Below are 142,804 nucleotides of genomic sequence, written 5' to 3'. Positions count from 1 at the left end.
CATCAGTTTTTGTTGTTGTTCAATTAGTGCTATACTCAGTGTTTGAGCTCATACAAGTGTCCTTTGGGGAAACGTCCTGCGTGCCATTAGCACTATTCTTAATGAGGGAAAGCATGAAACTCCTTTAGTGCTCTGCCAGGATTGTTTTATCTTCAAGTCAAAAGAACAACTGCTTGGAGTAACCCCAAAAAAAGCATTTAACAATTGCAAGTGGCAAACAATATTCCCAAGCATAATACTCATAGCATTCTTCTATTTATAGGCTAACAGTTATTATACTGAATAAAATATGTATTAGGCAGCTTTATTATGCAGACAATCATGATTCCCCTGTTAAGGCTGCTACAGTGGCTTCCTCTATAAGCCCCATTTTGAACCCTTTTACTCCTTCTGAGAGGTAGGGTGGGGAACAGGAGGGTGTTTCATGTTTGGTTTTAAGACAAAGGAGAATATTTTTAGGAAGTTTGAGGTTAATTAGACATGCTGCTTTTGAGACATGGGACATAGCCGTTTTTTTATTCTTTTTGGAAGAAAAAAGCAGTTTAATGGCAATGTTTTTGTTCATAAAAATCTTTTTAACTAGTTCTCCAGAATTTCTTTAAAATACAAAATCACAGTTGAAAACTAGGATAAAGGAAGGTCAAGACTTACAGCCCTAGGAAATATATGAAGACAAAGGATCTAGCACTTTTCTTAGCTACATTTATTTTCAAAAACACAATCAAGCTTTTTCCACTGGAAAAAAACCAAATCAACAATAAAAGAACATTAGACTTAAAACCAAAACTAAAAGCAACATTCTTAATTCTTATCACTGCTCACCTCCCAGTTACAGTTCTTCATAAACAGTGGCAGGGAGGTGGAATAAAGCATTCCCTCTCCCAGCTGCTCTTCATCTAACTGTTCCTTCATTCTTCCTATTTCTAGGTTTTCTATCTCAGCTTCATAATCCTGACATCAAGCATCTTCACATCTCTGACACCTCCTTGATCCCAGCTTCAGCACAATCAAGATCTACGTGTCCTGAAGCCTGCATATTCCCTTTTTTGCCATCCTTATGACTAACTGGAGTGCAGAGGATTTAACGAAGGTAAGAGTAAAGGCCTGGCTGAAAGTTAGCATTTTATACTTGTTATGCACACAAACTCCTTTACACAATGCCTAAAAGCATTCCCTGTCTTCCCAATGACACACAGGTATATTCTAACACTCCCTTACGAAACATGCACTATGGGCAACAGCTGACACAAGCTTTCCTTGCAGAGGAGCACATGTAGAAGAGCTACAACATCAGTAGATGTTGTGGTTGATGTATGGAAATAGAATGAAGGCAACTTATTTCAGTTGGATTTTATAAGCAGTCTTCTTAATGAGGTACAAATACCTAACTGCAGAAACAATAGGGAGATCTTAGGGCCAAGCAATATATACAACTAATGGGAGTGCACAGCCTTGCCATTTACCTCACCTGAAGAGAGGGGAAAAGTAAAAATACAGCCATTTCCAGTTCTAACTTCAGAAATGCATCGAGGTGTATTTCTACCCTATAGCTCTATCCAAAAAAACAGCAAAGTTCAGGTATTTGAGAGATTGCACCCCTGACTGATGGAAAGATGAACAGCAGATTCTATTTCTTCTCCCCCTTATTTAGCACACTAATACTTTCTTGCCTTCCTTTTTTTTTACCTCAAGAGGTCAGAAAGATTCATTCACTTAAGTTTTCTTTAGACTGTAGTAAGAAAATTCTTTAATTCTATGACAATCTCAACCCAAGTCCCATGTAAGCATTAAGGATGTGCTACCGTACCTGCAACTCTGTGCAGTTCTGGGTGTCACAATTTAAAAAGGATGTGAAGGTCCCTGAAGGCATCCAAAGGAGAGCAACAAAGCCGGTGAAATGGTTGGAAGGAATGTCCCATAAGGAGCAGTCAAGGACTTCAGGCTTGTGTAGCTTGGAGGGGACAAGGCCGAGAGGCAGCCTCATTGCTCCCTACAGGTTCCTGAGGAGGGGAAGTGGAGAAGGTGGTGCTGATCTCCTGTCCCATCCAGTGACAGGATGTGTGGGAATGGCTCTAAGTTGCACCAGGCAAGGTGGTCAAACACAGGAACAGGTTTCCTAGAGAGGTGGTGGATGCCCCAAGCCTGTCAGCGCTGAGAAGAGGCATTTGGACAATGCTCTTAACAACTTGTTTTGACTTTTGGTCAGCCCTGAAGTGGTCAGGCAGTGACACTGGATGATCACTGTAGGTTCTTTCCATCTGAATTTGCCTATTCTGTTCAAAAAGTTTTGCAGCTGTGGAGGCAACTGTGTCAGCATACATATGCAGCAGGTCTGTAATTTCCTTTGATAACTACTTCTACTACTAACCTCTCCTAGAGTAACTCATCCTGCTCTAAAATGGACAAATACATCTCAGTCATTTTAAGAGGCTGAGATTTACAACACTGGAAAAATCTATTAAAAATTCTGAATTGTTTCTGACAGAATACCTGCAGTTGTTTTCTAAACAGTTTATTCAGGTATATTCTGGTATTAATGAGTAACTTTATGCAAGTAAAAAACAAATTATGCAGGAAAATCAGTATAGTTGATGGTGTGCATTTACCCAATACACAAAGCAAAGCTGAACAACAGGGTTTTTTTTATTAATTTCTTTATTTTCAGATTGCTGTAGCTAGCCGAAGTTTAGGTATATGTCATCTAAAAAAGAAATCTAACTTTTGATTTCTGAAAATATATATTTTTTAAAGAAACAAAAACAGTAATTTTTTTTTACTAAGAGGAGAGAATCTGGACATAGAAAACTAGCATCAGGTTTGTTTACTTGTTTTTTAAGAACCTGGATACACACAGAAGTTATTGTGCAGTTACTATCCATATATCTGTTATGTAGGTATACTCTCTTATGTGTGAGATGACTCCAATTCCAGGTGATTCAAATGATGAATCTAATTCCAGGCCAACTGCTCCTCAGCAGAACTAGAGGCAAGGTAAGCCTCTTTGAATTTACTGCCACAAAGACATGTATCCAACAAAACAGAGACATTTCAGGTGAGGCAGCTGATGCAGAGTAAGTGGTTACCCGGTGAGAATCTTGCTCACATGGCATGGCTGATGGCTTACACCACGCAGTCTCAAAAGATCCATGAGGCAGCAGACCTCAAACACTGCTGCTCTATACACAGCACTATATGACTCACACGGGACTACAGACTTCAGGGGCTGTTCAAACAAACTTTACAGGTCGCAATGAAGCTTCCAAAAACTTTTGTTCATAAAACTGAATGCAAGGATTCTCAGCTTTTATAAGCAGTACTTAAAACAAAAATCAAAATACTTTTTCAGTGTCTCAAGATACTCATAATACACTTGGAATAGAACTGTTCACAGTTTGAGGTCATCTGTAGCGTCAGCATTTTAAATTATCTCTTTTCATTGTGTCACTACACTACTTGGCTATAAATAGCAGCAAGACACATACAGATTAAGTGGCTCTAAGAAAAACTACTAATATCTAATTTGAACAACCCAATGCATCACAGGTAAGAGGAGTGTGGAATTAGAGCCATTAAAGGCTATCAGAGCATGTTCCTTCTGTTTCCAAATTGCTAAACTGAGACTCAAGACCTGTCTCACTCTTAAACTAAAGTTTGTGTGTACAAGTTAACTTGTACTTGTGAGTACAAGTTAACTTGAGCATTGTTTGTCTTGTAAACTACATACATGTATTTGCTGCTGGTTTATCAAATCAATCTTATGGACATTTTTAAACAAATAATTCAGGGCAAATCTTCAGCTCTCATCAACTGAAGAAGTTATGCCTAAGCAAGGAAAGATATACACAATTCTGAATTGTTTAAAATGAGATTGATAAACACAAGACACTTTCATACCATTTTATACTAAGATGTCAAAGAAGCAGTTACATATTTTACTCACGTGTTGCCACAACCAAGGCACACCAATTTTAGGTAATATTCTGATTGTCAGCAAACAAATATGGTTTGACAGCAAGAGTCATGAACAAACTGGGATTTAATATCTCAAGAATGTTAGCAAAGACTGCTGTTTTCAGTGAGGAACAGAAAAAGATGCAACTGAAACACACAAACTGGTTTAACACTTCTAACACAGGTAGAAGCATACTTTGGGCCTAGAAGAAAGAAAATGTAAATCTAAATATTCAAATTCATTAACTTTATCAACTCAAAATCACTTTATCACTCAAAATGGATAATTCCACATGGCAGTTGCTCCCACTCCCCTCTTAGAAATTGTAACCCTTCAGGAGGGGAAAATGAGTGTGCTACATGTATTCCTCTCAGTCAGAGACGACCAGCCAGTACATTTGTTAGAAATACTCCCAACTGCAGTTTAGGGCAAGGTCCAAATTCTTCCAGTTAGAGACTCCCATTTACATCTTCCTTTAAACTGCAATGAAACTGTAGGATAATAGCTTCTCTAATACCAGAGCTAATTTTTCTAGAAACAAAGATTAACCTGAGTCCTGATTTATAACCACAGAAATGTAACGAATTCAGACCTGCAGCATGACGAGGAAGGATTGCTACATAAAGAGAAACTAAGCTTAGCTCAAAACTGCACACTTTTACTCTTTTTAAATTATGTACCTGGAGATATAGCTCTGTGGAACTGATACATGTCTTCTCCAATCAGTTCCTGTGCAACCTGCTTGATTTTCCGTCGGACAGCATCTAGCTTGACTTCAGACTCACTTAGTATTTCTTCCCCATTGGGAGCGCTGCAATCATAAAACAGAAGCTGAAAGAGCAGTTTCCAGAACATGAACAAACTGTTAAAAAACATTACACTTTTTCTTTTACAAATTAACACATTTCTACTGGCTTCAAGAAAAAGTAAAACTAATACTAGAATGAGAAACAGTTTAACTTTCACAGATACCTGTTGCAGATTCCAGAATTCTGTAGATTCTTTCCAAGAAAATAATCAACCAGCCAGAGTTCTGGTAGCATGATGTTTATTCCAGACTACAGTCATGATTATTGTTTAAGTAAGAAAAAGGAGAAACACATACAAAGGCTTCAAAAATTATTCCAGAAAACTAGCAGTATTTACAGAAGTCCTTCAACCTCTTAAAAAAAAAAATGTTTTGCAATACTTGACAGTATTGCAAAATACAATACATTATGTACTTCTACATGTTTGGTTTTTTTTTTTAGGAATTAATTATGGACTATGCTGTTCAGGAACAGCTGAAATATCTGATTCACAACCACAACATATACTTGGCATTTAAAGTTTAGTTTATCTAATTTCCTTTAATCTTTCTCTTCCCTTGAGCCCAAATAATCCACATGGTATATTAGTTTACAGTCTCTTTAAGGAACTGTTTAATTGGTCTCAAGAAAACATTCAAAAGCAAACAGTTAAAACATTTAAAAACATTTAAAACATTTAAAAACAGTTAAAACATTTAGAAGCAAACAGTGAGGAGTCCTTTGTTGTTGTTCTTTCCTCCACAAGTTCCCAACGATCTAGCCCATGCAGTGGGAGTAGGTATTTACAGTCAAGGCTGCAGAAGGTACTGGAATCATCACAGTACCTCTTCTTGCAGAAGAAAACCAAGTTAAAGAGCAGGCAACTTCATAATCTCCATTTATAAGTGTAACTATAAATAGTTACTACATCAACATAAATATATTGATAGGTAACAAAATGTAAATCAAGATAAATGAAATTATGAAGAAAAGAAACAGGAAGAGCTGTTATAACATGCAAGACCAGTGTTTGTCACCTACAGCAAACACTTTACACAGAAGGCTATGCAAAGCTTCAAATTTTCCTGTTGCTCTTCTAGTTTGTCTCTGGCTTCCAAAGATTGCTTGAAGGCTCAAGAGCACAAAACCTATAAAAGCTCAAAACTTCACACAGAAGCCTATCCAGCTGTAGTATTTACATAAACAGACCCCAGGTCACCTCCTATTTGGGTGCAGCAACCAAAACGGTGACAGAACTGCCCGAGCAAGTAACCTGAAGGAAGGGTGCATACTCCTCTCTCACAGCTTGCTGAAAGCTGGAAGGCTCTCATCTGCTGCTCACTCTACTGCTTTACACTGGTTTAATAAACCAATAAAACCAACCCAGAAACCTGAACCAGCATCTTTTAATTCTTTAACTGGAATGCGCATTCATTAGCTCGCATCCACCCTAAAGGATGTTTACGGGAAGTTAATTAAATTCCTCTCAACAGAACATTGCAGCTATTACTCACAGACAACACTGCAAGGCAGATTGTAGATTTCTACAAACATTTTCACGCTCAAAGTGACTCACCTGGTGAACCTGTGGAGCAGAAATATCGTTCTTTTGCTTTCGATCGTTATATCCCGACTGAGCTTCACAAGCCGTTCGTATTTATCGTGCCTGCTGTCAAGCTCCAGCTGGAATGCTGTGGAGTCAATTGTTACAGCAAAAGCTCAATTATCATATGAACACAGCGCAGGGGAAGAGAAAAGCACCTGTGCTGCACTAACTCCTTACACCAGCCTTGTCCCTGGGCACCCTTCCCCAAGGTGGGCTGTCCCTGCGTGGGGCATAGCTGCAGATGCCATCACTGCCTGTCACCTGCCAGAGCTGCAAAATTCACCATTAATACTACCTGTGTTTAATAAGACAGGTTTAAGTAGGTATCAATTCTGATGATGCCTAAAAGCAGCCTAAACAATTTTTAAGGTAAAATATCTAGTTTTGCTAATAAAATCTATTCCACGACACTGCTGTTGTGGAAATACACTGAAAATTTTAACCCAACTCAGCAAGACTAATCAAAAAAATAAAACCCTACAATCATTTTTTAATAAGATTCATCAGTGCCTAAGCCAATCAAATAAAAAGCATCTGGCTAAGGCACATATACTGTTCAAAATGCACCATTTAGTTATAAGAAAGGTTGCATTTCACATCCCAGCTAGACTTGGCCAAAAGTTGAGTATTTTAATATCCCTAAGGAGCAGAAGTACTAAACTAAAGTGAGATCAATTATTTAAAGTAAGATTTCTGACTTGCTGATGTTAGTTCTCTCTAACTACCACAAATACAGAGAAGAGAGGAAGTGTATCTGGTTTTGACAGTCAAACATTATGAATGTTTCACAAATACCATTAACATTTTATATACCATTATTCTAGTAAATAAATCACTAATAGGTGCTTACAAGCTATCTAACAAATTTCCTATATAAATATCTGAGGTGTCAAAGTCTCTGTGCAAGAAGATGAAGTAAATAAACTAAGAGGTTACATTTTTAAAGGGTCTCACTAGTGAATAACTTCAAAAAAGCATAGCAGTTCACTGGCAAGCAAGGTTCAGATAACACTAGAAAAATAGTTCTGTATTTCTCATCGCCTCGGTAAAAACTTGGTTCTTCTCATTTTGTTCTACTCTTCCTAATCTTATTCTGAAACTCTAAGATAACTCACAGATCCTCCTACTGATTTTTTAATTCTTATATATGTCTGGTGTGTCTCTTGCAAATTCTGAGAGTCAATTCCGCCCCTGAATTATCATCAAGAAATTTCCTCATATCATAGTGACAGGAACTTGAGGAAGGGTGACTTCCCTTCATAGGATGACACACATGACATTTCCAAGGACCATTTAAAAATGTCATCTGCTGGGAAATTCACTATTCTGAACATCTGCAATATTAGCAACACCCCTATCTTTTCTGGATACTCGTGGCTTTTAGACTTTTCTCTGTTAGGTTTCAAACCTGTTAGGGACTACAAACCTGTTAGTGAAGTGATTTATATTCTAAAGTAAACCAGACAAATACAGTAATGTTTAGCCTAACAAGATGCAAAAAACCCTACTGTATTGTGCTATGGCCTAAAATTGCAAAGGATTAGAACTTGGGAGTTTTCCAAGCTAACACATCAAAACTATACAGTCACTTCCTACACACATTCCACTGTAATGTCTAATTTCGCACTGAAAGTGAAGACTCAGACTCTATTCATAATCTTGATGGTGCTAAATCAGACCACTAAAAATGACAATTCCCAAACCTTAACCTTACAAATCAAGGTAGCCACTCTCTTTATCACTGACCTGTCATATTTAAAGCATATTTTAAAAAAAAACAAAACGTGTAACTCCTTGGATTTTGACTAATTAGACCATTCCTTGATTCTTATGATTATTCTAGAAGACAATTTCTCATTACTTTTTGGAAAACATTGGTGCAAATAGATCAATTCAAGCACATCCTTTCAAAGATCAAAAAGAGCAAAATGTGTACACCCATTTAAGGCCACACATTAACGAGTCAAACCCAGTTGTGTGTATAGACCAGGGAATGAGGGGCTGAAGAGCCCTGCTGCAGAAATGGGCCTGGGGGTCCTGGTCGATGGCAAGCTGAACATGAGTCAGCAGTGCCCTGGCAGCCAGGCACTGGGGTGTATCAGGCACAGCATGGCCAGCCAGGCAAGGGGGGGGATTGTCCCGCTCTGCTCTGCACTAGGGAGGCCTCACCTCAAATACTGTGTGTGGTTTTTTGGGCAAAACAATATAAGAAAGATCTTAAGATCTTAGACAGCATCTAAAGGAAGGCAATGAATATGGTGAAGGGTCTGGAGGTGAAGCTGTATGAGCAGCAGTTGAGGTCACTCAGTCTGTTCAGCCTGGAGAGAAGGAGATGGAGGGCAGACGTTCAACATCCTCATGAGGGAAAGAAAGCAGAAGGGCAGGTACCGATCTCTTCACTCTGGCGACCAGTGACAGGACCCAAGGGAGCAGCCTGAAGTTGTGCCAGGGGAGGTTTAAGTTAAGTATCAGGAAAGATTCCTCACTCAGGGGGTGGCTGGGCACTGGAACAGGCTTCTGAGAGGAGTGTTCACAGCAACAATCCTGTCTGAGTTCAAGAAACAACTGGACAATACTCTTAGGCACATAGTGTGATTCTTAGGATGTCCTGCACAGGGCCAGGAGTTGGACTCAATCACGCTGGTGGATCAGTTCCAACTTAGCATAGCCCATGATTATATGATTAAGTTGTTTAGATTCAGACAACATACACAGAAATAGTGCACAACTGGTTCACCTTACACAACTTGCTCAATTATAAACCATCTGGAGCACACCTTTTCCTAATACTTCTGCCTGACATGGAGACAAAGACCATAATCATCTTTATCTGAGGCAGTACACATGGTGCACTTTGTATTGCACTAAACACTTTTGCAGTAAGTACAAAGAGTGGATCTTTGAAAAACTTTGAAAAAACCATGTCCCTTAAACTCTTTCTGAAATTAATCAAACACGGATGCCTGGATCTCATGAGAAGGGATGGAAACAAGCTGTTTTGAAGTGGAAATAATGGCAACTTTATGACAAACTGATATTCATGACAGTGAAAAATTAAAGTTAAAAGTACAGTTGCTCTACTCAATTCAAGAGCAAGGGTATCTACAATACTCAATATAAATGATAGAGTGGTTTGACTGAAAGAAGCCTTAAAGGTCACCTAGTTCCAACCTCTCCTTCCACAGGCAAGGACACTTTCCACTAGATCAGGCTGCTCAAAGCCCACTCCAACCCGGCCTTGAACACTTCCAGAGATGGGGCAGCTACAGCTTCTCTAGGCAAAGTTCAGGGGTCATGGTTAATCATCTGCCAAGCTGATTTACACAGAAAAATATAAACACCCATTTTTAAAAAAGCCAGGAAGTTATATGACATTGAAGTACACATTAACCATCTAAAGCAGCCAGCCAGCTTATATTTCACCCTTCTTAGCTTCATAAAAAGTATCTGGCAAGGGGAAAATTTTACAATAAGAATTAATCTGTTCAACATTTAAAATCTCCTTCCTTCTTCAGTAATTCATTCATTCTCATTTCTGAAGGTCAACTTTGGCTTGGTAGGGATTGCCTAATGAGAAATTTAAATTTACTGGACTTTAAATCTGGTTTGGTGAAAAATCCTATAAAAACAACTTGGCTGAAGGGAAGTTTACACCTGCCTATTTAAAGAATTTCAAATATATGTTAATATTTAAAAGGCATTCAAAGTGAATAAAGTGACTACATAAAGGTCTATATTAGTTAGTTGAAGTTTTTGTTTTTTTTTTAAAGTGCAGGTATAAACAACTACCAACTCTTAAAACAATGCATCCAGATTTCTATTTAAGTAGCTTAGTCATCTGTGCGCCACAGCCACGGTCAGAGCTTTCTCAGTTTCCCAAAGGTCACCATCTCCTGTTGCCCCTGTGGCTCAGATTTTGTATTACAGCTCTGCAGATCCTACAGTTTTCTGCCACCAAAGGGCGCGGTCACCTTTTACCTGGCTGAACACCTGTGCAGTTTGCTCAGCATCAGGTTCAGCACAAGTGAGGAGGGCAGGGGGAACAGCAGGTGGGATGGAAACAGGAGCAAGTCATGAACCAGGCAGAGCTATGCAAAATCCCACTCCCAGGACTTTACTGCACAAAATGCAGAACACTAAGCTCTAAAGCTATGGAGTATGAGTCTAACCAGTTTCAAGTTTCTCCCTTGGAGAGAGCTAGTTTACTCCACTAATAATTCCATAACAATTTCTACACCACATTTTTAAAATCTGGCTTTCCAAATGCTTACTTACATTTAAAAGATGCCATCAAAGCTGAAGGTGGGTTAACATTCTCTTTTTCTTCTCTTCTTTGACCATGTGGAAAATTGTCATGCTTTCGTTTTCTGAACCCACCTGATCCTATTAAATAGAAGATAGACACCAAAAAAAAAAAAAAAAAGTATTTAAAAATATAGTTTTTCCAGAGCATAAGGAGCACCAGAATGCTGTCTTCAGAGCATTCCTGACAGCAGTCATATTCTACAGGACAGAGTAAGGTAAATGGATGAACCTTATTATCAACTGATGCCAGCTTCACATTATCACGTTACTTTTTCTACTACATTGATAGTGAAAACTAGGGAAAAAAAAAATACACTTCAATGGATGAGTGTGGCAGGAACCCAAGCCTTTTTTTTTTAAAGTCTTTGGGTCTTCACACCCTTTTATGTTTTCTTGCTGTAAGAAAATGGTTGCATGGAAATCCTTGTATGACCAAGGACCTACAGGATTAGACCTTTCTTTTTCTTCCTTTTTTTTTTTTTCCCCTAACTATTTTAAATATTCAGCTTGAAATTAGTCAATGAGCCTGCAAGTTTTTGCTACTGTGATTTATGTCACAGGTCTTCAGTAACCAGAAAAAGAAGTAAGGCACAATTTAAGCAGACTACCCCGATTCAGGTACGCAGGTTTAGCTCCTGCAGGAGCAGCCCTTACACTCTGCCCACTAACCAGTTTCTTCTCTGAATGTAGCTGCTCACTTCAACTGCTTCGTATGCCTCTTCCTTAACCCTCCTTTTCAGACCCACAACCAGAACTCATCTCTTTTGGACTATGCTTTACTCCCAATTTTTACCTTGCATTGTTTCTTTCTTTTATCCTTCCTTCACCTTGCACTAAATCATTGTGTAACCCATGTTTCGACCATTCATCCCTCTCTATCCCTCCTTTTGGTGACAGCTGGACACTGATCCTAACGGAGCCCAAAATTTGGCAAACTTGAATACAGGCATACCTTTTGAATACATGGAGTTCTCTCAACTTCCTTAAAAGAACCAAGGGAACACTGGATTTTAAAATGTTTCCACTTAATTGTTTATTATTCCAAACCAAAACTATAAGTGGGTGTAGCTACTTTCTTAAAGAGGAAACTGAAAGTATTTTTTTCCTTCTTTTCTGTTGGACATGAATTCAGGGTTTTGTTTATCCTATAGCAGTTTAAAACATTAAATGTATCTCCTGGAAAAGTGCTGAGGGGGGGGTCTGTGTGATTCTCAGTGGTGCCATGCAATAGGACAAAAGGAAACAGGCAGAGACCAATGCTCAGGAAGTTCCATTCTTCCTGAATACGAGGGAGAAAATTACTGTGCAGGTGACTGAGCACTGGAACAGGCTGTCCTGAGAGGTTATGGAGTCTCCCTCAGTGGAGATGTTTAAGAACCACCTGGACACAATCCTGTGCCAGGATGACCCTGCCTGAGCAGGGAGCTTGGAACAGATGACCCCCTGTCGTCCCTTCCAGCCTGACTCGTTCTGTGACTCTGATTCTGTGACTGCCAGGGCTAAACCAACACACAGGCGGCAGAGCAAGCTGTGAAAAATATGTATTTCACATAAATACTATGTCATATATGTAAGATTTTATACACACACATATATATACACACACTATACTGAATACTTAGCACAAGCGCTTTACAGGCCTCACACACTCAGCTTCCCTCTGTGGCATCTGCTTTTCCATTCCCAGGGATGCAGATCCCTATAGCTACGTTTCCTGGCGCACCCGTACAGCCGCAAGGGGAAGGCATGGCACCCACGAAGGGAAGGTCAGGGACACCCGTGAAGGAGCGGCCTCTCTCCGTACGAGTTTTACGACACAGCCGAAGGGCACCGCTCGGTACGGCAGAGGCTCCGCACCCCGGTCCCCTCCGAGCCGCAGGGCCTTCCCCCGCTTCCGCCGCCTCCAGCTCCTCACGCCTCCATCTCCTGAGGGTGGGAAAGGAAGGGAAGGGGAGGGAAAGAGAGGGGAGGGGAGGAGAGGGGAGGGAAGGAGACATCACCTTCCTTGCCGCTCATCCCGCTGCCGCCGCCGCGCAGCGTCCCCGCGGCAACCCGCTGCCGCCCCGCGCGCCGCCAGGGCCCCGCCGCCCCCGCCCTACCGGCGCCATGGCGGGGCGCCCCGCGGGTGCCTGACGGCGAAACGCCACACAGGCAGAAGGAGCCCGGCGCGCCGCCCGCGGCTCGGGAGGCGCGGTGCGGAGCAGCGGGGGAGCGGAGCGGGAATCGGACGTTGATGCCGTGATATCGGGGCAGCGCGGAGGCCGGGCCGTGCCTCCGAGAAGGCGGCTCCGTGGGCAGCTAGTGTGCGACCCCGTCGTGGGGCCTCGGCGCCCGCGGCACGGCGGGACATGTAGTGCCGGGCGGGCCGGCGGCGCGGTCGGACTGGGGCCGGGGGAGCTCTGGGGTTGCCTGCTCGCCGTGTCCCGCCACCGGGGCAACGGTGGTCCTCGGCTTGGACCCGCTGAAATCCACCGACCCTCCTCAGCCTGGACCCGCACAAAGCGGTTGTCATGTCGCTTTCCCCTCACCCCCGACTGTCTCCTTACTGCCTCTTTCTTCCCTGACGTATCAGGACTACGGTGCTTCCACAGAATCAGTTGGGTTAAAAAAAGACTTCTGAGATCATCGAGTCCAACCTATGGCTGAACACCACCACGTCAACCAGACCATGGCACTGAGTGCCACGTCCAGTCTTAAACACTCCCAGGGATGGAGACTCCAGCACCTTCCCGGGGAGCCCATCCCAACGCCCAATCGTAAAGTTCTTTCTGTGAATAAATTCCTCCTCCAATCCAACCTAAACCTTCCCTGGCACAGCTTGAGACTGTGTCCTCTGCTTACTGCCTGTCTAGTCCTGTCTCCTGAGTGCCCCTTTCCTCCCTGGCATGTCAGGATCCAGGTGCTTTCCTTCCAGGCAAGGTGAATGGGAGCACACTCCCAGCGCAGCACCAGGTGCCGGATTACTCCCCCTTAGTGCCGGTCCGCCTGGTGTGCCAGGAGAAGGAGGTTGGCAAACTTACACCGAGACAGAGTCCAGAAACTGGAGACACTAACTGTACACCAAAGAAGATCTGATAATGAAGCCACCTGACACCAGGAAAAGAAATCTGAGAGGCAGCAGATGTAGCTGCTGGTACAGAGGAGGCAAATTCCCAAACCCAGGTTATTTGCATCCTATGTTTAGTCAGGCCTGGTAAAAATTATGTTTCGTCTACCGGAGATGTACTGTGAGTGTTTTCAGAAGACACTGCAGGACTGCACACTGTAAATATTTCCCAGCACAGAGGGTCCTTGATGATGCTTCACTTATGATGATGAGGTACAATAAGTCTGCTTGCGCTCTAGATTCATACTTCCTTACACATGGATCCGATGCATTCCTCCAACGTGTTTAAAATAGGGATGTGTCTTGTAAATCCCCAACCCAAGAGGTTTGCAAATCATCAGTCTTGCTGCTCTGCTGCTAGATCTCATTTCTTGTCACAGCTGTTGCCTATTTTAGCAGCTGAATTCCCAAGAAAACAAAGCTCATATGAGCACAAAGGCGGAGTGCTTGCAGCCTTTGTGTGTGGGTGTGCGTGCCTGTCCTTCCTCCCCACCCTTAATAATTTTTTAATCTGTTGGTCAACTGGTCGATCTGATTTGACGGAGGGAAAGAGCCTCCAGGAGTGATTATAAACATCCTGAGTAAGAAAAAAATTTTGGGTGGAACTTGCACCTTACTAGAAACCAGATAAGCCCAGCTGTGAAATGCAAATGCTTCAGAGTCCAAAGTTAGCAGAGCCCAGCCTTTGGGAGCTCTGGAAGAGCAGGGACATTAGCCCAGTATCAGGTCTTTTGCATTTAACAAATAAACAGAGACAGCTTTTGACAAACTTGAATATCAGGTACATCTGTCAACAGATTCAGGAGGACAGTAAATCACCTAACTCAGCAGAGGAGCAAAACTTTGACAGTGAGCTTTAAAGTCTCCAGGCAGCCAAGCAGGAGTTGTTTTCAACTATTGAGAACACATGACTGTCATGCAGTGTTCAAAATTATTCAGAAGTGTAACACAAAACCTCTCTCCAATTTCCTAATCTGAGAAAACATATTTCAATCACACTTGAAAAACAGAGGACAAAGAGGATCCCGGCAGAACTTCCTCAGGCCTGATCTGCATATTGAGTTGTGCAACAGCTTGACTGCTGCCCTAGCAGCTGCACAGGAGATTTCTGCTTTCTATGGGGCAAAATCAGGACGTGAAATGATTTGTGTCAGTGTTATCGCTGCACACATTCAGGCACAGCCTTTTGTTTTAGAAGATGTACAAAACTGTTATTGGAACACGTACCTTTTTTTTTTTTTTTTTTTTTTTTAAACTCTGCTATTTCCCTGTTCTTGGCAGCTCTTTGGACAAAAAGCAGAGTTGTTTTGGTTATATTGATGTCGCAGGAGAGTGGAAAGAGTGCTTGCTTTTGAATGCTTCCCAGCAGTGGAGAATTTTCAGCCAGTTGTAAGGAGTGAAGGTCAGGTCTTCAGCTAATTTCTGTTGTATTTAGTGACACTTTGCACATGCACCGAGATATTCAACTTGGGATGTTGCTGTGAAAAAGTACTGGTTGGGGTTTTTCTTCTGAAACAATCCACTTAAATGTGGCAGTGTTAAACCACTTTGATAATAGGTTAGTTGCAATACTTTTTGGTTTTTCTAGCTGATATTTAAACCTTTTCCCTTCTTACAGTTTTGTGTTCTTTATGCCTAAAGAGAATGGCACCTGCACCTCCACAAGTGTGAAGGTGGAATAGCAACATTTTGAAGGAGGAATTGGTAGGAGAAAGGAGTTGTGAGGATTTAGGGTAGGGCAAAACCCCCAAACAAGCTAACAACACACCAACAAGGTTTTCTCAGAGACTTAAGGTCACACTAAGATGCTGTGTATGGGTTGCACACAACTGTGCTCCAAATCCTAAGACAGAGCTTTCACATGGGAAAGAAGTGTTTTCCAAAACTCAGGGTTGTGAGGACAGTGCACGAGTGCATAGACCAGACGGGATCTGAGCCTTTCTGAGCAGGGAAACCAACTGAAAACAACCACTGTAGGGGGCTGGAACTTCTCCATTCATTTTATCCCTGAAGTCTGCTGCTTTGAGCAGTGACCTGCTTCAGTTATGCTCCTACACAATGTCAGTGAGGATTCCTGTCCTCTGCAGTAGTATCAGCAGAGACCACCTTGAAATGGGACTCAAGGGAGCAGGAAAAGAATTCTTCCTTCACTATAAAAGCCCGAGTTTAACACTGGCTCAGCTGAACTCTGTGAAGGGCAGACAGAGGAGTGTGGTGGGTCCAGCTCAAGAACCACACTAGTGAGGCTGCTTCAACACCTATAGCTTCACGTAAAGGATCTGCACAGAGGCAGGACCCAGGTGATTCGTCAGACACATGAAATTACCACTTCTTACCGCCCTCAATCATTACAATGTAGCTCTGTTGAAACTGTTTAAGATCCCTGGGATCCCAGGCAGAGCTCATGGTGTAGCTCTTCATGCCCCTGTGTGGCTTGTATAGCTTTAGAGACAAATGCTATCTTTGTGGTACCCTCCCATGTTTAAATAACCAGCCTGGGGATGTCTCCTAAAGTTTCTGCTAAAGTAGAATAGCACTATGGATAGTTAGATCCGGAATTATCCTGGCATATCCTTTTGGATTTCATTTTATCTCATGACATGGCGTAGTATTCTTAGAGCAAGATTGTGAGGTTGCCTTGGAGATGGAGGGCTTAGCCACAGGGCAAGCTGTCACACCAAAACGTTCCCATTAGCCAGGGTAACTGTGAATGCTTTCCACAAACAATTGAGTGAAGTGAAGTGACAAAAAGCTTATGAAACAGTCACAGGGGAATTGCATAAACTAGGGTCAGATGTTCAATTTGAGACTGTTCCATGACCGAGGAGTTTCGCAGCTGGTTGACGAAAGGAAGCAGGAGGTCAGCTGGTCTCTAGTTGTTATAACAACGACCTGTTATGTTTCTCAGGCAACAGAGATGCCCACTGCAGTGGCAGGATGGATCAGGAGGATGATATCCTCATTTCCTGGAATAAGGTTTGAAAGCTGTGAATATTTTTTCTGCTGGTAGAATTTGAGATTTCAGGAACCTAGTGCTAATGCACCATGGTGCAGCCTTTGAGTGGATCAGCAGGAAGACTTAAGGAATGCAGTATCTATTTAGTAGACTTGTAAACGAGTGAGTGGAAAAAAGGACAGAGAGAACCCACAGATTTGCTGCAACATCCATCTGGAAAAAAAAAAATAAAAATAGAGAGACCAGACTATGCATTGCCTTTATTCCTAATGTTTAGTTTATACCTTCCAAAGGAAAACTGACAAGTGACCGGCTGTGAATAATGTACCCATGGGGAAAGTTTGTTTCTAAACATGAACAGTTAGTGCCTGGCTTATGTCTGGGTGGGTGTGCTGGCTATTTCATAAAGATTTCATTCTACTGAGGCAACCACATAAAAGAATTGCTTTGGAGGAATTCAAGGTGAGAATATCTTTATTTTGCATCAACACCAACACCCTTAATGCAGTAGAAGTGAAATGCAGAAATTAACCTTTCTCCTTCATCTCTCCCATGCCCTGCTCTGTGTTTGAGCCCCTTGCAAAGTTTAACTGAAATTTGTATTCCTGGCTGCTCTAAATCAGCTTGGTCAATTAAATGCTGGGCTTTTCTGCAACAGCATGGAGGCAGGACAGAGAAAATGTAAGAGCTAAAGTTATAATGTGTTGTCATTTTGGAAAAGATGCTGGTGGAGTAAGAGCTGCAAGCAAAGAAAACCTAAAGTGTTTCCTTCAGCTTTGGGAGTCAGAAAAATGAGGGAACCCAAGGGTGTGGCTTTCATCAGAAAAGGCAAATCCAATTACATAACAGCAGAATTTGCTTGGGTTTTTTTTTTTTTTGTTGTTGTTCTTTGGTTGGTTGGTTTTGGTATGCATGCCTAGGTCTCTCATCTGAACTATATGAACCTTAAAGAATCTCAGATGCTTTTCAGTTCCTGCAGCCCTCAGGACCCCCTGTGCTCCTGCACTGCAGTGCCAAATACATATTCTCTTTCACCCTCTTGGTCCTGTCCAATGCTGCAGTTTGCAAGTAAAGGCTCTTGGCAAAGGAGTTAATCTGATTCATCTGCACTTAACTCTCTATGAGAAGCAATCTGAGAACGGCCTTTGTGTCTACATCTGAGAAAGGCAAGGCAATATATTATATTATATATGGAAAGCCCTTATTCATGCCTATGTAAATCAGGAATAATTATCTTTAAATTGGATGCCACTGAGATGAGTATCAAGTCTTGAGAATTCCCAATGTACAGAATATTTTATGCTGTGGTATAGGTAGGGCCAAAATAACACAGCAAGGCTTAGCTAGTTAGAGAAATGCTTTCCTAACAATTCCCACCAAAAAGTTCTGTTAAAAAAGCAGTTAAGGTTGCTCCAGGGCAAAACACACCCACACAAGAAATGACAGGTTAGGGGAACCTTCCCTGCATAAGCTATCCTGCACACCTCACATTAACCACTCCCAGTGACAGACTCCAAACCCCAACAAGAAGCTCCCCTTGTTCTGCAGGATAAAGAAACAAACTAAACACCTCCTACATGCTTCAGTGAAAAATCCTCTGGCTTTTGTAACACTAACATTAGCAGCTGGTGCATGTGGAGAGTCTATGGTGATTATAGGGGGGAAATGGAGATTAAGTGCCCCCTGAACATAGGCTCTGTTGGTACTGCTGGTCTCAGGGACCTTCTGTAACTTCATCAGACTCTGTTTTTATTGTGGTTGGCCTCTCCGCTTAGCAGATCCTTTCCACAATGCAGAGCTGAGGAGCCATCTGTTGCTTTTTATTAGACTGGAGAATGAGCTATTTGATATACTTACACCAGAATAACTCTTTCCACTTGCTGAAAAAATAGCTACATCTGCACCAGGTATTTGTATGCAGCTTCTTCTAAGTGATTTAATCCCAGATGGGCCATAAAAGGTTTTAACCTGAAAGCTGTTTTGTCACTCAGCACTGTAGGGTAGAAGGATGATGACACAAAGTTGTAATTATAATTAAAGCTTTTTTTTTAACAGAATTTTATGATTGGCATAGCATAAAATTCTGTGACCAGAATGGAATAGGATTTTTATAATTAGAATCAGTATATCACAATTTTCTAGGTAACTTAGCACAAAATTTGTATCACAGGTTGGCTTACAGTTCCTAATCACCTGGATGCTCTGCAGCATCCTCTTAATACTTGGCTTGCAGTATCAATATAATAATCATAATATAGAATAAAAACTTGTGGAAAAATATGAATCACTCAGAACTTGGGGGAAGCAGATGATGGTGGAAGTATCCCTGACCACTGGGAGATCATGGGGTTTGCAATCCAGCAGCAACTGTGGTCTAAATCCCACTTTGGTCTCATAAGTGCTTGATTTTATAGACAGTGCTCTGTGTTCTGCCACACCTCACTGTTTTGTGATGGTGTCATCACAACCTGCGTGCCTGAGGCCTTCAAGGCTGGTAAGGAAGGGAGAAGTGAGCCCAGTGCCCAGGAACTTTGATGCTGATAGGGAAGGGGAAGAAGAATACTGTCTGATGCATGGGACCTTCCAGACCTGATGAGGAAGGGAGACTGATACATTACCAGCTTGATCACAGGGAATGGCCATTTGCCTTTTGTATTGGGATTAGTTAAGCTGGCCATAATATGAGGGGTCAAGAAGAGGCAGTGCCAGTTACAGACTTGTATGGAAGAAGCCTTTGCTTCAGAGTGTGTTGGTGGTCTTCTATCTACTTTCCTACATAGCTTTTTACCTTCCCACACCTAGTGGCTGCTTTCATCCAAGTTTCTTCTGCTAAGTGGGTCAAGTGACCAGTACTGGCAGGTTTCACCCGTCTGTTTAAATGCTAACACAGAGTTAATTCTGCCTTTTTATACCCAGGTGCTCTGGAACAATGTTTTGGCATCACACTAATAGGCTTTGTCTGCTGCCCCTGTGCCACAGGGGGCTTGTAAGTCTTCTCATACTCTGCAGAAGGGTAAATCTGTGTTGGTCCAGGCACAGAAACCAGAATTTTTGTGCTTGGTCTCAGGCAAGGGTTTTGACACAGATGCATCAAAACAAAAAATGAAAGATGAGTAGAGGAAGTACACTTGTGTTACAGACCTTTGGGTTACAGACCTCATTCAAAACGAGTTGGAGAAAAGATAGTAGTCTAACAATATAATTTTGTATCATGGGTGATGACCTTGAAGACACTGAGGACTGAAAACCTCTTCATGGAAACTTTCATACATATGCCAAAGCTGTGACTTGGCCACAGGTTCTCACTTCAACAGGTGCCTCCAAAATTCAGGCCCTGCTCTTCCTGAGTGCTGCGCTGTATGATCAGCTCTGACCTGGAAAACTGAAATCATATTAAAACTGTACTCATTACAGACTGAATATTCTATAGTTTTGTCACGGTGTGAAGGCCACAGAGTGCAAATTAATAATGGTTTTATATGCATTTATATAAAAAAATCACCTTTAAAAAGTCAGCATGACATCTTTATTTTCTGTCCTCCAGGAAAATCCAACTATTCTAACAAACCCCAGAGAATCAATACTTGTTGAGAAAACTGTAATAACTGAAATATTAATCCTAATGACTTTTAAATGCCTCTATTAGTGGTTTTTAAGTTTATCACAGGCTACGTAAGGGTAATGAACAAAACAGAGTAGGCTTGGAGTACAGGTCTTTTGAGGATACCTATACATGACATGTGTATCTCTACTCACTGGTCCAAGAACATGATATCAAAATGGGTGAAATACTTCCTTTGTTCCCATGACAAGAATACATCCCATGTGGAAGTCATCAGTATCAATGCTAAGCTTCCCTGTAAGCCGTTTTGAGCCAGTCTTATTAAATATACATTAAACATACACCTGTACAAGTTGAAGACTTGGAAGAACACGTCTATTCCCCAGAAATCAAAGTGCTTTCAATGCGGATGCCTGCGGGGGGACAGTGATCATAAAGCAGCCAGAGAGCCAAAGGAATGCTGAGATTTCAGAGCCTGCGTGATTACCCACAGCTGTACAAACAGTACAGTGGAGAAAACAGACTGACCTTGGCCATGTTTTGAGAGTGCCTGATAACCAGGTCCTTCAACAAGCCCTGTTTCAACATGAAGAGGAAAGAAGAGACGGTGACCCTGAGGAACAGGAGGAAACCCAATAATGACTAAAGCAGCAATATTGCAAGTCAGCAGCTTGAACATCTTCAGGGGACTGGTCTGGGACAAAACTGGTCAGTGATGACAGACATCTGCTTTATGTACGTGGCAGCATGAGAAGTAGATTAAATCAGATATATGACAGCAATATTTCAAATACAAATACACAGCAGACTTCAAAACATGAATTACTGTGCTTTGACCATCCCAGAAAATATCTGTGGCAGGGAAATTTTAGTCTGTTTGCAAGAATTTCGAAATAGATTTAAAAAGCAGAGAGTGTTTCAGTGTATTTCTAAATCCACAGGGTCATGGCTATCTCTTTCCAGCTTATTAGTACTTATATCCTACTGTATATAGAGAACATTGAGGGGGCCCATACTAGCAAATAATTGTAATGCTCATCTCACTGACCTCCCTTTCACCCTTGCAAACAGGTATTTTCTTTGCTGTTTCTTCACATGTCTGGGGAACACACCCTCCAACACTTGAAAAAACAAACACTATCACTGGGCTGGCCATCAGCATCCCCTCCAACTCTTATCTTGGGCTGTGTCCCTCTAGGGTTGTTAAGTTACAAGCTTAACCTCAAGGAATCTCTCTTCCCTCCCTGTGGTGGACAAAATACAGTGGATCACCTAACTCATAGAGAAGTTTGGCCCATAAATGACAGACGCTTGATTCAGGATCAAAGCTAAAAACTAACTTCTTCCAGAATATCCCACACCTCAGAGCAGGCTGTGGGGATGACCCTCAGAATGGTTCTAGGAAACATCTTGGGGTTTGAAGGAAACCTCAGCTTTGTTGAGCTGGAAAACTGAGCATTACACAATACTTGTTTTTCTCATCTTTTCTGCCCTTGCAATGTACAAATCCTTAGGCATCCCTGTGCTCACTGCCATCCAGCATCTTAGTAAGCAGAAAATTAAAAAAAAATAATCTCAAAACACAACAAGGGCAGTGAGATGATGGAAGAAGATCAGAAGGTGAAGGTCACTCACTATTCTGTCACTTAGTCATTCGTGGAGAGCACAGTATGAAAGTGTTTCCCTGTTAAGGTTTCATCCATAGCTGCTGCCAGCTTGGCAGGGAAAGCAACTCTGATGAAAACAAATTCCCGTGTTCCCATGACATTGAGTTGCTCCTGCAGCACTGCAGCTGTCAAAAAACTTGAGTGACTCCAAGGAGAAATTGTATTTACCCTGGCTGTTTTGCTCTGCCTTTTCAAACACTACTTTTATATTCAACATTCAGCTAAGCAACTCTTTACAAATTTTACAACCCATTCTCCCAAAAGCCTGAAGGCACAAAGCATTCACACAGTGCACAACCTGAGAACTAAAGCATAAAATGCATGAAAACACATAAAGCCTGTATGGACAGTCTTGAATAGGGTCAGTGAATCTGTCCACACCTTCATGAGCAAGAACTCACCTGACTAATAAGAGTTAAAACCAGACCATGTTAAAAGCTGATGAAAGCACAAGTAGGTATAGCATATTTAGATCTGCCGCACAAAAATCCTGCATCTGATTCACAAGAAAGTGTACGGAGCATGTCCTCACCAAATTATCCACTAGCTGCATATCAAGAGCTTTAGAACAAATTTAGAGAATGAATAACTACAAATTGTCTGTAATGAAACAGGATAAGATGCAAGATGGGTCTTTTAAAACTACATCATGCCAAATGAAGCAATTACCTTTCTTAGATGTGATTAACTCAATCCCTCTTTAGGCAGAGGTAACATGGTCTCTCTCAACTATTGGACTTCAGCAAAGCATTTGATTCAGTGTCACAACTTTGATGATTAAAAGGCAAACTGGAGAAGATGGAAATTAGTCAGCAAACTGTAAAGCAGTGAGGAACTGCCTTAAAGGAAGAAGACAAGTTGCGTTGGAAAGGTGCTGTTCTGGGATGAGGGAGTTCCACAAGTACCAGTCTAAGGACTTTCAATATTTTTACCAACAGTTTAGATATTAAATAAAAAGAAACAGGCGTGTTGTGAAACATGACTGATATGTGATGAAATCTGTCAACAGTAGGCAGCTGGAGGGTGTTGCTGGTATGCAAAAAGTTATGGATATCATAGGCAGAAATCTCTCCAAGATGAAATTATACAAGTAGAATCAAATGGTGTAGTAAAAATCAGACAGAAAAGCAATAGAAATTATTCTAATAGCATTGTGGAAAAGACACTAGAGAAACTTCATCTGGAATATTGTATACCATTCCAGTTAGATCTATTTTCAGAAAGCACTCAAACTGGAACAAGTGCTGTGAAGACATTCAGGAACATTACAGGGAATAGACAGCCTATTCTATAGGATATTGGAAGAACTTCAGCAAAGCAAAAGATGAGAGAGCTTTTGATTTCTCACCATAAACACTGTGGGGGGAGAGAAGGGAAAAAGTCAAACTGTCCAACTTGAAGGACAATCTGACTCAAAAATATTTGACTGCAAGCTGGTCATCAACAGACTAAGTCTTGAAATTAGAGGACAGTTCCTAGTTATCAGAGGCATGACCAAAAAGGCTACCCACAGAAGAACAGAGCAGCAAATGTTGCTGGTTTTCAGTATGAGGTGTCTTTAGTTTCCAAAGAACCTCTGCCACATGGCTGCCTGCAGCGACCCAGGCCAGTGCTCCAAGAAATTAATTCCCATCCTTGTTCCTGCTCCTGTCCTCACAGCAGTTGCTGGTGGTGTCCCAGGAAGGTGTTCCTCAACTCTGGTCTTACACAAGCAGGCGTCTCACTGGTTGCACAGACTTGAGAGGCAAATCTATGAGCCTCTGTCTCCCAGCCCTCCGGGAAGGTCACTCCCTTTTCTCACAGTGGTGTAAAAATACAAAATCCTCTTCTATTTCTCCAGCTGCCAGTTTTCCAGAGATGTTCTTCATTTTGATCTTAGGCAGCAGTTAAACAGCTCATTTCTCCAGTCCAGGTGCTTCCTCCAGCACAGCAACAGGAAACAAGCAGGCTCTGGGACAGGCAGGTTGCCGAACCCCTGTGCAGTTTCTGCCCCTGCCACTGCACTGCTCTCTGCCCCAGCACTGCAGTGTGCCCTGTTGTTGGCTGTGGCAGCACAAGTGTCTCTGGGGACCTGCCTGAGCCAGCACCTGCTCTCTCCAAAACACACACACTACTGCAGTCAAAAGAGAGGGGCACACAGGCTCCTGGGGAGAGGAGAAGGAAGGGGAGGCACACAGTTACTGTTGATTATTCATGTTATGGATGAACATCCATAGGGCCTTTCCCCATCAGGGAAAGAAATGTGGATTTTGAAAAGTTTAATGTAATCTTTTCTGGACCCAACTACTTTAAAAACAGCATGTTGACTACAGCAGACAGTCGAGTCCTAAAGAACAACACAGAATGCTCTTTCATATTTTTGGACTACAAAACCTCCTTGGAAGAAGGGGCAGAGGAGAGTGAGGGTCAGGCAATAGGACTGTAAGCTCTGTCAATTGTACCAATTCATCTGGAGCACTTTAGATTCCCCAAAGCCATTGATCATCTCTTGGGGACTGGCTTTATATGTGATCACAGTGATGCACACTTTGACCACCACTGCTCTGACATGCAGCTGCACCTGCCCCTCCTTCCCAACCTTGAGTCTGACCATGAGGAAAATGCCCTTTGTCACTTTGTCATTGCTGGCAATGCCAGGTTTACTAAACCACACACCTTTTTTATTCAGCATTGTACTGGCCTTGCAAGAACTGGAACTTTTCCAAATACTGCTTGAAGCCACCCTGCCTCTGCTCTCCCTCCTTGCTGGCAGAGGCTTTCTGCATCTAGATGAAGGAGTGCACCCCAGGAAAGCAGGGTCTGCTGGAAAGGTTAACACTGACTTTCCCTTTGCACATGCTGGCATCAAGAAGTTGCACAGAACTTGCCCATAGTTGCAGCTCATGTGAATGTCAGCTCTACTGGAACCCAGGAGTCCCCTGGGTTTTTAGAAGGGGATCTTGCCAGTTTTCACAGAAGGCATTAACAGAGAACACTGTGAGCAAGCTTGTGGAAGGCATGAAATATGGGACAGGGCTGTTTTAAGTTTCTGTTACCACAGTATAATCCTGGCCTGGGCCCAAGGCTTCTCAAAACTGCCCAGTATCTACTCTAATGGTGATAGCATTCAGAGGTAAACCTGTTCCTAGGCAGATGGGACAGACAAATTTCACAATAAATAGTTCAGCAGTCTATCTTTAGAGGCAAGCTCCAGCACACTGACAGAAAAATAGCTATTTCACCCACTCCTTTAAATATTGGCCCTGATGTCCCAGTCCGACTGACCTTTCACTAGTGTGAAACCTTTGAGGGCTATTTTCATCCTAGTGCAAATCAGCAGAGCTTTGGGTTGGCATCACAGGAGGTTCTTGCTTCATAGGGACTGTCCCAGCACAACCTTCCTCTGGAGCACACCTCAGGGCAGGAGATAACAGGATCTTCTGTACATGCTGACTACTGCTGGCTGTCCCCCCTGCCAGAGGAATCCTGAGCCAATCATTTAGAATGTCCCTCTTCCCTCCCTTAGGAGAGGCCCCAAACAAATACCAGTATCTTCCCTTCAGGCAGTGTTTCTGCCACCCTGCTTCCTCACTGCAGCCAGTGAGGAGGTGAGCAGTGCAGTTCTCTGTGGTCTTCTGTGGCCAAGAGAGAGGGAGGTGTCTGCAGAAAGCAATTTATCCCTCCTAAAATCTTAACCACGTCTCTCTCTGAGGAAGAGCCCAGGACAACTTTGCTCCTGACATTGGTGCTTCATTTAGACACCTAAAATGAGGTGTGGACAAATCCACACCCTTCTGCTTCTCACATGATGTTTCACAAGCAGAAGTGTTGTAATTCTCCTGCTTGCTGCTCTCAGCTGCTAATGTTAGATAGGATGTTAGATGAAGTACATCCACCCACATTCTGGCAGAGGTCTTTTCCCCAAATGACATAAATGATAATTTTCACCTTGCATCACAAGATATTCAACACTGTGCAGAGCAAAGGATGCATATTTTCATATTTGGCTGTGATCAATAACACAGTTGCTATCTCTGGTAACAACAGCCCACAACACCACCACAGGGTTGAATCCTGTGTAGTGATTGTCAAAATGGTTGTGTTTTGTAATCAATAGCCTGAGAGTCTTTCTCAGAAAGATTTACATTGCATGATCAACAGCAACAGTAGTCCAAGCCAAGCTGATGAAAGAGACAGTTAATCCCAAACAGCCAAGTCCCTGGAATGTGCCCTGCTCTGGGAGGGCATCACTCAGCTACATGCATACAGATGGGTATGTCTGGTGTAGCTGAAGCTGGTAGCCAGCCAGAGATCAGGGCATGGCTGGTGGTTGGGGTTTTTGCCTTTTTTTTTTTTTTTGTAAAAAACATCCACAGTTGTTCCATAGGAAAAGAACAAGTTATCTACCTGAATGGAATATATGCATTTGTCCTTGTTTCCTCCTTTCTTACTTTCACCTTCTGCTAATGTAATTTGAGTAACAAGATTTTTCCAAACACCAAATTAGGATAAACTGTACTTTTGTGCAACAGACGAAGGGGAATAACCAGCAGGTTTTTAACAAATCAGGAATACGTGCACAGGGCAGATACTGAAATGCATAAACTTTGCACTGTTTTACAAAAACAGCCAAAGGCAGGGCTGCACAGGTGGAGTCCTACAGCTGTAGGGTGTCTGTGCTTCAGTTCCCACTCTCCCCTTCCCCTCAAGGCAGCTACTGCTGAGCTGTGACAACTGAGCTGCATGTGAAGCAACTCCTAAACCACTTGAAGTTTTCAACCTGACATGTTAAAGCATACTCCCCTTTCCCAAGCAGTGGAGTGAAAGGAAGCCCAAGGCATGATTTTTCAGGAAGGTAAAGCACTCCAAGGAACACATCCCCTGGTCCCTGAGGAGGGCCATTTGCACATATGAATGGCCAGGACATCCCAGGACACAGAGGTTTGCACGTGCTTTGCCCAGATGCACATGCCTACACCCTGCCCAGTGCAGTGAGGGACACGCTCTGAGTCACATTCAGTGCAAAGTCAGGTCTGAGCCGACCACATGTGAACACTTGCCAGAAGCCAGCCTGTGAAACAGGCTTTCCTCACCATTGATCCTATGGAGCTACACACACCCTGGCAAGGAAGCACCATCTCTAAAAAGCATTCCAAACACAAGAGGAAACAGCAATGACAGTCAAAGCTAGAACCACATGAAACTGCATATAGATGCCATGTCACTTATGGTGTCTGGGCATTACTTGGCTGCATGCAAAACTGTTTACTGACAAGTGCAAAGGCCTGAATTAAATGAGTTTAAGATGAGGTCCAGCCACTGACTATCTGCACTTTCCTAGGCTGCTACAACATAAAATGAAATAGATCTGTGTTGATCATAAGTGATGGTGCCAAAACATGTCAACCCCTTGTGTGGTGCTTGGTAGAGCAGACCGAGGGAATGTTGCACTTTAGGGCACCTGGTTGGGTCTGACTGGCCAAAGCCATTTCTCTTGGCTCCCCAGCTGAACTGGCAAAAGTTGACTTTTGCCACTCCAAGGATAAAAGGCCAGGACTGGGACTGGCTCTTGCAACTCAAGAGAACATAGAAATGGTCAAACTGTTACAGGGAGCTGACAGAAGATCTTGATGATTTGGGTATGGTGTCATAACCATTGCAGGAGGTGAAAATAGCAGAGGTGGGAGCAGGGCAGTACTTTGTATCCTCCCATTCCAGCTTCCCAAGCTCTACTCTATCTAAAATAGCTAGGAAAGCCACCACCATTCCAGCTGCTTACTTTGCCACCAGTGACAGCCAACTTAAGTGAGCATTCCCCGTGTCTTGCTGCCAGAAACAGCTTCATTTCTCCTGGTGGGGGGAAGATGGTGCTTTTGCTTCTCTGTCAGGCTTGGAAAAGCCATAATATAGCAGAGCAGATAGGAGAAACCAGATAAAGAGGAGCACAGGCTGAGTATGGGGCCAGGTGCCCGAGACACCCATCCGCAGGTAACCTGGCATGCCCAGCATGAGGCACCTGAACTGGGTGGAAACTAAAATGTGGGGCTGGGAAATCATGTAGCTGAGAGGGATTTACATGGCTGTACCCTATGTGCTGCAAGCTCCCCCTGCTTACGTGCCAGGAGGGACAGAGTTCCTCCTGCCTGGCACAGAGCTACCTCAGCCCTGGGCTGCGTGCTGCCCAGCTCGCACCTTGGCCCCACTTGGATTCACACACGCCACACAATGCCTTCACACAGATATATTTATCAAGCTAAAAAAAGTACTGGTTAGCTGTTATGTTGGCTGTGAGGCTAAGCTGCGCTATCTAGGAGGGGAAAAAGAGGTCACCAGGAGCTGTAAAAATCTCACAAGCCTGCAAATTAAGGAGGGCAGCATGCTGATGGGAGGTTGGATATTTACTGGAGAGGAAGAATTCCAATACAGAAATGATTCATTTTCACTGCACAGTCTCTTCCCCCACCATAAAAAAAAAAAAAAAATTCTTTTTTATATATTTTGTGGAATATGTGATTGTACTAGAAGAGCATTTTATGTTCCTGTTATGAAAGGGAATCCATTCCAGAGGGACGAACTCACTTTTGGAATAACCTTCAATGAAATCAAGAGTTATAACTGGACTAACTTCAGTGCAACAAGTCCTCAGGATATTGGTGGCTGCTGCAGTCATATTTTTGAAGGCAGTCTGGATCTACAAGTTTTCTAGTATAATAATTGAAATAAGAAGTGTGAGTTTTTGTAAACAAACTCATTTATGCTGGCAAAACCCCTGCTCTGGATGATAGAGAGGTGACTTATACCACTTGATTTCTTCCAGTTTTTACTTGGGAGTTGCTGTTCCATTATGAAATGTCTTTACACTGTCTGCATAATAGGTGGGAATAATTACTTCTGTATTGTTGTAACAGTATCTTTTTCTAGCACAGACAAGCTAAAATGTCTAAACCATTTTAGACATTTTGTATAATGCAAATATTAGGATTTGGTTGGAGAAGAAAAAGAACTACTATCTTAAAACAAAATAGATTGATGCCCTACAATAGCCCACAAGGTAAATTCTGTGTGACAGTAAGAGAACAGAACTCACCAAAATAATCTACAATATCTTCTTTCATTATTTTTATCAAGGTTGGGATCTTTATTTCCTAAGCAATCTGTATAAAGGTCTGCATGAACTTATAGCCTGTATATGTCTATTTTCATTTCTAAGATACAAGTTAATCTTGTTTGCAGCATGCAAAGAACTCAAGCAGGATGTGATACCACTTTATGTCATCCTCACTTAGGAGCACAGTAGCCCTGCAGTATCAATGCCTGGCCAGCCCAAGTGGCAGTGGGACACCCACAGATTTGCCATTGCCAGTTTGACTGCAGATGGTTTAAGGAAAGATAAGCCAGTGTGTTTGATGGTTTAAAATCAGTAAAATTCAATCTGTGCTTGTAGAGAGCAGCTTTACAATTTTTCCCCATGTATGGCACACACCTTAGGAAAACTCCAGATAAGTACAGTAGTGTTCCTTAAAATAAGGCTCAGAGATAATTCACACATCCCAGCAGAAATGGGAGAGCTGATGAAGGACAAAGAGTCTATGTAGGATCTAAAAGGGAAGAAGGAGTTTTGGGGTACCTGAATTTGCAGATTGCTTCCAAGTGGCCCATTATGGATTAGAATAATGAAAAACAGGCCCTTTCTCCTAAAGCCTCCCCCTGACAACCTGTTTCTTGAGGCAACTTGGAGCTCACAGCAATTAGGCTGTGGGTGGGAGGAATTTGCTCTGGGGCTGTCAGGGCTATTCCGGCACCTTATAGCTGGCTTTCCCCAGGGCTCCTCACTCTCCTGCCCATGACAGGAGTAATGCATATCCTTGATGCGACAGCAACGGGGCCTTGGGACACCAGGAAAGGTGGTGCTGGAAACAAACATTGCCAGTGATTCAATGGCCTGCAGCTCATTTGCAGAGAGGCCCAAGGGGTGTGCTCCTTCCTGCGGCAACCTGGGGCACAGCAAAGTCACTCCACCCATTGTGCACGTGCAAAGAGTGCAAAGAAGCCCATCTGCACGTACCAAGAAATACCATCAGCCACAATATAAATGGACTTGTATAAGTTGGGTTGAATTCTTCTCTTACTGAGGTAAGAAGGTCAGTGGAAAGGGGTGACAAAAGAGAAAGCAAGGAAAACGACTTTTGTCGCAGCCCTGTGAATGTGTATGCAGCTGCGGGGTCAATGAGTGTGTGTCTCACAACCAGAGAAAGGATGTTGCAGCAATCAAGGTATAAGAGGAGAGTCTGGCACAATTTGGGCTACCAGGCTGGCTAAAAAAAAAGACTGTATCTTGTAGATATTACCCAAAAATAGTCTGCAAGACTAAAAATAGCATGGATATATCAACATCCAAAAAAAGATCAAAAATGAAGCCCATAAAGATTGTAAATCAGATGAGATGCAGAACTTTAGAGCTTATAAAAGACAGTAATGAAAATTAAATTATACTAATTGACACTACTTAGTTTCAATCTCCAGTCCCCAGAGCCAAAACAAGCAGACAGCTTCATTTACTTTTTTTTTCATTTTTTCTGGGATGTACAAACTGAAGGTGCTGTATGCCAGACCTCCCATGCTTCTCATATACAGACCATGTTTCCTGCTTGCACAGGCCTCTCTCTTCTGCCAGCACCTCAAGCGTGTGCTTGGGTGGCTACCTCAAAGTGCCTGCAGGATTGAAAAAGTGAGAAGCAAGGAACTCTGTGTCTGGAGGAACAGGCTGTGTGAATCCCACTCTGCAGGTCAGACATCTGTCTCAGGTTTGCAGGGTTTTGCAAAGTATTTCACGTGTCACTCTCTCTTGCCCTGGGTTAGGATGTGCACCAAACGAAGTTGGTGTCCTGGTCTTGAACAGACAGCAGCAGATCTGACTATGAACAGGCACCAGCAGCTCACACAGGCAGCTGCTTAGCAAGGCTTGGTACCATCCGGGGTGTAGCCAGCTGCCTGGGGGCATTTTAGACTTTAGTTACAGACCCAGGACCCTTAGTTAAGCATACATCCTGCTAAGATACTCTAATCTTTCATCTTATTTAACCCTCCATCTCTGCTCAGGGGTATTAAGGGTTTAACGTTCAGCATTTGCAACAGGACCCAGATAGATGAAGAGCTTAAGGTGAAAGGACAAGCTAAGCAGAGGGGGTGCAGCAGAGGCTGATCCTTGTCCCATCTGGGGAACAGCACAGAGCCCTGTCATTTGTGTTGTGTGCTGCTGCAAGTACTGGACACAAGCCGGCTCAGCGTGAGCAGTCCCTGTGTGAGCAGTCCCTGTGTGAGCACACCAGGCTCAGTCCCAAGAGAGACAAGGGCAGCCACGGGAGGGGCAGGCAGGCTGCTGGGGCAGCTGCAGCACCCCCTGGGGCAGCATGGGGAAAGGAAGGGAGGGAACAGCTCTTCTCAAAGCCCTGCTTGTGCAGTCATAGCCTGTCTGCAACCACAACCTGTGGATCCTGTGCAAGCAGCCACATGGACCCAACCAGGCTGAAGACTCAAGTCTTCTCCCAGCCACTGTTGAAGTATCAGTAGCCCAGTCCAATCCCACCGTGGCTGTTACCATTCTCCTCTGAACCACCATGACCCTCCCAGGTTTGTCAGCAAAACTGTTTGTATATGTTCCCCTGGTCTTCTGGAATCCAAGTGAGCCAGGCTAGCTCAGGCAGACGAAGCACAAAGTCTGCTGGTATCTAGTTCAATGCTAGTAAATAGGTCAAGGAAAGCTGTAGGGGTGTGTGTGTGCCTGAGTGCTGGGTGAGTGGTAATCTTCTCAGCCGACAGACCTGGAGTTTACAGACTGACTTAGGCACCTCTGTGCTGATGTGCCCCATGCACCCAGGAGCTGACTTCGGCTTGTGTTCACAGTGCAAGCTACACCAAGAGGGTGAGTCTGGTCAGAGGAATTCCAGATGTGCCCAACACTTTTTCATCCCTACATGCTCTTTGACTGCCTCTTCCCCCAACTGGCAGTCAAGGTGAAGGTTCCATTGAGGTCCAGCTGAGGTGAAGCAGGGCCACACCTCCCTGCACACACTGCCAGGGGCACAGTCCCTCCCCCTGCAATAATAGGGTGTGAAAGCAGGGATCGTGGATGCAGGGTGCATTCCCTCTACCTCAGCACACAAGAGTGTGATGCTGCTGAATTGCCTTCTCCTGCCAGCAGTTTTTATGCCCCTAGTTGCTTGCAGCTAGTGAGAAAGGGTGTTAGTGATGCTTTAAACTCTCAGATCTTGACTACTGGGGCCCAGGAACGCTCTCCTCCTATGTGTAATACATGTCCTGTGGTGTAGATGGGTTTGGGGTTGAGCTTATGAGAGCACAGAATTTGCAAGTTCTCACCTCTTCCTTCCTTCTCAAGCACTCTCAAATCAAGATGCCACAAACAAACCACTTTCTTGCAAGTACCAGTACTACTGCTTTATGTAATTCAGAACTGAAAAATCACTTTCTCTGGGACCCTTAGCAAGCATCAGTGTGAGATTCTCTGACAAGAAATCAAAGGACACCTGGTGTTGAATTCTCTGTACAAGCAAGGACCTTACTCTCTAAATAAGATAATTATCAGAAGGGTGTTTGTGCCCATTCTTGTTTTTGGGGACTCTCTTTTCTCTTTGCCACCATGACTCATAAAACTCATTAAGCCAAAGTATGCCTAGCAGAACATTTAATTACACAGCAGTTGCAGGGTAGTGACGGAATCTGTGTTTAACAGGCTGACAGCAAGATGGCTTTATCTACAAAGCTGTTTAAATGTCAGTATAGCCAGCACCATCCATAAGGCTGGGCAAGCCATACCAGGCACCAAACCAGCAAGGAGGAAGACAAAACTTGTGCCAGGAGTAGGCTTAAGACACTAGAGATTTGCATAAACAGTCTGAAAACCTGTCTGTCATCACCATGTCTGGGGCTATGTGTGGAAACATTATCTGGTAAATCAACAGCCTTGCACTGCACAGTGACCTAGATAGGAAATACGATGCAAGAAGGGAGAAGGTGAGACTGTGCACTGTTGTAATACAAAGATCAGGTTATTTACTGCTGCTTTTATTCTAGCTATGAGTTTAATAGTCAAAAAACCACCTGAAAACAAGCCTCTCCCTTCTTTCTCAGACACGCTAAAAGCAACACAGCACACAGCCAGAACAATTTATGAACAATTTCAGTATTTCAGTACTTCACAAAATGTTAACAAAATATTCTTAAAATTCACTGTACACATCTCAGCTATGAGTGCACGACTTCAAGAGTACAGCCTTAGGGTGTCTGAGAAGCTGCTCAGAGAGATTATACCAACATTAGAGTGACTACTTCTCTCTTGTGTGTGTGAACAGGCTTGTTTACATGAAGAAACTCTTTCCATTGTGGCCTTTGAGACTGCAGAAGACGATTCAGTTGCATCAGGCTAGGATATGAGAGGATGACTTTGCTCACTGGAATAAAAAAGCAAAGGGAAGTTTTTGGGAGCTAATGCATGACACTATCAGAAATCTCCTCCCATTTGTACATTTTGTCCCGATTACTTAGAAGCCAAGCATGACCAAGTGATTTGTCATCAGTTTTGGTTTTGTGAGGTTTTTCTCCTTGTAATTTACCTTACAATTAGCACTTTGTACCATGTATTCTAGACCATTTCAGGTCTGGTCCTAAAATTCTACCATAAAACCTCAGCACACTGAAAGAAGTAAGCACTGTTGTGGTACAGAAAACACATCTCCCTTACCTTTAAAAAGATGAAGACATTGTAAACTTTTTTAAAGAAATTGTAGTTTTTTTGTAGAATTGTAGCCTCCTTTCAGGAAGGCAGTGGAATGATAGGGTAATTGCTCAGTTTTCCTATATTATTACTATATCCATATTGTTTTTGCATCAACAAAATAAAGATTTCTCTTAACCCTGAGACTCTGCTGACAGGAAGAAAAACATTTAAAGATTGCCTATCAAAGCTCTTTGAGATCAAGCAATAACTTATCTATAGACCAGTGTTCAATATACAGTCTGTAAGCAGGAAAATAGTTTGCTTTCATTTTTCCATTCTTCTGTAGACAGAATATTGTCTCCAAATTAGCCTTGTTCATTCCAAATTACTGAGCTTAGCCAAAATTAAGCCTTATTTTTATATTTTCATTTTTCTCCCCCAGAAGTAACCGAACAAGTAATGGAATATGCCTCTTTCAAATGTATAGTATACACAATACTTTGATATTGCCATGAGGCTGAGCTATCAAAGTCAGAGCAAATTTTTCCTTTCTCAATCTCATTTTTTAAAGTTATTCCTTTTGAAAATAGTACATGAAAGTTTACTCAAAGACAATTCCCCCCCCATATTTAAACTGTAGCTAAATCTTGGAAAATACACTGTAGCTATATTTTGGAAGACAGTGCTTTTTAATTTTCCGTCACAATCAAGGGACATACATAAATGAAAAGGGAGAGTATTACGTCAGAATCTTCTAGCTTCTTTAACAGTCACCTGTTACACTTCTATATTCACATATTTTTTAGAAACAAAATTCCAAGTGTTTTGCTCTTGGGATTTAGTCCAGTTGTGTTTGTGATAACTCTGTCGCGTATTATCACACTCATTACAGCCCATCAGAAAAACTGAGTAATTTCTTTGTGGTAAACTACAGCATTTCTTACAGCATGTATTGCTGTATTCACTGGTCCCAGTGAAACCATTTCTTCATTTGTGGTGGGGATCCCCTCTTCAGGAGTGTTTCTTGACTGATTGAGGCAGGTATCTTTTTTTGTCATTTGCAGCTGACGGTCACCGTGGCTGCATTTTCCACACTGCTGGCAGTAGTTTCTGAATAGCATCTAAAGGAATTTCTCCCTCCACACGCATTTTTGGGAAGAGCCTAACATCTTAATTATTCTCCTCTCAACCTGTCCTCACACTTCATCTCACAATGGAGGAGATCCCGTTCCTCTTTCCTGGTCCCACCACACTGCTCCATAACTCTGCTTTCTCTGCCTCCATTGGAGCTCAGCACTCCCCTACACAACCACATTGCAAAACCTCCTCAGGGATAAAGACCTCCTCTATTTATAGAGCACTGATGCTAGATGAAAGTTTCCAGAGAGTTTTCTGGAAGAGCTCACATCTAGCTGTTCTGAAGATTTACAAAGGGAAACAAGCTTGCACCCTGCTTTAGAGCTTTGCCGGGCATCTAACAATCACAGAAGCTTTGCAGTACAGTATGTAGTGTGCCAGGCATGTGTTTGATGTTATGCATTGGTATTTATGAACATCTGAAAACTTTTCTTCCTGTCATGCTTGGTGCAGATTCTCTACCATGAACCCATATTCTCAATTGATTTTTGTCCTAGTGATTCAATGCTATCTTAAGATAACAGAGAGGAAAAACTGTTTTTAGCTTTGTGCTGTGGTTTTTCCTTATAAGACTGAGGCTGATATTTTTAAATCAAAAAAAAAGGTTCCATTAACAAATGCACTGCTGCATGTTGCAAAGATAGGATTCAGCATTTCTTTTATTCATGTCACAAGTTAAATACAGAATATGCTTTAAAATAGTGTATGAATGGCTGTAGCTGTAGCTAAAATAAGGTAGGAGTCAGGCTGGGTACAGAGGATGGGCATATCCACAAAAACAGTCTGTGTGCATATATCAGCTAGCTATGTTCAGCCTCACAATCTAGTAAGTCTCTGCTTATTAAAAAAAATAAAAAAAAAAAGAAAAAGACAACAAGCCCTTGACTACTTTTGCCCACAGCACATGGCCTTTATTGGAGGATGTGTTTGCACAAAGGGAGGAGTGTTGCCTCCCACACAAATTTCAACAATCATTTCAACAATTTGGTAAATAGGTGAGGACAGAGTCTTCCTCTATTGTCTGCCTATCCTCTCCAGTCAGAAGTCAATCACACAGTGAGGAAGCTCTAATCTAAAGGAGAAATCCTTTTTAGGAATCTGCTTTTTAATAAAAACTCCTGAACACGGTCCCAGCATTACTAACAATCTGAGGGTACACACATACACCCTGATACAAACAAATGAACAAACAACAAAACACACCCAAAACAACAACAAAAAAGAGAGAATAATTCCAGGGAGAAAATATGCAACAGGAAAGGAAGAAAAAAAGTGAAATTCACCTTCTGACAAGATAAGCATTATCATCTTCCCTTGCACTGTAAGTGGATGATGAAGGAGCAAGTTGCTTCTTGATCTGCTTTTTGCTTCTGCATAAAAATGAAAGGCCATTTTTTCTAGCACCAATAAATGCCACCTTTTCTGTAAGACGCTAATTAGCTGACTGGATGAGCAAGGTGACTCTAACAGTGACAAACTGATGCAGAATGATAGCAAGACTCAATCACAACCCAGCACTAATTACAGCTCTGTAGCATATACTATCTATATAATAATATACATATTAATATATATATATAAATAAATATATATGTTCTGAACACAAAACAAGGATGTTGATAATACAAAATCAGCTGTGTGCTTGCATGAAATACTTGTAAGCTTAATTGTCTAGGACTTAATATTTCAGTGCTGCTTTGTAAAAGCTTTCCAGTATACAATTCCAGTGGGATTCAGTGGATTCATGAACAGCATTGTGCCACCCGAATGCCCATTGAAAGAGATAATATGAATAGTGTCAGTTTAGATAATGCAGGGAGGAGACAACAATTTTTGTAATATGGGAATTTAAATTATTGTATATCCACTATTAGCATTCTTGGTTTAGTAAATATCTGTTCTTGGTATAAGTTGCTTGGGATGTGCTTTAAAACATGATGAAATACCTCACACTGGTATAAGGCAAAGAGTATCTTCACAGAGGGTTGAGCTTGTTAGCACAGAAGAATAAAGACAGAGAACACTATCATAATGAATATGCATCAATATCACAAGTTTTAATACAATATTTGTTCAGTTCTAAAATATCAATAACTATTATCATGAACAGATAGAACCTTTCAACCACTAAAACTTGAAAAGAAAAACAAAGAAACAAACAAAAACATAAAATCTGAGTCCCTGGCTTGCTGTTTGCACCATCAATAGCCTGAAACACCTCTCCTTGCATCCTTAGATAGCAGTATCAGGTGATGCTAGCCATTATCCTGTCTTGGTACAGAACACCCTCCAGTTTGGATCTGCTGATTCCCTCAATACAGTTTCAAAACGAAAAGCTTCTCTTCAGTCAGAGAAGAGAGAAAGTGGAAATGGGTTGAGCTACATAATAAGAAAATGAGAGTGAAATTATATGCCATGACTGAATCAGCTTACTATTCTGACTTGGGTGGTCCTGCTTTCCCCTCCCCAACTCCTGGCCCTCCTGGTCCACACCCTCTCTTACACCACATCAAACCACTTGGTGAGCTGATCCAACTTGTTAATCCAACAGAAAAATACTCTCTCAAACTGACTCACCAAAGGGCTTGACAAGGGTGATGCCAAGGAGAATGGCTCTGGAGGGAGCAGAACTACCCCTTCTAGTGGCAGTAACTCAACACCATGTCTTAAATGAACCACAGCTGAAGAAAGCGTTGAAGAGCATGCAAGGAGCACTGAAAACAAACAGAAGGGCAAGGAGTAAAATCCTGTGTCTTTGGGAAGAATGGAAATGCAAGAATATCACAAAGCCCTTGGGATGGGGTAGACACTGAAGGGTGCAATGGCAGGAGAGCAACAGGACATTGGATCATGTTATCCATCAGACAGGGGCATGGGAACATAGGCACTGTCCTGGCAGAAGGAAGAATGGGTAGTGACAGAAAACACGATACTGAATCCATCTGGATTGTGGTGGCTCTTTGGGGCTCAGGCTCACAGTGCTTGTGTCTGTAGCCAGCCCTGGCAAAGGTCAGCTCTTTGGGATAGATGTGCTACTTTGATAGTTTTCACAAAACATGAGCTATAATATTGTATCCCCTTTGTTCAAGAAAAGAGGGAGGACACCATTGTTCACTCAAAAAACAAACAAAAATGAAGCCTGTCCCCATTATCCTCAAGAAACTGCCTCATCTAAAAACAAAAGAACAAAAATCAAAGTGTTATTGAGGAATGCATAAACCATATAAATAATATATATTAATATATTAATATATAAATCTGAGTGTTATTGAGGAATGCCACCTAGTCAGTCTTACCAGCTCAAAACCTCACTCTCTATTATCTTTTCCTTCCTCTCTTAAATTACTGAGACAGGTCTCTCCTTTCATAGCAGCAAATGTTTTAAGCTCACGGTTTTCTTGGAATCTCCCCTACTTGCACAACTGCTTCCATAAGAAAAAAAGTTTAGGGGTATCAAAAATGGTGCTAGTCATCTGCAGAAAGGGAAAAGAAACTGCATCTTCACCCAAAGATAAAATGTCCAAGATTTTAACAAATTTGTGTCCATAGTTTCAAGGAACACTTCTTGAGTTCCTCTATTGAGCTCTGGGTAACTGTTCCTAGGTAATCAGAAAAGAAGAGGGGAAAAAAAAAAAAAAAGTGGAGACTTTTTGTAACTCATTAAATAGCACAATAAATTGCAGGGCATGAGCTGAGATATTCTCAAGCTTTTCAAACCAAGGGGCAGAGGGCAAACTGTCCTTACCTACACCCCAGGGCATCCCTGTTCCCTTTTCCAAGTACAAGACCAGGCACTGGCAGAAGTAAGAACTACGTGCCTGGCAGCCGAAAGATGAGGAAAGAGAAAATATTATGTGCAATAAATCAGGTACACACAAAAGTAATCGGGGCAGGTCACATCATCCTAACACTGCTCAGCATTGTTTCCACCTTAATGATCTTTCAGCATGTCACCATGCTGAATCATGATGACAGAGGGGCAGGAAGCACATATCAGATGCAGAATGAACAGGTCTTTTTGTGATTGTGGGGCTATGAAGTGCTGGGCTTTCCTTATGTTGGAGTCCTCTGTTCTCACTCTGGAAGACTTGTCTGCACCAAAATCAAGAAATGTTCCTGGAGCATTTCAGATAAATTTGACCTACATACAGACAAAACAGGAATCTTTCTCTTTTTTCCCCCCAAAACTGCTTATTGCTGTATCAGTGCATGAATTACAAGTGGGTTTACAAAGTGTTTTTTAAAAGTAATTTTCTGTTCATAACTGGACATTAAGCACCCTGAGGGCCTGCTGGCTTGCTGAAGTTAGAGGCCAAAAATGTACATAATTGGCAATCTTTAGCAAGACAGGGAGTTCTTTTCTAACCAGAGCCAGAAATACTCCCTCTGGAGAAATCTCACAAACAATGTGAAAAAAAGCTTTTGAACTTTCCATGGTACAAAGTTTAAAATGAGGACAAAACTGGAATGAGTTGGTCTTGAGCATTTTCTAAGCTATGCTCTGTTTCCACAGCTTTACAGATACAGACATCTGGAAGCAGAATTTTCAGCTAAAAGGGGAAAAAACCCATTGCCATTAATTAAGCATAATTAATTTGCCTTAAACATGAATAAAATTATTATAGTAGACAAAAATGTTAATATGTATAAATCTCTCTGGATCAACCCTAACCATATTTTTGGTGTAAAAAAATAGGCTATATTCCCAGATATGATAATGCATATAATTTCAGACAGATTCAGGGACAGCAAAACCAATTTTAGTTAAACAGCCTGGAGGAATCTCATAGTATTAAAGACAGTATAAAACACAAGTTTACACAGAGTAATTGAGAATACTCCTTATAGTTTAGTCCAACACTTATAAAGTCAGATTATAATGAAAAGTTTTTTCTTTTAAACATTAGATCATTATGATATTCTGTGATAAACAACCAACTTATTCTATTACTTTAATTTCAGCAAAACCTTTTAGGGAATCTCTAAAATGGCATCAACAAGCACAAAGGAGAATGGGACATGGTAGAGGGTACTACAGATTATTTACAGGGCTCTGACCCAAATTTTCTGTTGTCCCACTTCATACTATGGAAAACACCAAGTTCTTGGCATATCAAAATCTGGATCTTGGAAAGTTTGGAGACCCCTTCAGTTATGCTGCCCAAGTGATTTGAGGGGAACCTGTGTTTGGTCATGTGCTCCTCTGTAATGTCCGGCACTAGTCCCACCAGGCAATAACCCCACACCTTCCAGATCACCTCTACTGGGTGACCCTTTCCCTGCTTTACAGAAACAGGGGTTGGGGGAGGTATCTGGGAGATGAATAAACCATGCTAACCCTTTGAGTACCTCAGGAAAAGCATGTGCATTTAACAAAAGACCATTTGCATAGCCTTGTGGGTGTACTCTGTACACTTTGTCCTGATTAGAAAGGAAGTGAGTTTACCAGAGAATCCAACTCAGACAAACAGTTCTCTCTTTTACTTTGGAAAATCTGCAAACCTGTTACAGTTCACTTGCTAGTGTGAAAAGCAAGCTTGAAAATTGTCACTGTTGAGACCAGTGAATAATGGTCTAAGTGGAACAGCAGCAGTCAGGCTGAAGAACATGGTGGCATGGTCCGGGTGGAAGACAGCAAATGCTACAAGCCCCCAGGTTCTGACTTTTAATTATGATGCTGTCGTGGACATGCACTTGTCTCACTGATGCCTGACACTACCACCTACCTGAGGAGCACATGAAGCTTTCAAGAGGCCTTCTGGCAGCAATGAAAAACTTAGCCTGGAGTCCAAGCACTTTTTTCCCATTCACAGCAAAACTATCTCAACATAAGATTACTTTTCATTTAAACTTTATTTCTAAACTGACTTTGTAACCTTCTATAATCTTGTTACTCTGCATTCCCCTTCTCCCCAGGATTCAAAGATTCTGTTTTGGTTGCTTATATAATCTCAGTGCTGCAGTACACAAGCTATCTAAAGCATGGTATAAATGCAGCTATCATTACTACTTAATAAAAACAGAAAAGTTATTCATTGACCAACCTTTTTTTTTTTTTTCCTTTCTAATAAACATACAGATCCATATCTAAGTGGTGATAAAAACTATGACCTTGCACTACGTTTATCCCACAACATCCTCATCATGGCTGCGATTTCATTTTAAAGACTTTTCACTGCATTCTCTGCAAAGCATTACCTATTCACCCGTAAAAGCTCTTTTCCAACATTCACTGACACAGACAAGAAATTAGCTGTCTTAGAAAGGCCACTTTAGGGACCAAGTGCAGAGTAACCAGCTGAAAAGAAAGAGAAGGAAGTCCCTTCCTCCTCTGTTCTGGCAACCATCATATTTATCATTTTACTTTGTATACCTTTTTTGTATACTTTTGTTGCTTTTTGTTGTGCTTTGGTCTTTTAAGGAACAAGCTTGTTTTAAGGAATAAGCTCTTTGGCAATGAATAGAGTCTAACATGCTTGGAAAACATTTCTAGCTTGTTGCAGACACTATTGTAATACAAATACTCATTGTCTTCCCGAGTTCCCTTACCACCACTGCTCCTCAACACAGCTTTGTCACTGTAAAACAACCTTCATTAAGTTTTGTGTCACTGGCATAGTGCTGCAATAATACGGCCAATGCTTCATACACCCAAAGATGGGTTTTGTAAACTTGGTATTTCTGTTGACCATGCTGTGAAACAGTGTGATGTCAAGACAACCTGAAGTCGCTTAGCACATTAGCAAATGTGAAAACTAAGACCTTTAATTGCATCCCAAAAGACATGTGGAAAAGAGAGGGAAAGAACAAAAGACTTTTGAAGCCACATTAGCCTGTAAATTAATAACTATCTTTAGATTTAGCCAGGCACCATATTTGTGCCTTGGTCTTTTTCTTAGTTGTTTCATGGTTGGATGACTGAGTTTCAAGTCTGTGACTTTCATCTCCATTGTGTTTGCTGAATGAGTACACAACAAATGCAAATATTTTTAACTCTTCAGTTTCTATCTGGCAGAATACCATTGTTTGCATTTCTCAAGTTTTTGAAAATAACAGCCTTGACTCTTTTCTCATTTAGCCCAGTTTAACAATGTTGCAAGTCCAAGGAAATCAGCTGAATTAATCTCATCTTAAAGTACGCTAGAGGAATGCCTAAGCCTAGTATTTTTGATATACCTTATATACCCATAGTTGAAGGAAAAACTCTCATTAAACCTACATTAAAAACCTGTCCACTTCATGCTCTGGATTTAAAACTTTGTTTTAATCCAGTTCCTTCTGCCCTTACCAGTAATCTCTAATTTTGTTTTTAGTTTCCATCTTTTCCACTTCATTTGCCACCTTTTTTTTTCCTTCAGTGGTTGTTGTTAATTCACCTTTGGAACTCACTAGTCATACTCACCTTGAAATTTTATCCACTGGACTTTCATGACCTTGTACCCTCAGTACTCCTTTTACCTTTCTAATAATTCACCCTAGTTTTCCTTCTCATTTTTCATGTATGTACCACAAGGCACTTGTAGCCTTGGTACACTTTGTTTCTTCTTCATCCTTCATATAGTACACTCAGTGCTTAACATTCCTCCAAGTCCTATTACTGTGCCAATCAATCTTAAACCCAGTTCTAAAGGAGAGATGAGAACTAAACCATTTTAATTGCATACATAAAGTCATCTCACTATAATACAAGTATATCACAGTGTTAAACCTCACAAAAGCCCGGGAGAAGCAAAAGCATTAGTATTGCTCTTCTGCTGTGGCAGAGAACAAACCACTTATCCAAAGTCACCTGAAGTCCTACGGCAGCCTCTGGCTTATCAACAAGAGGATTCATTTCAAATGAATCAAAACCTGTACATTGTCTCATGCATTTTACACCTCTTGGGCTTTAGAATGGATTTGCATAACTTACAGGCAGTGCAGAGCGACAGTATGTATGCATCGTGTCCCACACAGCCCAGCCCACGGAGCGGATACTTGGTGTCTGTTCACCAAACGGTTCTCTGGGTAGATCGGTGGGAGCACTCCCAGCCCAGGCAGAATCATCGACTTGCCTCACCACATGGCTCTGAAGCACTGACCACTGTGTTGGGATGTACTGCAGGAAGCTGCAGAATACACTCCGCTTTCCTAAACTATACCACAAGCAAGCAAAGCCACACTTAATCGGATCAGTGGAAGCTTAAACATCATCCCAGAAGAGTCCAGATCTCCATGTGGCTTCTGACAACCGACGTGACTGAGCTGAGACCTTTGTCCCTCCACCAGCACCACTCTGCCAAACAAGCTTCCTTTTTCCTGTCAGGGACTTTGCCGTGTTCATCACAGCACAGGCTACAACTCCTAGCCTCACCTTGTTTTAGTAGCTACATCAACGGGCTCTTGCTTTTTGCTTTTTCTTTTCTTAATCAGCCTAGCTCCGGCCTTCATTACCACCCCCTTAGGCGGGACACAAGCCACGTGCTATTTATGAAGGGGACAGCACATGTCTGTCTTGCCCTACCAGCTATCCGGCGGGAGCATTCTGAGGCCTACGGGAGTGACAAAACCTGGCCCTTCACTGTAGCCGGGTGCCGCCGTCGCCGCCCTGCCTGTCATTCAAGCCACAGTTCATTCACATTCAAGCCCAGCTTCCACGTCACCCGCCGCTCCTCGGTACCCCGGCCTCAGCCGCGGCAGGCCCACATCCCGGCGGGGCAGCTCGCTACTGGGGTCACGGGCAGCCTCAGATTAACAACCTGACCAGCAACGACGGGCTGGCCCCGGCAGCCCAGACCGGTGACAACCCCCAGCAATTTCCCCACTGTCCCTGCAGGGAAGGCCGCGCTCCTCGTAGGGGTGAAAGGCGCTATTCCCACGAGAGCAGAGTGGCCGCTCCGGCCCGGCTCGAAGCCTGTCCGTGCGCTCCGTGTCCCCCACGGCCGCGACGGTGCCTCTCAGCCCCTCACGCCGCGGCATGGAGGACGCGGCCGGCCCCGGCCCCGCCCCCCCCGCCTGGCCACGCCCGCCTGACGCGCCGGCGGCGCTGGCGGGCTGGAAGTGGCGTACGTGCACAGCGGGCCGCTGGAGTGGCGCCTCCTCCTCCTCGCCCCGGCACAGCGGCGGAGGCGCGGTGGGCAGAGGCGGCGGCCGCGTCGGCCCGTGCTGCACTGGGCAGAGAGGCCGGCGGGGAGCGGAAGGCAGCCCCGTACCGCGCCACCCCGCCCCCCCTCGGCCGTTCCGCCACCGGCGGGGCGGCGATGAGGCGGCGCTAAAGCAGCGTTAGCGGCACAGGGAGGGCTGCGCGGGCCCCTGCGCCCGGGCCGCGCCAGAGGAGGCCGCGGGCCGGCGGAGGCGGCGGGAGGCGGGGGCCGCGGCGGAGCCGGAGCTGGGCGGCCATGATGCAGTGAGCGCTCCCTCCCCGCGCGGCCGGGCGGGGGCCCGCGTTAGCGCCGCTCCCGCCCGTCTCCTTACATAACACAAGCCGGCGGAGCGGGGCTGCGGCGGCACCACCAGCGCCATGGCGAATGACAGCGGCGGAGGCGCCGGTCAGGGCGGCCAGGGCGAGAGCAGCGGCGGCACCAGCGGCAGCAGTAGCAGCAGCGAGCGGGACCGGCAGTACTGCGAGCTGTGCGGGAAGATGGAGAACCTGCTGCGGTGCGGGCGCTGCCGCAGCTCCTTCTACTGCAGCAAGGAGCACCAGCGCCAGGACTGGAAGAAGCACAAGCTCATCTGCCGCGGCGGAGGCGCTGCGGCGGCTGGCGCGGCAGGGGGCGCTACCGAGCCCCGCGGCGGGCACCCCCCGCTGCCCCGCGCCCACGGCGGGGCCGCGGCGGGCGGCGGCAGCCGGGCGGGGGTCGGGAAGGGCGCAGCGCCGCCGTCCCCGGAGGCCCCCCCCGAGGCCGCCCCGCTGACCAACAATCGCGTCGCCGCCGCCGCAGCAGCTGCCGGTGGTGAGGCGGAGGCCCCGGCTGCGGCCCAGTCCCCGTCCCCCTCCGGGGAGGCAGTGCTGCTGTACCGGGACAAGTCGAACCTGTACCCCGGCGGCGTGCAGGCGGGGCCCGGCGGGGCCGCGCTGCGCCCCAACGGGCAGACCAAGTCGCTGGTGCCGCAGCGGCTGGCGCTGGAGTACATCGTGCCCTGCATGAACAAGCACGGCATCTGCGTGGTGGACGACTTCCTCGGCAAGGAGCTGGGCGGGCTGGTGGCCGAGGAGGTGCGGGCCCTCCACCACACCGGCCGCTTCACCGACGGGCAGCTCGTCAGCCAGAAGAGCGACTCCTCCAAGGACATCCGCGGCGACAAGATCACCTGGGTGGAGGGCAAGGAGCCGGGCTGCCAGACCATCCGGCTCCTCATGAACAGCATGGACGATCTCATCCGGCACTGCAACGGAAAGCTGGGCAACTACAAAATCAACGGCAGGACGAAAGTGAGTGAGCTGGGAGGGAGTGAGTGAGGGAGCTGGGACCCCCGGTGCCCGCCCTCCCCCTGCTCCCGCAGCCGGAGGGGGTTGCGGCGGGGGGGCCGGAGCGGGGCGGCGGAGCCTGCGCTTCCCCGGGTGCGGGCGTGTGTGCGCGCACGTGTGCGGCTGTCTGCGGGGCTGCGTGCGTGTGCGCACGTCCGTCCGGCTGGCTGTCTGTCCGTCCGTACGGGTGCCTGTGCGGGGCTGTGCTGTGAGGGTGCTTCCGCTCTGCTCCCCGGATCCGACTCGTACTTGAGAGACGCGTCCAGTTCTGGGCTCCTCAGTACGAGGAAGAAGCTCCTGTCTTTCTCTAGAGGGTCCCAAAGATGATTAGGGGTTTGGAGCATCTCTGTCATTAATAGAGACTGCGGGAGCTGAGCCCTTTTAGGCAAGTGAAAAGAGGATAGAAGGGATATCGTTAATGTATGTAAATATCTCAAAGGTTAAAGTTAAAAAGACGGTGCCAGACTCTTCAGTGTTGTCCAGTGACAGGACGAGTAGCAGTGGCCATAAACCAAAACACAAGAAGTTCCACCTCAACAAGGTGCACGTTGAGGGTTGGCAGAGCACTGGAACAGGCTGCCCAGGGAAGTCGTGGAGTCTCGATCTGGAAACGTTCAAAACCCACCTGGACTCCTTCCTGTGTAACCTGCTCGAGGTGATCCTGGCTGGGCAGGAGCGTTGGACTGGATGATCTCCAGAGGTCCTTCCCAGCCCTAACAATTCTGAGTCACACACCTGGCTGCTGCGGGACCCCCAGCCCCAGCGAGCCTGGGCCGCAGCCTGGACGGGCGGGTTGCTGTCCCGTGGGCAGCTTGGGGATTGCTCTGTGCCGAGAAGGTGCGAAAGGGTTTGTTAGCAGGAAAAAAAAAAGGTGATCTTGTTAATATCCCTGCGTTTTGTTAAAAAGACCTTGATCTGGAAGCTTATCCTCTAGGTGATGAGTATTGAAATGCGAGTTCTTTCGTGGTCTCCCGAAAAAAGCCCGGGTAGCAGAGCTCTGACGGGCTTCGGGAAGCAAGGGGCTGGCTGCGAAGTGTCCCGGCAGCGACACTGGCTGGAGAGCGTAGAACCACTTGTGCATAGCGTTTGTAGGCTCTCATGAATGGGCCACGTTTTGGTAAGCCTTGGCTCAGGTGTGGCCTGCCAGATGCAGGACTTAAAAATATAGTCAGGAGACCCACATCAGTGAGCAAGTGCCCCGCTGGCACAATAAACCCGTGAGTTAGTGTGGCACTCTGGCAAATGCTGTTGTGGCAGGCAGTGGAGTCACAGCCATGGAGGACAGCAGCTTCGGGCAGTTTTTATTTTAGTCTCATGAAGTCACTTTTCCGCAAAAATCTTACTCCTTAGCTCTATTTTGAGACCAGAAAACTGAGTCGAAATATCCCATTGTATTAGCTTAATTAGCGATTCCTTTCCAGCCCTATAAATAAAATTCATGCCCTTGGTAGAGAACTAGTAATGAATATTCATCGGTATCTTTTCAGTTAAAAAAAAAAAGGAAGAGGGGTGAAGCCCCTTCAGACTTTGCTACCTCTGTTAAAGCATAAGGAAGCCAGTGAAATGGTGAGAGTCATCCTGCTGAGGTGGTTGCCCTGTCACAGATGGACTGTTGTTGCTGCAGCTGCAGAATCTCAGCTGGTAGGAAGCTGCAGGAGGGAGGAAGGGAGAAACTGGATGGCAAGAAACAGCCCTGGATTTGTTTGAGGGCACGGGAAACTCCCATGATAAAGAAAAGAGAGTGGGATTTTTTATTTTTTTTTGTAATGCTGTCTTTGCATTTCTTCAGTTGAACCAGTACTGTGCTACAACTTTTCAATGGGAATATGGTCTACAGTCCTCATAGATCCCTGCAGGACTTTTCTAAGCCAATTTATCTTTCAGACAGTCTTAAATCTCTTCAAGGCTTCAAACTTGCACTCTAAAACTATCAGTGGCTTTGCTGGATTTCAATTTTATGCAGCAGAAAGGAATACTGCTTATATTTTTATGTGTAGTGGTATGCTTCTCTAAAGAATAGGTGCCAGGGCTTTTGGGGTTGTAATTTTGAATCACTCCTGTAATTCCTGGACATTTTATGTTCCCACTTAGTTTTCAGTCACTGCTGAAATCCCTCTTTTTAGGAGATCAGAACAGGTGCAGGGATCAGATCAGTAAAAGCACAATACTTTACTCCTTGGTGGCACAGAAATGCATTACTTTGTTTTCTCACTTTCCCTTGCTTATTTCCCCACAAAAGTCAGTGCTTTTAGTGTGCAGAAAAGCTCAGTTCTCTAAAATTCCAGCAAAAGCAGAATGAAAATTGTCATTCACTCTCAGAGATTTACCTCAGAATTTAACCAACAGAAGCAGATGATACGTAGAGGATCACTTGAAGTGACTTGTAACCATATGACTTGTAACCCATTGGTGGTGTTGGCATTGAACTTGCTATCACTTCTATGAACTGTCTGGAAGCAGTGTATGAAAAAGCAAGAAGAAATGGGTCTGAGGTATATATACCCTGAATCTCTCAGCTTGTAAACCTGCTTGTCAGGAAAAAAGCTATCTTGTGTTAATAGGATCTAATTCAAACTGATTTACAATCACCAGGGCCAGTCCATTAAGGCAGAGAACATGAAATAAGGTAAAATGTTAATTGTGACCTGAGATTTTATATTTTAAAAGTCTCTGGTGTTTCTCTAGACTTCCTGGGCCACCTAGAACTGATAAACGTAAACTGATGTGGTTCCACCTAGTCCTGAGTGTCAGCAAGTTACTCTCCAGCCTGAAATATATCTATAGCCAAGTACCTTGGAGGTGTGTGGAGACAGCAGCAAGTAAAAGAGAGTGACTAACTATTTACTCATCTTGGAAGTCCTGACTTTCTGCATTCCTTGCTTTTGTTCTCTTTCTTTCCAGACTATGCTTCCTTCTTTTTGCTAGCAGATGGTGGCACATTGTTGCATATTTGAGCTCTAGTTTTTTTCTCCTACTTCCTGTTACTTTCTAGTTTTTTCTTCTTTCATCTTTTCATAAATCCTCTTTTTTTTTTTTTTTTTCCCTTTGCCTTATCAGTTGCCACATTTGTACATGCACGTATTTCTGTTTCCTGCCTATCCTGTTCATACATAGCTAGAGGAGGTAAAAGTCTGCTCACCAAAATTGTCCTGAAATCTCACCCAGGTGGGAAGGATTTTCCTCCTTCCCCATATGGAGCATGAAGAAGGGGTTAAAGATGGGGGCAGGTTTATGATTTTTTTTTGCCAGCTTTCTCTTTCCCATACTGTGGACTCTGCTGATCTGAAGCTTACATCCTTTACTAGTCTTGGAGCAATGCTGTGACTTCCCAGTTGTGGACTGGGTTCCTAATAATCACCATATAACCAGACAACTGATCCATCAGCTATTCCTCTTTCTGTTCACCCTTACACCCAGTACCAATCTTCTCCTAAACCCTACTCCCTGCCTGTTGTTGGAAGGACATTAAATAGACAGTGTGACAGGCCCTGTTGCATCCCTTTAGTTTTTCCTTCATTCTTGCTTCTGCAAACCTGTCAGTAGACCAGTCCTGTTCAAATTGCTGCATTTTAGTGCTCTCCTCTCTTTACTAGTAGGCCAGTGGAACACACTGGGCCCACCCACTCAACCACCTGTAGCTTAAAAAATTGCTTGTTTTGTTACACATCATGCAAACTTGCTTTTCTGCTTCTTCTGGCAGTTGGTCATCTCTTACTCTGGAGATCCTGGAGTTTTCTGAAGACCTAGAGGACTCTGGATTCAGACTAGTCTGACTGTGCCCTATTAAATTAGATTCTTTCAAAGTTAGTAATGCTTCTTTAGAAAATAATTCTCTAAGAGTGGGTGGATTTCTCATACCCTGCTGTTAGCTTTTGTATAAACTGGACAGAAGAGGCTCTCTGCTCTTGCCACTTACTTGTGTTGCAGCTTTTCTGCAAACATGTTGGATTAATGTTACCAAGGAAAAGTAGGATTTATGGGTATTCTTTCCATTATATCTTACTCTACAAAATATAACTGTAGGCATGTGTGGCAGTAAGACAAAGGAAAAGTTAGAGGTAGAGAATAAGAATTTGGCAACCAAGCAGATACTGGAAAGTGATGATGATGGCAAAACTCTGGTAGAAGAAAGGAAAGTGAGCACAGGGGCAGGTGTGCAGCTCAGGTAAGTCCTGCTCTGATCGAAGGACCCAAGAGCTGTGACTGGAGATCTGGGCTTAGGAATGTCTGTAAAGTGGGGGGTTTCCCTTCAATTTGCTTGTGTCATGTGCAGTTACATTGGTCCTCCTGGAGATTGTTTCACTATCACACCTTGAATTTACTTCTTGGTAGAAAGCTTACTGATCTAATTGGTTCCTAGTGAATGACCTCATGTGTGGGTTTCAATTTGCCACTGAGTTGTGGGAAGGTGTGGGTAGGTCTCTCTTAGTCTCCCAGTACTCACTTGTGTTGCCTGACCTTGATACAGAATATGACCAATGCTCTTCCTTACCTGTTGGTCCTTTCCCTGACAGCAGTGTTTCTGTTGGTGATGTTCTCTTGTAGATGAGTGTGCTGGTCAGTGAAGGATTGTGTGGTGATTCACGGATACAAAACTGCCCACACACGCTCCTTAAATCCCTGTTGGAGTAGAGCCCTGACATGTGATGACTATAGTTTTCATTTGTTGTTCCTCATGTACAAGCCTTTTGGGTCCCAGTTGAAGCAGATGATCAGAAGACTGACTGGGGTTTCTCCTGCAAGTGATCTTTTGATTGAGAAGCATAGCAGCATCCAGAAAAGACTCTTTTTTGCAGCCAACTCTAACATTGCTGAGATTCTGACAGGTTCTCCTGGTAGAGAAAGTTACAGAGATATGCTGGTTTCTGAGGGGCAGCTGTGTGGTGACTGCACCTTTGAAGTGTGATATGAATATAGTGTGTCCAAGGGTGGGGAGCACCACCTGTGACTGCTAGAGCTTTTCCACACCCCTGTGTGTTAGGCTGCAGTTCAATGAACATTTTGGGCTGGCAGTGCTGGAGAAGTAGTCTCTCTTCTTTGCCAGCACAAGTATTTACGTGGCCATCCTGTGAACTGGTTTGGGGAACTGATCCATCTGAAAAATAAACTGGCGAAAGAAATGCTCCTGGTTCAGTGTTCGGATGTTTGTGCTGGCACAGAGGACTGGCAGATGGTGAAACTTTCTTCCAGCAGCAATGCAAATTTATGCCAGTTTAAAGTGTTTGCCAAACTACAGCCTTAGTTTAGCACTTGGAGTCTGATTCTCCCAAAATTTGCCCTTGAAAATTCAAACACATTGTAAGAAATCTTCACTAGGTACATATTTTTTTATTCTTAGCTTTTCTTTGTTTGCTCTTTTGTGTTCAGTGTGAGACTTGGTTCATGCTATCAGAAACACATTATTCTGTCCTCCAAGAATCTTTCTTACAACAATTTTTACAGAAAATTTGCTTGTCTACCTACCAGGTAATCCCATGTAACATGTACCATGGAAACATGTATTTTCTCCAAATGAAAACTCATTTCCCCCACACTCCCAGCTTCAATACCAAACTACTCTTAAGCTTATTGGCTGTTCCTATCCATTATTCTAAAATTTCATTAGCATCAAAGATGTTCTTGACTTCTTGGTTTCTAGACAGAGCTGGATTGGCGTCATCTGCCATGAACAGTGTGCTGCAGCTTGCTACTGTTTGGTATTGGTAAGGAAGGTCCCTGCTCAGCCCCATCCCCTTGTGCCAGCTCCAATACTTGTTCTTCAGGGACTCTGTCTGATATGGGCAGTTTCAGTACTATTTCACATTTCATGTCCTGCTCATTTCCTCTCTGTTGCCTGGTGCATTAGGATAGCTGTATGAAATTCTGGGTTGGTTTGTTGCTTGCTTTTCCAGGCCATTTTTGACTGTAACAGGAGTTCATGTTTTTCAGTTGTTACTGTTCTGGAGATAAGGAACCTGTAACATTGTGGTTTGTGCTCATCAGTGATTTCAGTACACTGTGGATAATTAATTTCTTCCTGTCAGTGATATCAATGATTTTTTGACCATGTTGCTACTTTGATGTCCTATGCTGTCTCTTCTGCACAGAATGGGCTCATTTAATACTGCCTAAGAATCAAGCTGGATTCCTCTCGCCATAGCTCTGCAGCTCGAGAGGAAGAGCTGTCTTCCCTTCCCTGTGGCCTCTTGGACTGAAATTCTTTGTAAGTGATGTCCTGCCAAGTCACAGGACTGTCTGAACGGCAGTTCTCAGATCCCTGGGTTAGTTGTATCAGTAACCTTGACTGGTTGGTTGAGAGATGTTTTCCTTTTTTTCTAGATGGTGGTTAGTTTCTGAATAGGCTGCTAGCTGTTTCCTGAAAAAAATAAATTGGCAGCATATTATTCTCTTCTGTGGTGTTTACCATGTTCATTAGATTTGTAATTCAGTTTGATTTAGCCTGTTCTTGGTTGATATCTGATGGCTCTTGGCTTGAACAGGTTAGGTTGCTATTGGAATTTTGCAAGATGCTGTCTTTCTAGTTGCTTCTGTGTTGTTCTGTACTGGGTGCTAGTGTGTATGTTTGTACCTCTAGGTATGTACATAGCGTACTTGGAATTTAAATGAAGGCTTTCTCCTGCAGCAGAAAGGAAACTTGTTATAAAAGGGAAACGGATACTCTACACAAAGCAAAAATTTCTTCTTGCCTGTCTGGAGACTAAATCATTTCTCTTTAGGCTCCTTAGAGAGCTCTTGTACAAAGACGGCACTTTTTTTCAGTTCAAAAATTAATTCTGGGACTGTTGCGAGTGGGTTGGTTAGTGAATTCTTCAGTAGGACACTCGTGGGACTCCCTGGCTCTCGTGCTGCTGTGTTTTGTTACTTTTCAATGGGGGAGTGACTGCAGACAATGCAAGGACTGTACAAGTGTTTTTTTAGACAACATACTCAGATTATATCAGTTCAAGTTCTTTATCCATTGGCATGTTTTTTACATTCCACTAAGAAAACACTATTTTGAAACCAGTATTTTTAGTGAATGGAACAAGAGTTACTTGACTTTGCAGTTACTACTGAGTGAAATAATCATTATTTATGACACCCATTTGTCTTCTGCATTTGTGACTTACTTAGACCCTTCAGAAGGAGGACTAATGCTAGTCTTTGAGGCCTTTTGGGAAAGTCATTTGGTGCTGATGAAATTCTTTTAAACGCCTTTGAGCTTCTGAAGGTTGTTGCTTAATGATGGGTGGTCAGGCATATTTCCAGTGCGGGCTGGTGCCAGAATTAGCTGGTAAGTGGCAGTCGTAAGCCTCAGGTCAAAATCCACTGCTGTTTGTTCCAGGGCAGCGCCTGTCAAAAATAGAGCAATGCTTTTATGCACGTAACAGCTGCTTACACTTGAAGACTTTCTTGTTCTTTGGTATTTAACTTAAAACTGCTTGAGAGTATTTTTGTTAGCATATGGTGTTATAAATAGGAATCGTGTAGAAATGTGCATGCCTGCACGTCTGTGCAGAGGTTGTGTGTGGAGGTAGGGTGGTTATCGATACGTTGTGTGCCTAGTCCTCTGACAAAGAGATGAAGTCCATACCTGTAGGGTAACTAATGGGGCCTAAAGAAAAAGGTTATTTAATACCCAAGGGTTAATTTTACACATTAATTTAGTCTCAGGCCAGCTTAGAGCACATGGTTTCACCATGAAGGCATTCTGCATTGTAGAAATTATGTACAGCTTTGAGGAGATGCTGCTGTGTCACTTCAGTGTGCTGGAGTGAGAGCAGAGCCTGGACTGCCTTGCTTTGTTTCAACAAAAACAAATATGATGTTGAAAATGATACAAAGGTGAATGCAGTGAGAGAGTTTTTCCTTTTGGTCCTAGCAGAGTGGAGGAATTGTTGTATTGACTGTAAAGTTATAAAATGCACTAAATGCTGAAGATTTAGGGCCTTAGATGTATTTGATTGGTTTGGTTTATTTTTCCTGGGTTTGTTTTATTTGTCTTTTTATGTGAAGATATTTTAAATCTGTTTCCAGGAAGAGCTTGTAGTATCAGTTCATCAATTTGTTCCATTGATAGCTTGATATTCTTGGTGAGGAGACAGAGGCTGCAAGATTCGCTGCTGGCCATAGTCTTGCTGTGGTTTGCTGCTCTCCTGGTATGCCAGGGTCTGTTACCTTCCTGCTTGAGTAGATTAGAGGGCTGCAGTTATATAGTTATAAGAGACTTGAAGTTACTAGTCAAATGAAACAAAAAGTTTCAATAATATTTTAGCCTGACCGTTGCAATAATGTGGAATTTAAATTGCTATAGATTAAAAACTTCTCCCAGATTTGAGGCAGCAGTCTTCATATGTTTAAGTGCTCTGTACTGTGAAAAAGTCCAGGGATGCAGTATGTGTAAGGTTTCCAAAGCAGTTTATCATTGGTTAATAACATATCTTTCTTGCTGCTGCTCTCTGTCCTGTTCAAGCATCTGTTCAAGCAGCTAAACCTTGCCATGGATGCCAAGATCCCTCAACAGCTTCTGCTGTGTTCGAACAGTGTGTGGTCTGTTCTCTGCTGAAGGCGTTGGGCCCTTCCAGTTTCAGTGGTTGCTGCATTATTGTTCAGGCAGCTGGCATGCAGCCTTACTGCTGTGAGAAAGGAAACTGTGGCCAGTTGATAAGGGCATCTTAAACTGACTCCTTTTCAGCTGGCACACTGGATGATGCCCAGTGAAATAGATGCTGGCTGAATTGTACCTCTGTTTGGCTTAACCTCATTTGTGTGTGCTTTAGCCCCTCTATGACAGCGCGTCAGCCAGGCAGTAGCTCTGTTCATAGTGGTGGATTTGCTCTTTCAGGTCATACAGGGAGATGCTGAGGGAGCTGGGGCTGTTTTTGTGGCAGAGGAGAAGGTGTGAGGGGACAGTACCAGCGTGTACAGATGCTTGATAGGAGGAGTGAAGGAGAGGGAGCCAGACTCTCGGCAGCAGTGCTCAGTGACAGGGCAGTGGGTACGCTGAGATGCAAGAAATTCCACTGAAATGTAAGAAATGCTTTTTCCATTGTGATGACCCAAGAATCAGGTTGCTACAGAGGTTGTGGAGTCTCCATCCTTGGAGATACTCAAAACCTGATCACTGGTCACCCAGCCTCCTCTGGGTGATGCACCTCTGAGCAGTGGGCTGGACCACATGATCTCCAGGGGTGCCTGCCAACCTCAGCTCTCCCATGGAAAAAAAAAATACTGCAGTTTGAAATAGAAAAGATACGAAACAAGCCAAATTTTGCGATTTGTTAAAATATTATTTCCAGCAATGGCACTGTCAGTAAAAGTCCTGCTTATTGCATGTCTGAATGAAGTTACTGGGAGTCTATCTTCCTACTGGTGGTCATTTGCTCCCTAAAGGATCATTGCAGTCAAATATGCCAGTAATGTAACTGTTTTAAATATTCCTGCCTTAGGTAACTTTGGTCATCCAGGTAGTCACTTTTACTAAGTCTGTGCTGCTGCCTCTTTCCTCTTTTCACCCAAGTTGCCTGTTTTTAACATTCATGTGTGCATATGCTCATAGCACAGTCCTTTCCTAGCATAGCTTGCTGATACAAAGCATGTGTACACTTCACAAGACTGATTTAAGCAAATGTTTAAGAAATTGAAGTCAATTACCTGTATGGGATTCATGCTTTTTCTCCAAAACTATTTTTTTTATATATGATATTGGGTCCACTTCTGAACTGAAAGGGCATAGTGCAGCAGGCATAGTTATCCTTTACTTGCAAGACAGAGAGAAAAATTAAATATGCTGTTTCAAAGTCACAAACTACCAAAAAGTGCTTTACTTTTAATATTTCACATATTTTTACTTTATTTATGTAGTAAGTTTGTAACAAATGTCTGGCCAAATATTATTTGTTGTACATTTCAGTTTTATTTTACTTATGAAGAATTTTACCAGCTCCATATTAAAAAAGATAAGCGTGAGGAGGGAACATTTGAACTGGTAGGAGTCAGGCTTATGTATTTTGCCAGGCTGTTGAATAAATCAAAAACCTGCAGCTCTCAATTTAAAATCCTTATTTCTTCTATCTACCTTCTAGTCATTTTCTTTTGTCTGTATTCCCCACATGAGCTTGCTGCTCCTGCCCACTTCCATCCTGCCTGTGCTCCCCTGGGGACCTTGTTCTGCAGTGGTCTATTCCTTTTCTGTTGCGGGAGAGGGGAAGGGAGAAGGAGCAGGTGCTGAAAGAGGCTGGCTGCCCCAGGAGGGGAGCAGAGGACGAGGCTTGCCTCAGTTGCTACTCTCTGCCAGGTGCAGCAGTTGCAGGCACCCTGTCAATGGCCTGTCCTCCGCAAGGACTGTGTGAGAGAGATAAGAGCCATGTGCCTCTCGGGAGATGTCAGCTTGGCCATCCCTACCATATATCTAGTGGTAAATTGAAGCCAGATGGAGTTGTGTTCATCTGAAGTGACCTTCTGGATGAACTAGATGCTAGGCCATGGATTGTAGGTTAAAGCCAAGTGTTTTGAAGAGTATCCGGTCTTAGTATTAAAAAAACCCTAAAATTTGAAACCATTTGTTCTTACTGTTCTGATACTGAAGACCCACTCTGCTCAAAGCTTACACTTTTTGCACTCTGGCTAATTTGGTTTAGGTTCTTAGCCAACTGCCTTCTCGTGTTTGCTCAGTAGGAGTTCTTCCTTATCAAATGTCTGATTCACACAAGTGTTTGTCATCTGTGTTTATACTATTACGTAGTTGTAAATAATCAATAATTATTTTGTATATAAAGCTTCAAAGTGTATATAAAATGATGTTCTCCTATACCATCTACTTCTGGCAATCCAGGAGCTCTGGGACAGAGGTTGTATCTAGACCACTGCATGTAATACGTGCGGATGGATGGACACATTTGCCATTAATTTATGTAATCTTGTTTTAAAAGCCATTTGTACTTTTGGCCTCTGCAACATCCTGTAACAGCGAGTCCTGCAGTTTGATTAGATGGAAAAGGAACTTCCTTTTGTTTAAAACCCTCTGATGGTGATTTCAGTGTCTCCTAAACTGTATTGTGAAAACTCACTTCCCAGTAGTTTTCCTTGTCATATTTCTAAAAAATGTCTGGCATTTGCTTGCATGCATTTTTTTCAGCTGACACTTTCCCTCCTAAATTGAAGAATTGTAGTCTTTTTACTGTTTATCCAACAGATACTATTTTGTGATTCTAGTTATTCCTGCTGCACTTCTATGCAGCTTTTCTGCTTCTGCTGATCAAGGTAAGGCAAACAGAAGCGCAGTATTGTAATGTACAAATATATCCTGATTTTGTATGCTGGCAGGGTGATGTATTCTGTGTTGCCTTTCCTTGTTTAGTGATTTATGACACTTTAGTTGCTTCCTCTGCTGTGCTGAGATTAAGTTCTTGGGAGAACAGCCTGTATTTACTAATTTATTTATTTTTTCTAAAGTGATAATAGCCAATTTAGAAGACAACACTATAAGAAAGCGGTTTTTTTTTCCCCTAAGGGGTATTTCTTTGCACTTACTCTTTCCTGAATTTCACCTCCCATTTTGCTGTTTAGGCAGTTGTGGTATTGTTTTACACCCCTCTGTGTGCCTTTCTTCAGCCAGGGCTGGGAGAGACTGCAGCATATTTAGGTATTGCAGGTAAACACCATCACTCTGCTCCTTCAACCCCTTTTCCCAGGTCATACAGAAATAGTACAGGTCCTCTGGGAATCCTGCTGGTAGCACCTCATTTTTCACTAAAAGGAGGTTAGTTTGCTGTAGGGAAATTGCAACTGGAATTTACTATTTTATTGGTCTTGCCTTTCCCTGTTCCATTATTACAAAATGCCTTGGAAGTAAGTAAGATCCATGGTTCAGGTGCTTTATATCAAAAATGTTTAATGTTTGCATTAAAATTAATGGGTTGAGTAAATTTGTATTAATTCTCCACTATAGCTTGGATAAAATGACATGTAATGACTCTTGAAGGCCTCTTAACACTTGGCACAGACTCAAGAACAACACAGGAGTTCCTATACTGGAGTCCTGACTTTGTCATTTTCCTTAGTGAAAATAGAAAATGGGAGTTGTCTCACTCATGAGCCAAGGCTATGCCAAAATTATATTGTAAGAGGTAATAAGATAAACATACATTATTTTTACCTGTTTAGTCCTATAGCTTTATAAAGGACCTTGTAAACACAGAAAATAATGTTCCACTGCAGGATGTGAAATGTAGATGAAAATACTATTAACTAGCTTTATTTTCAGTTTAGTTGTCTCATATAGCAACTTGAATTTTGCAGATTTCCAGTTTTTGCTGTGTCTTTTTCTACAGTCACATCCTGCTACTTTGAAGGAACACACCCACTGAAAGACAAAGCTAGTAATAAGTGATGTTTCCTCACCATTGAGACTTAGAGTTCTGCAATTCAACTTAGAATAGCTCCATATTAAGACCCCAGAGAAAACTTTCCTTTGAAGAGCAAAAATTCCAATGCACCCCTCCACCCCGCCTTCCTCCCTCCCACCCACCCCTTCTCTTTGGGAACAGCTTTCTGGAGGGAGTAATGGAATTCTTCAGGGGCTCAGCAGGGAACAGAATTTGCCAGCAATGGGAAGATGGAGTCCCCTTGAGATTTTTTTTCCTTTGAAAAATGTTACAGTTTTTTTTATCATCCAGCCTTCATTTTTAAGGAATGGTTATCTTGGTTTGGGAACCCTTAATTAAGGATTGTCTTTACAGAGGAGGTAAATTCTTGTTTTCTGGAGTATCTCAGTTTTTGTGGTAGCTATATCACATTGTTTGTATTGATTCTGGAAATAAAATATATTGGTCTTTTTACTTATTTCTATGTGCACAAAGTGGGAGGATAAGTTGATCAATAGGCTTGAGGGCAGAGCTGGCATTCAGAGAAATAAGCAGCTTTTTGCAAGGCCACTCCATGAGAACATATTACCTGGAGCAGAGATGATGTGAGCAGCCTTCTGTACACAATGGGTGGATATGAGCACAGTGCTGTGTGTGGAACAGCAGCTTTTTTTTATCTTTGCTTGCAAATCTGTGCTGAGAGTAACCTTTGATGTCCAAGATGTTTTCTGGTGTGGTTCATTAAGGGGCCAGAAGACACCCAAAAATAATTACAATTGAGGCCTGATGAGGTATCTTACTCATTAGTGCTTGCAGCTCGATTTCATGGGGTTATTAAATAGCAGGGCAGTCACAATTAAAACCCCTGCTGTGGGACTTGCTCCCTTTGTTACTGCAGCACAGGGTTGGCAAGTGCATCCACTGTCCATAGGTCCTTGTCCATTCCTCCCCTTCCTCCCTGTTCTTCCCTGTAGCCTTTCCCTGGCTTGAAAATCAGCTTTCCTCTTGATTGCTCTTCTCTGAACAGGTGTGACTGCAAGAGGATACAAAAAAAGTTTTGGGATCAGTAGTGTCTTTAATATAAAGCTACGGGGCCATTTATTACACACAGTAGAAATTAGTAACTCAATTGGCTGCCCCCAGATAATTTCTTGAAGTGCAGTCTCCTATTTAGAAACTGCTATCCAGTGTTAGTGTGCAATACTAGATAGGTATTTTAGGAGATCTGTTGTTTATTTTCAATAATCATGTAGAAATTTTATTAAAAAAATACACTCTCTGCCTGAAAGACTATTTCTGCCAATCCTGAAATATGAAGTGATTTCTTGCTGACTTGAAGGGGAAGTTGACTGTATAGAAATCTGGAATCTGAGATTTTTAGAATTTGCTGCTGTTCTGCTTCTTCATTAGCTCTTGTGATACTCGGTATGACTTTCCCTCTTTCAATAATGCAGACTTGTCAGTGTTGCCATTCCTTCTGGTGTCTGCTTTCTTCATCTTCCTTTCATTTCACTGTACATTCCACTGTAATTCACTGTAATTTCCACTGCTGTTGCTGGAGTTGATGAGTTCATACCTTGGGTACAAGTTGTTTTGGGTTATTTGTGGACTGAACCAACACTTTGTCATCAATTATGCTCTTACCTCTTTTTTTTTTCTTTTTTTCTTTAGTTGGCACAGTATTAAGCTGGGAACAGGCTTTACTTAAGCTCTACAGATCTTGAATGTAGGTTGCATAAATATGTGCTGTGGAACAGTCATCTTGGTCTGACGTGACACCTGATCTGGGCTACTATTGCTAATCCTTGCAATCTCTCCCCAGTGAGTACTGTAGATTGCAAAGCCCTAGCTGTCCTTTGGTTTGCCAGGAAAGTTTCTGCTGGTTGGATTTTTAGGGACATACAGATAAACCTTTATGAAGAAACACGAAAAAGGAAGATGTGCATATCCCGTCTTGAAATCCATTATTTCTAGATGGGGTGTAGAATAGTGTGCTTCTCTTTCTTACTAAATACAGTGCTTTTAAGAAGGCTTAAGAGTTTGTAAGTGCTGGCTGCATGCTAACACAGCTGACGTTGAAATTTTTGACTTTCTGTGTGAACATCTGAGAGGCAGGGTCCTGGTTCTGTGCTCTTCTATATGCCTTGGAGGAGAGGGGGGAAAAGTCTCAGTGACAAGTTGTTAAAGAAAAGCTTTTTTGTTCCTGTCAGGTTTTGTACACCATGGCTTTTTTGCTTATATCACCACTTTGTGTGGAGTTTGGATTCCGTCACCTGATTTTTAGAGTGGGAAATTTGGAGTTTGAGGTTAGCCTGTGACTTCTGACCACAATACTTGTTGAGTTATAGACAGTCATAACCAATTTGATTGACAGGAGCCTTGTCACATAACATTAACTTTCCTGTTCACAGGAAAGGACTAATCTATGGAGAAGCCTACTTGCCTTTTAGGAGGGGTGAATAATTTGTTATATATATAAAGTACTATTTTTGTTTTTGAAATAGTGGCAAAGATGAAAAGAGGTAACTTTGTTGTTTGGATTGATTTTTTCATAGAAGCTTCCTAATGCCAAGTATAAACAGACTTGGAACAAACCAAATGGGTCAATTTTAACCAATTTATAGTTGATAATGCAGCATGTTCTATTTTTTCCAAGGCCATGACAGTGATGTGTTTTTCCATCACTGTGGTCTCCTGGGCCAGTGGTGACTGATGGGGAGACTGGGAAGAAGCCTGTTGAAGCAGCACCAAGGAGCGCTGCAGGAGGTCCTAACCTAGAGATGATCTTGTTCTTGCCGTGAACATAAACTCACTGTATGGTCAGCTGAATTGGCATTTCAGAAGACAGGGGGGCTTTTATATCAGCCAGACAGGCACAAACAGTTTCCTCAGGTGTTTTTTCCTCCCTGGAGTCAGTGTTGGGTACGTTCAGATCTTTCTCGTGCTCACAAGGCTGCATGCTCCTAGAGCAAATACATTGCATTCCTGAACCACTCTCCTCCAGGAGTTCCACTGAGGCAGTGCAGCCTCCCCATTGCAGCAGAATGCCTCCTTAACCTGAAATGACATGGCTGGCTCTGCCGGGACATACAGAGGGGGGGTGGGTTTGGGAGTCACTTTTCCAACTTGGCACGCCAACAGTCCTGCTCCTGGAATGGTGTTTATATCAGCCTGTAGTGCTGCATGGCCTCAGCTGTTCCTCAAGGCTTTGCCAAAGGACTGGTGGAAGCTGGGGATAGACAGAATACCAGTAATTTGTTTAATGCCTGCATGCATTTGAAATGCATACTCTGGGTGATCTGGTTAAAACAACAAAATCCCTAAGTGTTGTTTATGCCAGCTGGGAAAGAGTCCCTCTTAAAGGACTGTGGTGGGATTGTAAAGAAAAGCTTGGATGGAGAGACTTTATGTGTGAAAGCTCATAGAAAGTAGTATGGGCAGAGTCAGCATTTCTTGCATTTAAATTATAGGTGGCTTGAAAGTATATTACAGGCTGCTCATTGCTGTTTGTCTTTAAACCTTAGTCAGACTTCTCTGCAGTGCTAATATAAATTAAATCTGTCCCTAAATAAATGTCTATGAGCATTTCAGTGCATAGTTCTTTTTCTCTAATATATATATAATTTCAAAGAATAGTCTGGACTTTAATAGTAGGAGTGAGCGCTATAGTATCTGGTGTGAAGTTTGGAGTTCTGTGGGCATGCTGAATCATACATGTGCCCTTGAAAATAGCCTTAAAACCTGTTTTAAAATCATTCTCCTCAGCATACTGTTTATAACAGCAAATACTTCTGAGGTGATACCTGAGACCTAGATTTGGACATTTTACTGCATCTACATGAACATTTGCTAAACTTAAGGAACTTGCAGTGCACAAGTGTTTCCAAGTATCTGGCTAACTGTAGTACTAAACACACAATCCTGTTCCCATGCAGTTGCGCAACGTTCAAATTTATATAAAGATACCTTTTCTACAAGCTAAATTTCGGCGATGTGGCTATTTTGTTCCCTAAAACAGAAACAAAATTGCAGCTTTAAGTAAAAAGCAAATCTCCCTCCTAGTAGTTAGCAAAATGATTGTGTATGGTTTGTCTTCTATAGGAAAGAAATTCTAGGCTACTCAGTATATATTGTTTTGAGGAGAGAATGGCAGAGATGGTGAGCGACATTCTTTAAATAGCAAATTTCTCAGCCACTTACTTTTTCAGATAATACACTAAGGTTTGGTTAAAAAATAAAAACAAAAAGCAAACACCTCTTGCTCTCCCTTAATCCTTAGTTTCTTCCTTCCCAGCCTCTGCTGGTGCGAAGTACCCAGCCTTGACGTTTGAGTGATATGCATGCTTTATTTTTAAGGTAGTGTGTCACAGCATCATTAAGGCTGAAAAAGACCCCTTAACATCGAGTCCAGTTGTTGTTGAAAGTTTACTCAGTAGATCTCACACAAGTGAACAAATTCACTGATAATACATAACAATCTAAAAATAGGTAACCATGCTTTTTTGTGTGTTGTGCATCAGTGTGCCTGCTGATGTCATGTGGCTGGCCCTGGAAATTTGGTGTGCACAAAGTGCTATCAGAATATATTTTAAGTGATGTAGCTGAATGAGACTTAACTTCCTACTATTTTAGTGCACTGTTGTAATTTGCTTTAGTGTTATGTTATTTTTAGTTCTTAAAGATGTTGCTGCTCTGTGCCCTTTTTGAATGGGTAGTGATGAAACTAGGAAGTTGATTAGTCTTATGCAAGAGCAGAAAGCTCTGCCCCATCTTGGGGAAAAAAGTACTTACTTTCTAAATGATTTTATGAAATTCAAAGCCATTACAGTGTTAAATTAAAAACAGACTCTTAAAATTTGTGTTGACTGACTTACTTCTCTGTCCAATTTTTGTACAGCGCCAAAACAGTGAGTCATGAGTCTGCTTCTCTTGGAGGGAACAAGGAGTTAGCCATGGAGGCCTGCCAGTTCTGCAAACATATTTAACATTATTCAACAGTTGTTTGAATCTGAAATGTATTGGTCAACTTACTTAATCTTACTGTAGACAGATTTAGACTGTCACAAATTAAAGTATATTTTAGACCGTTCCTGGCTGCAAAGCCAAGTATTGTGTTTATTCCTGGCCTTTTAAGAGAGAACTTTCTGTCTCTGGTGACAGTGCTTTTCATCTACTTTCTTTGGGAAGCCTCAATTAAGTATATCTGGGGGATTTTTTTTGTTTGTGTGTTCTGTGTTGTTGACCTTTTTTTTAAAGTTTGCAGTAGACTTTTATATCAAATCTATCAGCAAATGTTATGTTAAACCTTAGGGGAGGGAGCTATTACTGCTTTGAAGCACAGACATATAAATGCTTTTTTTCCTTTTTTTTTTTTTTTTTTGGAAATACAGGTGGTTTAGACTTAAGGACACTGTCTGTATTCAGAGATGTTAGATAAACTTCACTTTTTTATTACTCTATTTAAGCCAGTGCACAGCTCTCTGTGTACATTTTTAGATTTGAACTCCATTTTATTCTATTATTTTTTTTTTAGTTAATGGAAACTTTGTAAGATTTAAGGATTGCAGGTGTATTTGCAGTGCCTTCCCTGACTCAGTTTTAAAACAGCACCTTTTGGTTAAACTGGCACAATTTTGAGAGTAGACACCTCCCACCTAACCTGGGTAGCAGCCTGTGTTGTGTTACAGAAGATACAATCTTTCTTTTTCCTTGCCGTTTGTTGGCTGACTCAGCCCTCTCTTTGCCTTTGGAGATTTGAGACTTGCAGCTTTACGAGCTAAGGTATAGGAGAGTGGAAAAGCTTATTAATGTTTAAGCACTTTTATCTCAGTTGAGTAGTGGTGAGAGCTGCAGAACTTCAGCTGGGAAGTGTGTTTTAGATCTTCCTGTTATGTCTGTGTTTAGCACTGGTTTCAGTTGCTCCTGGGTTCACTTTGGGGATGTCTTTCTTCACTTTGTCCTGCTCTCCTCAGGGCTCAGTCAAAGCCTCCATGCAAGGAACATGCCTTCTGCTGTCCCCCTGTTGAGAATCAATACCATCTTCCCCGGTTAATGCCTCTTGCTTGATAGTTTCATAAGAGTTTCTCTATCTTATGTTTTTTTTGTTAGAGGTATTCATCAAAGTGTAAGCACATCCCATGTTCACAGTCATTTCCTGAATATTAGACTTAAGCAACTGCAGTTCTGTGTTTTTTCCTGTGCCATGTGTAAGAACTGATGAATCATCTGGATTCATGCACATTTCTTCAGCAATTCAAGAGCTGAAGAGCATTTCTTGGAGCCTATGGGCATGCATGGAATAAAAGAATTATACTTGAAAATTAACTTTATGTTGTCCTGCTGTTGAGCACAATTAGAATTGAATGGTAAAGGGTGAGTGAAAAATACCTGAGCAGGTTTTTGCTCAGTGGCACCATGGTTTCATTCAAGCTGATTGGATCCAATCTTCATGTGGCTCTTCTGGCCCTAGAGAGCTCAGCTGAATGTGGCCACTGAACCAGCATGAAAATTGCTGCCTTCTGGCTTGTGTCCGTTTATTAGGATGTTTGAAGTGAATGTCGTGAGCAGGTAAATATCACATAAAAATGAAGACGGGAATAAAGTCACGACTTGAAGAGGAATTAACTGCTGGGTTGGCAAAGCTTTTTCTTAAAATTGGTCTGAGAAATCAGCATCTGATTGTCAAGTTAGAAATAAGCAATGTATGAAGGTTTCAGTAAGTTGTGCCAAACTTTTGATGGTATGGTGTGTTATGTTGCTTGATTTGGTATGCTTGTGCAATGTGGTTCTATCCAAAACAAGTTGAAATCTTGTATTGGCCATTGCATTGAAAAGCTTGGGAAGGAGGGAGGTAGGTCAGGTTACTGAACTCCCTAAAAGGTCATGGAAGATGTAATCCATGTACATAGCTGTGTGCTGATTCTATTAATAGCGTAAGCAGCTATGTCAACTCTCAGTTTTTCCTCTCTCCCTTCCTAAGTTCATTTTTCATCTCTGTTCTTAGTTCAGTTTGCCTTCACTTTGCCAAGCTTTCCAACTTTTCTGTTAAAACTTCACAAGATATAAGAGAGGGTGACTTGTGTCATCCTTGCCTTCACTTTCTTGGGTTTTTAACTGAAAGAGCAGCTTACTCTGCTTTTGCAAGATGATGGCACAAAGAGCAGGTGTATGGTGTAGTCAGGGTTTATTAGTTTGGGTGGTAGGGAATTGTTGGTTTCTGTTTCGGTATTTGGGGTTTTCTTTCCTTCACTCTGCAGAGAAAAACGCAAAAGAAAATAATGGTTCCTAACTCTTTTGCTGATGGGCAAATTGAATGGCTGTAGTGGCAATTTAATATTAGGAGAAAGGACTTAAAGATCAGTTATTCTAAGCTGCTGCAACATGGCAGGTTTTTTGTTTTTTTTTTTATTTTAGTTTCTAACTTAGAGATTCCTCTCTTCTCTTGAGGATGTGTAAAGCCTTGATTAATTTTTAAGCTGCTAAGTAGCAGTTTACTTTCCCCTTGCATGTTCTCCAGTAGACGATGACTGCAAGGTATGAATTTTTAATAAGAAATCTTTGCAGGGCCTGGTATTTCTCATCAGCTTTTCTAGTTTCACAGTGTTGATGTGTGTGAAAACTTGATTCTCTAGCCTTGCTTACTAAACCACTGAGGATAACAGCAGGAAATTTTACTCAGATGGAAGTTAGTATAGAAATACTTAGACTGGCTGTGTCTCAGATTTATTTTACCCTTTCTTAGATTGCTCTTTTTTGGGTAAGACTGACAGGAGTTTCTCCCTGCTGACATTTTCTTTCTGTTGCAAGTTTTTGTCTGTGCTTGTGAAGGATTTGCGGAAGACTTAAGAATCCAGACCAAGTTGTACCATGCTAGTATGTGTAAGTCAGTAATCTTGATCCTGCTCACAGGTGATACTAAACCAGTCTTTTGTTCCTTTGATTTGACTGTTACTTTGTTCAACTTGTGAAAAATCATATCCTGATGTGTGCTTAAAGTGAAGTATATTTCCTCAGAACTCTTGTTTGTCAGGGATGAATAAATTTTTGAAATAGAAATACATCACAGACCAAACAAGGCTGGGTCATTTTTAGATTTAGTTTTATTTTTCTTTGATTCTTCATTGCAGTGGTGTGTGAGGTTTTTTTTCTTTCTTTGAATAATTCAATCTGTCAGATGTCCAATGCCAAGGATTTCCAGTGAAGTCTTTGTGAGCACATCTGATAAATTTTGGTAGGAAGTCACTGGTCTTACATTTAGACATCTTGTTTTGCTCACTGAGATTTGCAGTTCCTTCAGCAAACAGCAAAAGTGACATCTCCTTGACTGATGCAGCTTCAATCTGAACTTAACAATAATGTTTAGATATTTATATATTTAATATATTTATTTAATAAACTAATAGAACACACATCCTCTCCATTATATGTTTGGGGTTTTTCTCCCCTTATGGAATTTTGTGTTCTCATGTTACTAGTTTTCTCCTCTCTTTGCTAAGAGTTTGCTTTAATGTGTCCCATTTTTAAGGAACAATACCTAAGCTTGCAGGCATCCAGCAGTGAGAGGAATGGAGAGGATAGAAGAAAAAGCTTCAGTTTGTTTACCTGCAAGTTTTCCTTCTTTATAGATGGGAGAGGCTGTTATACTTCTGTGTGAAAGGAGGCTGAGACTAGTCCCAGGTGAAATCATGTTTTCAGCTGCACTGTTGTGCTGTGCCTCCCAGGGCTGAGTTTTAGCTGATGTGTCTTCACATACAGAAGAAAACTGTATGGACTATGGTTTATTCCCTCTGATGTTACCTCTGTACATTTTATTTTTAATTAGAGTAATGCCTGACACACTAGGGATGCCTATTCTTAGCAAAAAAACTGTGGTTTCAATTAGTTTTTCTGTTACCAACTTACTGTTGCTTAGTTGAGCCGATGGTGTTATTTTCCAGACTTAGAACATTTGCAGACAGAACATCTGTATGTGAATGAGTGATCAGCAGAAGCTTTAGTGTGTTAGTTCTTCAGATTTGATAGACACAAGTTGGGCAGATATCAGTGTGGGGAGAGCACTTTCATGCTTTCTCGATTACTCATGAATTCGAGGGGGTATCTTAGGACAGCGCTCATGTGCTAGACACAAGTGCTCAGCCTAAAACAGAATGCTCTTGGGTTAAAGAAGGTTAATATTAAAAGTGTTGGCACAGGAATCCTGTGAGTGGGAAAATCCCCAGTGTGACTTAAATATATTTTTTGCAGAAAGTTTACTGAATGCTTAAAAATTGTAATGCCCAAGAAGGACAAAGGCAGAAGCTCCTTTTCTGTTAAGAAAATGAAAGTAATACCTTGAGTTGAACTGATTACTTTTATGGGACAACTGATGAGATGGGTGGCTCTTCATTTTTGAAAGTTAGCAGCTTTGTTGTTCATAGCCCAAAATGTTAGAGAATCTTGGACTTTCAGGTCTCAAATGCCTGGCTATACTGACTGCCACTAACAGTGTTTGGGAAAAAAAAAGCCACAGACACAAATTTTTCTCAGTTCTTGATATATATGATGTACTTGATATACATATTTGCTTGCTTATTTATACTGTAAAATGTTAACAACAAAGGCTTTGTTATTTATGTAGATCACTTCTTTGTCCTTTCAATGTGAGTGATCTTGCACTACATGACAGTTTAGCCTGAACTCACTTCATACTGTTGCACAAAGCAGTATATTTCCCATGTCTGATAAATTGTTACATTTTGTACCTTTCCTTATCATAGGTTAACTGGGGACATGGCGAAAGCAATGTATACTATGCTACAGCAGCTGAGCTGCAAATTTGTTTGCTTTCCAATTTGCTGCAAAGGGCTGAGTCATTCTCAGTGTTATAACAAATACATATTAGATAAGTTATCACAGCAAAACTGTTTCTTGTCACTTGGAGTTGATGATAGGAGAATTTTCAGACTCTAAATCCAAAAACAAGAGGTCTTTTTAAACATTGAAAGTATTTTAGACTCAAATGATTGTATGAAATAATTATGGCTGCTCTTCATATGAAGTTGGTGTCAACGGTGTTTCCCCAGACATTCCAAAAAGTGTTGCTGGTCCTCTTTTTCTTCAGCAGTGTGGTGTGAAATATTGTTCTGTTGCCTTGGAATCTTAAGTCCTCATGATTAAAGTGAGAATTGACATTGCTCTAGCTGCTTGATCTCAAAGTTCTCATTCTGAGAGAGTTTTAGTAGCTGTTTTCACACAGATAGTGAATAACAGTGTCAGGGTTTAATTTGCATGATATGTCTCAGCAAAGCCCCTTAAATTAAGGCTTTCCTGTTATTAGGAATACTGTTACAGAATTAGACCTGGATCTGCTTTCAGCACTGGTTGTCATGCTCCATGAGAGCTTGGTACGATTTATGTGGTACATGGGACTTCTTTGTGAAGAGTGGTGGCTTCCAGTGGAAACCAAATATCTTCCTCTTCCAGCCCAGCTTTGCTTTTGTTTTCTTCCTTGTTTTTTCCTCCCTAAGAAAGCAAATTACAGAATTACTATTACATTATTTCGTATCTTTAACTCAGTGTTTTGATTTCTGTGGGTTTATCTTCCTGCAGCAAAACTGATAAGTCACGACTTTGCCAAATATTAGATCATGTTATTGGTATGTGTAAGGTTTTCATAACATGACGCCTGTAATGATAAAGGCAGTATGATTACAGCAAAGAAGTTCGAAAGCTGAAATGTTTAATCAAAATTAGAAGTATATATTTGGATTTTGTATTTTTGAGTACCTTTCCTGCAGTGTAGTGACTTCCAAAGGATGTGATTGAAGTTTGGCTTTATTTTTAGGATTCTTTCAAGTCACGGGCCTACAGCTTGGCAAATACTGCCTTCTAGATTTCTGCCTAGACACAGCTACTAAAAACTGCTGTTTCCATTAGTAGAGTATATATGGAAATAAAGATTTTTAAAAGGTTGCTGCTACAGTGAAATCCATTCTGCATACGTGTGATATGCAAATATTTTACTGATTGAACTGCAAGTACTTTAAACTGTTTCTCAGTTTGTACAAAGCAAACCTGCACTTGCACGTTCAGCTACCTGCACTGAATGTATTCCTCAATGCTTGCAAGTAATACATACTCTGGAAAGATTTATTTATAGCATATAAAGGTTGGGGGAGGATATTAAAATTACCAGTGTAAAGCAAAAAAATTACTTTATTGGGAAAATATTTTTTGTGTATTACATGAGAGGTGAAAGAGTTTGCAATGCAGAGGTCTGACTTGGAGTTCTAATTTAACCAGGCTAAATCTAGACAAGAATGTTTATTTATAGAGGTTTTTATTTTTTTTTCTTACAGCAGGCAGTCATTGAGAATAGCAGTATGTTGCTTTGTTGGTAGAAATTCACCTTTTTGTTTTGGTTTTTGGTTGGGTTGGTTTTTTTTTTATTTCATGCTGCAGACATCTGGGTACTGGGGTGGTAGTGGGTGACTTGACCTGGAAGACTTCCTTCTGATCTCTTTCAAAAAACTGGAATAATTGTTATTTCTAGCAAAGGCATAAAGATACAGGGATGCACTGCGCAACAAACCAGCCATGTGCTCTGATAGCTAATTAGGCCATCTGGGAGCAATGGCCAGTTTGTTTCACACCCATATCCGCATGTCTGAAGACTCAGAAATCGCCTTCCAGGGGTCTTTCAAGTCAGCTGAGCAAAGTGCAGCATGGGAAGTTTAATGCACTGCTGTATTGGGAATCGTTTGATGTCAGAAGGTTATTGCAGATTACTGCTCGGTGTCTGTTTTCCATTTCTCACTTCTCAACTAGAAAGGATGTTTTTGTTGTACATGTAGGTTTGTTTCAACAAAGGTTCAAAGACCTCCTATGTACAGGACAAAACACAAGCCCAAGAATGCTCTTGGAGTGATTGAGTAACATGGGCTGGTTTTGCCTAAAAGTCTCCTAAAAGTAAAAGATTGACAGCATTTTTTGAGAAGGAATTCTTTGCATTGTAAACACAGGGGGAAAAAAAATAGCTGTCTGAACTTGAGTTTGGAAGATTTCTTATAACAAGGAGAAGCTATTAAATTGCACACAAAACATGCTTCCTCCCTTCTATGTCATTCAGGGGAGGGAAGTCTGAATGATTAGTCATAACACGAGAGTAGCCCCACCTTCCACGCCTTAATTAAGTGTTCCTTTCAGTGTCTTTCATGCCTTTGTTATCAACATCTGTTTGTGTTCTAAACCAATTTTTAACTAGAAAGAAAACTCAGTTAAAAATTACTTTGCACATTATTTCTGGTTTATACAGTTTTTCTATTGCTCATGTATTAATTACTTAAGAATTAATATAGATAATTAATTAAAGAATTAATATAGAATTAATATAGATAAAATGTAGACTTTTCCCACACACAGCGATAAAAGTAATTCTTTTATTTGATTCTTTGACTCCAGGCTATGGTGGCTTGTTATCCAGGCAACGGAACAGGATATGTGCGCCACGTTGATAATCCAAATGGAGATGGAAGATGTGTTACATGTATATATTATCTTAATAAGGACTGGGATGCCAAGGTATGCAATAATTTCTTTCTAAAATGTTTTTTTACATACATTCATATATATACACACACTTGTTACTGCACCTTGGCTTGAGGTTTTTGTTGATGTCCTTATTTCTGTGCCTTAGTTGTGTTTTTACATTAGGTTAACTGTGGCTATGCTTTGCCTCCCTAATTCTGTTGTTAGTGAGACCAGATAGAGATGAAGCATTTGTTTTCAATGTTTTGAATTATGTCAGCAGGACCTTCTGACAATAAGATTGAAGGAAAATGGTAAATGCCTCCCTATACACAAAGAGAAATTAAAAACAATTTTGTATATTCTTTATTTAATTTTTCCTTATATTCCTGTTGGATCTTGAGTTTATTGTTTGTGCAACTAGATTGCTTATTTGAGTATGCTTATAAAAAGAAAGATGCTGTAGCTTGGAAGCATTTCCAAATAAGCAAGTGTTACAGTCATTGCTACATCAGTTCAAAGTAGCACAGGTCTTGTGTCACTGCAGATACAGGGTGTAGAACAGATTTATATTACAGTTCAACTGGTCTAAGAATTTACTACTAGTGGCTATGATAAAGTGAATTTTTAATAAGGGTTTTCCTAGTGATTGAGTGGGACTAAGTAGATGCAAAGAGCAGATATAGCTAAATGGCACTTCTGAGACCATGAAAGAATAGTGCAAAGACAGCTTTGCTAATTCTTTGATTTCTCTGCCATTAATGATGGAGAAGTTTATTCTCATAGTGTATGGGAAAAAAAAAAGATAAAGCTACTGATGCTTCATCATGCTAAGGGAGTAGCATGTGGAAGAGTACATAGGAGCAGTCAGATTCTGCATTGCATGCACCAGAGATAGATAACACAAATTGCAGATGAGAGATGTTATTTTTCTTTTTTTTCCCCTCATAACATGCATAAAACTGGTAGATCAGAAAGCTGAGTCAGATGGATGCACTTCAAGCTTTCTGTTTCTGATGTGCTCTTTGACATGTCAAATTGAATCCTACAATTAGAAAATAAATTTTTTTGCCATGATAGCATCTCTGTATATAAATGTACTGATTGCACTAAACATCTTTAAGTGCAGCTTTGGGGCATTTTTAGCTGATTTATGGTTTCTCTCTTGGAAAAAAAAAAAAAAGAATACATAACAGAGTGTAGAAGTCAAGCAAATTGCATTTTTCACGATAATTGTGAAACATTTACTAGCTGGATATTTAATTTATGAACAAAGACATTACCTTCCTGCAAAAATTATTTTTAATTACAAATTAATCTACTACCAAGTATATTGCTTATTAAAAAAAGAATCTCAAACTTTCTTTAGGAGAAGATAATGGATCTATGTTGTCACTTGTTTGCTGACTTAGATCAGAGATGCCCCTGTTATTTATATCAAATTGCCTTAGTACTTGCACTGTTATGTCTGTTACTACATGAAAGGTGTATGGTGGCTATCTATAGTTAGATTTAACAACATCAACACCATCAGCAGGCAAAAGTTAATGTGACTTAAATATAATTAACCCCACCTACTTGTGCTTATTTCTAGGCATACAGTTAGGTTCAACTGTTTTCAAAACCTGGAAGAGATCTAAATTGACCATGAGTAGTACAGATTCAAGCTTTAGTTTGAAGTTTTCTAGTCTTTCCTTATTTTAATTACACATAAACTTGTGCCATAGTTAAATTAAATAATCTCTTTAATGGGGAAAGGTGAAACTCATGTGAAATACAATGTTTCTCCCATCTATATTGGGGTGTTTTTAGCCACCTGTGTAGTATCAGTCAGGCTTGTCCATTTTTTTACTTAAACACGAATGCGCTTAGCATTCTGAAATCACTCAGTGAAAAATACGTTAAACATTTTGTTAAATGAAATGTATTGACAGAAAAGCCATAGATTCATAATTTCTATAGCACCTGATAAAGGTTTTTGTTTCAGTTCCAAGTGTCTGAAATACTTTCTGATGTGATATTCAGGATTTTTAAATACAATGAGACTCTCAAGCATTGTTTGAAAATATTTCATTTGTAGGTAAGTGGAGGCATCCTTCGTATATTTCCAGAAGGTAAAGCCCAATTTGCTGATATTGAACCCAAATTTGATAGACTGCTATTCTTCTGGTCTGATCGCCGCAACCCTCATGAAGTACAGCCAGCATTTGCTACAAGGTAGGAGTGATGGACTCTCTATTGCATGATGTCTGTCTTTTTAAGAAATGAGAAATTAGTGACACTGTAAATTATGACATGACAAAAAGGAAAGTTGTTTCTGCTAATGAATGATTAGGCTTCCACCGTGTTGCTGAGTTTGGAGCGTTGCCTGATCTCTTTGGAGAAAACCTCCCGAGTGTGTAGGTGGGAAGTCTCTGAGTGTGTGCTCGGCAGAACTGGGGGGGAGCACACAGAGCCATAAGCAGACCCCAACTTTGCCAAAGGTTGCCATCTTCATTATTTCTCTGTTGTGGCTTTACACCCTTCTCCCTTTCCTTTGTCCTTTGTCCTCCACAGTAACCCTACTGTGTTACTAGAAGGTTGACTGGATACTTCAGTTCCCTCTTGTTGGGATGGAGCTGTCAGAAAACAGTAATTTTCAAACTAAGCTACCACATTATAATTTGGGAATTAAGTGAGGGTTGTGGAACAGAAAAAGCCATTGATACACAAATATTTTTATGGAGTATTATAGGAGCTGCTCCCAGTCTGAAGCACAAGGAGAACTTGATTTCTCTTTTGTCCCTCAGTGGAGGGCAGTGGTTGATGCTAAAGGTACCCACATTCACTGCCCCCACATGATAAGTGACATTTCCAGATAGTGGTAATAGGTAAATCATTTGAGTCATTGATCCAGACTTCCTGTTGCTGCCCGTGTTTTAACATGTTTGGATGGCCAGAGCACTGAACATTGACTGGAGCTGTGAGGTAACACAGCTAAGTTTGCAAGAAGTAACTTGAAACAGCCTTCAGCGCATCCTCTTACAGCTTTTCCAGAAGCTGTACTGCTTTCCCCTCCCCCTTTCTACTCCCGGAAGAGTCAGAGGGTGAAATGCCATTTACTAAATCTCCTTAAAGTCTTTTCTAAATAACTGGCATTTTGTATTTAAATCCTCTGTGGGCAGTGGAGATAACCAGAGGAGCCATGTAAGAATGGGTAGTTAATTGTCTCTCGTGGTAAATGTCCAAAAAAATAGATGATCCTGCAGTGTGACTCAGTGATGAACTTGACCTAGTAAAATGATCAGGTCATAGGGCAAGGTGATGTGGGCAGAGACTTTATTCTGGACAAGAACCATAATAGCCACTCATTAGGAAGAGTGTAAACTTAAAGCATCAGTGTCACCCTTTCAATGACTTTTCAGATAATACCTAGTAGTAGAAAAAAAAAACCAAACCCAGAGCTTGCTTTATGAAAACTTTCTTCTGTCAGACTGCAGAAGTATCATCTAATTTAGGTTGTGTTTCATGTCAAGTGCTTCACTTGTACTTTGCTTTATAGTTCAGGAGTTCTTTTTACTTTTGTTGCCTTAGGTACGCAATAACAGTGTGGTATTTTGATGCAGATGAAAGAGCACGAGCTAAAGTAAAATATCTAACAGGTAAGCTCCTCTTAATATCATTGTTATTTTTTTGTGGAAGAGTAAGTTAAGTCTAGCCTCATCTCCCTGGCCCACCCTCTGCACAAACAGAGAGAGAAAGTGGCAGAACTTGATCTAGGTTTTACAGGGAAGGTGACCCAGGGATTGAACTCCTCCTGGGCAGTGATTCGTGAAATCTAGGTCAATGCCTATCCTGCTTACACTTCCTCTGAGACCTGAGGCTGCTCAGTGTTTTCACGTGAGGGATACAGTTTCTTTCTACTCTTGTCTCCCTAATATATGGGGACGATAAATACACCAGAGACTAAGGCACTGCAGAACTGAGAACTCTGGAAACTATTTTGTTCCAATATTCAACAAGTGAATACAACTTTACTTAAATAGAATTTTTATACTGGAAAAACAAAAGCCTAAAATTAAAATTGGTAATCAAAGAATGGACTTCCTTCATTTCCAGTTTCACATATCTAGCATCTGTTTTCCTTCTCTAGCTTCTCCCCCAAGAGGAAGTTGATCTAATTTTCCTGTTCAAATTAGCATTATGAGGAGAAATGGCCTAGGTCTTCTGTAGTGCTTGTAATTGCCATCACAATTTTGTGTTTGTTACAGTAGTTTAAAAATAAACCAAAATCAGGTGTACTGCAAGTGCACACGCACACAGCTTTGTCAAGAGCTCTGAAGCCAATGATCTTGAAGTCATGTGCCAGTCATTTTCAGCTGAGACTTCCATTCTGCTCCTAAGCAGGCCCAGAGCTGTGTGCAGTTCAGTCCAGTCCCTTTTGGTGCTCTTGGTGACCATGCATTTTGGGAGTGGCAAGAGAAGTGCAGCTTTGCTGCCTGGCTTTCCAAGGGATCCCCTCAGCTCCATCAGGGAAGGCTTGTCGCACTGCTTGGTGGCACATGCCTGGCAAGGCACAGCTGACTTCCCAGGCAGTCAGCATGCCTGGCCTCCACAGGAGGCCTGTCTCCAAGCCGGTCTTCATGTCACAAGTGCACAACTCAGCAGCTCCTGGAGTCAGCCCTGCTGGATCAGAGCTGTTTCATTGCCTCTGCACAGCTTTGGCTGCTGCCCTTTCAAAGGGAGTGCAGAGAAATGGTTGGGGAAGGCTCAAGCCTGAAGGGAAGGTGCTTCCCCCTCTGCCCACCTCCCTTTCCCTTTTCCCTTTAGGAGTGCCTGCACTCCTAAACTGCAGGCACTAAAGGAAGGCAGGCTGGGTTGTTTAAGTTTCACAGAATCACAGAACCAGTTAGGTTGGAAAGGACCTCTGAGATCATCAGATCCAACCTATGCCTAAACACCACCCTATCAACTAGACAGTGGCACTGAGATGGTGCTGCCAGAGGTGGTGACTCCACCGCCTCCCTGTGCAGCTCATTTCAATGTTTAATCACCCTTTCTGTGAAGAAATTCCTCCTCCTTCAGTATCAGTTTGCTCTGTAATGGGTTTACATTACCATATTGTTGTGGTTTCAGTTTTCATTTGCAATTAAAATTGCATTCTTTGCTCTGTATCTGCAGCAAGACTCGTGTAAGAAGCAATTTATTTTCTACTGACAATAATATATGAAATTATGCAATAAAATGTCATAAAATAGAAAATTATTAATTTTTTGGTTGTCAGTTTAACTAAAGCCATGCAGAGTATGTGAGTTTTTCTTTGCTTATGGAATATTGTGTTTTGATAGTAAAACTTGATTCTGTAAAGTGATGTGGACTATTAGATTGTGCTTTGATAAATGCTGAAAAATGCCATTTTCCTTTCCATATTTCTGCAGGTGAAAAAGGTGTGAGGGTTGAACTTAATAAACCTTCTGACTCAGTTGGGAAAGATGTTTTATAAGCCTTTGATTTAGCAACTCCCCTTGCTATTATCCCTGATAAATCTTGATGCTATCTATTAACTTTTGAATGTGAATAACAAGATAAAGGAAAATCAACAACAAACCAACATCTTAATATGGAAGCAAACAGTGTTTCAACATTGCATCAAAAAGAAGGTTCTTTGACTGCTGAAGCATTGTACTATGTGATTGTGACTCCAGGCCTGTGACTGCTTATGTGAAGAAGATAAGCAATCAGTAAAAAACACCATATGCATCTGGACATAAATAAGTGCCCTACATAGAATTTGTCCATCCTTATATTTTGCCAGACCTGTCATCCAGCTGAATCCATTTCATCTCTCCCTTTTTTTATATGGTAAAAGTTTGAATTTTGGGTAATTTTTGTATGACCAGGTACAGTTTATCAAAATTGAGTCTTAAAAAAAAAAAGAAAAACTGAAAAAAAGGAAAAAAATTACAGTATTCTCCGATATAACATGGATCTATTTTTGTAAAACTGATCATACTGTTCTCCTCTGCCATGAAAGACCTAATTTAATGTAAGGGTTGCCAGTAACTGATAATCACTTTAATTTTTTTTACAACTTAAGTCAGAAAAGGAGCACTTTAATTACCAGCTAAAAATCTGATTGTTTTATATCATATCTCACACTAATCTTAAAGATTGCTGCTGTATTGTTTTGTTTTGTTTTGGGGTTTTTTTTTGACTATGTTCTCTTGAATCTTATTAACAAAAGCAAATGAGTATCTCGCTATTAGTAACATTCAGTTTGTGGTTTTGTATGTTGAATCCACAGAGGGGAAGTTTCTGTCTCTTTTCTTTTTTCTTTGGTTTCTTTTTTTTTTTATTTTGGAGGGGGGATGTGTGGGTTTTTTTTTATTTTTTAAGTGACTGGCACTAAGTGAACTTGACACTATCAGTTGCTGTCATTGGCTTTGGGGACCTGGTAAACACCATGAAGTTACAAGAATACACAAGGGCTTTCCTAGGCTATTAGAGGTACCCAGAACCTCCTTACTTGACAGAAATTTTTGAACTTTCTCCCTTTTCTAAAAAATACTTGCCACCCCCCTTTCCTTTGTATATAAGTTAATAGAATATCTAAAATTCACTTTTTAAAATTTCCTTTGCAAATGTTGGTGTCCCATGCAGTCTGTAAGTTGACACCTTGATCTATTATATAGTATCAAGGAGGTGGACAGCACACTGAAGCTGAAGTGCATCACTCTGTAGGCTCCTTGTGCAATAATACATCATTAAATTTTCACTGTTGCTGAAGGATTTCCCCAAAAAGGCACTGCCCTTTGATCAATACTGAGGTATATATTTAGTAAGAAAACATTTGCTTTCTTTTACATTGTTATTATTTTATCCAGGAGATGGGACATCACAGAATAAAAGTGAGATGTGCAGAAACTGTGATATTCTTATTTTTAAGAAATGGATGTTTTGGACATGGACTTTTTTTTTCTTTTTTTTCTTCTTCTTTCTTTTTTTTTTTTTCCTGAGCTTTAAAAGTTTGAGAAAACAAAAGCAAACCTATCAAAGACAGCATTCATATTTACAGGAGTTTGGGGGTTGTTCACCTTACCCACTGCAGTTTTCTATCTGTCCCTTATTTCCTTGCTTAGCCAAAACAATGTGAGTGTACAGAAGTATTTCTGTATATATTACAACTTGTGACAATTTTAGCATCTGTATAGTTTGTATTCAATTAGAGACCTTTTCTATGGAAAGCTCAGTAATTTTTTATTAAAAACATTACTATTGTTCATGTAAAACATGAAAAAGCTAATTGTTTAGTAACAAACTGACAGAAGGGGAAAAATTCAGTATTGTTATATCATTTAGGAGAACCAACAGAAATCCCAGTTTTGTTTTGATTTCACTTTTCCTTCTTTTAGTAAGTTTTTGCCCTGTCCAGTTCTCTTCCTCTTTCCTCTTTTCTTCCCAAACAGACAGGATACCTTTACTGTAAGTGCCTCTGCCAACCTGGCCAAGGAGTGCAAATCTTCATTACTGTCTGGTCTGCAGTGCTTTTAGGCTACCAATGAAACAAGCAAAAAAGTCACCTCTTCTACTTCATCTTCATTAGTACTCCTTTAACAGAAGTTTGGTTTTGTTTTACAAATGTAAGCATAAGCCTTTAAACTCATTTCAGTCCCTCTGTAATTCAAACCGCTGCAGTTAAACAGCGTATCAAATTCTAATCACACTGTAGGTTTGTGCTTGCCAGACAGGTTTAAAAAGTGCTTAATTTTTCACTCCATGTAAGTCATTACAACAGGGTCAACAAATCAGGTCAGCCATTTCTTCCATGTCCTTTGGAAACTGTTCATTTCATGTCGGTTGAATATTCAGTCTTGAGCATCACCAAGCAGGTCCTTGTTTTAAAACTATTTTTTAAACTGTCTTATGATCTGTATGTGTCTAGTCCTGGTTAAAAATAAAGCTTCATAATGCTATTTTTATTCATGATGTTAGCTGGCTGTGAAATATGAGACCTTTATCTATAGCAGGCAAAGAAATTCAGGATTCATTTACAGGTTGCCTATAAAGTTGTGTAATTTCAAAAGCAGTGTTCATTATGAAAGAGCTCTCAAGTTGCTTGTAAAGCTAATCTAATTAAAAAAGATGATGTATAAAGGTTCTTGAAAACTGTGTGGTTATTTGTAATCTTTGTAACTTATAAAACTACTCTGTACCAACTAATTTGTGAATGCCTCCTGATAAAGGGGGCATGTGGAATTTTTTTGGTTGTTTTGTTGTGGGTGTTTGGTTGGGATTTTTGTTTTGGTTTTTTTTTGTTGCATTTTTGGTGGGTTTTTGTTGTTTTGGATTTTTTTCTTCAATCAGAGCTGTTTCTGCTCTGGAGAAGGATCTGTGACTTTTTTTTCTTTGGACTGCCTACAGTTACCTGGGTGTGGTCACCATTTTCCTGATGATTTCCTCCTTCAAAAACAGGGCCCTTTTTAGGCTTTCTGAAGAGTGATTATGATAGAGTCAGTTCTAGTTTTTTCACCACTTTTGACAGGTATGTGAGGTACAGAATGAGTCACATTCAAATGGGATTTGTAAGGTCTAATGGGATCTCCTCAGTTTTTCATGGCTCCCAATGAATTATGGGCCCTTGAGAGAAGAACAATAGAGTCTGCAGGTGTAAAACTGTAAGAGATATCACAGAATATTCCACCACTTTTGACAAGATTTGTAATGAGTTTCCAGCGTTAGTGACCTTTCATGGCACTTGGGTGCCAGTTGTACTCATTTCTGCTCTAAGGTGATGGTTCTTGGCATTTTTTTTTGGGTTGAAACACAAGTGTAGCAACCCTGAACTGATGGTTCTTTGAAGTGCTTTGAAGCTTTTTCCATGTTCAGGGCTGTATAACTTCTTACAAGTTCTCCTGAGAGTACCTCCTCTCCATCCTAGTTTTACATTGAACAAGGAAGAAGCCTTACTTGCAGCCATCCTGTGTAGACCTGGTTTGGGTTTTGTTTTTTAAATTATCACATTGTTGAGCACAATATGCAGGGGGATTGTTTTGCATAGTAAAGTCAAACACTGCACCAGGATAAATGAAGTGTTTCTCTTGGGTGTTTCTCAGAAAAGACAATTGCAGATTTGAGAGCTGACAGCCTGTGTCAGATGTAAAACATCTGGCTTTGCTGACCACTTCAAGGTCAGGAGTGGAAAGATCACATCTTCATCATAGTGTTAAGTATGACCAGACTGAAAAGTGCCATTTCTGTGCATGCTGAATGCTTTGAAGAGGAGGGGAGAATGCCAAGCAACGAGAGCAAACTCAAAGTCACTAAACTCCAGGAGTCTAGCATTTGTACCTTGCCTGCAGGCATGCAGATAGCTGCATGCTCTTGTAAATACTTAGTAGGAATTTATGAGTACTGAGCAGCAAAGACTTTGAAGAAATTCATGGGTCCCAGCCAGATTTGCATCTTACCTGCTTTTTGGAGGGGGTGGGGGTTGAAGTATGGATCTCTGTGTCTCCCATTGTCAGCTTTATTTTTTCTTTTTTCACATGCAAAGCTTGAATGTAAGTAATTACGGCACATGTACTGGAGTCTGTTTTTACAGGAGCTATGTTCACTCTGGAACATCTGCTGCATCAGAGTTGCTTGACTCTCTGTTAGGGGTGGATAGCAGCTGACAGAAGCAGGTTTCAAGGTGTCTCCCCTACCAGACAAAACCAGTTCCAGAGATTTTGCTCTGTTGACTTGTATTAGCACTTACTGAGTGTCATCAAGCTCTTCCCGATGGCTTTGAAGTCGAGTGAATATACAGAACATCTATCCCTTTCCTGAAATATGAAAAAAAAACCCAAACTCATAGCTCCCAAATGGGTTGGCTCTAAAAGAGGAAGGGACAGATGAGATGTGACTTGCCAGCCTGTTAGGGTTAAGCTCAAGTCTTTAGCAGGAGAGGGAGGAAGTGTGAGTTGAATAGAAATGGTAAAGTAGGATGTAAGGAGTCTGGCAGATGAGTCCAAGATAAAGCATGTTGGGTGGATATGAGGAGTATGGGACATTCCAATTAAAAATATGCTATATGTGTCTGGGAGGACATAAAGTGTGTGGAAAAAGAATGCACCATGTGTTTGTCTCAGAAAAGACAGCTGAAGCATCCCATCCATCCTTTTTTTCATGGATGTGTGTTGCAAACAAGCATATTTTTACCTCTGCAGATGAGATGTTTATAACTTTACCAGAACTAGGAGTTCGTTTCCTTGTCTATATTCCAAAAGTAAGTTGTTGGACTTTCCCCTTATTAAATATGCATCTTGGGATTAAGCTTCTAATGGTAACAGTTTATGGGGTCTTCTGGAGAATTTACTGTAACTACCTTTGTATATAATGTGGAAATAAATGCTGGAAGAGGTGACTGGCTCATTTAGCCTCTAAGCCCAGTACCATCCTTTCCATATGGCTAAAAGTTTGCAGGGCATGCCTCACATCAGAGTGGGAGGGATGTAAAACACAGAGATGGGCTAACAATTTAACAAATTACAATTTACAGGATCACACACAGGCAAGCTGTGATACAAGGCACACGCTTCAGGGCAGTGTCTGAACTGAAACCCATTATTTCTTTAAAATTCTATTGAAGACAGGAAGTAAAATTTCATCTCTGAATATTCTGAATAGCCAGTGCTCCTTGTGGGCTTGTCTGTCTGTGTCAGTGTGGTTTGCCAGGGTGGAACCTGTTCCTCTTCTGGGTTTGTTTCAAGAGTTGATGTGATTCTATTTTATTTTATTTAAAAGCAAAGAAGAAGCCAGCATAACTAAAGTGTAGAGATTTGACTCCTACTCACAAATGAAAAGCCTAGTGCCTAAATATCATATTGGGTTGTGAGCTACCTAACTGGGTATTTTGCTACCTAAAGAAAGCAAGGGTCAACCAAAAAGCCAAGAAAAAGAAACCTCTCAAAACTATCTGAAGGCAAGTCACTTTGGTTGTAAATGTGTCTTGCTTATGTTACTGCATATAAGCAAGCTTTATAAACCTATTAAAAAAGATTGCAATTAGCAGAAGACATGGTGGCAGCTCTAAGGAACAGAAGAAACTAGAATTCTGGAGCTGGATTAATGGCTGTTTGAATCCTGAGAATTTTTTTTTCATGCAGTAACATGGGAGTGAATCAACCAACCACTACAGAAATGAACTAAATGTCACCATCCCCAGATCTGAAAAGTACCATTTTGGTGGGTGCTGTACCATGAGTTACCAGAGCCAAAAAATACTTCAGAACTGTTTTTATAGGAGAACTTTGAGAACATCTTTGGATGTCAAGGAGAATATTTCCTCAGGGAAAATGATTGTGGACACCGCTAATGTTTGCCAAAGGGCCGTGGGTAATAGCAATCTGTTTTCTGAGATTAGAGTCCAGTTGATGGTGTTCTCGATAGCAAAGAGCAAAGTTTGAGCTGTCACATTAGGCATATTTATTTTCCCTTTGCTTCCCCTTCCCCAGCCACAACATAATAGTGAGTAATGTGCTGCTGGGCACGTGTTCTGCACAGTCATATTTTAATGAACAAGTAGAAACTCTACGAAGTTAACTCTCTTCAATCCTAAATATTTCTTATATCTTGGAGGACTCCTGAAGAGGTGTAGGTAGCAATTTATAAACTTCTTTGCCTGCTTTTATTTTTTCCCACCTGCACGACAAGAACATTATAGCTGTTTTTGGTTTTTTTTTTAACCATTTATTTAAAATAGCTCATAAGGAAATTACTTTGTCTAGCTGAGAGTTTCTGTAACTCCACAACCATGCAACATTATGCAATGAGATGAGGAGGGAGGGCACGTGCTTCACGATAAACCCAAGGCTTATACAAATCCAAGAGGGCAGGCAGCAGCAGGGGGCCACCTGTGGCTGTGGCCAGGCTGTGACTGGGACACCAGGAGCGGGATGCAGAAATGCTTCTGGCTCATGGGACTGGACGGAGCAGGTGGGGTCCTGCTGTGTCATAGCCAGGACAAGGCTTCCTCCCAAAGCAGAAAAACATGTTCTTTGTGCCCCAGAGGTGACAGAGACACACTGCTCTCTTACAGGGGGAGGATGCTGTGTGACACAGAAACCCACTGGGGAGGAGTGGGAAGAGTGTGAGGGGTGTGATTACATCTCCAGTGCTTTGAGTAGGTTTGAAAATCTGCTTGTTTCCTCATGTGAGAGTGCCTGGAGAGCAACTGCTCTGCTTCCAGCCTGCCCTTGCCATTTCTGCTTCCACATGTATGTGGGGGCCTCTCCAGCCCCTTGCTAGCCCTGTGCTTTTGCATCCTTCCATGGCTCCCCGAGCATTGTCCCACCTGATGTCACCTGAGCTGCAGGCCCTTCCCTCCTGCTGTGTCCCTTGAGTGGGGGTTGGAGTAAATTATAACTTACTTGGCTGAGGAGAGCATTTGGGGTGGGGTTCTGGTGCTGCTGCTGGCCCAGAATTGGCCCAGAAAAGCTGCTGACTGTCTCTGGAGGCCAACTAACCTTGAGTTGCTGAAGGTGCTCTTTGTCCTTTGCAGAGATTATCCATGACACAGCTGAGCCATGGCAGTTCATGGGACACACCCTTCACCTGGCACTGCATTTAGAGTCCCTTAACCATGCAACAGCCACCCAGCAGCAACTTCACACCAGGCTTGGGCAGTCTTTCTGCTGAAGAGAGGTAGAGAGAAGGAGACTGAAAACTGTTGCAGGTTTCATGGACAGAACATCTACTCGCCAGTCTCCTAAAAATGGTGTCACTTCAACACAAACCCATATCCACATGTGAAAACACACCGAGGGCTGGGATCAACCCATCCTGCAAGAAGTCATAGCTGGGTGAGGATGTTTGCCCAACAGCAGAAGCCTCCCATCCCTCTCCTCTTCCCGAAGAAGTTAAGGCAGTGTTTCCCTCTGTATCTGCTGCAGGGTGTGCATGGACTGACTGCAGCCTCTGTGTGGTTCAGCGCCCTCACAGCTGAAGATGCAAGGCATTGGCTTAGGGTGGGGGTGTGCTGCTGCAGAATTGTCTTGGAGAAGGCAACATTTCTGGGACCTGTACAGGGATTAAAAGGAAGGTGGCATGAAGGCAACAGCTTCTCAGTGTTTTCCTCCAAACTGAGGGCTCCACATTCCTTCAGGGAATGCTCGTGTCTAATGCTTGTGTCCGTAACACCTTGCAAACAGCTCCAAAGTCATGGCCTTGCTTATCACTTGGGGTGTGTGTCTGCTTCAGCAACACTGCATTTCATGGCCCAAGCCTAAGTCCAAACGTCAGCAGTTAGACCTCTTGGCAGAGTTGTCTTAACTCTGGGAAATGCTGCCTGATAACTTGGATAGACTTAGGGTTTTGCAGTGCATGAAATGCCTCCTATTTCCTCTTGTGGGATACTTCTCTGGCATTCTAAATCTCTTCTAGGTACATTCAAAGTTAATTAAGTCTGAGTTTTAACTCATGCTGTCTTCAGGGCTGATAATCCTTCTCCCCACAGTGTGACTTGGAGAGGATTCAGCAATTAGGCTTGGCAGGGCAGAGCTTCCTTGTACCTGTCCTTGTGTCACGGCACCTGCCCAGCTCCTGCCTGAAGTCCCCCAGTCTGATGCATGTGACAGAAGACTTATCCCTCATCCCCGTGGTCTGCGTGGTGGCAGTGGTGAGAGCTGTCCGTGCCAAACCTTGCAGGGAGAGGAAGAAATGCACAGCTGGAAACCAGCTGGTGGTCAGAGATGGTGTGAGCACTTCGGGGCTGTACCAGGGCAAGGGCAAGCAGGTGGACCTTAATTGCCTTCAATTCAATTGCCTTCAATTCAATTGCCTTCATTGCTTTCATTTCAATTTGACCTGAAGTCCTCCTGGGGTTGTTAGGTGGAAACCCAGGGCTGTGTAGGTTGGAAGGGGCTCCTGAAGGTGGTCTGGTCCAGTTCTCCTGCCCTTAAACAAGGTCACCCAGATCTGGCTGCCCAAGACCATGTCCAATTGGGATTTGAGTATCTTCAAGGATAGACACTCCACAACCTCTGCAGGAAACCTGTTCCCATGTTCAGCCACCCTTGGTGAAAGAAAATTTTTTCTCTTCCTTAAATTAAATTTCCCATGTAGGTACTGCTAAATATAAATCAAAGGAACAACCCAAAGGATTCTTAACAGCATATCCTGGGGAACACAGCAGATTTAAGACTGGAGTCCCTTACTTGCAGCTATCCATACTCCATCTGGTACAGGTGCCATCCTCTCTGAGGTGTTGGCTTATCCTCAGATTGACTCTTCCCTTTGGATAAGTTTCTGTTTGCTATCTGCCAGAACTGCCCAGATGTGTGCCATGTCCTTCCAGAGCTGCAGTACCCGGAGCAGCCCCTGAGGTCCTGTGACACAGCAGGGAGCTTTCCTTGCTGTTGGCGCTGCAGCCAGGCCCTGTCCCACCCTGCAGCGGCTGCAGAGGCTGCACTGGCATCCCCAGGCAGGCACCTTCCAAGTGAGTCGCTTCAGCTTTGTGCCTGCCTCCAAACACAACACCTTCCCAGAGAACCAAAACCTGCTTGTGGATCAGCGGCAGCAGATCCTTTGAGGAATGGCAGCAGATCCAGCCAGGGGATCCTTTGGGGAAGAAAGTGGATCATTACTGGGATGCTCCAGGGAAGAGACCAGTGTCAGTGGGAAGACAGAGGAAGGGCAGGAGAAAGTGGGGTAAGAGCAGAGAGGCCCTATGGCCATTCCTGCCATTGTAAGTTGCTTACTGAAACCAGGAGAAGAACTAAAACACCCAATGAAACAATGTTCCTATAGCTCATACCCTGTACCAGGCCTTCACTGAGCTCATCTTGCCCCAGACTTTTTATGCCACTAGTGACAGCTCTCTGAAGAGAAGGTACTTGCAGTAAACACAAAAAACTATGATCCAGAGATTGACATCAGTTAAAGAAAAATAAAGTAATCACTGCTTTTAATTTAAGCAGTGGTGAAGCCAAATACTTGACCTGTTGGGTTTTGCCCCTTCAAAAATTCTTTGTTACTCAGTTTAGGAAATGTCACATCCAAGACATACTAAGGCAAAAAAGCAGGTGAAATAATGTGAATGAAAGGTGATGGATGGAACAGAGACAGGGTGAGCTATTGAGGCCAAGCTGCTGCACCTGCTTAAAAATTTAATCTAGTCTTAAAGCAGCCTGGCCTGGCAGAAGCTAAAAGGAAACAGAGGAATTAAGGCCATGGGCACATCCCATTTTAAGCCTTCACACCTGTAGTACACTACCCTTCCCTGGGCCTGTTACACCCCTCTGGCTCCCTGGCTCAGCCTTGGCCCAAGAGTTTTGTGTTTTATAAACCCCTCTGACTTCCTAAAACTCTGTCCTGCTTCTCTTGCAGAACTGTGTTGGTGCCAAATGGTGACAGAAAATTAGCTTTGTCACTGCAATGAATGCAAGCAATACATGTAACCCACAACAGGATGCCTTTGGGGTTACTCCTGAGCCCTCAACTAGACAAATGAGCTATTCTCTCATCTTCCCAGTCCTTCTTGCAGCAAAGTGAAAGAATCACTCACAGAATCTACTTAGCTGTAAATTTAGTTTACATTTCCCAGCTAGGATATTTCTCCCACCACCACCACCACTATTCCTCCTTCTTTTACTTGTTTGTGGTCCAGCCAGGGTTGCTGCTGGTGTACGTTCAGCCTGGAGTGCAGTCTAGGTGAACTAGGAGCCGGCAATCCCGCACTCTGTTCTCTCCCCGCACAGGTTAGAGAGGAAGCAATAAGAATTCCTTACGTGCAAGGAGTGCCACCTAACGGCCTGTAGAAGGATCCCAAAGCTCCGCACAGCCTGGGTCCTTGGCTTCCTTTTCTTCATACACACGAGTCTATGAAATCACACACACACACTTTTTTTTCATGTACAGTGAAATGCAAGTCTCTTTCGTGGCCTGTCTGCCCACAACCACACTTCAAGGGTAATTTTTATGCAGAGTCTTTACATTCATATTTCAAAAAACAGTTTCTTGAATCCCTCCCAAGACTTCAAGACAGCTGTAGGAGTCCAGATGCCAGTAAGAGCGTGGCTATTTCAATTTGGAGTGTAGAACTGACAAATGCTGGCTGTTAAGGAGCAGCTGCTGGAGACCAGCGGTTTCACTGCTGCCTTTGCCATGCTCACAGGGAGATGTAGGCCAGGTGTAACCTCACGGGGTCACCAGGTCCAACCTTTTAGTGGCCTTTTGATTTAGGGTGACAAGATTCAACAACAGGCACAGACACGGTATTCTAGGATGACCAGACCCAGCAGTGGTGAAGAAAACTGCTGTGGTGGCAGCTTCTTAATGTTCTCCAGCCAGAGTAGTCTGCATCAGCCCACCATCACCATGGGTTGCTCCAGCTACTTGGAAGAGATGTCCATCTGGTCTTTTCCTCAGAAACGTGCTGTTGACTCCTTCTGGCTGTTACCCTTCAGTAAAGACTATCTTGCTTTACTTGAAGAGATGCTGAGGTATGGAAAATGCAGGAGAACGGAGGGGCTCCAGAAGAACACACAAGGAAGGAATCCCTCACAAGACATTTAATCTATTGTATGTCCTCCTGCTGCACCGAGGGAAGTTTGAAGTTTGAGTAGCTACTTTGCACCTCAGGAATTATTATTCACTTCTTATCCAGTTATGACTAAGTCCTCTCTAGCCTTTGATTTTGTAGTAGGTTATTACCTGGTGACCTTCATTACACTGGCCCAGAGGTGAGTAGCACAGCCTGTTCCAAATAAGCAATATATCTCAAGTTGTTCTCTAGAAAGGGGGCTCAGGTAAGAGGTTTCTGATTCCACACTCTGAGCAGCAGGTCCTGCGTCCACCTAGATGTAAATAGCCTCCTCATCACCTTAGGCACGGGCATTAGGGTTGAACTGGCTGTGAGAATATGCTTCTCCCATGTGACCCGGATATGCCGGGTGAAAACAGAGGTTGGACTAAAACAGAGAGCAACACACACTGCTGCTTTTAAAGTATGTTCTAAAATAGATTATTTTATCTTCTTGCAAGATACTAATCCATTTTAGTAGCCCTGCGTTCTTCCCAGTGATTCATCAGAACTCAAATATTATGAAAACTTCCTAGATAACATTTCCATAAAGTAAATATACTTCCTAATACCTGACCTTCAAGATTTCTTGCCTGATAACCAGTTTCAAGGCATCTGAGGAGCAGTCTCTTATGATAATAATGAAAGGGCCAAGTAAACCTCACTCAGGTAGTTTTAACCTCTGGAACTCCTCTCTGAATTATCTGGAGCAACTCTTGTAAGTCACCACAAAATGAGATGGCTTTTTAGTTTGCAGAACCTTCTGTTGACAAAATGCACACGCACGCTTGACCCTCTCCTTCATAGCTGGTTTGCCTCGGAAATCGAGTCTATTAACTTGTTTCTCTGATTTCCATTCAGGCAACTTATGCTGCACTTCAGTGAAGCGTGTGTGTTCAAGGCTCACTGACAGCTTGTGTTGTTCCAGGCAGTATCTAAACTCACTCAAGGACAAAGACCACCAACAGAGAAGATGAAATTTCTCACCTTTGACCCAAATTGAGCAGCGTATTTAAAAAAACATAGTACCGGTAATCATTGTTATCCTTGTGGGTAGGACACTGTATTCAAGCACAACATTTCACAGAAATAGCATTTGTAGAAACATACCCAAAATGAAGAATGAAACATACCCATGACCCATTAATAACAGCCTGCAATAAATAGCAACTGCAAAGCCTTCATCTCTGGGCAAGAGAGATCCTGGTATTAGAGTACTTCCTTGTAAAAACACGTATGACAGAGGTGCTATTTTTCCATAGCTAATCCAGAGCTGCTCAATTGTTTGGACAATGAGCTATTTTAGGACGTGTATATGAAGGTCAGACTTGCCTACAGCTTACCTTTCCCCCCTCCCTCAACAGGCTACACTATTCACTAAAGTCTTCATTTGTTTTCTGATTGTCATTCAAATGAACAATTCAGAAGTAAAAGAAGACATCAGGAAAAAATCCCCACATTTAACAATACCCACAATCCTTCTCCTTTACTTCCATCTGTCACTGTAGGAAAGGCAAATGAGGAAACTGCAGAGAGCAATTTTAATGGAAATATCTCTCAAAAATGCTTCATGATTTGAGAGATGCTTTGTGGTGCAACTCTTAGCCTCATCTTAAAAAGATAACACAAATATTTCTGGGCAGTCCTGTCCTTGAAAATGTCAAGTATCACTGGAAACACTGATAGATGCTGCAGCTTTAAGAATGAAGTATGGAAAATTAACATGGCAAAGCAAGTTTTACTATCCGTTTTTGTAAAATTTTTACAGAAGTGCAACAAGAGTGAAACTGTTTTAAAAACAGGATGGAGACAGCAGCAGCTGATGCAAGCTGTATTCACCACTACCTGTTTTTACAGGGAAATTTAAGAAGGAAAAGTGTTCATACAGAAAGGCTCTAATAAACAGACTGTTGTCAAATATACAGGTGAACCCACTGGAAAGTGAAACAAAATGGCCAGGCTTAGTGGAAGTCTAAACTTCAGTAACAATTTATTCAAAGTTTGCAAGAACAAAGTAATTTACATTAAACTTCTGTAGTGTAAATATTTTTTAAAATATGAAGCATCTAAAATGAGTTAAGAGACCTGGAGTAATACTGTAAACATGTACAAACCAGGCTGATACAGCCATTTAAAATTGCAGTAATAAGGTATAAAACAATATTGCTTAAAAGCTATTTATACAAAACAATTTTTATGTTTAAGCAAACACACTTACTGATTGTAAGGAATCAAACTGTTTTATGTTTAACATTAGTGCAACCTTAATATTATTGAAACCTGAGTGCAGCAAGAGAAGGTTTCAGGAAGCCCACATAAAACACAGGTGCCTGGCACTCCTAACTCTTCGTGGCACAATGGTTTTAGTACTCAACTGACTGGCCTGCTAACCACAAATCTGGCTGGCTTCCAGAAGCAGCAAAATAAAGACTGGCAGGTAATGTCACTTTAATCCTAATTTGTCCCGTATAGCACTGGAAGTTTAACTGGAAAATCATGAGAGCTTTTATGACATGTGCAGGAACAATCTTTACCTGTATTTCTAGCAGCATTCCACACAATTTTTACTTAGGAGCGTGAGGATATGGAGGTTGGTTACATTTTAAATTCCATTTCAGAACAGGCACACAGTAGTGTAACCACAGCTAAACAAACCCTGAGCAAATTACCTTTCAAACAATGTTTCCAGCCCTGGTTTATCTTTTTAAGAAACCTTCTGCTGTTTTACACAAGACAATAATCAAGGTGTTCATTAATTTTAGATTCCAAAACGTCAGTCTCACAGACAGGACAGCTGACTCTTCTATCCTGCCTCACTGGATTGCTAGGACTTGCAGAGGACTGTGTAAACTCAGCTCTGGCTTTTGGAGTTGCAGTGACATCAGTACCCTCCTTTTTGATGAAATACTTTTCAAAGGCAGTTTTGTCTTCCTTTTTTGGCCATCGCTGTAGTGTATTAACACATTCTAAGCTTTTTTTCTCAGATGCACCCTGAGCTCTTGCAGTCTGCTCCAAACAAATTTGCTTTGGTGACCAGTTAGAAGCTGACATAGCCCTCTTGCCCACTGGTGAGCCTTGGCTTGATGTTTCTTCAGCAACACGAGCCACCCTAGCAGGCAATCCCCAGTCGTTCTCATCATCTTCTGCATTAGCAGCAGAGGGTTTTGGAAACTCACGCTTTAAAGCTAAGTTGCTCTTCCCACCGGCACCACTGGTAAGAAGTGGAAATATGCCACTATGGGGTCGTTTTTCCATTTTTTTCTCATTTTTAGGGATTGGTATTGTCCTTGCTGCTGAATGATGCAGTGAGCCATGTGCTTCACTGTTTCCAGTGGAGCTGCTGGCATTTGTGTTTTTCTCTGAAAGAACACTGTCTCCTCCTCCGAGCCGATATCCTGTTCCACTAAAAGGAGTCAGGTCTTGCATGCCATGCATTTGTGTCTTGCCTGCAAAATCAGATTAAAAAGTAAGTTAATAATTTTTTTATTAAAAAATCATGAGCTGAGTATTTGAGGTGCTTCATACAAATAAATCTGCTGCTTGAAAATAATGCCTCAAAGTAAACTTTTTGTACGCAATTCAGTTGAGGAGCAGCCTAAAAGTGCACAAACAAACAGGCCCTGTTCTTTGGCTATGTAACAGTAACATCTAAACCAAGCTTGTGTAATGTTTAGTCCATATTCATTCAAGAACATGTCTGGACAAAAATCAGTATGGAAAAGAAAAAAAAAAAGTCATAAAATACCTTTGTTAGTTGACTTGAAATGTGGAGGTTTTTCTGTCTGAGTTCTCTGCTTGGACTTCTCTGAGAATTTCTCTGGCTCCTTCACTTTTGTGAACGTGCCCCCACACGTCCTTTGATGTTCATCCCACCAGAAGTCATGTGCAGAGGGTGCTCTGTTCATTGAGCGCTTCACATATCCAAAGTAAGGCGCTCTGTTTTGGCAAGGGCCATTGCATCGCCACCAGTGCTGGCGGTACAAATTAATCTCATCATAAAAATTGTGATAGATCTGTGTTAAAAACAAACAAACAAAAACAAAACCAAAAAAACCCCAGTCATTCAAGAAGATACAAGTTTTATACCACTAGCTCTTAATATTTTTTTAAAAACCTGTTTCCATTAAATTCCTTCCACTACTGCTGTGATTTCTATATCAGCAGTAAGAAGAGCTGGACCTGAGTAAAATTTGATCAACATTTAGCTGCCATGAAAACAAAGCTTTAAAAAACATAGATAGGATGTGTAGGAATATGGCCTGGTTATCTTGTTTGAACTGCAGTAAAATCACTCTGAAATCACATTTGAAATCATTTTGAAATCACTTTGAAACCACATTTTTGAAATCTATGTACAATTTCACCAAGAAGATGAAATGTTTAGAATGCATTGCAAACAACACCAGTATTGTATTCTCCTTTGAGCTATTACCTTAACTGATCTTTTTAGACACATTATTTTTAAATATTGACATAAAATCATTTCTCTCTATTGACATAAATCTTGACTGCTCTCCACACAGATCACTTCTCTCCCTGCTACCATTAAGCTGTTTCTAGCTCACCACAAAAGCTTAAAGAATAATTCTTACAGAGAACACATCAACAATGAAAATTATATGACAAACAACTCACCACATCTTCCTCAACCTGTTCCCACCACCGTCCCCAATAAGATAACAATGGAACTGGCACATCCTTGGATGCAAATCTGTATTGGTACCAACTGTGGAGCATCTGACAAGCACATTACTTATTCCACACTGGCCAACTAAAACACCAAATCAGGAAGAAAGCTTGATTAAATCAGGTGAAGAGGATTGTTCTTACTGTGACATTGGCTCCAGTCAAGAGATTAATGCGACGCATGTGCTTGCAGAACTCTGGTCCATGAGACTCACGATCTTTGTCGTTATGAGTAACAAAGAGCAGGGCATGGATCATTTCGTGCAACAGTGTCTGAAATGATGCAACCATTAGATATCCATTGAAAAGCACTGCATTTTCAGTTTCACTATGAAGCTGCAAGTATTTTACTCTTCTACATTGATTGTGGTACTGACCTGAACTCTGAATATTCATGTATTCAGTGTGGGTCATAAAAACATAATGCTTTGATCTATCAAACCAAATTACCCCTATTCCCACATCACTAAAACATACTGCAGAATATCACTAAAATAAGCAGCACTCCAAAAAGGAGAAATAATCCTCAAACTTAAACCAGATCTTTAACGACATCACGCCCTACACACCCCCCAAAAAGAGACACTTTTGAGCAAGCTAAAACTCTACATGTCTCTCCTTAGGCAAATCTGAATGTTCAGCCAGCTCAAAGCAGCAGCTCTGGCAGAGGCTCAAGAAGCAACAGAAAGTCACGTTAAGTCCTATCCTATATCCTTATTTTCTGCTGTTGGCCTTTTTGAAACTACAGTCCATGTTTGGTTTGAATATTAAAAGATAATTCAGGAGTTAGAAACTCAGGGTGTCTTTTTCTCTACATAAAGTCAATAAAATAACCAAGTGACTTTAGACTTCTACTTGGAGTTGCCCACTTAGTAAAATAAAACTAGAGATTACCATGGTACTGCAACACAAGCCACACAAACCTAACAGTAAAGCCATCACTATTTAATGATCTGTAAGTTACTGCATAAAAGAATCCCACTATGAAATCTCAAGTTTCATAGGGGGATGGGCACAAAACACTTTATGTGCAGATTCATAAGCCACATTCAAATACCTCCACAAGATCTTTCCTTGGCCGTAACTTTAGAAGCGGCTCACTGAGACGAATGGAACACAACCCACTTCTTTTGTGATATGAACAGATACCAGCAGAGCTGAAAGGAAAAGCAGAAAGAAAATAATTAAAATCTATTTGCTTCTGTAGCACGTGAAGGAAAGGGAGAATTTAAGTTATAATGCCATCCCTTGTAAACACATGCAACATCACTTAGAACATGGAATAAAATCACTTTGAGTAGTTACTTGAAAAACTCAGCATGGTTAAGCAAAGGAAAAAAAAAATCCACAAATTCCTTAGAGTAGAAAAACCTGTTTTGAAGGCAGAAGAATGTTTCCTTTAGAACTTGTGATGGACTGAAATACACTACAGGGAGGCTGGAGATTCACGGCAACAAACAACGACTTGATTGCTGGTTGTCTAAATTTTGCTCCCCACCCTTCATCAACTTTTGACTCATACCAAACTTACATACCTCTTTACTTCTGTGCACTCACCCACCTTTTTTGTCCGTGTTAGTCCTACGGAGTTAGTCCTGTATTGGTGCAATATCCAGCTATTTCCAAATGTCTAAAGAACACTACAACCAGCAGAGGATAAGAGGCAGCAGGACTCCAGCCGCCAGCAGCTGCATCTGGTGCACAACTGCAGACTGCACTTCAAAGATTCCTGGGTTTGTTTAACCTCGAATTTCTTCTATATTCCCCTTCCTAGTCTATTCTAAATTTTACCAATATACTATTATTGGTTCCTATTCGCCTTTCTGCCGTGCACTAAAACTATCACAAAGACAACCAGAGCAGCAACACGAGTACGTGGGGTTTCCACACACACCATCTCAGACCAAGTAATTCCCTGCGTTTTAACATCCCTCCGGCTCGCCTGCACCCCGGGGAAAGCCACTGACGGCTGCCAGGGGCGACAGATGCAAGGCAAGGGACACAACGACAGCGAGCAGCTCATGTCGCGCCGTACAGGCTCTGCCAGAGACGCGGGACATCGGAGTGCCCGGGAAGAGAAGCCGTGGCAGCAGCACGGCGCTAGCGGGGCACAGCGAGGAGCGGCGGAGGGACAAGCGACAGCTGCTCCCCGACAGCCGCCGCGGCCCCACGGCTGCCGGCCCATCCCAGCGCCCCGACACCGCCGGTGTGGGCCGGCGGAGGCACGGCGGGCAGCTCCCGAAACTCAAGGATCGGCCTCCCCGCCGCCTTCCCGGCCCTGGCGACCGCCACACACCCCCCGGGACAGGGCAGCCCCGGCCCCACAGCCCCCGGTGCCGCACCTGGTCATGCGGGGGCTCCAGGACACCGTGACAGCCTCCAGCTTGCCCCAGAAGAGCGTCTGGTTGAACTGCACGAACAGGGCGTGCACGTCGGGGCTGGGGTCCAGCAGCTCCCACGCCTCGTCCACCACCGACAGCGGGCGGAGGGACGAGCGGTGAGGAGAGACATCAGGGCGCTCTGCTACGGCTGCTGCCGCCGCTGCCTCATCCTGCTCTTCCCACTCCTTCTGGAGCCTGAGCGCAAACAAGAAATCCTCGTCCTCCATCCCGAGCGCAGCTCCCACCGACCGCCAGCGCCGCAGCCGGACCGCCCATCAGCCACCGCGGCGCAGGCGCAGCACCGACCCACGGCCCGCAGCAGCCGTCGCGTCCTTCCGGCAGCGTCTCCTCCGCCCCTTCCTTTCCTTCCCTTCCCTTTCCTTCCCTTGTTTCCTTCCTTCCCTTCCCTTCCCTCCGCCTCTTCCTTCCCTTCCCTCCGCCCCCGCCCCGCCCGGCGCGGTCCCACCGTGTCACCGCCGGGCCGCGGGGCGCAGGCGCGGTGTCCCCGGCGGCAGCGGCGGAGCGGGTACCGGGCGGCGGCGGCTCCGGCTCCGGCTCCGGTGCGGACATGGCGCTGTCGCTGGGCGAGGGCGGCGGCGGGAGCCGGCTGCGGCGGCAGCTGGAGTCGGGCGGCTTCGCGGCGGGGGAGTACGTGAAGCAGCTGTCGCAGCAGTCGGACGGGGACCGGGACCTGCAGGAGCACCGGCAGCGCATCCAGGCGCTGAGCGAGGAGACGGCGCAGAGCCTGAAGCGCAACGTCTACCAAAACTACCGGCAGTTCATCGAGACGGCGCGGGAGATCAGCTACCTGGAGAGCGAGATGTACCAGCTCAGCCACATCCTCACCGAGCAGAAGGGCATCATGGAGGCCGTCACCCAGGCCCTGCTCCTCCAGGCCGACCGCGACGACCCCGCCCTGGGCGTCCGCCGCGCCGCCGCCGCCGACCCCTTCCTGCCGCTGTCGGCCAAGGATGCGGCGGCCAACGAGGAGGGGCGGCAGCGCACTCTCACCACCCTCCTGGAGAAGGTGGAGGGCTGCCGCGACCTCCTGCCCGAGAGCCCCGGCAAGTACCTGGTGTACAACGGCGACCTGGTGGAGTACGATGCGGACCACATGGCGCAGATCCAGCGGGTGCACGCCTTCCTCATGAACGACTGCCTGCTGGTGGCCACCGCCCTGCCCAACCGGCGCGGTGCCTACCGCTACGACGCCCTGTACCCCCTCGACGGGCTGGCCGTGGTCAACGTCAAGGACAACCCGCCTATGAAGGACATGTTCAAGCTGCTCATGTTCCCCGAGAGCCGCATCTTCCAGGCTGAGAACGCCAAGATCAAGAAGGAGTGGCTGGAGGTGCTGGAGGAGACCAAGCGCAGCCGTGCCCTCAGCGAGAAGCGGCGCCTGGAGCAGGAGGCCCTGCCCCGGCCCGCCCCGGCGCCCCCCGAATCCACCAACCCCTTCGACGAGGATGAGGACGAGGAGGAGGAGGATGAGCCCTCCGCTGAGGAGGAGGTTGTTGACCTCTCGCTTGAGTGGATCCAGGAGCTGCCCGAGGACCTGGACGTCTGCATCGCTCAGCGGGACTTCGAGGGGGCGGTGGACCTCTTGGATAAACTGAACGAGTACCTGGCGGACAAGCCCGTGAGCCAGCCCGTGAAGGAGCTGCGGGCCAAGGTGGACGAGCGCGTCCGGCAGCTCACGGACGTGCTGGTGTTCGAGCTGTCCCCGGACCGCTCGCTGCGGGGAGGCCCGCGGGCCACCCGCCGAGCCGTGTCCCAGCTCATTCGCCTGGGCCAGTCCACCAAGGCCTGCGAGCTGTTCCTGAAGAACCGGGCGGCCGCCGTGCAGACGGCCATCCGGCAGCTGCGCATCGAGGGCGCCACGCTGCTCTACATCCACAAGCTCTGCCATGTCTTCTTCACCAGCCTCCTGGAGACGGCCAGGGAATTTGAGACGGACTTCGCCGGCAACAACGGCTGCTACTCGGCCTTTGTTGTCTGGGCCCGCTCGTCCATGAGGATGTTTGTGGATGCCTTCAGTAAGCAAGTGTTCGATAGCAAAGAGAGTTTGTCAACTGCGGCAGAGTGTGTCAAGGTAAGAGAGTCCAAAGGGTGGGGTGGTGGGGCACAACAGCTCAAACAAAGGCTTCAAAGCTTTAAATTATCTTTTCTAACTCTGGTTTAGTTGTTGACTCTAGTGTGGGTCTCCAGAGAGGTTTCCTGCCTTGAAAGGTTAATATTCATTCGAGGTTTGTTTGGCTTTTTTCAGTTTGACAGAGGAAAGCCTTAAGGTTGTAATATACGGCAAGAAAAAAGCCCTGCCTTTATCAGGAATGCAAAATGTGTTGATTCTTAATTTGCCTTTAACTAGTAGGAGGTCCTAAAATTTAATAAGCTACAACTGAATTGTAAGTACTTCAAAACTTTCTCTTTGTTTTCCAAGGCTGTCCTTAGCTACATTTTCATACCTTTTTTGCAAGACTGATTTTCTCAGGTTATGCTTTCTTTCAGCTGCAAATTGGAAGGGGAAAAAAAAAAAAAAAAAAAGCTTATGTTTGAGTGGGTTATAGTGTAATTGTCCAGAGTATTTTTGACAGCCAGGGTGTGTCTTTCAGTTACTAATTTCCCATTAATGAGATTCTTAAAAGCATGAGAAACAAGTCTGAGTAACACTTCTCAGCTTTCTGAGATAAACTTGGTAAAAATGTAAAGGGAGCTTGCACAGTAATAACATCCTTTGCTTTTCTTTGTTATCCCAGGTAGCTAAAGAGCACTGCAAGCAGCTGAGCGAGATTGGACTGGATCTCACCTTCATCATTCATGCCCTCCTGGTAAAGGATATCAAAGGTGCTTTACAGAGCTACAAGGATATCATCATCGAGGCCACCAAGCACCGCAACTCTGAGGAGATGTGGAGAAAGATGAACCTGATGACTCCAGAGGCGCTGGGGAAGCTCAGGGAGGAGATGAGGAGCTGTGGGGTGGGCAATTTTGACCAATACACGGGTGATGACTGCTGGGTCAACCTCAGTTACACTGTAGTAGCTTTCACTAAGCAGACTATGGCCTTCTTGGAGGAAGCCTTAAAGCTTTACTTCCCAGAGCTGCATATGGTTCTTCTGGAGAGTCTTGTGGAAATCATCCTGGTGGCTGTCCAGCATGTTGATTACAGTTTACGGTGTGAGCAGGACCCTGAGAAAAAAACATTCATTAGGCAGAATGCCTCTTTCCTGTATGAAACTGTCCTTCCTGTTGTGGAAAAAAGGTTTGAGGAAGGGGTTGGAAAGCCAGCCAAGCAGCTACAGGATCTGAGAAATGCCTCGAGACTGATGCGTGTAAATCCGGAAAGTACCACCTCTGTGGTGTGAAGTGAACCTGTTCCTGGGAACAAGGTGGCAGCACTTACTGAAGATGTTGTACATTGAACAGATGAACTAAGCAGGGGTTTTTTTGAGTCCCTGAAAGATGCGGAACTCTGCTGCATTCCAGAAGCTGAAGACTTTGAATCAATGCCTGCAAGCATGCAATGCTTTACTTGGTGGATGGGGTGTAGGGAAGTGATAAGGTGGAGGTCACATGTCCTTGGACAGCGTATCCTGTACGAAGGGTTTGTGTAGTATTTGTGACTTGGGGAATTACTGTAATACACAGATTTTGGCCAATTGTTTGTGAAAGTCTTACATACGTCTGCAGCAGATGGCAGGAAAAGATAAATTCTCATCATGTTACTGTAGCAATTTTTTTTTAAGGCAGTGTTCTGGGGAAGTGCTGAAGCATTCCCAGGGTGTGGTATTCAGTAAGGCACATCCACCAGATGTGACTCAGCACTGCAGCTAAATGACATGGATTTGCACAGTGTGATTTTTATGGTAGCAGTGCAGACTTTTCTTCAACATTGAGATTATTTTCATTCATTTCAGAGGCAGATTGAAATAAAAATGTTTATACAGTTTTTGGTGTTGGGGTGAAGGGGCTTCTTCTGTTTAATAAGCTGGCCTGTCAGCCTAAATTACAGCTGTCTGAAAACAAACCTGCTGTCAGAACCATTTGTTCCCTTCAAGAGAAGTGAGAATAAATTGCTTCCCTTCCTCTTTATGTTCCTCTTCCATATTTTCTCATGGATCTAATTGGGGTCATGTCCGTGGAGTGAAGTGTGCACTGTTGCTTGAGATGTTGTCACAAATGCATCATGGGCTGTTGTCTCCTGGCTGGAACCATAGTGAAGAGGCATACATGCCCTTGAGACATGCAGGGCAAGGAGAGGGACTGAAGGGACTGTTTCATTTGGAAGAAATGGAATGCTAGCTTCACTGTACAGAAGCAGCAGCTGGTGAAGAGACTGTGAGGCTTTTGGTAAGAGATGTGAACTTTGAAATATACACTGTCTCCTGCAAGAACTAGCATAATTTCCTGTAATACAGCAATAAGCAAGAACAACTATCTTTTTTTGCAGAAAACACAAGGATTTCGATGGCAATTTTAATGTTGATGGGGAAAGTTTATACAAATCCTCTTATGTTTGGACTGAACGGTGTTGGCTGTCTCATGCAGTAAACGTCTGAAAATAAAATAAGCCAAGTCTTGTGTCAAGGCTGGCTTTGGAAAGCTGTCAGCTTCAACTTCTAAGCTGTGCAAACTTCTTCTGCTTCTGTGCAAACTTTCTTAGTTGTGAGAAAATCATGTTACAGCTAAGGAACCTTGTATTAGTCCCTCAAAAAGTGTCCTTAACTGGAATAACTAAATATCCTGTTCCTGTAAGGCTTTCAAATTAAAGCTTTTGCAGTTTGTATCATGGTAATGAATGCCTTGTGACTGCCTGAACAAACAAAAGGTTTCACTGGTAAAACATTCTGCATAACTGTTAGACTGAAGTTTCTTAATTTCTCCCTCTTTTCATAGTGCTAGTTCAATGCAGTTTTCGCTTCAGTGGCTGGGTTTTGTTCTCTTGCTCTTTGGATGCCTTTTGAACTGTCAGGTTTTGAAAAGCATCCTAATTGTCTCTGCTCACTTGCTTTTCAGTGTTTGGGCCTTTTGCTAGCAACTCACAAAAAAAGTCCTACAAAATGTTTTTAAAGGGTAACTTGTTGCTCCCAACTTACATTGATTGAAAAACAGTGAAACAGCTCTACTTTTATTTTAAGGGACAGGGACAGTAAGTTAGAACTTGTGCAACATGTTCTGTCAAGGGGAGAGAGAGTCCTATTGGTGTTATTTCAGTAGGGAACTCTTTGATATCAGAACCTAGTGAAGTATAGCAAAGTAATATAATCTCTGTCATCTGTTTAAAGTGGGAGAGATGTCAGCCTAATCTGAAAAATACTTTTAAGTGAATTAGAAATGAGAGTTCTCTATGGTGATGGGTATTTTGGATGAGAGGGGAAGAGATAGCTTTTTTTTCCTGTGAACACAGGTATATTTATCTTTTTTTTCTAACATCAGAAGAAAGCAGAATAAATACAGATGAGCCTTATCTTCATGTGTGTATGTGTTTGCAAGAGAAGGATTAGTTCTGGAACTCTAGACTGATTATTGTGATACTTGGGGATTTTATGCAAGAAGCTGAATTGTAGTTTCCCAATTCCCAAGCATTAACGTGATGCTGAAAAGGAGGAAAGCCCTGATCATGCTTCTGTTGTGAGCTGGTGTAGCACAGCTTGCCCTCATCAGAGGATCAAATTTGGAGTGTAATTCTGCCACATGCTCTGTTATGCCTCTGTCACTGAGCCCTTCATCAATCTGTTTATGGCGCACTGAGCCTACTGATTTTGTCTCTGCTGTCATCCCTGGAGCAGTGGGTTTATGTTGATATCGGTTTTAATGCATCAGGGAATCTGGCTTTTCATTTGGGTCATCAAAAGTCATGTTCTTGTACCTGTCACAATTCAAACAGGTGTGGATTTGTATAAACTGCTATAAGTGGCACTGATACTTTGTAACTTGTGAATCTATTAGAGTCAAAACAAAAGAAAAGCAGTAACAAAGAAAATGGTGTGGAATGAATCTGAACACACTTTTATGTTAACTTAGTTAACAGAGAAAAATGAGTGTATGCTGAGTCATAGTTTAATAAATTTCAGTTTTGGAATTGCACTTTCCTTTTCCTGAGCTGTACACTTGTGGCAATAGTGTTGTACAAGTTGGGATTTGCAGTAACTACTGAATAATATGATAATAGTTCTGCTGATTTGAGAAAGAACTAATACTGGGTTTTTTTGAGACAACTGTATATAAAATCTGGTTTCCTCTAGCTACTGTGACAAAATTGTGTACAATAATTTCTTCTTTAAAATTCAGATAAATGTATGTATTAGAATTTAATGCAATAACTTTTCTGAACAGTGAAGACCATGCATTAAAACTTTTGGACATACAGCACTAGTGGTGTATCTGTTTTGATCATCAGAAAGAGGATTTTGGTTTGAAGTTTGACTTCCAGTGAAGTCAGAGAGCTTCAGGTCAGTCCCTTGTGAGGGAGAGGTGAGCACAACTCTGTGTCCAAGGTGACGCTGGAAGAAAATGTTGGACGCAGAGGAGAGGCTGTACTCTCGTCTGATGGGACTTTGGGGGTGTGTGTGTGATGGATTATCAACACCAAGGCAGCATAATGCTAAAAGGGTTTGTTGTCTTCCGGACTTTTTTGTGTCTGGAGTCCACCCACTCTTACCTTGGATGCTGAATGTGTAGTACAGGCTGTGCCCTCACTAGGTGGAGCTTTGTGCACTGAAACCTCAGCAGGCTGTGAGCAGACTGAGCTGTGAGCTGTGCTGCCCTGCAGTGCGGCTTGGCAGGTTTTGGGTAGCATGCTGGGGGAAGAACATGCTGCAGAGAATGATCCAGATGTTAGGTTCAGGTCGTTTTCATTCCATGGTAGTGGTTGGGTTCTGCATTTTCTGATTCTTGTACTGTTGGTTTTTAAGTTCTTCATGTTTTCCTGAGGTGTTTCTGTACTGTTGGCATGCATCCTTCAGAATATTTCACCTTTCTGCTTTTCTTCCAGGTAGGTACCAACATGTGACTTGTGTTCTGCCTGAGAAACACTGCTACACCTCGAGCCCCCGCAGAGATGTGAAAAGTTGCTTGTCCCAGCTGCAGTTTTATGTCTCATGTAAGAAGTTCAGATTAGTGACTTCTCAAAGTCAAGTTTGTGTGACCTCTGGTCACTTTACTTCAGTATTGGACTGAAATTCCCGTGTAACTTCATGCTCACAGCGCAGATTTGCACTCCAGCACGGTAACATAGAAAGTCCCCACCACCTATTGTAACTTACAGGCTCTTGGTATTCCTTTTGCTGCCCAAGTGTTTCAATTTAACTGGGTTACCTTTTACTTAAAAATATTAGTAGTTTTGCAGGCTCTTTAGTCTATTTTCTCTAATGAATATCAAATCTGGCATGGGGCTTATCTGTCAAGCAGCTTTGTGACCACAGACATATTTTTCCCCACAGGTTCAGGAATTGTGATACACCTTCAATCCCTACAAAGTCTGAGGGATAGTGTGGAGAGAAACACCTCAAACTGTAGGGAAAATAGATTTATGTCATTTACCACTTCAAGGGATGTTGGCTGGAGTAATAGACCAGAATTTGATTGAGCTACCTTGGACACAGAGTTGTTACTTCTCATGTATTTAGGAAACTTGGCTTATAAGGCTTCAGCAGCCTCAACATGTCCTGTAATAAATTCTCAATTTCAGGGTTACTCACTGAGCTAGATTACCTCCTGCAGATGTGCTCGGTTTGACACAGCAGAGATAAAGTACGGGCAAGGGACCTGGCCTGTGCTGACCACTGAGCAGTAGTACCCTTCCCGGGGCTTCACGTGGCTGATCAGGGCAGTTTCAAAGTAATTTTAGATCACCCACCTGAGGCCCTGCGGTATTTATTCTGTCTCCCTCCCCATGCAGTAGCCGCATTCCTTTCGATGGGCAGAGCATCCCACATCCCACCCGAGTGGGAGGATGAAGAGGAGCAGCTCCCCAAATTCCTTGAAGCGAGCTGCGGTGGCACAGCGCCACCAGCGGGGGTCCTGCGGGAGCTGTGCGGATTGGGGAGCGCAGACGCCCCCTGCAAGAGGGCACTATTGCTGGGATGAATTCCATCTGCTCCCACCATCCGCTGCCAGACAAAGCTGGTACAAAAACTGAGAGACTGGTCTCTTGGTGTCAAGGCAGGAGCTGGACCCTGAGGCATCGTCTTAGATTGCCCAAAATACGATGTGGCCCTCCAGCTGTTGGGAATCTGGTTCAGATGTGCTAATAATATCTTGGCATGTGATTAGTGAATGCAATGCACTAGGAAGGTGGACCAGGAAAAAGAGCAGGTAGCATTAACTTCACTGCTGCTTGGGAAAACCTTGGAGATGCTTGGATTGATGATGCTTTCAAGTTATTTAAAAAAAATAAAATTAAAAGCATACAGCTCTTTATCTAATTGCACCAAGATGCACAGTTCTTCCTCTGTCCTTCCAGAAACTGACTCAAAAAAAATCAGAAGTCTCATGAAGGTAAGAGAGAGTGAGCCAAATCCACTGTGATACAAGGCATGTGATTCTAAACACTGCAAATTTTGGCAAAATTAAGATCTGAACTTCAGACATTCTCCAAACTGACAAAACTTTGCCTCACTCTTCCAGATTTCTGGACTTTGAGTTCTCCGGGCTTTAAGTCATTCCTACTGTTATTAAAAACCACAATTCACAGACAATAATCTGTGCCAGTCAGACTAATGTGTTTTGCTTTGTTTTGTTTTGTTTTAATTATAGCTTTGCAGCACTGCTGCAGTCTGGGGATTCCTGTTAAGTTAATTTTTCAAACCCAGTATTCACAATAGGAAGGAGCCCAGCTCCTAGCCCCAGCATCTGCAGGATGGGATTGTCAGGAGAGTGCTTGAAGCTCTGCAGAGAATCCTTCCTTCCTTCCTTCCTTCCTAAGGACTGAGTGAATTTCTCTCTCAAAACGCTGATCTCTGATAAGCAGCTTCTGCTCTGCTCTATTTCCCCCTCACTAACAATTGGCAAGATTGTTTGTTTTCCCACTCCACAATATAACCTCTCCAGCAGAGGTGCCAGACTCGCTTTGTGGAGGAAGGATGTCAAACTGAAGGTTGAGTTACAGTCTGTACATCTGTCCTAGCACAATTCAGGCTATATAACTCCCTGCCTGCTCTTGCCATTGACAAAGTTGATGGGGAGGAGAGGGACTGGGAGGTTTGCAAAGAAAGATCTGTAATCTTTGTCCCTCTGACTTCTACCCAGCTAGGTGCTTAAACACACACTGAAGATGCCCCCCTGAATTTGGGAAGCCCACTCCTATAGTCAGAGGCAATTAGATCCTAAAGTGCTTTTCATGAGTGGAGGATCAGTAAATTACTTTTGAAATTTTCAAAAACAATTGGCAAAGAAGGGATGGGAGAGTAGCACTAGAGCAACAGCACCACGTGAGCAAACAAAATGTGTGTTTCTGGGACATCTCAGCTCTAGTGTGACAAATGGTGGTCCCAAACAAAACCTGCCCCTTCCTCAGTGGGAGCAGTAGGCTCCATATATCATCAGTGCTGCAGCTTCCCAGGAGGCAGCAATAACAGTGTGGGACACACTAAAATAAAGTCACTTCATCTGACCAGCTGTAATAGGTGACACCACATTAGGGTGGAGGAAATGCCTCGGGAAAAGAGCGACACTTAAGGAAGGGTGCCCATCAAGGCTGGATCACCCGCTGTTCTGAGATGTGCCTCCACCTGAGCCTGACACCAGTGCTGGCTGGCATTGTCCTGACACACACCACCTTCCCTCATTTTGCCCAACTCCAGAACCTCCCGTGGTGAGCATTTTCCACCTGCTGTCCATTGGCCTGAAATAAGCCTCCTCCCTGCTGGCAGGATTAACCCTATCTCATTTGCTTGGTGACAAGAGATGTGTGCAGGGAACAGAAGGCCCCGGTGCCGCCCGGCAGCTTCACACCGGATAGCTCCTCTCCTGGTGTGCCTCTAATCAGTCACTATTTTTTGTCATCTACTGAAGTTTATTACCATTTAAATAGCCTTTCAGCCTCAGATGTCCTGTGGGGTTTCTGCCTCTGCTGCCTCATGCCCTGTGAAATTAATTCCTGTAAGAGCATGTCCTCCCAGGAAAATGGAAAGAGCTCAACTAAGCTGGTTTAGAAACTGTTTTAAATCCCCACAAGTCCTTCTGTGGCCCTTCAGTTTGGACTGCGGCACTTTCTAAGTACTCAGCTTGGGGTAAAATATGCTTAGACTGGAAAGTGTTTATTTCCAACCAAAATTACAGCACTGAGTCCTGCTGTCTGGGGCAATGTTTTTGAGTACTGTGAGCAAATTCCATATTTAACTCAGCATGTGTTTTTAGGCCTTTTAGATTTAAGGGCCAGACTGCAAATGCCTTTAATCAGGAAGCAATTAATTGCACAGATTTCCTCCTTGCAGCCAGTGTAGCACTCAACCAGGTAATACTCCCTGTGAGGCAGTGGCTCATGCCTGCAACACTGCTTTTATTACCGCGTATCTCTGCTAATTAGTGCCCTTGGATGGTAGGCCAGGGTGCCACAGGGGGTTCAGATAAAAGGTACCATCAATCAAGACAATCTAAAGATAGCTTTAAGAAGAAAATCAAATGGTTTGCCTTCCTGATAAGCTTTTAAAAAAATTATCATTACTATTATTTTTCCTGAAGAAAACTTGCAAGAAGGATTGATTGATACTTTTGATGGAAGTCAAGGACCTGGTTGTGACTTCAAGGGTTGTTCCAAGTAACTTGTAGTCGAGCTCACTCAGCTGGAGCTTTTTCCAGAGCACTGTGATGCTCACCCAAAACCAACACCAAGCAGACAACATTTAGCATTTGTATCTTTTGCACTCACCTTCATGCAAAGGATCACAGTCCTGGTTCTCCATCAAAAATGATGCTCAGCTTCACTTGGAGAGAAGAGTATGGGGAGCTGGGGGACATGTTTAGCCCTGATTGATAGTCCCTGGGGCAGAACACACACAATGTCTCACAAAACTGGAGGGTAAGGCTTAGTTGCCCCTCTGCCCCACATTCAGGCCAGGGCCATCTCTCCACCTGCTAGTGCTGATATCAGCCTTGCTCACTCTCTCAGACACAAGTCTCACATCCTTCCTGTCCTACACGCTGGCTATAAAGAACAAATTCCCTCATTTTGCCATTACTATAATTTACAGCAGAAACCTTCCCCTCTGCACACACAACTCTTCATGTTTGACTATTATAATTGCATTTTCAAAGTTATAAATAACACGTTAGCCTGGTTTATGTGTTCATGCAAGTCAGGCTATAAACTGGCAGATGAATGAAATTAACTGTCTCCAGAATTCACATTCCTGTCACTTATTCAATTATTTGATCAACGTAATTGCTCAGAGCAAGAGCTAATTGGAAAATGACATGCATTTACCCTCCCTATAGAGGAAGGGAGGCTTATCAGGTATTTTACTGCAGGCACTTTCATTACTTCCAATATTCTGGAAGAAACAAGGATTTTAAATGAGCCAGGTCCAAGCACACAAGGCTTGTTTTTTAGCCAGATGCTTCCCCATCCTTAAAATAGCTCCAGTATTTTGCAGTGCAAGGCTTGGAACACGCCTATACTGCAGCACACACAGGTATCTTGGCACGGGTGTATGCAAGCTGCAAGCCAAACTTGCCTCCAGGAGTCTGCAGCACAAAATGTGCTCCTGCTCTGTGCATCTGTATTTGTGCTGGTGCTGCAGCTATACATGTTTGCTTCTTCCTGTGACAGACTCCCATCCCTGGGTGCTGATGTGGAGAATATCGGATCGCTGAGGCTTGGCTCTCAAGAGCAGGAAAGGCAGAAAGTGATTTTTTTTTTTGTGTGTGTGTGTTGCTGGTGTAGAAAAGATTGTAAATCCCCACCTTGCCAGCTCAAATCTTACATCAAGGTTACAGCTTGAAACACCAATACCTTTCAAATTATCTTTCTGTCCCTCATCTTGCCCAGATATCCTGGTTAACATCCTGAGTTATTAAATTTTCTTACTAAATTAAAATCTAAGAAGGGGGTGCTAGAACAGAGTAGGGAGGGATAGAAAGAATCGGGAGGTAGGAGACTCAAATCCTAAAGTGGTCCCTCTTTCCATTATTAGCTCTAGCATTGTCTGGAGCTGGAATATTTCACTGAGACAGGCAAGCAATTTTCCAAGCTGTATGGAAGGGGAGGAAGCTCATCTATCAACGCCAACAGTTTGCAGCCTATTGTCTGCAGACCCTGAGGGTTATCTGCTGGGGAAAGGAAGCTAAGAAAATCAACCCTGTTGCCAGTCATCTTAAATTTGCGACAGATGGTCTGCACCTCTGTTGGAAAATATTGGGGTCTGCAAATTAAAAACTGGGTAAAAAACAGTGTGATTTCCTCCTGCTGTTCATGAGCAGTTCAAGCATCAGGTTTTGGGGTGCTTGAATAAGAATCTCCAGAGGTGATTCAAGGAGCATATGAGTGCTGAGAAATGCTGCGCCAAGTCTCACTCCCTGAGGTGTAGCGGTGCTGCTAACACTGCACAAGTGGTACAGGACAGCTCCAGGAAACTCACTGTGCTGCATGCTGTGTCCGAGGGGCTGCCACTGCCTACATCTGATGAGTAGTGAACCAGGTGAGCAATTATTTAGTTCATCCAAGAGGAGATGAAATGAGTGCAGCACAGCCTATTTGTACTTGCACCAGGACATGCCTGATATTGGAGGTTTTTTAGAGTAGGAAGCAAATGTATCCAATAAGGAAATAAAAATACCTCCACCATGCAGTGCTTGTGTATGTGTCCCAGTAGCCCTTGGGAGAAGGAGAATTAGATTCATTAAGTACCTGTAAGCAGAATTTTGTTGTGGTGCTCAGTAGGATTGCTGTGCAGTTTGGACAAGAGGGATGCTGAGGGCATCAGGTGCCATTCCTGCTCACAGCTCGGTGACACACACAGCCACAGCAAGCTGCAAACAAGGACAATGCCAAGGTTTGGTGCCGTATGAGTGACTCCAGCCCGTGGAAAACTGGCCTCTGAGTGTGAAGCTGTGATATCTAAGTTGTGGCTAATGGAATAAATCAGTAACCTGATGGTGCCACAGGACACTGCGCATGGGGCATGCAGGCTCCTGTTGCCAGTTCCAGGCACAAAGGGAAAAAAACCCATCAAGATATTGTGGGTATCTCTGTGAACTGAGGCCGCTGCTACGGCTAAAGCAGGGCACGGGCGTGCAGGGAAGTGGCCGCTGCAGGGCGCCAAGGCAGCGGAGCCAGCAGAGGGAGCCCGCCGCTGCCGCATCCCGGGATCGCCTCGGCCCCGTCTCCAGCCCCGCATCCCGGGATCGCCTCGGCCCGGCTCCCAGCCCCGCATCCCGGGATCGCCTCGGCCCCGTCTCCAGCCCCGCATCCCGGGATCGCCTCGGCCCGGCTCCCAGCCCCGCATCCCGGGATCGCCTCAGTCCCGTCCCCAGCCCAGCAGCTCCTGATCTCCCCCATCCCGCATCTTTCCCAGCCCAGCATGCAGCCTCGCAGCCCCGCAGAACCCCTGCACGCCGCTCTGGGATCCTTCAGCCCCTCCACTCAGCATCCCTGAGGCCTTGGATCCCACAGCCCTCCAGCCCAACATTTCCCTGTGCACAGCACCCAGAAGCCTCACGCCTCCCCAGCTAGGTGTCCCGGCAGTCCCACAACCAATCACACTGGCAGACTGGCACCCAAATGTCCATTTCTGTAGCCCTGCAGACCGGCAGCCTGGCACCAAGCCCCAAATTCCCAAACGCTCGAATTTCAGCGTCCCCGCATTCCAGCTGCCCTGCAGCCCAGGAGCTCCGCAGTGCCCACAGCCCATCATCCAGCACAACACCCAAGCTGTAAAGCAGCCCCAGAGCCAGCAACTCCATGTGCCAGCAGCTCAGCATCCCAGCCCAGGGCACACAGAAAGTGCAGCTGGCACAGAGCTGCTGCTCCTGGGTCTAGGCTTTATTGTGGCTTCTGCCCTCAGGCACAGTGACAGCTCTGACTGGAGGTGGCTGTAGTTATATATTGGGGTTTTTGCCAGAGGCCCTGCTATGAGCTATATTGACAGAGGTGCTATTTCATTCCTGGGAGCTGGATACATCTTTCACATATGATCTGCAGCCTGAGCCTGAGGAGGCAGCTTTACAGGTGTGCTGGATGCAGCCAGCACTGCTGATGCACTCTTGGTCCCATGGCTCTGCAGGGCTGGAGGCAGGCATGCAACATGGGAAAGGCAGGCAGCAGCTGCCTCTGCAACTTCTTGGCTCCAATACTACAGCTGGTACTTCACTGTGAGCTTTGCCTCCGCCAGGAACAGTCTCTCCCTGTGCACAGGAACAGGTTTTTCTGTAGGATTTTAGCACTGGGAAGGAACACTGGAAAACCTGGTGTTTTTGTTACGCTGGGACACTCATTCTGCCAACTGTGAATCAACATGATTGCACTTCTGCAGTGGAAAAATTCAATAAATGTATGCAGAAAAATTACTCTCCCCCAGTTTTTGTCCAGTCCTGTCCACTTTGCGGTCCTGCTGAACTTCATGCTAGCGGCTCCATACAGGAGGGTGGTAGCATGATCAGTCTGGTGGAACACTTCTCACCTGGCTGACTTACAGCAAAGCCTTGTTACTATATATGAAGCCATAGAACAGGTGTGCAGCTCCTCTGTGAACATATTACAGAGGTACATGTGGGCTGTCTTAGCTGGAATTTAATTCTATTTTTTATTCAGGCACAAAATATTTGGTTACCATTTTCAGCTGAGAGAAGGTGCTGGAAATGGAAAAAGTCAAGTCACAAAATGGGACAGAAAACAAAGCCATGGAAAATATTTGCAGCCAAACAATAAAAATGCAGTATGAGTCAATGGTAATATTAAATTTCAGTGCTTTCAAGATTTTATTATTATTACTTAAAAGTAAAATTATTTAAAATGTAGAAGATATTTTAATAAAGAAAACATTATTCTAAATGTCAACAATGGAAAAAGGGATGCTTTGATATTCATAATTTTTTCCTTACTACTTCTATTTGAGAGATGTATTGGGCATATTTTCTTTTGTGGGCCTCATAAGAAAAACAATAGTTTTAAGGAATAAGAATTTTTTCAATTAGACAACATTTTGCTGAAAACTCATATCTGGAAGAAAGCTGGAAATAGTTAGTGTGAAAAGTGTAGCAGGAACGTTTTAGTTCCAGATGTGTTATTCTGCTTTCCCTGGTATGACAGAGGTAGTTAAAATTAAAGTTCAAAGATGCAGCGCTGGTGTAACTAACTACATATTTCCTGACATTTGTGCCTGTCAGCACAGGGATGGTTAGTCTGCTATTTATAAATCTGAGTTTAATTCATTCTCTTACCACAGGGAGCAATCAAAACCCCAGTGATTCCCAGGGAGAAATCAGGGCCAGTGAACAAGAGGTTTTTTCCTAATTTGTTTCTGTCTGTGTTTTGTTCGGAAGAAAGACACATGTAGTGAACACAGTCCAATCCCAGCCCTGCTCTGCTGAGTCAGAGTCAGCTTCTTGGTCTTATGGATCTCGAGTCAGGAAAGCAGGATGGTCTTGTGGCTTAGGATAAGCACTGTGAGTCAGAATAGTTTATTAATGGAAAAAAAAAATGTTCCTTTCATTTATTAGCAGATCATCAAAATGCCTTTTGTCTTGGTTTGAAAAGACAGGTGTCTGCTAAGGAAGGCAGGAACCTCCCTTGAAATTGAAAAATGTAAAACCACTCCCTTCAAATTATTATAATCTTGAAATCAGGGGGCTCTCTGGCAGAGATATGGGAATAGGAAAAACAGTTCTTTACTACGAAAATTGAAATAAAAATGCAATAGTACAAAAAAAAACCACTGACAGAGTCAGAATACAATCTGACACCCTGTTGGTCAGCCTGTTGGTAGCAGTCCAATTAAATGGTGGCTGCTGGAGTGACAGATGTGGTTCTGTTGAAGCAGTGATCCAGTAGAAGGGTGTAGTTTTCCTCTGAAAAAGTGGTGGTGGATCCATGGGCCCAGTCTTCCTCTGGAAATCCAGTGGAGAAAGGCTGACTGAAAGGTGTTCCGAGTCTCAGATTATATCCAGGTAGGAATGCTTGGCTCCTCCCCCTGGGTGGAGCATCTGACAATGGGATGATGGAATTTATCAGTCATGCAGTGAGACTCAATGGCCCATTAACAGAAGATATCACCCTGGAGGGAGGATGGGTTGTGGAAGAGATAAAGAACACTGCCCCACCTGGTTTTAACAGATGATAATAGAATACATACTTCTGGTTACATCTTGCATTGCAACCCAAGACACCTTTAGTAAATTTCAACTGTAGGCATTTAAAAAAACGAAAAAGGGCTAAAAGAAGGAAGTCCAATTGACATTTGATCATTTCTGCATCAACATTACATTTACCTTTAACCAGCTGTTCTGGAAGGAAAAGGACAAGCACCAGGGTAAACACCAGAAATATCCTGATTTGCGTTTTAGGTTTGCCAAACTCCCGTTGATTAAGCTGGGAATGTTGATTAAGGACCTCAAGCTGTGACCCTCAACAATTCAGTCAGGTTACTCCTGCTGCTTAGCAAGGCTTGCATTAAATTGGAAAGCAAGATAGAGTGTCAGTGAGTTTATCAGCTCTGAGCAGTGTGTTTCTATGCAGATAACCTGCAATACCTCCCTGCTCAGCCCCAGAGTCTTACAGGGGATTCAATAGGTTGTCTGTCTGCTGGTAGGAGATATTAAAGTCTTTCAGAAAAAAAAAACCCAACCTAAAAACCAATCCCTCTTTGGACCTATCCTCTGGAAATCAGTCATTCAGACGGCAGAGTTAATGATCATATGGTGGGTTAATAGCCAAACCTGAAGTCAAAGATGATTAAAGCTTAAAAAAAAATTGACTACTCAATGACTGTAGTCAAAGACAGTATTCAGTTATTTTTTGATGGCTCCTTCTCTTTCTAGGCTACCATAGAGGCTGACAAGGGATATTTTAACTTGTCAAGGCAATAGCACCATAGCGACAAAATCCTAAGACGCCCATCGGTTTGCTGCACAGAACCTGTTTTGCATATGAGGCCTTTGATCTTTAAGTGTATTTAGCATTGCCATTTTTTAATGAGTGTGGTGAGAAGGTGAAATAGGTCCCTTGCTTAAGTAGGACAATTTATTATTGTCACTTAGCTTGTGAAGGACAAGCCATGCAGAAGAGCTCCAGTCAGGGGAGAGAGGCCTTGAACGCGAGAACATTTACGCTTCGGTTAACAGGGAAGCAAGCTGCTTGGAGGCTTGCAGAATCCAGTTCCCACTGCATTGGGGAAAAAAAATTATGTTTTTATTTCTTCACCTTCAATTCATGCTTCCTCAGTTTACTGACAAAAGAAATTGTAATTATTTTCTAACTAAGATAGGGCTTTCCCCTTCTGCTTCATGCTGTGGCAATAAGGTTGTTGGAGAAATGTTGACTGAATAACCCATGGTGCCACTAGGTGCTGTGCAAAGTCAAAGAAATTTACACCAATTTCAAGGGTACAGCTGAGCCTGTCAATCCAGCAGGGAAGGAAAGAGGCACTACTGCAAACCAAATGGAGATTTTTCCAGTGAGACCATAGAGAGATAGTGTGATACAGGTAAATTATATAATATAGCTAAGAACAACTTCTATTTTCAAACAAAAGACTGTAGGAAACAAATGTCATTTCTTGTTTCTGTGATCTTTCTCTGATGGAGAGCAATCTAAAATCCAGGACAGACAGTACTTACCAGCATCTAGCTGTACATCTGACATCTTGATTATGTCTTCTCACAGGTAGTGGAGGCAGCAGGAGACAGCAGCACAAGACAGGCAGGGCTTTGCTCAGAACCCAATATCCATGTGTGCCTCACCCACAGAGGCAAGTGGTCCTGGCACTGGTCAGCTGGGCACACACAAGGAAGGGACCCAAAAGGGGTCCCATGAGGATATCTCCTCCTGTGGTTTTCAGGCTGCCCTTCAGGGACACACAGGCGATCCACAGGACAAGAGGAACTGGTCAGTGAAGTGAATGGAGAAAAAGTGAATGGAACAGGTGCATCTACATCCACACACACAGACAAATTTTATAGTGAGGGAGCAAGAGCACTGAAATGTACCCTAGGCTTTGTCTGGTTTCCTTTCTGTTGCCAGTGAAAATCATCATGGAACTACAACCCTTGACAGTCCTTGGATTGTTTTACAAAGGTATGGTTGGAAGAGCGATTGTCAGGAATCACTACTGCACCCCAGCTACCAGAAACAAAATGAGCTGTCCCTAACCATTCCTGACAGCCCTGGGTGTCACACCTTGCTGGAGGTGCCTCAGTCCCTGGAGACAACTGCAACATGCAATTGTCCACACCTCTGGAAAGTATGTTCTAACATTTGTATTGAGCTTTCCAAGCTGCGGTTTGAGCTCATTATTTGCTTTCTTATTTACTTCCACATACTGTGGAGAACGGATTATTTCCCTTTGCTGTGGCAAAAGTGAAGAGTGTTCAGCTCCCTGTTGTTCATAATGCCCTATTGCAGGGACAGGCCCTGCTTCCCTCACCCCAACGCTGGCCAGTGAGCCAGCAACAGCCAATGTACCCCAGAGCAGTCCAGGAGCAGTACTCTCCACAGCTTTCCTTTTCTGTTGCATTGCTTTTATTCAGTGCTGTCTTCCCAACCCTAAACACCTGCTAAATTTGCATCCTTGAGTGCTTTTCCAGTTCTAATTCCTACCCCTAGCTGTATTTCCTTAGGAGCAGCCAAAGCACACTCCTGTATCCTCTGAGCCCACTTAGCTCCTTTGCTGCCCTTCAGGGAGGCCTCCCTTCCTTTGCCAAAGGCACCTTTCAAACCCATGGGGACTGCAACACACACACACACACACACACACACACACACACACACACACACACAGACAAAACCAGCTCTACATTAACCAAGACCCAAGAAAAACCAAAGCACGGGAACAGAAAAAGAGAGCCCTGTGTGGTAGTCAGTACCTGGAGCTAAACAGATATTCTACCCCTCATATTTTTTTTTTTTTTTTTTTTTTTGTTAATTGTTGCTCTGGACATTTTTGTTTTATCAGATGGGGAAGGACACTCGAGACCCAGCTAATTTATGTCTCTTGTCAATGGCTCTTTGTTTTCTTTTAGCTTTTTTTTGCCCCTTATTTTTTCCCTGGCCCTATAATCATTTCTTTGTTCTCTTTGGTAAGCTGGCCACTCAGAGCATTACATCCCTGTCTTAAACCTGGCTGCAGTACTGTTCATAACAGCAGCAGCAGCATCTGCTGGGGTAGCAGTGATGCATGGCCACCAAGGCTCCCTCTGCCAGGCACTGCACAAAAAATCATACTTCCTGCATCAACCAAACCCAGCTCTGCAGTAACCAGAGAGACTGAACTGCAGAAAAGAATGCACATTTTTTACCTTACAAAACTAATAAAATGCTTTGAACTTTCCCCTGGCAGGCACTTTATTGCCCTTGTTCATGACGAGCTCTCTGTCCATACAAGTGTAGGCTAGCAGCAAGGTACTAATAAATTAATAAAGAGGAGGTAGGGCATAGGCCCAGACAGTTGCCCATACGGTTAAATGGTTGGCATTGTCCTTGCACAAGTTTTTCCCAGCCCAAGCAAACACTCCTGCAGCCAACACCCAGGCATGTTTCAGGAGCCAGGGTGGTTCTCAGCAGGTGGATTGGGCACAGCTCTCCTGCTCTAGGGGACAGGAGCTTGTCTCTCCTGGGGATGATGGCTGGGCATGCTGATGGGTCTTGAGAGTGGAAAACACTCCCTGGCCTGTTTTTATTATTTTATGTGTCTGTAAGACTTGGTGTCTCAGCAGTGCACAGCTTTTAGTGGATTGACTCACCCCAGCATCCCTGTGGAGCAGGGAAGTACTGTTAAACCCCTGGGTCTGAGGGCAGAAGCAGACTCATGGAAACACTAAAAGGGGTACATGGCTGCAGAGAAGCCTTCAAGTCCCACAGCCCTCTTGTTTCTTAAGCTCCTGCCCCAGCCCCTGGGCTTGAAGCTGGTGAGGATGAGCCAGCCATGGAGACATGCCCCTGGTCTGGTGAGGATGCTGAGCTGCCCAGGACCACATGAGGCAAGACAGGGGCCACCTCCTCTTGAGCTCTGCAGCTGAGATGAAACCCAGCCTAGTGAGGCTGGGCATGCATCAGGCAAGCCTGGTTAAGAGAACAGGATCAGGCTTGCACTTAACTTGACCCTGAGGGACTTGCAGAAGCTTAGGCAGGCACATGGCTTCTCTACCCGATACGTTTTGACTTACTGAGACATATGAAGCCTCAGGGCCTCTCAGTGTCTAGGCGTCAAATCCATATGGATAGTTTTTGCAGAGGAAATTGGTGGGGTCAGGAAGAGTGGAAGCTGCTTGGTGCTTTACAGACACATTGCCTGAAGTTCCTCTCCCAAGAAAAACAGAAAGCAGCTCAGCACCATGGATTTTCCATTTTCTCCATTCCAATTTTTCTATTAATTTTCCCCACCCATGTGTTAAGAGGGAGATGATCAGTCACTCAGCTACTGCGTCATCTGTCTTTGTTCTTGAATCATGTCCATCACTATGGTGTCAGGGACCGCAAATACAGAGAATCTGTGTTCATTAATTATGGCATTATATGAAAATGCACTGTTTCATCAACAATCCTATTCTGAGATAATTTTTATGAGTGATATCATTACTTTGATACCTGAATAACTGGACCTTTTGACAAAGCACCTTCAGGTTTCTAGAGCCAGCTCTCAGGCACTCGGCTGAAGTCCCTGAAGAGCCCTGTGCACCTGGTGTGGGGATCTGCAGCTCCCCACCAGTGTGCAGTGGGTGGTCCTGCCCTAAGACACCCAGCTGCAGTGAGCCCAGCCCTGCCCAGAACCTGGCGATGAGCTTTGCTCCAGCCAGCGGCCAGATTGAGGCTCCACAGGGCAAGGATGGATCCAGGTTGTGAGGCTTCAGCTGTGTTTATCCCAGCCTGTTTTTTCTCCCAGCTCACCTCCCACTGACACCTGCACACCTGTGTGGAGGGAATATTTGTGCCTTTCTCTGCTCCAGGGCACTGACAGCAGAGCTGCTCAGGTCCCTTTACCCACTCAGGGTGGGGCTGGAAAGCTGAGGGAAGATGAGGAGGCAAAACCTACTCATGTCCTTACCTTAATTGTTATTCTCCTTGCTGAATTTTCTTTGTCCTCATTATTGCCACTGGTAGGAAAAATTATTTTCTTGCATATAATTGCTTAAAAGCAAAAGAAAAACTCAGCAAAATGAAAAGTAGTACCACCACCACAAAAAAAAGAAAACAAAAACCCCAAAAACAAAACAAAACAAAAAAACCCCCAAAAACCCACACAAGAAATCTGGGATTCATCCACTCTTCTGTTAATTAGCCCTAAAAAAACAATAAAATCAGAAAGCAAAGAAAAGGCGGATGAAGGTAATTGAGCTGGGCTGCTGTAAAAGCAGGAGCTGTGGGAAACAGGGACATGGCTGCAGACAACATCACCTTGTAGAAAGCCCAGACTTCTGAGGTCTGCCTCTCCCCTGAGTCCTATTTTGTGGCAAATCATAGTAGATGGTGTAATTATCACAGCTGTGCTTTAGATTGGTTTAAGAGGTTGTACTTTCCCAACTGCCTTTGGAGCACAACAGCAGTGGCAGGCAGATTCCTGCCAACACAGCTCAGCTAAATCCACCAAAACAAGCAAACAAGCCTTCTGGAAGAACTTGCTGGGTGGTTTTTGCTGGATGCTTGTTTTCAATGACAAGTTTCTGAGGAAAACAGTAGCATTTTAAAACCTACATGTACAGCCAAGAAAGCTTGTGGACTTTTCCCTCCTCCTCTCCAGCAAATACTTTGCTGCCTCTTTTACAATGCCATTTCTATTGACGTAAAGCAAAGATAAGGAATGTTTGCCTGTGCTGCCTTGCTCAGTTTTCCATGTGTGGCTTCTGGCTGATTTGCCATGTGTCCCTGCTGAGGTCTCAATCCATTTTCAACTGAAAGCGTCTGGGCTCTTGCTTGGCTTATCATGCCGACACAGCTGGCAACCCATTAATCTCCTGTTCCCAATGCCTTTACTTCAGTGGGAAATCTCTGGTACTTTTCAGTGGTTTGTATTTACAGCTAACAGAGGCTGATGCTTAAAGCCCCTAGGTCACTTCTCCACAACTACCAGAGCTGGGAGAGGTTCAGCATTTTCATCCTTCTTGCTCTAACACTCTCTATCAAAGTTATAGAGACCCGTAAAGCAGCTGGAGAAGCAGGTTTGAAGCAAGGATCACATTATCTACCAGTAATGCTTTGCCCTTGTTCACATCTTTAGTCTGAGGACTTCAAGACATCTACAAAGTACCTTCTCAAACACTGACAAACTGAGGCTCAGTTTGCACTCAACAGAAGTTTTGCTGTAGAGTTTTGGGTTTTGGCACATGAATTCTGTCTGCTCCTTCCCTCCCCATCTAAGGAAGGACACTAGTCTGTCAGAGTTATCCAGCAAAGGAGACCTTGGAATTTCATTCTGTTCAGAAAACTGTTTCAAACCAGACTGGTGAAAACATTACTTTGTGAAAGGAAACCGTTCTGGAAGGGTCTGCCTTGTAGAGCCATGCTGGTAGTACTGTTTTGGCAAGTCATTTTTCAAAATCCAGCTCAAATGGACTAGAATTGCAGTTTCTTGGGCCCAGCCCTGTATGTTAGTGAGGGAGTCCTAGGAACAGACAGGATGCTTGAAAGGGATAGAAAACCTTCTACTGTCCCTGGCTTCTATGTCTGATTATGTGTGCCTATTATGGTTGAAAAGTGCAGTCCTGAAAACTTGTGAATTGGAAGTATGAAAAGAGAAATGCAACTGTATATCTGCTTTCCAGTATCCCAAACCTGCTCACAGCTCTCTCCCAAAGCACATTTCTGGTGGGGTGGAGCATGGTGTGCTGAGAAGTGCCTGCTCTCCCCAGCTATGGCTGCCAGCAGCAGGGGTGGGGATGGACATAGCTGGCTCAGCTAAGCTGGAGATCAGGGAGGCACCTGAGAGCCTCCACATACAACCACCTGAGCCAGGACAGTGCTGGTTTGGATGGCAGGGTTTGCTCTGCACCAAGTGAATCCATGTTCTTTGATTTCCTGCCTTTGTGTTACCATGCAGCACAGAAAAAGCCATGACTTTTGCTCCTCTGCAAAGCTTCCCTGGAGCTGTGGATGCTTTCCTGCAATTCCTGGCCTCAAAGTCAGGCAGCTATCAGGGAAGAACATCTTGCTCACTTTCAATAAAACTAACACTTGCATTGGCTTGTTCCAAGCCTTTCAATCCCCACCAAGGACACCATAGCTACTGCTTTTGGAAAAGATCTTTAAATGTGGAAAGGGAAAAGGCTTTTCAGCAGTGGCTATGGGGTTCTTCCAAGTCTGATACCAAGAGGAAGTGGCTGGCTCCAAAAGAGATAACACTAAGACCAGTTGTTGTTTTTCAGACTTTCAGAGTAACCAACTAAAAATGCATGGGACAAACTGTCTGCAAAAGCAGATCAGCAGAGATGTATTGGCTGGGCCAAGCTTCCAGGAGTGGGAGGGTGAAGAAGCAGTCATGGGAGCATCCCTGTGGAGCAGACAGATCTCTCTGCTCTCTTTACAATCCCAGCATTGTTAACAAAAGTGAAGGGTCCCATGAGGAAGCTGGTTTGACCCCTCATACAAGGATGTGTATGGCCCAGTGAGAGGTGTCCCTGGGGACACCCCACAGTGGTGGGGAGGTGGTGGATTTCCCCTGGGAGTATTGATGAGCTCTGATCACTCTGTTCACTCTGGCTGGTGGCCATTTCAGCCCAATCCAAACATATTTTACAAGTACCATATCACTCAGCATTATAAGACTGTTTAGTGTCCTGGCTCGCTATGCCTAGGGGACACATGGAGTGATCACTGTCTTGCATTTCCGTTCCTCTCACAGTGTTTGCATTTGGGTTTAAGATGTCAAAAACCTCTCTCCTTCCTCACTGCTGACTCCCTCCCTCTGCACTCACTGCTTTACACCACCAGCCTGTGTTGCAGCTGCCTCTTCCCCGTTCCCCAGTCAGGTCTGATCGCATCATCCTCTGTCACAAATCATTTGCAAACAGGGACCTTATTCTTACACACAGTCCTGCACCTGAAATGCAAAGACATATCCCTGCACTTACTTTATCCATGTAAAAGTGTCAGCATTTTTAGGTCTGGCCAAGGAAGACTCCCTGGTCCAGAGACAAATTCTGCATCTCCAATTGCATAGGTGGAGTCTCCCTGGCACCTCCCAGCTCTTTCTCTGAAGGTCTGGGAGACCAGACCTCTTAATCTGTTGTGCCATAATGGGGGACATTGTGGGAAAGAAACCCCAGATCTGGCAGGCTGCTCTGGATGTTGACTCCCCTATGAAGCAGACCTGAGGCCTGAGACTCTGGCAGAGTGAGGAGTTTGGGTATGGCTTGTGGGTGGGGTGCACAGAGTGGGCCAATGAATTTTGGTGCACACAGACTGCTGGGGTTCATCCCCATTCAAGGAGACTTTGGATATTTAACCAGTGTGAAAACAAAACAGATGCCTCACATCACCCTGTAAAGAAAACTGATAAAGACTTTTTAGCCTGTCTAAAAAGGAAAATGTCTGTTGTACAGAAAAGACCTCTGAGATAGACAACTTCAGGAATACAGATTAGATCACTGAAGACTGGGGTAGGAGTGTACATGGGAGATGTTGGACTGCAGTACACTTGGGCATGAAGGCCATGGAGATCTATCTGCCTCTGTGGTCACATGAAGATGTCCATAAATAATGCAGGTCACTTTCAGTTCCAACATGGATTGAAGAGAGTTGTCACATCAGGGATGAGATCAGGGCTGGAGCAGGAACCAGCAGAGGCAGCCAGCAGGGTTTCTTCCGGGGAATGCTACAACTGTCAGGAAGGCTGTGGCAGAAAAGTTACTCACTAGTTGCTCTAACAGGGAAGGGAATGCATAGGAGAAAGGAAAGTTTTCCCAGCTGCTGGAGAGAGCCCCTAAAGAACAGAAGCATGGCAGACTAGGATTTTGACAGCTGTATTGGGAGTCTACCTGGGGAACTAGTGGAGTTGTGCTAGCTAAGGAAAACTAATAAGGGGATTCACCTGCTGGCTGACAGGCAGTCTGGCAAAGAGTACCTGTGCTGCAGATACCATGACTGTATCCAGTGCAGGCAGCTCCGCTCTGGCTCCTCAGAGATGTGTCCAAACTGTGTTGTCTTTTCTCTGCTCAGCTCTCTCCTCCATCACTCCCACCAGTCCCACCAGTGTGCAGCACATTATCCAAGCATGTTTTCTTCTCCTTCAGCTTAGTCCTTGGACTTCCTCACTCTCCAGGTTGTCTCTGTAAATGGGGCTTCTGTGGCAGAAACAGAAGAATAGTTATAAATCCCAGTGAGCAGAAGGGCAGTGAAATACAATATTCTCCAAGGCAGGGACAGTTCCATCATTCAGATGTTTGGCAGACTGGTATCTTTGTTATTTTTCTTACCAAGACATTTATCTGTCACCACCTAGGTCTTATCCAGTGTTTCCCCAGCAGTGCCCAGGTGACCTACTGGGTCCACTGCTTGATCCCTGCTCTGAGCTGGCAGGGAGAGCCCTGGGCAGAGCTCCCAGCTCTGGTGTACCCAGAGGGGTTGGGGCAGCCCCAAGGCAATGAGAGGCTTACACGACAAGCAATTGGTGACTGTCACACAAAATCAGGACATGCAGTGTTTTTCAGCATCTGTGACCCCAGATCAGCTGAAAAGGATTTTGAAAGTGAGATAAAGGGCTCACCTCCCACCGTGGTTCTGCTGCAGAGGGACCACAGATAGGAGGCTAGGGTTAATTTGTTTTCTGAATTAACTAGGAATTGGGGAGCCTTGAAGCAATTATGCTTTGTTTTGGTTTTGGGGGTTTTTTTCCAGGTTTATCTCAACAACGGGTTTGTCTGTGAGTTTTTGGTACCCTGTCCTAAATTCAATCATAACTTAGCTGGCAGGGTGGTGAGAATTTATTGTGTTAATGATGTGTGCTACTTACTGAAACTATTCCCCAGATAATGAAAACTTCCCTGCAATCCATACATAGGGCATGAAAATGTTACTAAAAAAAGTTCTGGCAAATTGGTATGATTTTTAAAACTACAAATCAAATATATAAGTACCAATATTTTGTACTTCTCTAGCCCTTTTCCCTCACAGTTCTCATAGAACAGCCTCAAAGGCACTTCTCTAGAGTCAGAGCAGGTCAGAACAGTCCTTTATAAAAGCTGCCTTTTCTTTCCTGGTTTGCTGTCCTTTCTTTGCTCTCTCCCTCCTTTCCTATTCTTTTCTTTTCTTTTCTCACCAATTCTCTTGCCAATGATCAGCTCAGTTGAATTGCTGGGGTCCAACTCTTTGAAAAATGCATGGAGGCATCAAAGATAGATGTTTTTCCAAATCTTGGGGTTGCTGTTCTTGACAAAGATCAATATCTTGGTGACAGTCCTGCAGAGCAGGCCATACCCTTCCCCTGAACAAGCAGCAGTCCATCACATCATGTTCAGAGCATGCTGCCTCACTCCCTCACCTCTTTCCCTGTTAAGCTTTTCAAGTTTCTGCAAGAAAAGAAGAAAAGAAAGCTTTCATTCTCCAAGGCAAACATCCAGTTCATATTTTTTGTATCATAGGGAAAATGATAATCCAGGGTATAACAATGACCTACTTCACGTTCTAATAAAATAATTTCCTCTCACTGTCCTTTTTCTCGAAGAATAATATTTGACTAACATGAGCATGTAGGATAGACCAAGAGCTTTTTCTGTGAACTGGCTGATAATGCGTCAAATTCAGCCCAGAGACAGACAACTGCCACCCTGTTGACCTATGTGGAGTTAAGCCTGTTTATCCCCCAGCTTAGAGCTCTGAAAACAATTGGGTTCAAACCTGTAAGATGTGTGCATGTGATAGGATTGAGGCCAAAAGCTCAGAAACAGGGGCTATCTGTTACAGCATCCCTCCATCAATGCCCCCTCAGCCCACTGCCACCACGGCTGCCCGGGAGCTGCTCTGACTTGCTGCTGCAGTGCAAACGGGCCCCCCTTTGCAAAACAACCAGTTAGCTCATCTTCTTACACAAAAGGCTACTGTACTGAGCAGGGTACATTACAGTATAGGCCAACCATGCAGCTCTGAATCCACTCACACCCCCTTCCCCAAGAACAGAAACAATGCAGACTCTTATAGCTGTCGCACTGCAGCCTATTTAGCTCAATGCACCAGCTGTACTTGTCTGCTGAAGGTGTTTAAAAATGTACATGTGGCATTTTTTGCTTGCAGCATTGCATGAGGAGATTTCTCACGTCATCTTTCAGTGCCATTCAAATGGGCTGTCACCCAGTACATATTGTCCGCCCTCTCATCTCCCACCTATGGGAGTTTTCCTTGTGGTTGTCCATCTTTTGTCTTAATGAGTTCTCATCATGGCATTGATCCAGGACATAAATTTGCCATTTGCCATTGCTGGTAAGGGATGACGTGGCTTGCACATTCTTGTGCTTTCAGTTGGGCCACATCCTGGTGTGGTGTCAGAGACTGCAGTGCATCTGTTCACCTTCTCTTTGCCCAAACCAGAAAAAATGGACAGAAATTCATCTGCTGTCATGACTTCATCATGTCAGGACACACTGCCCAAGATGGCCAAAGCAAACCAGCTTATAATCTTTACTGCATTTACTGACAGCACACTTACTGTATGCTGACTTCCAGCATCATACGACATTCCACAGTCCTAACAAGGTACCTGATTTATGGGATGGTGCTGAGACTAAAAGGTAGTTAAAATATAATTATAGTGCTCCTTTTCTTTCCTTGCATAAATGTGGTATGAAGCTAGTCTGGTCTATTGACTTTTCTCCAGTTTCTTGTTCCCTCAGGTGGAAAGCTCCTCTGGATTTCAGGAGATGGAAAACTGCCAGCTGTGGGCTCTGGCAGAAGGGTAACACAAACCTTGGCATGGAGATGGAGACTCCTCTTGACAGCTCTGCTCCTCGGGCACAATGGGCCTTTCTATCAAAGCTCATGCGTGTGGGAGACAACTTTCTTGGGTGCCACTCAGAGTCTGAAGAATGAACTCTGAGGGAACTAGATCCTGAAAAGCTGTACCTCTTCCCAATGGGCATGCCTTTCCCCAGCAATGCCTTGTCTTGTGCAGAGACGCAGCTAGGCATACACTGGGAACCATGCAGAATAAAAATGAAACACTGGGCTGCAAATGTGGCTCTGCCCCCTGCACAGAGCAGTAGGGAGGAAATGCACCAGAAGTAACAGTATCCAGTCTCCATACTCAAAGCAGTACACCCGAGATGACTGAAGATATTCCTTGTTTTATGCAGATCCTGACTACCTTCAGAGTTCCACTGAAAAGCAGCTTGTTTTCAGTTCAGAAGAAGGGACACAAACCTCTGTGTAATTAATCCATTTCCCTTTTGTCTTACTTTAAGGAAAAGGAGAACAGGAGAACCTATGCAAATTTTTGGTACTGGGGTTGGTACCTAACTTTGATCAGGGATGTGATTTGTCACCTGCATCACTCTAATACTGAGCTTATACTGTTGAAACAACATCGCCACTCAAGATGTTACCACACCACAGGTATCTCTGAGCTCCCTCACGTTACAGCACAGCAGCCATGCAGTAGTCTCAGACTTTTCCATGGAACACCTGCTGGGCTGACGGCACCTAATACTGAATTAAACACTGTGATTTTGCAGCCAGGTGGCCGTGGAGCACGCTTGCTCTAAGGCTTTGCTATGTAGGCAGCAAACCCAAGAACAAGTGTGGCAACAAGCTGCCATGGAGGTAACTTTTCAAACAGCTGCAGCTGTTTGCAAAGCAAGCCTGCAATGCACGCATAATTTTTCCCTTTCCCGAAGAAATAAGCCCAATTAGCATTATCTTGGCACAACTGCATCCATACTCTAGGGAATTAGCTGTGGTATATTGTTAAAGCAATTCAGCTTTTCTAGGTAGACAGGCTATAATTACACTAAATTAAAATAGAATGCTTTTGTTCTAACTTTGGCTTCTCCACAAGGAATATGTACCAAAATAACCAAAGGTATGAACTAAGCCATTTCTGCTACTTAACTATAAGCATGAGTGCAGGCAGACTCCCATTCCAGTCCTTCTACCTTGGCAGAGCTCAGCTATCTGGGTGATCTCTCACAGGCTTCATCAAGGAGTGATAAATGTATGAAAGCACCCAGTGGGACAATGTGTCTTGGTTGTAGCTGGGTGCCCTGTGATGGCTCTCTCTGTGGCTAATGCCATATGTGACAGCACCATCTTTGTTAATTTAAGGGAAGGGAATTCTGCAGGACTGGGATATCCTACTGGAGGATCAATGGCCTCTATGGGCCTTGAGCATGAGGGTGGCACTGAGCCTCTATGATCTGCTGAGCCGGCATGGGGCTCCAGGGAGATGTTTCTGCCATGTATCTTCAATAGTATGCACAATGTATCAAACCTGTGGTTTTTGCGACTGTTTTCAGCCAGGGGGGACCTTGTCTTTGGCTCTGCTTCAGATTGTCCTAAACGTCTCTGTGCAAAGAGCCTTAGCCCTATGGAGAACCACAGTGACTCTTCCCATGGAAGAGACCAGGGCACTTAGGCAAAGATCAGCTGCACAGAGCACTTTTTTCCATGAGACATGAACCTTTGGTGGTTAGACCACACCGCTCCAGGGTTTAAAGGATCGGGAAGATGTCAGCTCCAGTGACCACGGGAAATACAGATGAGCCATGATGGGCAGCTATAGCATGTGCTGCCTCACGTGGGCTTCCACTTCACTGAGGGAAAGGGGAAGCAGCACTTCAGGACTCACTGGCAACTCAGCAATGCTAAAAATGGTAAACTGAAATCTCAACTCTGCCATAGACTTATCAGCACTGATTTGGGTAAGTTCAGATATATGCACTTGCTGCCTGTCAAATGAGACATCCCAGATTCTTCAGGTAGTGTGGTTCATATTTGTGTAGTACTTTCAAGGTTCTCATAAGAAAAGTGTTAATAACGTTTCCAATCGAGAACAGAGCCAGGCTATTCATCAGCCTTCCATTTTCAGTGTTCTACTTCAAAACCTCTCATGGCCAACTTATTTCAAAGGCGCTAAAAATGAGGTGGCCCCTTTCCCACGGCACACGGCCCAGTTTACCCCTCCCCAAGCGTGCAGGTGGGAGCTCTCTCAGCGGCTTCCACGGCAAACACGCCGAGAGCACCGGCCGGAGCTTCAGGGCTCTCCTGCGCTGCCAAGCCCGACGCGCTGCCCCACAGCGAGGCGAGCGCTGCCCGGCGGGGCCGGGAGGGCCCTCACGGCGGCTCCGCGGGCACGGGCGGGCACGAGCCCCGGCGGGCCGGGCGGCACCGCCCCCTCCGCCGAACCCAGCCAATGGCGGTGAGCGGCGGGGGGAGCGGGCCAATGAGAGGCGCGCCCTCGCGGCGGGGCCCGCCCCCTCCGCCCGCCCGCGGCATTCGGTGCGCGCGGGGCGGGGCGCCGCGGCGCCGCCGGGCGGCCGTGCGGGGCCGCGCGGCGCCGGCTCCTCCCCGCCCCGCCTGTGTCACGCGGCGGCGCGGGGCCGGCGGCCGGGACTCTGGCGCGCGGGGCGCGGCGGTAGCAGAGCCGCCGGGAGCCGCCACCGCGCCGGGAGCCGCCGCCACCGCCCGCGCCCGGGAACCGCCAGCGGCACCGGGGCTGGCTTCTCGGCGGTCGCGCCGCTCCTGCCGGCCCGCTGGGGCTCCGCACCGCTCGCCCGCCGCCACCACCGTCGCCGCGCCCCGCCGTCCCCCGGCCGGCGGCTCCGGGCAGCGCGCCGCCCCCCGGGCCGCGGGGCTCTGCGTGGCCGCGCGGATGCCGCCGCAGCAGGAGGGCGAGGCGGGATACATCAGCAAGCCGGTGCCGCCGGGCGGCTGCGAGGTGCCGCCGGTGCCCCCGCGCAGGGTGCGCAGCGGGCGGGCGGCGGCGGCGCTGGGGGCGGCGCTGGGCGGCCGCTGCCGGGCGGCGGGGTCCGGGGCCGTGGCCGGAGCCGGGGCCGGAGCGGGGTCCGAGCCGCGGCGCAGCATCAAGTGCGTTCTGGTGGGAGACGGCGCGGTGGGCAAGACCAGCCTGGTCGTGAGCTACACCACCAACGGGTACCCCACCGAGTACATCCCCACCGCCTTCGACAACTTCTCCGGTAAGTGACCGGGGCAGCAGCGACCACCGGGGCGGCGGGAGGGGGTTCTGCCGTCCTGGGGAGCGGCGCGTCCCGCCCGTGCCGCTCCCGAGGCCATGGCTGGGCTGTGCGGAGAGGACGCGATGTCCAGGTTCGGTGATTTCGTGATGTATTTATGGGGAGCAGGACTCTACGAAGCAGGACAGAGCTTGTCGGGCTGCCATCGCAGCCAGCAACACCAGCCGGTGTCCGGTGTAACGGAGCCGGGCTGGCAGCGGGTGTCATGTGCGGCCAGAGCCGGGCTTTAATTGGGAATCCTCCCATGGAAAGCTCAGCGCTCTCGGGGACATCGGATGCGCCTAAAGGGCAGGTTTAAATACTCGTCTTGTCTTGCCCTTACAAAGGGGGAAGTCCAGGGGTTTCTCTGCGGTTCAGCGGGGGCTTTTCGTGTCCTCGGCGTGCTGAATGTATACGAGGAAGTAAAGCTAAACCTCTGTAGCAGAATATCCCAGACTGCCGGGCTCGCTCCCCGCGCTGCCTGCGGTGGACTTGTGCCCTCACTGCCTAACTCATCTCGTGTAGTAAAATGAATCGGAAAGCCCTGAAGGGCTTGTGTGTGCCCATGTGTTAGCGACGGACTCCCTTCCAGTTCTGCTAAGTTGTTAAATCTAGAATAATTGAAGAAAAGGCTATAAAACCTGAGGGATGGTAAATCTTACTTTTTAGTTTTTTTTCTTTAACGGAAAACACGTAAAGTTGAATTCACCATAGCTTTCCCCCCCTCCGTCTTTTCTCTCCAAAAGCTGTTGTGTCTGTGGATGGCAAGCCGGTGAGACTTCAGCTCTGTGACACAGCTGGTCAGGTCAGTGGAGCCACTTACTTGATTTAAGTGACAGCGGGAGGGGAGAAGTTGTTGCTGTTGCGCAAAGTAGTCCTGCAAATGACTTCATAGATCTGAAAGTATTCCCAGTGTTTGATCACGTTATTATCTCCTGTCATTTCCACTGCTGCTTAACTCATTGCTTTGCCTCTCTGTTGAAGGGCGGGGGACGTACTGTGCCTCCATACAGGGGCTGGGCATAGGCTACTGCTCTGCTGGCTCAAGCTGCAGCTCTGTTTAGCCTGACTAGAAATGCTGAACATATTGGGGACTCAACGACCACCTGGTTTTCTCTTTGAGCGGTTGTCACTGTCTTTATTTTTGCTAAATAATTGCGGGTTTAAGAATTGGGGTGTTTGGCAGGTATGCGTGCAAAGCAACCACAGCTGCTGTAGGTGTCCAGAGATAGAGACTGTGTTTTTGAAGACACAGAAGCTGGAGGGAGAAAAAAGTATTATTGGGTGTTGTCTGTGGAGGGTTCCTATTCGCCATTCCCACCCATTTAGAAAGTGCTGCCGCTGCAAAGCTGAGGTTTGCTGTAATCTACAACCTGAAGAGATGAGGATGGCTGACGCCTCTCATCTCCTACTTTGCCTGATACATAAAAAGAGCCCATGTCCTACTGCCTCAGATTTTCTGGAAGACCCAGGCTTATACCACCCTGAGCAGTGTGCAACACTGCTTGCCAGGGTCGAGGCTGGATAACCAAAAGTAGGCAAAAATATATTGCTCCCTCGCTGTATTTGAAGGCAGTGGGAGTTAGGGTCCTGTGTAGCTTTGTGGATCTAGGTCTATGCCTTCACCAAAACCACGCTGAAAAATCTCAGTGGTCTTAACATACAAACCTATTTAGATGAGTAGTAACTGGGTGCCCTACTTAGAAACGGGGTTTTAAGGGCTTTGTAGTAGTATACAGCAGTGTGCCCTACAAACCAGAGCTAAAATCCTACAAACAGCTTTCTGCAGGTAGTGATATGAAGTCAAACAGCAGAACTGTCCCATGATTTTGTGTCCTACTGAAGAGATAGGTTGGTAATGCAACAGTCTTGGCTGTGCATGTGTGTATGCAGAGCACGACAGGTGAAATTGCCATCGGGTGACAGCCTGTGGAAATGCAGCTGCAAGCTGCAGGAGGGATGAACGGGCCCTGTCACCCCTTGCCTTCCCTGTCCTTAATGGTTGAGGTGTTTGCTCTGGCTGCCCAAGTGCAGCTGGAATGGGTAAAGTTACTGCCTTTAAAATGAAGGGGTTATTCTAAACTGACAGAATTTGCTGTGAGTAAAAGATTCCTGTCTGGTTACTTTGATAAAACTGCTGCTGGGAGATGGCTGCTGAAATCTGGAGCTAAAAAAAGCACTCCAGGCAGCGGGAAATTCAGCACCAGTAGCCCGAAAAGGTGTGGAGTCCCTGCAGTCCCTGGCAGTCCCTGCTATTGAAATGGCAGGATTGTACATAGGATATAAAGGGAACTATTTCATCTTAGTAAGAACCCTTCAGATCTGCTGTTTGCTTCCAAACCCATTGAATTGAGCCCTTTTGAGGTTTCTCATGTAGCAAGGAGAGGAAATTACATGGCAAGGTGCCTTTCTGCAAACAGCCCTGTTGTTCAGAGCAGCATCTCTCAGTAAGTGTGGGGTTTTTCTTGAGCTGAGTGGTGTGAGAGCCTGGTTTCCTCTGAGCCTTAAAGTGAGAATCAAGAGAGCTAATGAATCTTATTTTCTTGACTGGTGTTTTATAAACGTCTGCCTCTCTCAGAGATACTGCTACAAAAATTCATTTGAGCAGAACAAGATTTCTGAGGCTTCTGGGGGACTTCAAACTGCATTTCCTAGGCCTCCAGTGGCTTTAAAGCAAAATTTCACATCTCAAAAATTAACACACTGTTGAACTTGCAATTCATCAATAAACTGAGCGATATATTCATATATTTATGTTTCTGTGCATTTTCAATTCCAAGCATTTGAGAACACGGTCCATTTTAATTAAAATGTCACTGCCGCAGAGGCAAATCCTACCTGTTTAGGCTGCTAGTGTTACCCTGGTTTTATCCTGCTGTCAGCATAAAAGCAGCCTGCCTGGAGTAACCCTTTCTTCTAGCTGCATTCTTCCCTGAGGATCAGCACACCTTTGTTACCATGAGGCATTTGACTTTCTTGTGGCTTAGTCCTGAAGCTGAAAAAGGGCCTTGCTTTGCTGGAGTTCCCACTAAAAGAAAAAAAAAAAAAAACCCAGAAGGGTAGTGCTGGGAGGCTGTGTGCAGTTTGTTTGATGTGGCATGGGTGGGAGGGAAAGGTAAAGCTCTTACTCTATGCCATTGGCATGTTAAGCCTGCACATTGAAAGTCATTATTGCTCCCATCAGATTTAAATCCCTGGGCACAATGGCAGGGAAATTATTCCCATATCCTGTAGGATGTTGCTAAGTAGTTACCAGTTTAAAAGCTGTCTCCAGGAAAGGTACCCAGAAAGGTACACATGCTGCTGCATATCTGCTTTGCCCTTGCCCGGGTCTGTGGGCAGAACAGCTTTGAGGTACACGGTGCTCCTCCTCAGAGCTGCGCACTGACTCACCCTAGAAGATGTGAGCCTGGAGAAAGTGCTCTCTCCCTCTTCAGAGGTTTGTGGCTTTGTGTGTCGTAACCCGCTTCCCGCAGCTTTGCTGAAGTAGGGCAGAGGGCCTGTGTACAAAGAGCAAAGGAGATATTTAAGCACTTGAAATAACCTGCAGCATTAGCTGGAAAATCTCAGGTACACGGGGAAGCCACCACCTTTGTTCTGTGTGCCCAGTGCTGGCAGGGTGTGTGCTGGCTGGCAGCCACGAGATCTCAGGCTGGGTACAGGTGGCTTCTGCTTCTATCACCCCTTGCTGAGTGGTCTGGGTGCTCATTTTGGGGTGCCTGTCAAGATGCTCTTTCTGTGGAGTGCTAACACAGTTTTGTTCTGTGCAGGATGAATTCGACAAGCTCAGGCCTCTGTGCTACACCAACACGGACATCTTCTTGCTGTGCTTCAGCGTGGTGAGCCCTTCGTCCTTCCAGAACGTGAGTGAGAAGTGGGTTCCTGAAATTCGCTGCCACTGCCCCAAAGCGCCCATTATCCTGGTTGGGACGCAGTCAGACCTCCGGGAGGATGTCAAAGTCCTCATCGAGCTGGACAAGTGCAAAGAAAAGCCAGTCTCGGAGGAGGCTGCAAAGCTCTGTGCTGAGGAAATAAAAGCCGCGTCCTACATCGAGTGCTCCGCTTTGACTCAGAAAAACCTCAAGGAGGTCTTTGATGCAGCCATCGTGGCTGGTATTCAGTACTCGGATACCCAGCAGCAACCAAAGAAATCCAAATGTAGGACTCCAGACAAGATGAAAAACCTCTCCAAATCCTGGTGGAAAAAATACTGCTGTTTTGTATAGGGGTTGCAAGGACCTGAGTGCTGCTCTGAGGAAATCAATAGAGGCTATATTAGCTGAAATCTCAATTCGTGTCATCTTGAGTGTATAGTGTAGATCTGTATGTATGTGTATATGTTGCTACTGGATAACTCGGTTGCCCTTTCAAGGGTTGCAGAAGGATTCTTAGTTAAATAATTGCTGTATATCAGGTCTGGCACCCGGTTTTGTGACCAGGACTTCTCATTAAGGAAAGAAAAAGCACCATGTGTCTGTGACCTAAGAAGGATTTGTCCAAAGGATTCAACTTCTTCTGTTGTAAGGTGTATGTGACGGGGAGGAGCACAACAGAGGCCTTCACTGCCAGGGCTTTGCAGGAGGAACGCACAAGCAACGGTGGAAATGTAGAGCTCTGTACATGGACGATCAAAGGGAAAAATAACACTGTGCCTCCTAACTGACATTTGTAGCTTTAAAACCCCACTCTCTTTGTGTCTTCCCAAGCCAATGCTCTTAGGGATCGTTTTTAAAAGGGTATGCAAGAGGTGTAATCTATACGCAAATGCCACGGTTTAAAAAGGTCATGAATATACCTTCAGCTTGTGGTGAGGGAACCTAATCCCTTATGGAGCTGACATCTCATTTGTCACCTCCTGACTTTCAGAAAGTCCCTTCTGTCCTCTTTCCCCTGCCTTTCCCAGGAAGCTGAGTGGAAGCCCAAGAACATAACCAAGCTTTAACTCGCTACCTCGAGCAGTGGCGATTTCCTCTTTGTTTTTGCAGACATGATGACAGTTCATCTATTTCAGCTCAAAGGAATGTAAATACTGTTGTGTTGGGTTTGTTATTTTCTTTCTAAGCAATGTAACAAATACCTGTGCAGCACCATATAAACCGCATCTGGTTTTAAGTCTACAGCCAAGAATTTCAGGATGCCCCACTTTACCTTTTAAGGCTGCTAAACAAGTAATAAATCAGGCAGATTTAGATTTATAACAAACTGGATTCTAGAAACTGAGGCTGCTGCATCCTCTTCATTATGCTGTTTTTAACCAAGTTAAATGTTTCCCTTCTAAAGGCAACAGTCATTTGTGGTTGAATCTTGTCCAAGCTTATAGTTGTGAAATTGTCTGAGGCCATCCCCAAAATTTAACTGATAATTCTTTTTTTTTTAACAGATCAGTCCAACAGATTAACTTAAATGTGCCTAAATGTAGCTGAGGGATCAACACAACTGAGTGTGACCTGTTCTCTGAATCTGGTTCCTACTGAACTCTAAGCCTAATTGCAGTTCTAGTGAGTTTGAGAGACCCGAATGATAATGTGACTCTCTGCAAGGATCAGTATTTAAACCTGTTCTGCAGAGAACATTTAGTTTGTCTTGTCTGTCTGCCATTTTATGGCCACAATTAGGTTTTTTCCCTCCCCTAGATAGTTCAAAATCAAATTATATTTATTTTTTTTTTTTTCCTCTTTGGCCCTAGCCTTGAAGTGACCTTTTCCTTATTCTTAAACTAAACTGTAATGACAGAAGGCCAGAACCCTTTTGCATCAGAAACGAATCAGTGTCTGAAATAATGAACTGTGGAGGCCATTTGAGTTGATAAAGCTGACCACAGTTTACCTCCTGGCCCATTAAGGAAAATGACACTATGTAAATGGATTCTGGGCTATTGGCATAGGCTCCACAGACAGTGTTTTTTCCTTCTCTACAGAAGAATGAGTGCAGAATGGGTAATGATCCATCACTGAAAACTTGAAAATGGGATGGAAATCTTTACCTAGGGCCTAATTCAATAAAAATATGTTGGCTTCTGCACTGGAAGAGCCTGGAAAACAGTTTCCATAGCACAGAAGTTGGATGCATTTGACTTGGTTGGTAATGGTTTAATGTTTACTGGTCCTGAAATTAACATCTGAGCCTTTATATTTCTTACTCAAATGCTTTGACAGGATTTTAGATATACAGTCATGCTGACATCTTGGAGAAAAACAAAGCTAGATTTCTCCTGGGTTTTTCTCTGTAAAAAAAAGTCTCGGTCGCTCAAAAATGTGGTTTTGAGGAGGAGACAGGCTTGAATCTGAGCAGCTTCCGTTTACAAAAATAACAAAATTTTCTCTGCAAGATCATACTGCTTGGTATCATGCTGAACTGGAAGCAGTAGGTTATACTTTATAAGCAGCCTGTTTCATAGTCTGGAGTAGCATTACTTTTGAATGTAGCCAGCTGTGACTGTTTCTGAAGATGTGCTTTATATACAACTTGTTATAGCCCTTTACTAGGTGTGTGTAAACTGAGGTCTGATAACTATGGATACTGCTCTACATGGGGCTACACAGGGTCTAGGTTTTAGAAATCTTACTTTTAAAATTACCAGTATTTTATGAGCATAAATGAGGGGGAGATGTCTCTATGTAGTCTATAATCTGATGTGCCTTATAAAAAACTCTTTTCTGTTTTCTAAGTGTAGGCTATATTCCAAAAGAAATATTTCATGTGAGAATGATATAATGAGGTATTTGGAAATAAATTCTGACCTGTGTATGTGTCTGCCTCTGCTGCCTGCTCGAGGAGGCTGGAGGGCAGTCCCTTGGCTGTGCACTGTGCCAATACACAGCAAAATACTGGGACTGTGCTCCCAGTGCCCTAGCAATAGGCCTCTGCCCGGAAAATACTGCCTTTTCCCTGCACTGCCCCATTCCCAGGGGCCTGGGCTGGGTGGGAAGGGTACAATGGCCAGCTTTCTGTCTCCCTGCCAACACAGCAGCATCTTGCTGTGGCCCTGTGAGTCGTGGACAGGCTCATTGTGCCTGGCCCTGAAAGCGGGGTGAGCAGCAGGGAGCACAGCACAACTGGGGTGTTTGGCCTGCTGCATGTTGTGCCACATGTGTCCTCGGGGGAGCCAGGAGGCATTCTTGGAAGAGCAGAGCCTGTTCCCTTTTGGCACCATAGGTCTTGCTGTGTCACATCTCTCATGCCAGGGCCAAGGTGAGTGATGTTTGAGGTTGTTCGTGCTCAGGAGCTGTGGATGGCTGTGGAACAAAAACCTTCCACCCTTCAGTGCCACTGTCTTAGCCGAGCAGGGAGCAGCATCTAGACCTCCAGGCATTCCCATGGATCCAGTGTCCTGCTCCAAAACTGCTCCAGAGAAGGAACTTTGCTCTGGACCAATCAAGGTTGGTAAACTGTCCCCACTGTGTTTGCTTTTCTGGGAGCTGAGAAGATGCTGAGGAGCATGCAGGGGGTGGCATACCAGGGTGTCCTCCCATGCCACCTGTCTCTTGGGTTATAAGGCCAAGGCATTTTCAACCATGGGAATGCACACAACCTGCACAAAGTAGAGGAAGGAGATCAATGTACAGTTTCTCTTTCTCATGCTTGGTTCCTCACTGGAACGAAGCCTTAGCTTCTTCTCCTTTTTGTTAAGTACCAGGCCAGACACTGCTGGGAGGCTGGTTCACCTGTGGCACAGGACCCTGCCCAAGAGCCCAGCTGGCCAGCAGGCTCCTTTCTGGTGATACCTGCTGTTGAGTCACCACTGCCCTTGCTGGTGCCTTTGGAGAATCACTTCCATGGGGGTTCCATGCTGCAGGGAGCGGAGTCGGGGTGGGCTGCCTGGAGACCAAGTCCCCTCACCTTTGCATACTGACTTTGCAGGAAAAGGGGCCATGCTAACTTAGAGTCCAGAACCTTTGGTTGCCAAATCCTGGCACAAAAATCCGCCTGCCACTTCTGCCAATGTGGGGCATCGCTTTTCTGCTGAGGCAGACTGCTGTCTTGTGCATCCTGGCATCTGGACAAGGCTAAGGCTGTTCAAATCATCCTTTAACCCACAGTAACTTTGTGCCTGGATGTGCTGCTGTGATCAAAAGGCTCCTTCAGCTGCCCTGCTTCAGATACTGGATGGGCCAGCAGCTGGGGCTGATAAGGGCATACTGAAGTAAGCCCACTGTACATAAGATTTCCCAGAATTGCTGAAATAGCTGATGTTTTGTGATGGATGGAAGTTCCCAAGAGAGGACTTTGTTTTCCTTCGTATGAAATTAAACCGCTAGGAAAAATACTAATTTTTTGTTGTTAATGGAGAAAAGAGTCACTTTTATAATTTCCTTCCCTATGTTTAGTGGATTGGAGATGCTTTCAGGGTGTGATTGAAGGTTGACTAGAGCTGAGACCTTGACAAATGTGACAGTTTGTCCTTACAAGGTGTCTGTAAGGACACTTCACCACACTCCTACTTTGCTTTTGATTTTCTTTCTTGATAGCAGTTGCTGACCACAGAGAAGGGGGCACTGCTGCAGGAGACAGGGTTTTTGTATGACCACATGGAGCTGATCTAATGTTCTCATATGTATTATGCTTAAACACTGAACCTTGCTGAAGCATGTGAGTGCCTCTACAACTGAGCAACCTTTCTGAGCTCTAGTAATTGATGTGCTCAGGGGTTTGTACAGAAGAGATCTCAGTTTCTGCCTTTAGTGTTGCCCTGGCATGCAGCAAGGTGAGGAGACAGGAAAAACAACAGCTCAGGAAAGAGTGAGATGTTATAAACCTCAGGAGAACTGGCAAAGGGACTCCAGGGCAATGGGGAGTGATAGACACTACTTTTACCTACTTTAGTCATAAGCAGATTAAAAGTGCAATTAGAGTAATGCATGAGGAAATGAACAGCCCCAAGAAGGGCTGATAAGTACTAAAAGACAGCCTGTTCTTTAGGAAGTCTCAAAGCTGTGGATAGCTGGAAGCTGGGAGGAAGAATCACTCAGCATTTGCTTGGTTCTTACTTTCTCTCCTTAAGCATCTGTGCTGACTAGAGACAGGATGTGGGATGATGTGGATTTTTGGCATCAATCAGGCTGACTGTCCCAGTCTATTTAATGTTTTTGAAAGAGCAGGATGGTTTCAGGCCAACAGCAGGGCCCCAAAATCCAACAAGACCTTTTGAAGCCTTAGCTTCCCACATTGCTGGCAGCCAGCAGGAAGATACAATGGTTGAGGCTTGTTCATTACCCAGTTAGTGCAGTCCTCTATGTATAACCTGGGGAACAAGCAGTTGTGTAATCCAATGAATTTTACCATCTGAGGCAGACTATTCTTCAGCACTGCTGATTTATTTCTCCACAGTTTTAACAGGATTAATAGATCAGTGAGGTGTATGAAAAAAGGCATAAAACCTCAGCTTGGAGCAGCTTTTTATTCAGCAAGGGAAATGTGTCTAGAGAAGGAAGCATGAGGAGCAGCTGTGCTGATCTGCAAGGGGCTGTACCAATCTGAGGAGCTCTCCTGGCTGAAGGAAACCTGCATTAGACACTGATTCATACTCTAGTGCTGAAGAGTGTCTCCAGACATCCCTTGTTCCCTAGGTCTGGGCATTTCAGCTGGATCCTGATCTTATTTGGAGGCAAAGGAGGAATCATTTCACCCAGGTCAGCAGAGTTGCGGACCTGTAAAATTTTATGTAGCCTGAAAAGGACTCAAGCAGCGATCCCTGTTGAGCTTCTGGCACTGCAGGTACACTTGAAACAACATTGCCTCTCTGTGGCACTTTCCCCCCTGGCTTCACTGGGAGGGAGGAATAATGATCATCTTCTGCTGCTCAAAATTTTGCTGGTCTCTGTGGTCCCCTGGGATGAATCTCCCACGTACCTACCTGTCTGTTGTTACGCACTCCTGGTCCACAACTCATTCAGTTAACTCCAAACGTTTTTCTAAAGCCCTTTTCTCTAATTGGGAGGGTAATTTTAGAAGCAGTGGCCAATTTGGGTTAATATAGATGGGATAAATATGACATGGGATAAAGCGTGGTCCTTGTCCAAACAGCTGCTACTTTTCCTATCATGGTGGAACGTCCCTGGCCATGTCTGTGCCTTGGGCTCACTGTGGCCACCTGGCCTGTGTGCCTGTGTGCCTGGTCATAGAATCACTTAGATTAGAAAAGACCTTTAAGATCAAGTCTAACCATTAATCATCACTGCCACATCCACCACTAAACCATGTCCCTTAGTGCCACATCTGCCATTTTTTACATACCAGCAGGGATGATGACTCCACCGCTTCCCTGGGCAGCCTGTTCCAATGATACCAGCCCCTGAGATGCTTGTTAAGACTAGCAGAAAACAAGTTCCAAGTGAAAACGTGACTTTTATATGTGGCATTTCCATTTTCAAGTTGCTGATGGAGTGAGAGCTGCATGCATGGTGTCCTGCCATTTGTCCTGGCAGGCACTTGGCCTTCTGTGCTTCAGCAGGGATAATAACACCATAGGCCAGCTGTACCGTTTTCCTCTGCTTCACTACACTTGACAGTCTTTCAGAAGGGGAACACTGAGCAGGATTTATCTGAGGGCAGTGCTTGGACTATAGCCCCCGCTCCATCACCCACTCTTTCCACAGCCACTCCTCCCCTGCATTCCCCTAGGCAATTTTCTTACTTATTTTTAATTCAAAATGGCATGTTGCCTGAAGCCTGGTGCTCAGCATTTTTCTGCTGCCTGTCTCCCATTCTTCCATCTTTTGAGCTCTGTCATGGCCTTTCCACATTTTAATTACAAACTCAGCAGGCTTCAGGCTTCTCTATTCCTCAGGGCTGAGCAAAACCACTCCTTTTATTTTCTGCTTGTTTTTGCGTAATCTTCTACAACCCACCTGGGTGAATCTGGGGAGGTGACTGGCAGCATGTTGCAGAGCAAAGACTGAAGAAGATTGGGTTGTGATAGTGAGGGGTAAAGTCTCTCTTGCTGCTCGCTGTTGTGGTGGTGATAAGGCTGCTCTGAATGTAGGGGCGGCTGTTGACTTCTTGGGGTGAGGGCGCCTGTATCTGCTGGACTACAGGCAGAGCCCTGGCCATTTTCAAAGGGCTTTGAAGTACCCTCTGACAATCTCCTCTGGGAGATAAGAGATTGCAGGGAGAGGAAGGCGTTCCTGGAAACAGCTTTAACAGCACGTATGTTTATCTAGGCTGGGTAGCCCAGAAGGAGGCCAAAACCTTGGCTGCTGACACCTGAGAAGATATGCAGGGATTTAAGAAGAAATTGCAAAGTAATGCCAAACCTTGGGGTTCCAAAGTTAAAATCAATCCATTTTCTAGCATCTGACTCAAGCCTGCAATTGAATGAGATTTTCATGGGTACATCCCTCTCTCATCCTTTCAGTATCTGCTTGGAGCTGTTACTCATGAGTTTGCCTTCTCCCTCGCAGATGTGGCTGTTGCTGCTTGTGTGGTTGCCCAGGACAGCCAGCCCCAGAGATCCCACATCTCTGGGTGTAGAGAAGTATTACATAAAAACGTATTTGCTTTTATTTGTTTTAAACAGAGCTCCCATTCATTCCATCCCATCATCTCTAGCTCCAGCAGTGTAGGAGGTGGTGAAGAGCAGTTTACAGGTAAGTAGGTGGACGGATGACCGGGAGAATGCCACAGTGACTTGACCGATTGCCTTCTCCGTGTTGTAAACCACCATTGTGTTTTCTTTTTTCCTCCTCAGCTGAAGAGTCCCAGCTTTTATATAGCATCTCCTCATAGAAGAGTTTCTCCATACTCTCAATCATTTTGTCTGCTGTCCCTTTGGGTCTACCCTAGCCCCACCATGCCCACTCTGAGGGCAGAGAGCAGAGCTGCATGCAAAGTATAATCCCATGTTTTGCTCTTCAGCACTCCTCCTGGTACTGCCCAATATTTTACTGGTGGTGTTTCAACAAGTTTGGTGTTGAACCTTGTCTAAAATTTTCTGGAAATCCAGCCGTCCTGTCCCTGAGACTTCCCTTATCCCCAAAAATGCCTGTACCCCATAGAACAGCAGCAGCTTTCCAGAGCATTTCCATTGAGAGAAGATGGACTGGCACTTTCCCAACAGACCATATTGTCTATGTGGTCCATTATGTTACTCTTTACTGTAGCATCTACTCTCCAAGTGAACATACGGGAAATAGTCTGTTGTGCGAGCACTACCGGGAAGGAGAAGCTGCCCAGGGGTGCTTCTGACCCAGAATTTTAATGGATCTATGATCTTGACAAGTGTGAAAGTCAAATGACTGCTTTCTTCATCATCCCCTTCATCAGGAGGACACAGATAGTGAACATTTCCTACTGCTCCACAGTACTATAAGGCTCTACTACCCTTGGCCAAGATTTTCAGGTGTGACACAAGTCTTTGCCACTTCGGTGGGTAGCTCACCAGGGATTGTTCAGTAGTTTTGCTGATCACTGACCCTGTGGAAATCAAGTCCCTTTATCATTATTCCAGGTCTGATTGCATTAATCTCCAGTTGCATTTTGCCTTTAAGCGGCCACAAGTATTTTGTGGTGTCTAAGGTGGGAGGCAGAACAGCAGTACCAAATGATGTTCTCCTGCTGAAGTTCTTTGAGAAAGAGGTCTTCATGCCCTTCTTCAAAGTATAGCTTAAACTTTTTTTGACTCACTGGACAAATACCTTGTACAGGACATGTCATTTTCCCAGTTAGAATGGATACTCATTACATTTTGTAAAAATTGCATTGAGAATGTTCCCATCATAAATTTGGCACTTGTGCAAATATGACATTTATGGTGGCAACCCAGACAGCAGATATGGCCTAGTAATTTCAAAATATTCCTAATTTTCTGGAGATTGTGATCCCAGAATTTCAGCAATATGCAGCTGCTTGTTGCTTGACTTCAGGCTGTGGGGACATTTGATATACCGTTGCTCTAGGCCAGGAAACAATGATGAATGATATTATTGTGGCTACTGCCTTTAGCAGGAAAATGCAAAAGAAGCAAGTTGGATTCTAACCTGATGTTTAAAGAGGTGAAACTTCCCCTTTCTGCATTGGGAGCTTACTGTCAGGATGCAGACAGCAGCCTGTGAATGTGGTCAGGCATTTCAACTCTGTGAATTCAGAGAAGCAACTGTTACATTCAATGCTTTTGGGGGCAAAACCATCAAAATAGTGATGAGAAACAGCAGACAGGTGGCTGTTGGCAAGCCTGATGATGGAAGGATGCCTTGATAAGTGCCATTATTGTTAGGGATCCAGGCCAGGCATTTGGAGTTTTTCATCTGAAGGGTCAGCTAAAGCAGTCACTAAACCCCTTTAAAGTGCCACAAATCCATCCTAATTGAGACCAGGTGGTTCTGACTGGAGGCTGCATCTGCCAGTAAAGTTTTGTGGTGTGAGCCAGGACCGGCTGACCAGGAAGCAGCCCCAGATCCTCATCGATCTGACACAGTTCAAAGTGAATCCACATGTCCCAGCAGCTTTCTTATGGGTCCTTTGTGTCACTTTTCTGTACAGCTGAGCTCTTAACATTTATGAGGCTTGAAATGTTGACCTGTGCTTTGGATGCAGAACACCACAGAGGAGACAGCATCACAGAGAAAGAAATGGAAGTGGCACTGGGCAGAGTTTGGGCTGCAACCAAGCAGTGCCCTGAGACTGCTGGGGCTCTTCACAGTCCTGACGTCGTAATTTCTGTAATGAGCAGGATAAAAAGGTGTTTGCAGCTAGGAAGTGCCAAATCCTAGCACTGGTTTAACCACTGTCCTGGTTTAACACAAGCCCCCATTTGCTCTGTAGTCCAACCTATCGGTGTCAGAGGCGTGTTTCCATCAGAGGACAGCAGTTGCTGCACAGGTTCCTATTCATTTTCCCCCAACACTCTGTATTTCTCACCCAGGCACTTCTGTTTTTGATGCTTAGGAATAAAGGTGGCCAAAATATAGCATAGTCTGGTGTTTACAAACAGCTTTGTCTCCTGGGGTTGACCAGGGTGGAGGTTCTCAGGACATATTTTCCATAAAATCCCCATAATGGAAAGGCTTGGCAGCGCTCTTTTTTTCCCCCATTTCTCTTTTACTATTCTGGATGGTGGTTTTATTCCCAAGAGCAATATTACAGATTGATAATTTCCCCAGATGCTGCAACCAGGCTGGAACAACTTCTTCAAAGATTGCTCCATTACCTCTCCCGGGTCTCCACAGCTGAAACATGTTGCCTCTCAAAAGTGAACACTTGAGTGGGTAAAAGTGTAATAAATGGAATGGTAACATTGATGGTGCTCATTTGGAAAAGGAGATAATCTCCTTTGTTTGCACTACCACGTGTTAGCGGGTGAAGCATCTGCAACATTTGCTCAATAAAGCTGGTGCTGGATTTGTCTCCATTGCATAGAAAATCCTCTTTAATCTTGCGAAATGCTATCTCTGTAATAAGAAGTATATCATGACTTGCATCGCTTTGCTTTTCCCCCTCTATTGTCTTGATCCGATGTGGTGCCAATTTGCAAACATTTAGTGGGATTAAAGCATTAGGCTTGTGCGAGGGGGAGAAGCCTCATGTAATGTGAAGAGAAAAAGAAGAGACAGAAGTTATTGTATAAATATGCTTCCAGACACTTTTTACTCAACACTTTAAGTCTTTTGGTTTACTTCTCCTCCAGCAGGCTTTGCACCCAGGCAATTCATGCCTCCACCTTTTTTATAGCTGCTAATAAAAATTAGATGCTGTTCGGACCTTTTGAGCTGCATTTTGACACAAATTAAGACCTGATTTATCTGTGATCCATTTGGCAGTGCTCAGAGGTGGGATTGCCCTTTCTGGGTAGCTTAGGAGGCCTTAGCTTTGTGTGCTTTTCTAAGCAGGCAGATGGGACTGCTTCCATGAAGACAAGGAGAGTTTAGGTGAAATGAAAGAGAGAGGTGGGGTTTTCCCTTTGCAGTCTGGTGCTTTGGCCTGCAGACTCTGGTCCCAAATCTGCTCCCGGTTACATTGTGTAACTCTAAAATAACTTGATTTACAACAGCCTGCTCTGGATTTAACTCGGCGTAATTGATGGCAGAGTCTGGTCCTTATTATTCATTCTGCACCCAGCCAGTTTAAAGGGTCAGGGAAAATATCTGAGGAACAGAATTGCCTTTGATCTTTGGTTTAATATTTCTGCTATGTTTTACATACACAAAGAGCTATCACGGCCTTTTGCTAAGAATTGTTCAGCAAGGAGAAATGTGAAGTAGTCCCTGTAATGCTGAGGGATTCACTCTGGGGTGAGTGAAGTGTAAAGTAGAAATGGGTGAAAGAAGAAGATGGATTTCTCCTGCTGTTATTCCCACTAATAAGGCTATATTAAGGTAAAGGAAAGAAAAATGTGTAGTGAGTACCCAGCCTCTTTTTTAGATATTATAATTTAAAATTGTTGGTTTGCAGTGACACTGAAAATGACATTGTGAACACCAAAGGTGTCACTGTAATACATAGTGGGAATTCACATTTGCCAACATATACCCTACACCTGCAATACACAGCCATTATTCTAAGTACAGTGGAAAAAAAATAAAAAGAAGACAAAAAAAAAAAAAAATGAAAGACTCCAAAATTTCAGTTTACTGTTTGCACATGCTAACTTTTGTGACATTGGTGCTGATATTTAATTTCCTCACTGTCCCAGAATGTAACAGGAAGTGTCAAGAGTGTTACAGAGAGGTGACACACGTATCAGCAACATCTGTTCCAGATATTCACCAGGGCCCAGCTAATAACTTGTATTTGATGCTATCTGAGCATAACTTGGTTTTCTTCTTTGCTTTGCAACTCACCTGTAGCAGAACAACGGATGGAGACTTGAGAGGTGTTTTTCAACACCTTATGGGAAGCTATGCAGTGTGGCTTCCCTGGCGTGCCAGCAGCTCAGGTTTTCCTTTGGATCCTCTTCAAATCAAGTTATCAGCCATGCAGAGCAACCAGTGGCCAGAGGGTCAAGATTAACCATTAGGGACTGTTTTAACAGGCTTCAAGATATTCTCATTATCCAGCAAGTCTCCAGGCCAGACAGACTGGTGGCCACTGTGTGTTTTGAGGCATCAGAGAGGAATTAAGGCCTCTGTTTGGACTGCCAGAGTTTAAGTCAGGTGCAGGTTGTGCAAATAACTTTGTAATGGTCCAAGGGCCCAGCTCTTGACCAGCAAGGTGGGAGTGAACATGAGGTGGGAAGGAAAACAGCACATAAGCACAAAGTCTGCTATAGGGAGAGAAAGCCTTAGGCAGTGAAAGGGGTGGGCTTGGGTTGCAGAAGTGTTTTACTTTTAAATCCCTATTCTTTGTTAGAGAGAAATCATTGCTATTCTATGTTGAGATACCTGTGGGGGACCTGCCTGCAAAATGATTGTGTCCAGGAAAAAAAAATTACATGAGCATATATTTTCAACAAATTCTATATATTGATCAGAAGAGGAGGTTGTCTTTAAAGGTTGTTCCAGTCTTTCAGCTGAATATATAGCAGGAATGAAGAGCTCTTCAGGTGTGTATTGAAATTTTTATCCAGTAGCATATAAAGCATTGCTGTCCCACAAAATATCTGTGTATCTGGTGTGTGTGTGTGTGTGTGTGTGTGTGTGCAAATTTTGTCTGCTTCTTTTACGTATTATTTCCATGACTTGCTGATATTCAAGCTGATGCTGTGGAAAATTGGCTATTTTCACATCACACAGGGAATTAATTATACTTTTGCCGTTCTGACTTGCAGAATTCATGCCAGATAATTTTCATGTAAGATTAGGGGACTAAGCAAAACTATGACAAGCCAAACAGCCCCGCACCCCCCTATGTTGAGGGACAAGCAGTCAGAGGACAATTAATGTCCTCAGGAAGGTTTATGCATTTTGGCTTGTATCCAAGCACAAACATGATAATGGCTGGAAAAAAACACATTTGTCCACAGCCTGTGCCAACTTTTAGCTTGGAGTCCATGAATTGCTCCACATGTGACAGACTGATAGGACAGCTCCATGGACAGACCCCTGGGTCTCTGCTCACAGAGTGATGGGTGAGCAGCAGCAGCCCCTCTGGGTGAGTGAGATGTCTGCAGCCCTGCTTGCTCATGTGTCCTGCAAAAAGACCCCCATCCTGCTCCATCCTGTTCAGCAGCATGTGCCAAACCCAAATTGGATCCCTGGATCCCTGGGTTGCAGCTGCACAGAGGACATCTACCAGTTCTAAGTTCTCTGTTCTGGGTGCTGCCTCAGCTACACCCAGTCCCTGCAGCACTAAGTGGTCCAGGAATCCCCAGGGTGTGCTGCACACACCCTGCCCACACAGGCCAGGAGAACAGGAGGGTATTGCCTCACCTGGAAATACCTGAAATACCTGTAGACCACAGGTACTCCCTCACTAAGGGCTTGCCCAGCACCCCCAGTGACCTTCCTTCCCTATACTCCTGCTTTTCTTCTCTGCCTCCTCACTCCTGGTCCTGCCTAACCTTGGCAGGGCAAGGGTTCACCCTGTCCTTCCCTCCCGGGGAATGCACGTCCTCTCTTGGACCGTGCAAGGGTTTGGGTTGAAACTTTGCCTTGTGGGGCCATTCCTACGGTTTTGGAGTGGATTTTCCTTTCCAAGAATCTGCTCTCCAGTACAAGCACAGTGAAGAAATTTCCTCTTGTAACTAGTCCTTGAGCTTTAGAAAAAAATACAACTTTTCTTTGAAAAAGACTGCCTTCGTTTGACAAGTTTTTAGTTTTAAGCACAAAGACTAATGTGGGTTTTATGTCAGCTCTAAGAAACCTTCATTTACCCTTTAAAGAACTTTCATTTACCTTCTGAAAACCTGCCCTCTAGTTGAACCTGGAGGGCTGAGCAGGA

At 43.9% G+C, this 142,804-nt stretch overlaps 5 protein-coding genes across 8 annotated transcripts in view; 3 read left to right on the top strand and 2 right to left on the bottom strand.

Annotated features, from left to right (window-relative positions):
• Positions 1-12,751, bottom strand: part of TSNAX (translin associated factor X) — a 25,840-nt gene extending 13,089 nt beyond the window's left edge. The window contains exons 1-4 of one of the 3 annotated variants that reach the window (XM_005518540.3): positions 12,652-12,751; positions 10,622-10,729; positions 6,317-6,431; positions 4,633-4,763 (exon numbers count right to left, since the gene is read on the bottom strand). In XM_005518540.3, the coding sequence (XP_005518597.1) occupies positions 4,633-4,763; positions 6,317-6,431; positions 10,622-10,729; positions 12,652-12,667 (370 nt within the window). In that variant the 5' untranslated portion in view covers positions 12,668-12,751. Of the gene's footprint in view, positions 1-4,632; positions 4,764-4,924; positions 5,077-6,316; positions 6,432-10,621; positions 10,730-12,374; positions 12,511-12,651 lie in introns of those variants that run through there. The other 2 variants (XM_014263692.2, XM_014263693.2) reach the window with 2 other exon arrangements.
• Positions 12,752-43,854: 31,103 nt separating this feature from the next.
• On the top strand, positions 43,855-83,208 carry EGLN1 (egl-9 family hypoxia inducible factor 1). 2 transcript variants are annotated; one of them, XM_088052433.1, is made up of 5 exons: positions 43,855-45,203; positions 70,022-70,141; positions 72,168-72,304; positions 73,661-73,728; positions 82,608-83,208. In XM_088052433.1, exons 1-5 carry the CDS (start codon positions 44,292-44,294, stop codon positions 82,742-82,744), a joined length of 1,374 nt encoding a protein of 457 aa, XP_087908559.1. In that variant the 5' UTR covers positions 43,855-44,291; the 3' UTR covers positions 82,745-83,208. The 2 variants fall into 2 exon arrangements, with proteins under 2 accessions (XP_087908559.1, XP_005518598.1); XM_005518541.3 differs by lacking the exon at positions 82,608-83,208 and adding an exon at positions 75,505-78,235 and having other exon boundaries at positions 43,869-45,203.
• Positions 83,209-88,594: 5,386 nt separating this feature from the next.
• Positions 88,595-94,064, bottom strand: SPRTN (SprT-like N-terminal domain). The gene is made up of 5 exons (XM_005518663.3): positions 93,656-94,064; positions 92,371-92,470; positions 91,458-91,586; positions 90,373-90,640; positions 88,595-90,073 (listed from the first exon to the last, which is right to left on the bottom strand). Exons 1-5 carry the CDS (start codon positions 93,919-93,921, stop codon positions 89,352-89,354), a joined length of 1,485 nt encoding a protein of 494 aa, XP_005518720.2. The 5' UTR covers positions 93,922-94,064; the 3' UTR covers positions 88,595-89,351.
• Positions 94,065-94,223: 159 nt separating this feature from the next.
• EXOC8 (exocyst complex component 8) lies at positions 94,224-100,063 on the top strand. The gene is made up of 2 exons (XM_005518542.2): positions 94,224-95,786; positions 96,451-100,063. Exons 1-2 carry the CDS (start codon positions 94,263-94,265, stop codon positions 97,057-97,059), a joined length of 2,133 nt encoding a protein of 710 aa, XP_005518599.2. The 5' UTR covers positions 94,224-94,262; the 3' UTR covers positions 97,060-100,063.
• A 24,569-nt stretch (positions 100,064-124,632) lies between these two features.
• Positions 124,633-131,740, top strand: RHOU (ras homolog family member U). The gene is made up of 3 exons (XM_005518664.3): positions 124,633-124,957; positions 125,740-125,798; positions 128,764-131,740. Exons 1-3 carry the CDS (start codon positions 124,633-124,635, stop codon positions 129,217-129,219), a joined length of 840 nt encoding a protein of 279 aa, XP_005518721.2. The 3' UTR covers positions 129,220-131,740.
• Positions 131,741-142,804: the final 11,064 nt, after the last annotated feature.

This window comes from Pseudopodoces humilis, chromosome 3 (assembly GCF_049639895.1).
Source record: "Pseudopodoces humilis isolate 2021_Gansu_Grassland_sample_001 chromosome 3, ASM4963989v1, whole genome shotgun sequence".
Taxonomy (NCBI): Eukaryota; Metazoa; Chordata; class Aves; order Passeriformes; family Paridae; genus Pseudopodoces; species Pseudopodoces humilis.
Note: the sequence above shows the minus strand (reverse complement) of the source record. Positions and strands in the feature narration are given on the sequence as shown.

Bases quoted from the DNA above. Each gene is read 5' to 3' on its own strand.
- EGLN1 (XM_088052433.1), top strand. From the start codon at position 44,292: ATGGCGAATGACAGCGGCGGAGGCGCCGGTCAGGGCGGCCAGGGCGAG. The intron at 45,204-70,021 runs GTGAGTGAGCTG...CTTTGACTCCAG, and splicing joins AAATCAACGGCAGGACGAAA to GCTATGGTGGCTTGTTATCC. The intron at 72,305-73,660 runs GTAGGAGTGATG...TTGTTGCCTTAG, and splicing joins CAGCCAGCATTTGCTACAAG to GTACGCAATAACAGTGTGGT.
- SPRTN (XM_005518663.3), bottom strand. From the start codon at position 93,921: ATGGAGGACGAGGATTTCTTGTTTGCGCTCAGGCTCCAGAAGGAGTGG. The intron at 92,471-93,655 runs GTGCGGCACCGG...TTTTCCTTTCAG, and splicing joins TGGAGCCCCCGCATGACCAG to CTCTGCTGGTATCTGTTCAT. The intron at 91,587-92,370 runs GTATTTGAATGT...GCATCATTTCAG, and splicing joins CAAGGAAAGATCTTGTGGAG to ACACTGTTGCACGAAATGAT.
- RHOU (XM_005518664.3), top strand. From the start codon at position 124,633: ATGCCGCCGCAGCAGGAGGGCGAGGCGGGATACATCAGCAAGCCGGTG. The intron at 124,958-125,739 runs GTAAGTGACCGG...TCTCTCCAAAAG, and splicing joins CGCCTTCGACAACTTCTCCG to CTGTTGTGTCTGTGGATGGC. The intron at 125,799-128,763 runs GTCAGTGGAGCC...TGTTCTGTGCAG, and splicing joins TCTGTGACACAGCTGGTCAG to GATGAATTCGACAAGCTCAG.
- EXOC8 (XM_005518542.2), top strand. From the start codon at position 94,263: ATGGCGCTGTCGCTGGGCGAGGGCGGCGGCGGGAGCCGGCTGCGGCGG. The intron at 95,787-96,450 runs GTAAGAGAGTCC...TTGTTATCCCAG, and splicing joins CTGCGGCAGAGTGTGTCAAG to GTAGCTAAAGAGCACTGCAA.